Here is a 144,179-nt window from a genome sequence, read left to right on the forward strand (position 1 = left end):
TCAACACACCTTGTAGTAAGGGGCCTTCCTTAGCCGAGTGGTTAGAGTCCGCGGCTACAAAGCAAAGCCATGCTGTAGGTGTCCGTGTTCGATTCCCGGTCGGTCCAGGATCTTTTCGTAAATTTCCATTACGACTTCCTTGACTTCCTAGAGCATAGAGTATCATCGTACCTGCCACACGATATACGAATGCAAAAATAGCAACTTTGGCAAAGAAAGGTCTCAGTTAATAACTGTGGGAGTGCTCATAAGAACACTAAGCTGAGAAGCAGGTTCTGTCCCAGTGATGACGTAATACCAAAAAGAAGAATAAGAACCTTGTAGTAAGTAAAAAAAAATGTTACCAGGGACAGCTTTTAACTGACCTATGCTATAGGTAGCTTCTAGCCAATCGATCAGTTTTGTGCTAGAAAGACGAGCGAATTTACAACCTGAAATGATCCTCGACCAGCGGGATTTATACCAACGACTCTCATGATAAGTCTTGCAAAATAGCTGCGCGTTTACCGTCACAACTATTTGGGAACCTGCTTAATTACTGCGCCGAAAACATTTTATAAAATATTCGTTACTATTTGAAGCTTAAACTTCCATCTGGAACAAGTGTTTTTGATGAACAACGTAACACTAGCATCTTCAACTTCATTTTTTTTTATTTGCTGTGTAAATGAAACTTACATATCTATTCAATGATACAACTGTATCAAAATTGGATCGTGAAAATCACAATTAATGGAGTCTCTAAAGTATCTTTGGAACGCCAAAAATATCATCTAGTACGGTCTGTCTGAACACCGACCTGTATTGGCATTCACCAATTAACGTCTAAACCATTCAGTTAGATTTTAGAATATATATGGGTTGTTATGTAAAATTTCTATAGACATTATTCTACTAAGTGATTATTATGTTTTAAGTATTCTCTTATGATTCTATAATACTGAACCTCAATTTAAACATGATTTCTTATACAGAAAGGCAAAAAACGTCGTCGATTAAAATCCCTTATCCGCCTCCGCCCAGCAAATGAATAAAAATGAAAAATGCTGCCATTCCGGTGGTTCTTGACAGATTGCTTTCATTTTAGCTCAAATGTAATCTTATGGATGTTTAGTTTTTCGATGATCATTGAAATATTTGGAAATGTCCACGGGTGCGGAGTTATTCTGGTCAATGGGTAAGATCGAGTAAATATGACCCCAACTTCCTTTTTCGTCTACATTCACCAAAATTGTGTAAAACTAACTACAATTCATTATTTTTTTATAGTTTTGACTACGGATACTCTCGGATAGTACTCACATTGTACTAAAATATACAATGGGATCAGCTTCAATGTTTGGTTCAATTTCCATGGAACTTACATTAAAGAATATTCGGAGCTACTGCTTTGAGGTCTTCGAAGTGCGACACGGAACTTATCTCATAATTCATCTGCCAATATAATACACAATATATATTACTAAAAGTTATGCTTACCATTTATCTAATCCTAAAAGAATAAATTGAAAAGTGGCATTGAACATAAATGGTAAGCAACATCGTTTTCGGATGTCGTCTAAAACAATATTCGATACCCTGAATCTGGGAGGGAGGCACCGATACTACACACGAAATATAGAACAATGTTTGTTTGAACTGCAAGATAACTCCAGCTTGCCAACAACAATCAAGGCAGGCTTGGGGAAAACCGCTAGTTTTCTTTTGTTGTGTACTTTCGATCTTTCCTGACAAACATGGAAAAAGGGCCACAGTTTTCTATGCAATAAATAATAATTTTTATTGGAAAAGTAAAACGATGCGTTTTTCAATGCTTTATATTCAATCAGTTGGAAGGTGCTCACGTGACATTACTTACATGTTGTGTATGAATTGATTTTCATTCAATTTTTGTCACTTTTGATGAAATGCGAAAATGTGTTTTAATCAGTTACGCGCTTTTTCCATGTTAGTCCAATGTTTGAGATCTGGGCTCACAGTGACAGTTCGTGACAGCGGAATCTCGGCTCACTATGACGTACAGAAATTTTGTATTGGTTTCTCCCTCCCAGCCCTGAATAACATCGCCGGTACGGCTTGTACTTTTTCCCAATGCACTGCCATTTTTAGCGTCTCTCGGCGTCCAAAATAAAACGTGCCAATCAAAAACAATCACTAAGTACAAATACCTGTTGAATTGCTTTCCTCAGCAGTGGCCTAGCGTCGTTGTGGACGCGCAATTCTGTTTACAAAACAAGGCAACACCACGTGCTTCAACTGTTTCAAGCTTGATTCACCAACGGTGTGCTGAGATGAATTCGGCGTGATCGATTGATCGTGAATGGTTGATTCGGGTAACTCACGATCACGAACATCGTGAACTCTGACCTCGCAGTGAAAGTACATTTCTAACTGCGCTGCCGGTTGGTTCATCTTCATTATGTTGCAGCAGGTTGACCGCAGTGGTAACGTGATCTTGCTTTCGATTTGAACTTTCGTGACGGATAATATAGGAGACATATTGTGCCAAGTGATCGATACATATTAGAGCGAACAAATTTTAGTAGTGTTCCAGTCCTAGAAGAAAGGGAAGTTTTACAGTGTAGATAATACATACTTGAAGGGTCAAAATGGTGCTGGATATCGCCCTATCGAGATACGACAATACAACTCCATTCGGATTTAAGCTCATCGGTGGAGCAGATTTCGATGTTCCGCTGCAGGTTGTCAAAGTAAGTGATGGCCAACGAACCTATGATAAACTATGTATATAAACTGATATCAGTTTAAAAAATTACTAAAAGTTGTTTTTTTAGTAGTAGAAAATGAAATTTCCGGTTACGTAATGCAACTTGAAGAGAAAAATCGGTTAAGATTGAGTGACTTGCTTTATCAAAACAAAAATTTCAGGGTAACGATCGATCAGTAGTGACGGATAAATGTTTTAAATAGTTCGGAAGTGCGTCTTACGCAAGGACTTTTAGTGGAAATTTTCACTGTAATGAAAGCCATCGCCGACCGCCATATTGAAAACTGATTTGGGTAGACAGCTGACGTTGGCGAGGCCTAACCTCAATGCCAAACCGATCGATTAATTGCGGGCAGATGTTTCTGTGGTGAAAGTGAATTAAAAATAGAATCTGTGCTTTCTCGTGTTCTTATCCCTAGATTATACCCGGAAGCATTGCCGAGGAGGTCGGGATGTATCTCGGGGACGTAGTGGTACGCATCAATGACATTCCGACAAGCAACATGTCGTACTACGATGCCCATCAGCTGTTGGCCTGCGCAGGGAATCGATTTGTGCTTGGAATTTTGAGGTTCGGTTTATTTTTGCAGGATTTGAATAGTCAATTTCAAGAACGTGTAAATTTTAGAGCCCGCGAGATTCCACCTCAGCAACGGGCAATTGTCAAGGAGAAGACTCCGTGTGGCGAAGCAGACTTCAACAGCATGCCGAAACCTTTCTGGTCTGCCGGTGCTTTCGGTGGTGCTCCGCAAACCAAAGAAGAGCGGGAAATCGAGCAGAAAATTTCGGACGTACCCATAACCGACGAGCAAATTGCAGAAATTCTTTCAGGTGAAGCCGAAGTTCTGAAGCAGCACAACGTAATTGGGTGAGTTTCAAATTCCAGTCGTCTCATCTCTCATCGATCATCCCGCTCATTGCAAACACCATCTCTCAAAGGGTCAACTTCAAGAAGATGATCCCCACGTCGGGAGTATTCAAGCAAAGCGAAGTGTTCAAAACTCTCAACAGTGAACTCGTTCAAGCGGAGGAGGATAAAGACAAGAAGTGGACTACGTTCATGCAGAAGCCGAGCCGACCAGCCCCGAAGACCCGCGAGGAGCGTATGCGCGAGCTAAACCCACCGACGGAGCGCTATCAGGTACGAATCGTTAAACAGCCGAAGCCGAAGATCGCGCCCGACTACAAGCCACCCAAATCGCCGGTAAGTTTCGTTCGTCTAGTCGCGAATATCGTATCGTGTAGTTTCTGTCAGTTTCCTGCTGCAACTAAGAGTCGAAGGACACACGGAAGTTTGAACGCTTCCGAGAAGCTCTTCGGACGTCAAGTGTTGACTGGTTGATTCGAGTGTACCTTAAAATTTGATAGGAACCAGAGCCAGAACCGGAACCAGTGCCTTTTTACGACGAATATTTGTACGAGCGTAAACGAAGTAGAGGTGGAAACTATCAAATCTCTCGAATCGGAACCAGTTATGGAGAATCCAGGTAACATTCCCGTTCCCAACTCCGAAGATCCTATCCAAAACCCCGAAGACACCCCAGGTCCCAATCCCACTGGTACTGATAGTGACACCGCAGATAACTTGCACCCTTCGAACGCAGATACTCAAGGCAGCCCTGCACCAGAATCAGAAGAAGATGAGACGTCCGAAGAGTTCCGTACGCAGCTACAGAGTGTCCAGAAACAACTGGAGGCATTATCGAGCCTTCCAATAACGATCCAAGCTACGATTGCTGCCCTAACAGAGCAGCTTTCCGTCTTGGCTCAACCGAAAAGAAAATCCAAGAGCATTACTCCACGACCAGAAGGTATTCGAATAGTCTCGTATCGTCGCTTTTTGCGTCGCATCTTACACCGTTACTCGATCACACGATCCGACAGCTATCTCTCTCACACACTCACACTCCTTGCATAGCATCTTCTTTGTGCCATCGTGTGGCGAGGTAACGCTGCACGGTGTTACTTTCTAGGTCATCGCTTTGTGTCTGTGCGTGTGTGCAAGAGTTGATGGTTGCGATCGCGAGTGTTTGACGAACATGCGAAACTGTTTTTACAGCAGGATCATCAGCAACGACGCAAGCCGACGGCGCTGACGCCTCTGCGACTTCGGGCGACGCCGTCCCGGAAGTGTCGGAAACCTTTGAGGTTACCGAGTACAGTAAAACGGAAGCCAGTGCAGCAGAAAGTGAACAGTCTGCTAGCTCCGACGACGGTGAACACATTATCTATACCGACGAACAATTGGAAAAACTTCAGGAAAAGATGCGGGAACACGACATTGAGTGGACCGATCGGAACGATAAGGTAGGCTTCAGAAGATAATTTAGCTTTTAGGGACCTTTTTGACCTTAGAGAGCTTTTGTTGGTGGATTGGAATAATTCAATTTATGTTTTCATGTATGTCTGCGCTGCTGTTTCACACAACTTCTACACATTACACTCACGTAAGTCGATACAGAAACCTCAATATCAGACAGTTGAGTGGGCGATCAAAGCACGCAGATGTTACTTGGTACTACAAGAAGAGGAGGAGGTGGAATACATAACACTGCCCTTACGAATCTCACAAGCGATATACACTGGAGAAGAGTCGGACGCAACTTCAACACATTGTCAACAACTTACTACACAACCAACCCAAGACACCTTACCTGCTACCGTAGAAGCACAGTAACCACAATTGTACTTTCAAAACAGATTAAATACAGTTTTTCGATACCGAACAATGAAATATGCTTACCGGAGTTTAACTAAGTTGTCAATCCTAGTACTAATAGGCGGAAGTATGGGTGGCTTGTCTCAACTAATTGATTCCTCCTACGTAGTCTACGTCTGTCTTAGCGAAACTAATTTCTTTCAATCCCATCCCTTTATAATGCTACTAATCGGGTTTGCGTAGAGTTCGGAAAGTTCGTCCCAGGCAGGAATCGTAGAAGAAGGGGACACCAGAACGGCGGTACAGAATGAGCTGAAGTTGCAAGTCGTCAAGAAGAAGAAGAAGGCTGTCAGCGCTTTTGGACCATTGACTCCACAAGAACGACCGATCTATCTGCCCGGAGGACGTAAGTGGCGCAACGCTAAGGACGCTTTCAATGAGCAGTTTATCGCCGAAGTGATCAGCTCCCAGGCTGAACTGATCCAGGGAACCACGCTCGGGTAATTAGTGCTTTTTAGGTTTCACATTTATTCTTTCCAGAACATTAGAGAACCGTCATCGCTTGGATGCCATTGTTCGACTCATTCTGATCTGCCACATGTCATTCATCTACTTGTAGGAACATTTACGAAAGTCCTCATCTTGGTTACGATGATAGGTAATTGTCGGTTTTTGGTTGGGACTTTTGTGACCCTTGGTGTGTTTCGTGTTTTAATTCAGTATTTGGTAACTAACGTCGATGATTATTCACGCACATGATTATTTTGAAGGAAAAACCCGCTCTCATCTGATCATCTCTCGCTCTTCACTAATAAATTCATGGTCATCTAACAGACATTTTGTGTTTTAGGTGAAATTTTGGAACTACTGCTGGTCCGAGGACAAGGCGAAGAAACCAGAAGTTCACCGGTACGTATGCATGCTCGCTGCTTCCAGTGTTCATCATCCTCATTTAACTGTCATCTGTGAAACTTGCCATTTCTTTTCAAGGACAACATCCAAAAAGTTCTCCAACTGTGAAAGCTTGGTCTCCAAGTTCGAGCATGTTCTATTCAAATAGGTAAGGTTGATCAATGTGTTCGTCTCCCGCATGCCATTATCGTTCGACTTTCTTAAAAAATTCATCCCAACTGAATAATTAGCCTAATCCGTTCACTTTCCATCACCAGGGTCAACTTTCTCAAGTATCAGAAGCCGGAGAAGGACCTCACGTTCATCAAAAACAGCGACGTGTACAAGTTGATCCACGACCAGGACGCCCCGAAGAGCGGTATTGAGTTGCGTCCGGAGCTTGTCTTGGCCGAGGAGGACGTCCGAAAGGTAATGCACGACGAAACCATCTTTCAGCCCCGCAAAGATCGGTGCTTTCTGTACCAAAATTGATCGAATTCCATCTTTCAATCTTTCATCTTCATCATCCCATTCATGCTCATCGAACCTCGAATTGGCACCTGATCCTGTCGCCTCCGCAAAACGTGCCTCTGCTCCTCAACTGCGCGATCGGACGATTCATGCCTCGGACAGTGTGTATCACCGTGTTGAAGAAATCCAACCTTAGAGTTTGTGCATATTGTACTACCCCAAATGATCCCCAATTCCCTTGATTGAGTTGCTTTTGCCAAGTTCTCCGAACCTACTATTTTTACCGAACGCTACGATTGATCAGACGTGATCAGTCTGGTGATTTCTGATCGAACAGCAAAACAAAGACTATTTGTAGATTTAAGGATTTTAATTTTAGGAACAACTTTTCAACATCCTTTCCCTCGCCAGAATCCATTGCACATACACTCGTAACACTTGCACTTGTTCACATTAGATTTAATTTGTTGACTTTGATCAGTAGTTGGTAGAGTTAGACAATGCCAAAGCGTTGTGTCGTAGAATAATGAGTCATACAAATTCGCGTGTAGTTTTGTTTCTTTCTCTCATCCCATTAGTCCAATCGAGGCATTATTATTTACTCTAGAGTTAAGTGTTCAGACGATGGAAATATACAAGATTAAATCTGGTGAAGATCGTTTACTTGATCCGAAATTTTACTAATTAGATGCACCTCGCAATCGTCAACAATTTCCCATTATGCTTCATATACATCATAAATTGTATTGTCAATGTGGTTGGTCCATTGCCCTTCGTTTGAAATCCATAGGGGCTGATTGTTAAGTGAAGCAAACATACCCCCAACACGGCGCACAGAGATATAGGCATTAGCTTTAGCCAAAGTTGCTCGCTGACACTATCAATTTGCTTATTTGTACAGGCCGACTGTGATACAATTCGGATCATTCTATATCTCATCAACATCATGCTGTCTACTCCATCCTCAGTGCAATGGAAATTTATCAGTACGATAGTTTTGGCAGTGATGTATTGTAATTTTCACGAAAGATTAGACTTTCATGACGAAATTTAGAAGCTGTCAATAATGTACTGATGGCACATTTTCAAACACCATTTACCTTTCATCCTTGATTTCAGTCACTGACAGCTGGTTTTGACGGGAGAGCATGATCAGCAGGAGCGTGAGAACAATGACGGTGACTGTAAACATTGGAGTTGTGTAAACAAGACCAGCTGGTGAGTCGAGAACAAAGAGAAAATGGTAAACACTGAGCCGGCCGGAGAAAACAAGAAACATTGCATGGGCGGCGGTGATCGAAAAGGGGCAGCGAAATCGAAGGCGAAATCTGAAAAAGACGAAATTTAGATCACCAAAGTCTAAGTGGTGAAAAAAATCGCAATAGATGGATTGAAATTATTTATTGGTCACTGAAAAACATTAAAAGCTTCTATAATTATCACGTGATCACTCATTTTGTAGTGATTATGATCTAGAGTGCGATGTCGCACCACTACTGTTGGTTATCAAATCAAAGTGATATTGATAGCTCGCAAAGGATATTGATAGTTTTAATACATCAGTCATCAGCTGATATGACTGATATTGAGCAACTCTGGCCCTTATCCTCAAGCCGTTTTCTCCTCGGAACCACCTTACGGGGGGACCAGTGCCCATAGCACTTGAACAGAAGTATCCTCGGAAAGCTACTTCTGCAAGCCGACATCAACAATTGTTACAGGGCACGCAGCCTCGGAAGACCTTGTCTCTGCAGCCGACTCTCTTCAGGCACGTAATAAACATTGCAATTGGATCTCATCACATGATTTGGATTACTTTACTCGGGTCCGCATGTAGCGAGCAATTGATCTCTCTCACAACAATGAAATGTGGGCAGTCGCTGTTTTCTCAACACCAGCACAATTGGGACACGCAGGAGATTTTTCGTTTACATGAACCTGTGCAGGTACCGTGTGGGACCGAAATCCGTACAGCACCGAAATCCGTATACTTGATTGAGTTTTCATTATATTAATATTAAAATGAATAAATATACAGTTTTGAAATTACACATCTAATGACAAAAAGTAATAAGTTATTGTTCATGCTAATTTGATACAAGTAGGCCATGATATGAGAATTATAAAAATCAAAATGTAGCCGCTCATTATTGTGATGATTGGTTTGTGTGCTTTCTTAGTGATTTGCTAAGAAGAGTGAGAATAGTTTCCAACATATTAATAGTCAAATTTGCACTTTTTATGAACCAACTGTTGATCATGATGACGTCTTATAGTGAATATTTATAATTCCGCAGGAGTAAATGCTATTTGTGTAAAGTACAATAACTTTTTGGGAGGATTATTGTGCTGTACGGATTTTGATTTGAACCTTAATCCGTACAGCGCAAAACTTTAACAGATTTCATCACGTTATAGCCCACAAATATGATAGTATGAAGCTGAAATATAACGCTGATGATTTGAGAAAAAGCGTTGAAGCAGTGTACAATAGCCAATAATTCCCGAAAGCCGCGAATGTTTTAGGTATTTTGAAAATCACCGTCAGAGATGCGGTAACACAGGGAATAGTCAAAATGATTGCAATAGGCAAAGTTTTGCCTAAACTCAAATGCTTATAACTTTACGAAAAATTGATGAAATTGGATGCATCCAGAAGCAGGCGACGGTAAATTTGGTCTAGTTTCAGGAACTTGCTTGGCCGAGCAAATCGGTCTTCGGACACCGAAGATGTTCTGAATATTCCGAGATCATCTTCAAATGAAATTTTTTCTGTCGCTTGTACATTAGATGCACGGACCACTGTATATTATATTCTAGATGCCCCGAAGGAAGTGGCCAATTAGGTGCATCTCTAGAACCATATCAATATAGGTGTTAAACTTCAAGATTTCTAAAGGTAAAGCTCTCGGGAGCATTTTAACCAGCGGCTGTTAGACCACTGTATGGCACAAGTACCCCGGGAGATGTGGTCATGTTCCGAATTGGCCACTTCTCTAAGGGTCCCTGAAATCTACTGTAGAGTGGTTATTACATCTTGTGATTCTGAAAATGCTCCACATCCTCCAATGCATATAGAACCTACTGTCCATGGTAGATGGTGATTCTAAAACTACTTTCGGAAGCATGAATTTTATAAACAATAAACTTTGTAACCCAAATTGATATGATTCCGTACATGTGTGAAAATGGCCACTTCCATCGGGGTACCTTGAACCTGCAAATACAGTGTCCATAGCAGCCGGTGGTTCTGGAAGTGCTTTCGGAAGCATCAACTCAATATTTGATACCCATTTTAAAGTAACTCCGGACATGTTTTGATTTGGCCACATCCCCCGGAGCACCTGGAACCTACTATAGAGTGGCCATGGCAGTCGGTGGTTCTGGAAATGTTTCAGGAATTATCACTTTAAAACATTTTGGAGTTCGATGCCCATATTGATATGGTTCCACATATGTTCCTAATTGGCCACTTCCCCCAGGGCACCTGGAACTTTCTATAGAATGGTCAATGCATCTAATGGTTCTGATGTTCCAGCAGCATTTATTTTTAAGTTTGATGCTTACTTGGAATGAAATGACTATGATAAAATTGACGTCTTTAGCATTTAAGTTTTGAATTTTGGGCAGCTGTACGGATTTCGAATCACGGGTGTACGGATTTTGATTCAACCTTATAAGAGTGTACGGATTTCAATCCAATACAAGTGATTTTAATTCCTGTTTTTTAAGGTTTCTACTCTACTTCAGGATCATTTTGGGGTTAGTTATGACTTAAAAGATGTGAAAGTCATAGAAAAAGAGTGATCAATTGGCTTTTACAAATCCAAATATTTTTAACAGAAGTTTCTATTCGGCTTAGTGCTTAGGTGTACGGATTTCGGTCCCTCACGGTATTGCCTAAAGCAACTGCATGAGGTGGAGGTTCACTTCCCCATGGTTTGTTTTATACCAAACTGGCACATTTGGTATTAGCCGATAGGTTTTATTGATTAAGTTCTACATCTATTGACTTGATAAAAGCTCGCCCAAAATATTTCGTCAATTCACTTATGGCCGCCTCTCTCCATCCTCGACTGCAACCACGTCCTGGTGCACCTGGTCAATCCCCACGCCTTCTTGTTCCGACCGGAATCCAAGCGAACCCCATCTATACAGGGCTGTTGTTCGGCTTTCTTGCATCCTGTTTAACACGTTTCGGAACTGTGTATATTCTTAATAACAAAATAGATAAGAGCATTCGCTGTACTCTGTAGATAAAAAAGCAACTTTAAATTGCTATTACGTAGTTGTCACTAAGCCACGCACAACCACCACAGCGGTTTTTAAAAACGGAAAAACTCCTAACAGTTAAAATAGACGTAACGGAAAACGCACAGCTATTCAGGCTGTGAACCGTTTCACTAGTTCGTTTAACTTTTAGTTAAAATTTGACAGCTCGATAGTTATTTCCCCTCCGGTTAGAAATAACCCAGCAATGGAGCATGTTTAAACTTGACAGTTCAAAAGTTATTTTGTGCTCCCGTGAATTTGATAATAACTAACCATCGACCGCGATGTTCAATTTAACCATTTGAGGGGAAAATAACTATCAAAATGTCAAATTTTAACTAATAGTTAAACGAACTGGTGAAACGGTTCACAGCCTCAGTAAGACCATCTTGAGGGAGGTTCAGTTTAGCTGGTCAATGATCTTTTCATTGTGATTTTTTTAGACTTTTCAAGTCTTAGTGCATTCAGAGCTACTGTGCACGTGTCTTAGGGATGGCTCACAAATTATGTCACGCTAAATTTCAACTTTTTCGAACACCCCCTTGTCACACTTTTTGTATGAGTCATCCGTAAATTTTGTAAGGCTTGTCACGCTTGGCTCGACCTCCTCCCCTCTCGGAGCTTGACGTAATTTGTGCATGACTCCTTATCTGCAGGTGCCAAATTGCTTGCAGTGCAGTAATGACACAATTTTTAAACGAGAATCGAAATTCCCGGATCGCACGTCTTCGACCGTATCATGTAGACCATCTAGTCACCAGCATGATAATGTGAAAATAGTTGTAGAGGCTCTTCGTTTCTAAGTAGGGTAGGTGTGCCAGCTATGGACATAATGGTTCCCTATTTCGCCATACGTGATAATACGAAGGTGGTCCCGAAGAGAAATTAGTCTGAGTCCAAGAGTAATGTATGTGCCTTCTGTAAACCTCAATGCAGAGCAAGGGCAGATTTCAGGTCGTCGGTGGTGCAACATCACACCCACACTCCCTGAGTTGTCTTTTCGCGGGTTGTGTTGTAGATCTACTCTTTTTAAGAAACTCGTTGCATAAATGCATAAATGATCAAATGTCAAGCAAGCTCCATTCAACAATGGGTTCGAACAGCGCCCTAAAAAGGACACTGCAAAACGCATGAGCGTAAAGAGAGCCTATAGCTCATTACCACAGCGGGTTAAGAATAACAGAATGTCCTGAAGATTCAGGCTCCTGAATTCAGTTTCACTTAATAAGTGTTTACCAAGTAATTGGAATCGCATTTGCGCAAACACTGGACAGTTACATATCAGGTGATACGAAGTTTCATAATCGGAGTCACAGCTATCACACACAAATGAGTCAGCACGCTGAATATTTGCCATGTGATAGTTGAGTCGGCAGTGGCCTGTCAACGCTCTGACCAAGAGACTGCAATTCTACTTTGACAGATTTGTTAAATGCTTCGCCACCCTTGGAGATGGCTCAGTAATGTACAATTTTGTTTGACGACATGACTCCAAACTATTCCAATATTGCTTGTGCTGAGTTGTCGCCCATGAATTTATCTGAAGCTTCACCCAGCACTTCGAAATTGGAATAGCCGGATCAGAGCCAATGAAGTCATGCGATGCTCTATCGCGAGCTAGCTCATCAGCCAATTCATTTCCAGCGATGGAAAAATGGCCAGGTACCCATACAAGGTTTACATAGTTGACTGAATTCAGCTTCTCAATTTGAGTTCGACATGCGATAACAAGCTTCGACCTAGAGTTGGTCGAAGCAAGAGCTTTTATAGCAGTCTGACTATCTGAACAGAAGTATATGACTTTACTCATTACGCGCTGTTGAAGTGCTGATTGCACTCCACACATAAGAGCAAATATTTCCGCCTGAAAAACGGTGCAGTTTCTACCAAGTGAGTAAAACTGATTCAGCCTTAGCTCACGAGAATATACTCCTGCACCAGCTCTACCTTCAAGAAGGGAGCCATCAGTGTAACATATTATATTGTTTGATATACTTCTTTCCAAATAGCCAGATGTCCACTCTTCCCGTGAAGGGAATTGTGTAGTAAATGTCCTGTAAGGAAAGTGACAAGCAATCGTGAGATCACTTGGAGCAAGGACAATTTTGTTCCAATTCACCAAAAGTGGAAACAACGAAGTGTGTGTAGATCTACGATTCACTGGATTTTTCTCCAGTAGATCCAGTACCCATAAACGGTAAGAGCAAGAAAGTGCTTCTTGTTTAAAATAATTGTGTAGTGGCGCAACGTCGAAAAGGGCCTCGAGCGCTGCTGTGGGAGTTGTAGAAAACGCACCAGACATCGCCATCAAGCATATCCTTTGGAGATGGCCCAATTTTGATTGGATTGTTCTCACTTCGCCCTTTTGCCACCACACAAGACATCCATATGCCAATATTGGTCGAACAACTGTTGTGTAAATCCATTTGATATATTTGGGTTTGAGGCCCCAATTTTTACCAAAGGTTCGCCGGCATTGACCGAAGGCCATGCAAGCTTTTTTGACTATGAAATCAATGTGAGGGTTCCATGAAAGTTTGGAATCTAGAATGACTCCGACATACTTTACTCGATCAGTCACATTAATCTCAGTGCCAAAAAGACGTAAAGGTCGAATTCCATCGCGGTTTCGTCTTGCCGTAAAAAGAACAATAGATGTTTTATTCGGGTTAACCGAAAGGCCATATTGGCGGCACCAACTCTCGACTAACTGAAGAGCACTTTGCATCAGGTCGAATAGGGTGTTAATACACATACCAACTATCAAAGCTAGATAGTTGTCGGCAAATCCGTAAGTTGGAAAACCGCTATTATTGAGTTGCCTCAATAGCGTATCTGCTACGAGATTCCACAAAAGTGGTGACAAGACTCCCCCTTGGGGGCAACCGCAAACACTCAATTTTCGAATCGCTGCTTGACGCAATGTCGAGAAGAGATGTCGGTTTTTGAGCATTTGATGAATCCAATTGGTAATCATTGTAGGTAGCGCATGGTTTCGTGCGGCTTCCAATATGGCATCGAAAGACACGTTATCAAAGGCACCCTCAATATCCAAGAAAACACCCAAGCAGGATTGCTTCTGAGCAAATAATTTCTCGATATCGTATACAACTCTGTGTAAAAGAGTCATAGTGGACTTTCCAGATTGGTAAGCATGTTGATTCACATGAAGAGGCATGTTTGCCAAATAAACATCACGGATGTGATGATCGATAATGCGTTTCAGACATTTCAGAAGAAAAGAGGTCAGACTGATTGGTCTAAAACTCTTCGCTTCTTCATACGACGCACGGCCTCCTTTCGGGATAAACTTTACAGTAATATCACGCCAGGATCTGGGAATATACCCGGTAGCAAAACTGCTTACAAGTAGCTTTTTCAAAACATGTTTGATAAACTCAAACCCCTTTTGGAGCAGAACAGGATAAATCCCATCCGCTCCTGGAGATTTGAAAGGAGCAAAACTATTGGAAAAATACATACGAAGTAAGAATGACTATTTGCCTTTCGAATGCGGCTTAAAGAGTTTCAATTGGACGTGTAATCACAGAGATATGGACTTATGCACGGGAGGTGATAATTTAAATTAAATGTCAACATATTCACAATCCCACCCTTATTAAGCCTCAGGATAGAGACAAAAAGAGGGGTTTAAACTAAGATAAGGTTGTAGTACCATTTACTCTACCCAAACGTATATGGTTGCATGTAGAGAAATAGGCAGGTTCAGTTGTCGGGGCTGAGGAAGTGCTTGGTAGAGATGTAGTTGAAGTTGCTGAAGAGCCATTGAATACTTGTGACGTGTGATATTGATATTTTCCGTGTAGTAAAAACATGTGTTCTGGCTGCGAATATCTCCTTTTATGGATTACGTAAACAGCTTAGAGACCTGCAGCTTTTAAAGGAAAACGACGTTTTTACACTGTTGCTTGATAAAGGCTTATCTGACTTCAGGGATCCATTCTTTCGTTAATAACTTCGCCAAAACACCTTATGATCCTTTATCGTACAACACTGAAAAGTGTTTCGAAAAGTAAATCAGTTTTCAGTATTAATGCAAAGAGAGCAACGATGAATGCAAGAATGCCCAAATTAAACATTATTGTCAATTTGTCCTGTATAAAACACTTATTCTTGACTCTCTTCTTCTTCTTCTTGGCATGACGTCCTCACTGGGACAAAGCCTGCTTATCAGCTTAGTATTCAATGAGCACTTCCACAGTTATTAACTGCTTTCTTTGCCAAAGTTGCTATTTTCGCATTCGTATGACGTGTGGCAAGTACGATGATACTCTATGCCCAGGGAAGTCAAGAAAATGTCCCTTACGAAAAGATCTTGAACCAACCGGGAATCAAACCCAGACACCTTCAGCATGGCTTTGCTTTATAGTCGCGGACTCTAACCACTCGGCTTAGAAAGGTCCTCTAACCATATTTATTTAAGAACAGGAGCGAATACTGTTAAGCAAATAAAATACGGCAAACTTCAATGAGATGGTCATTTAGTGCGAATATTGAAATAAAAAGTAACATCAAACTGGTGGGTGTCAGCGGCCCCGTAGAAGATATCCGCGTAAGTTCATTTTGATATTGACGGGAGCGTACCAGAGTAACCAAATCATTCAAGGTTTGAAACAAACTTTTGATACTTGTTCTAATCAACTATAACAGTAATCACATTGGTTAACTTCTGACTATTATAATGCCACATTTATTCTAAGATTCTTGTTTTTTTTTTCTAAATAACAACATTAGTAATTGTAAATTCATTATTTTGTATTATGTTGTTATTTTTTTATTTATCTTTACCGCCTGGAGCTGCATTCTATTTAAATCAGCTTAAGGTGAAGATGAATCGAAGCCAAAGCTCAAATATTCAAGAGCACGGATCTGAAGAACCAAACATCCGTTTGAGTTGAAAACTTAATCGATTGGTCACCACCAGCTAGTGACCAATCGATTATGTTTTCAGCTTAAACGGATGTTTGGTTCTCCAGATCCGTGCTCTTGAAAATTTGAAGATTGGCTCCGATTCATCTTCACCTTAATACTAAAAGTGATAAAATTTTGTACTTAGCTTAGGTATTGTTGCTTTCGTCCATCTGAATTTTTCCTCTCGTTGTTTTTGATATCTATGTTTCTAATCCCGCATAGAAAAACACAGTTTGTCGTACATTGCAAACAATACGCTTCTTTTAGCTGTAATGGTTAATGTATCACAAGCGGTTGTATTTATGTTGGATAATATGAAATCAAAAGCTCTTGACCATAAACTACGTTTTCAGTCATCTATATCAAATAGTGACAATTTATTATACCATCCAGATTAGGTTCAACAGTATAATATTTAAAACGCTCAAGAAACAGTTGCAATGTAGACTCACCTTTTGCGAAATTGTTTGTGCTGCTGTGCACGTATTTGCACACCAACACATGTGCGTTTTACTGTTCAACCCATGTTGAACAGTTTGAGAAATAGTTATATGTTGTTGGTACTTGTAAGCGATTTTTTGTGTACACGCTTGAAAAGTTACACAGAAGTGACGGAGGTTGGTAAATTTTAAAACTCGATGGGGAAATCTTTAGTGTTGTTATATATTTAATCATCTTGACTATAGTCATTAACATGAAAAATATGAACTAAAAATCATACTGCTAAAATTTTATATGCGAAATCGAGGTCAACATATGTGCAAAACAAACAAGTGTTCAATCGCTGTGCACACATCTAACGTGTTATTTTTTAGCGTGTTTGTTTATTGCTCAGTATGCTTTCAAAAAAAGAAAAAAAATACCGCAGGGTGCAAAATAAATTCAAATCGTTAAAAAAAAACCTTTTGTGAGGAAATTTCTGGCCTGAGCTGATACCAGATTCGGGGCACTTGGTGAGTATAATCTTGTGGAACTTTAATCCGATCAATTTGACTCATTTCTTTTACTTAATCGGACCAAAGGAGCATGATGCGGCCTCCATCAAAGCGATCAGCCTCCACCAAGCAACGCATTCGACCTGACTTAAGAAGGTATCCGGGACCTCGTCCGGGACTGGAAATGGAAACCGACAATACTAACTGAATTTGCTCTCGCAGCCCCTCCCAGCAACAAATATCGCGGAAAGCTGGTTTCGTTTGGAAGGATGTTCCTGTTACATTTTATGCCGGATTTGCTGCTGCATACCAGCTAGACTGAATGATTTCCGGATCGGCGGATAGGCGCTTCTTCAACATCAGAGGACAAATAAAAGTGGTCAAGGCATCAAAACGATTCAACGAAATTCTACACTTTTTATGATAAGTCATCGAAGCAATTTATAACATAAGGCAAAAAATTATAACTCATGTAAGTAGACAAATTTATCTTAAGATTATGAAAAAAAAGAACACTGATTCCAAAACTAGTTGACAAGTTATTTTTACTTTAAAAAGAAAGAAATAAACAAGCAGTGCAACTTTCTAATTTTACTTGAAACGAACAGTTACAGTTAATTTTCAAAGTGCATAGTATTTACTTTAATGAACTGTACATGATTCAATAGAAGTACAATTAGAACACACGCACTACTTCTTTCATTGGTTCTCATAAATGCACTCGCAATTTCTTCACATTAGTATAAATACAACAGAGCAAAACAGCATAGGGTTAAAATACTGTACAGTATCATAAACCAATAATTTCATATACATTATTCGTTTTTCATGATCTTTATTGTTTTAACTAAATCCAAACTGTTTGCCTTATAGGAAATTTGACAAAAAATGTACAATTTGTCGACTAATTGGCAAACTGTAAACGAAAAATTTTGTTCTGGAAAATCGGCGATTTTTTATGGTTACATAACTTAACCGCCCATTCCCCACATTGTTATTTGCCCAATAACAATTTCCCGAACGGTTAAAATCGTTTCCCGTAGGGTTGGCTTATTGTTAGGTACGATGTTATTTGAAACGATTCTGAAACAGTCGCAAATGGTTGTGCACACTACGGGAAACAGTAATAATATTGTTGATAGTTATCCGGGATGTTCTAACGGTCTGTTGAGGCACCGTGAGCTAATAACCACTCCAAAGCATAAATCAAAATAACAACAACTTGCGTTCGGAAAAATAAACTTTTGTACGGAAAATAATTGCCTAAATACAAATTGCTTCAAATAGTATTTCTAAAGAACTGCTATCATTTAACCCGTTAACGCCCAGTGTCCTATTTTGAGGACAGATATTTTCGCAAATAACTTGAAAATGACTCAAAATATAATGATGTTATATAACATGTTTGGAGAACCTGTTCATATATGACATTCATATTCAACCGGGCAATACGCCCCACTTCATTTTCAAAGGATTGAGGCTTCCTACACACTTAAACAGACTGTGAGTGTTCGGTAAACGAAATTACCGAAACAGATCGGTAAATCTTCAAATTACCGACGTTTCAGTAAACGATCGTATTTTGACAGCGCGCCATAATTGAAATTACAGAATTTCGGTGAATCATGATATATCTGTCAATTTTTTTACCGACGGGTCTGTGAATCTTCAATGTTACCGAAAACTGTAAAATATTGAACTGAATTTCGGTAATCCATCTCATAGATTACCGACATCGGTAGTTGGCTAGTTAACAGCATAAACCCTCATGGATTTTTTCCCTATTGTCGTGGAGTTGTTATTAGTGTTTGTTCGTTAATAATCTATTAATTGCACATATTATGGCGATGGAGGTAAGTCAATCTAGTTTATGCATGCTTTATGTAATAACTATCAAACGAATACGCAGTCCAGATACCAACGACGGCAGTTTTTGTGTGCTTCTGAATCTTTTTGATTGCACTGGAACCGGCATCGCGTCAAGTAAAAATCATCGACTGCATCCCTCCCCAAGTAACCATAAGCACTAATAATAAGCCCTTAATTAGCATTATAGATGCGCACATGCATTATAATAGCACCACAAATGCTTACACACCTTAAAACAGCACTTCCGCTGCATGGAAAACCCTATTACAGCATCATTAATGCTTCTAAGCCTGATGCATACAGGCATTGAATAAGCACTATATTGGCTTTATATTCGAATACAGGGCATGTTTAAATGCCATCCAGTGTTTTGACAGATATACCACGTTCTTTGTGTTTGCATATAGTGGTAAGAGGGAGTCAAACATAAATCTTCTCACTACTCAATTGCAGGTTTTATGACGGGAAAAAGTGATGGTTTAAATTGGTCACTTTTCTTTCCAATACTATTCATCTTATGTGGCCGTAGGAGCAAAGGAACAGAACAACAACTCAACAATAAGGGTGTCGTAGGTTCGAGTCGCAAAATGATGAATTTCATCATCATAAAACGAGGATCAAAATGTGGCAATTGCAAGTCCTCAAAAGGATGAAAACTACCAAAACGAATATGTCTGATACGGAGAAGTACTATCTGTATCATTTTATTACATTTTTTGCATACTATTAGAGGTTTCCGTATTCATTCATTCATTTATTTACCTCGTGTACCAGTTGCTTGGCCGCATACGCGAAAGCTCTCTGGCTGCGTACGCGAAAGCACAAAATATTCGCCCTAAAAACCTGGCGAAAACAACTGACGTTTCTCACGTGGTCTTATATCAGCATTAGTGGTGCAGAGAAGCACAGTTATATCTTGGCACTATACAGGCACGCTATTTCGCCTTTTCTGGCATTATAATAGCATTGTATGCGTATATAAAACTGACATGCATAAAATGATTACCCTATAGGCGCATATAATGCTGTTACCGTGCCGCATTATCGTGCTTACTAGTTACTTGGGTCTCCTTGCTTTGGTGGATCCTGCGTGTTATTATTTCTTTATCTACGCAGTAGGTTGAATACGTTGAATGTATCATTTGTTTGCCAAAATAAAGCTTTATGATTAGAAAAAAATATCAAGTTCGTATCTTTTCTTCAGTGAAAATGTGGGATTCCGAGAAAAAACATGAACGTTCAGCTGTTGAGATTTCGGTAAACGAATTATCGACTTGGGCGATTTGGACTGAGTGTGATAGACCTGATATCTTCAACTCCGTGGTAATTATATTATAAAATTCACTCACCAGATGGTGCCACAGGACCAGATTGTAGTATCCGAGAATTCTATCAATTTGCTTTCGGCCGATTCCATCATTTCATTTATTTAGTTAACATCTACACAGATAACACTGAATCAACAATTTCACGCCACAATACTCGGTTCGTGGCCGCATCTCTCCATCCTCGGTTCTGCCCCACGCTCGCCAAATCGATACGCACTTGATCCGCCCACCTAGCTCGCTGCGCTCCACGCCTTCTTGTACCAATCGGATCCGAAGCGAACACCATCTTTGCAGGGTTGCTGTCCGGCATTCTTGCAACATGCCCTGCCCATCGTATCCTTCCAGCTTTGGCCACCTTCTGGATACTGGGTTCGCCGTAGAGTTGGGCGAGCTCGTGGTTCATCCTTCGCCGCCACACACCGTTCTCCTGCACACCGCCGAAGATCGTCCTAAGCACTCGACGTTCGAAGACTCCAAGTGCTTGCAGGTCCTCCTCGAGCATCGTCCACGTTTCATGCCCGTAGAGGACTACCGGCCTTATGAGCGTTTTGTACATGGTACATTTGGTGCGGGCGTGAATCTTTTTTGACCGCAGCTTCTTCTGGAGGCCATAGTAGGCCCGACTTCCACTGATGATGCGCCTCCGTATTTCACGGCTAACGTTATTGTCAGCCGTCAGCAAGGATCCAAGGTAGACGAACTCGTCGACCACCTCGAACGTATCCCCGTCTATCGTAACACTGCTACCTAGGCGAGCCCTGTAGCGCTCGGCCCAACCAGCTAGCATGTACTTTGTCTTGGCCGCATTCACCACCAGTCCAACTTTTGCTGCCTCGCGTTTCAGGCGGGTGTACAGGTCTGCCACCTTTTCAAATGTTCGGCCGACGATGTCCATATCATCCGCGAAGCAAACAAATTGACTGGATCTCGTAAAAATCGTACCCCGGCTGTTAAGCCCGGCTCTCCGCATAACACCTTCTAGCGCAATATTGAACAACAGGCACGAAAGTCCATCACCTTGTCGTAGTCCCCGGTGGGATCCAAACGAACTGGAGTGTTCGCCTGAAACCTTCACACAATTTTGCACACCTTCCATCGTCGCTCTTATCAGTCTCGTGAGCTTCCCGGGAAAGCTGTTCTCGTCCATGATTTTCCATAGCTCTACGCGGTCGATACTGTCGTATGCCGCCTTGAAATCGATGAAAAGGTGATGCGTTGGGACCTGGTATTCACGACATTTTTGGAGGATTTGCCGTACAGTAAAGATCTGGTCCGTTGTCGATCGGCCGTCAACGAAGCCGGCTTGATAACTTCCCACGAACTCGTTTACTACGGGTGACAAACGACGGAAGATGATCTGGGATAATACTTTGTAGGCCGTATTTAGAATGGTGATCGCTCGAAAGTTCTCACAGTCTAACTTGTCGCCTTTCTTGTAGATGGGGCAGATTACCCCTTCCTTCCACTCCTCCGGTAGCTGTTCTGTTTCCCAGATTGTGCCTATCAGCCGGTGCAGACAAATGGCCAGCCTTTCCGGACCCATCTTTATGAGTTCAGCTCCGATACCATCCTTACCAGCAGCTTTATTGTTCTTGAGCTGGTGAATGGCATCCTTAACCTCCCTCAAAGTGGGGGCTGGTTGGTTTCCATCTTCCGCAGTACTGACGAAGGCATTTCCTCCGTTGTCCCGTCCTTCATTGCCTGTGCTCTCAGTACCATTCAGGTGCTCGTCGAAGTGCTGCTTCCACCTTTCGATCACCTCACGCTCGTCCGTCAGAATGCTCCCATCCTTATCCCTGCACATCTCGGCTCGCGGCACGAAGCCGTTGCGGGATGCGTTGAGCTTCTGATAGAACCTACGCGTTTCCTGAGACCGGCACAGCTGTTCCATCTCCTCGCACTCCGTCTCCTCCAGGCGGCGTTTTTTCTCCCGAAAGAGGCGGGTCTGCTGTTGCCGTTTCCGTTTATAGCGTTCCACGTTCTGCCGGGTCCCTTGCTGCAGCATGACCGCCCGCGCTGCATTCTTCTCCTTCAAAACCTCCTGGCACTCCTCGTCGAACCAATCGTTCCGTCGACTCCGTTCCACGTACCCGACGTTGCTCTCAGCTGCATCGTTGATGGCTGCTTTTACTGTTCTCCAGCAGTCCTCAAGAGGGGCTTCGTCCAGCTCACCCTCTTCCGGTAGTGCAGCCTCGAGTTGCTGCGCGTATGCCGCTGCGACATCCGGTTGCTTGAGCCGCTCTAGGTCATACCGGGGCGGCCGTCGGTACCGTACGTTGTTAACGACGGAGAGTTTTGGGCGCAGTTTGACCACCACCAGATAGTGGTCCGAGTCGATGTTAGCGCCACGATAGGTCCTGACGTCGATAATGTCGGAGAAGTGCCGACCATCAATCAGAACGTGGTCGATTTGCGATTCTGTCTGCTGTGGTGATCTCCAGGTGTATCGGTACGGAAGGCTGTGCTGGAAGTAGGTGCTACGAATGGCCATATTCTTGGAGGCGGCAAAATCAATTAGTCGTAGGCCGTTTTCGTTCGTCAGCCGGTGGGCGCTGAACTTTCCAATCGTCGGTCTGAATTCCTCCTCCTGGCCAACCTGAGCGTTTAGATCTCCTATGATGATTTTGACGTCGTGGCTTGGGCAACTGTCGTACTCGCGTTCAAGCTGCGCGTAAAAAGCGTCTTTATCATCATCAGTGCTTCCGGAGTGAGGGCTGTGCACGTTTATTATGCTGAAGTTGAAGAACCGGCCTTTGATCCTCAACTTGCACATTCTCTCATTGATCGGCCACCACCCGATCACGCGCCTCTGCATATCACCCATCACTATAAAAGCTGTTCCCAGCTCATGTGTATTGCCGCAGCTCTGGTAGATGGTATGGTTACCTCTAAACGTTCGCACCATTGATCCCTTCCAACACACTTCCTGCAACGCTACGATGCCGAATCCACGGTCCTTCAGCACGTCGGCGAGTATGCGTGTGCTCCCGATGAAGTTGAGAGATTTACAGTTCCACGTACCGAGCTTCCAATCGCTAGTCCCTTTACGTCGCTGTGGTCTTCGCCGATTGTCCCGGTTCGTATTCTCTCGTTGATTATTCGTTGCTTGATTTTTTTACGGCTGGCTTGCAGGGCCTGACACCAACCCCCTAGATTTCCGGAGGACCATTCCCCCTAAATGTTCGGAGGACCATAGTGCGCAGTTTAGCTTAGAGTCCTTCTCTGGCACTCGGACGATGATCAGCCGCCCCTGACATGGGGAACAGACGCTGTTGTGAGCCGCTCCTAACATGGAGTACAGACGCTCAAGGTTTGCAGAAGCAAAAGCAAAAGCAAACCCCCCCTTCCCTGTCAGCATACGACCAAAGCTCCCACCGGGGGTTGGTTACCCGATCTTCCCTAAGGTTACTCGTACCCCGGCCAGTACCGCGAGGAGGTAGGGATAGGAGTTGCTGGGCAAGAGGCTAAGGACCGCACAAAGGGGTCTATTTTATTCCTTCAGGTACGCGAGGTACCAATGGTACGCCATGCCCAGCCATTTACCAACCTTTCCACCATCGGCCGAATAATTGATAATGAAAACACCGGATTCAAACCGGCACATCCATTCGTCACAAAAATGTTCACAAAACTGACTCTCTGGTATCACGTGACAGGCATCATCGCGTTCGTTCCGTTCGGCTGTCAGTCATACACTCTGAACTGATGTCGGAGTGATCGTTTAGCTTGGAAAATATTAGAAAACGACGTGATTTTTGCTATCGTTACTTGAAATAGAGATTGCTTTTTGGATTGTGTATCGTCCTGTTATAGCTGCTAAGACCGATCCGCTACCAGTTGTTAAGCCCCAAGCACAATGTGAGCGGCAGCACGGTACAACGGCAAAACGGCAAGCCCATATTGAGCTACACTCTACTTGTCAAGTCAATGTTGAAAAGGATTTAGTCAACACTGGAATGATAAGTAAAGTGTTGATCAAGATGGGCATGTCGTTTTGCCGTTGTACCGCGTTGTCGTTCACATTGTGCTTGGGGCCTTAGTTGTTTAAGAGGGATGCGATATGGATCCGCTAGTGTGTCTGGGCAGGAAGGAGCGACCAACACAGCTCTGGTCATTACAGGTTACCATCTCACTGTTGTCCTTCGGACATCAGCTAGAGTGAGGAGGTACGTTCCGATCGTCTGTACACCAGATGGTGCGGCTCAAACAGCGTCTGTTCTGGCATCTAGCGGCTGAGTATGAAATGCTGTATCACGTCAGCTACACCTAAGACGGCAGTCCCATCAACGTGATGTAGGTAGTGCGACCCCGGTAAGGTACCATACCGAATTCATTATCCACCAGGAAAAATAGAGAAAAAAGAAGAACAAACGTTATTTTCGGCAGCCGACCTGGCAACGAAATAAGGACTATGATTGGAAATTTGGTACCTGGAGCGTCAGGACCTCAAATGAACCTGGACGAGTGAGCTTTTTGGCTCGTGAATTGCGAAAAGTTGGTGTGTGCGTGGCTGCTATTCAGGAAGTGCTTTGGCTAAGATTTGGAGAACATGAATTCAGAGCGCTAGATCTCGTCGCTAACACCGCAATCATATACAACATCTTCCACAGCGGTGGCGATAATGCTGAACACGGAGTCGGCTTCTTAGTGATCGGGAAGCAGATGGAGCGCGTTTTTACGTGGAAGCCGATCAACGAGCGGATCTGCGTATTGAGGATACGGGGCAAGTTTTTCAACTGATCAACAGCCTGATCAACGTTTAAGCACCGACAAATGACAAACCCGATGACGTGAAGGAAGCGTTTTACACACCAAATTATTATTGCTGGAAACCAGAAAACTTTTGCTGATTTTTTTGTGGTGTAAATCCAACAATTCATTCAGCAAAATAAAGTTTGCTGGAATTACAGAAATCTGTTTTGACAGCTGATTTGCTGGATAACCAGCAATTTTCAGATGTGCTCATTCGCGTGCATATTGCTAAACAATCAGCAATTAATTTGATTTAATTTCGATCCTGGAAATATCATACGATATGACTCAATACCTATATTGAATAGAAGCTTTCTTTATTTCTGCATATTTGACAATTCTCAGCTAGCAAGATCTTCTTTCTCTTTAATGAATGTTCGAATCCTCTGAGCAGAATCTCAAATAGAGAAACTTTAAAGTAGATGGAGTACCGTGTACCTTTTAATTCCGCTCCTAAATGCTTATCTTTGACAGATACGCGTATTTCGACTACCAATTGCAGTCTTCTTCAGTGTCAGTTACTCGATTACAGATCTTCTTTATTATAATAGAAATTTCCTTGATTTCCCTGGGCATAGAGTATCATCGTACCTGCCACACGAGATACGAATGCGAAAATGGCAACTTTGGCAAAGAAAGCTCTCAGTTAATTACTGTAGAAGTGCTCATTGAACACTAAGCTGAGAAGAAGGCTCTCCCCCAGTGCGGACGTAATTCCAAAAAGAAGAAGAAATAAGTGAATCGCTACATGTCTTATAAATAGTTGTTTGAGTTGTTTGTCTCAATCAAACTGACAGCTTTCTGCTATTCACATATGTTTCTATCAGATCAAAGGATCTTATGCCGATCCCTGACTATATAGAACCAATGCAGCCTTGCTTGCAGTGAAAACTTAACAATGTGGACTTTGCCAGACATTGCCATGATCTAACACAGAGGATAAGTATTAAGCGTTGGGAAGCATACACTCAGTTTGGTTTATGAAAACCCATATATTCGCATGGATGTGTGTAGAAAACCAACAGTGAAACACACTCAGAGACAATGGCACAAGTGCGTAGACACTAGTGGCGCCATGATCAACCTCGATCTTTACCATCTTGAAGCCGACAACGGTTGATCTTGCGGTTGTGCCAAAAAGTCAGACCGTGCAATTGAATTGCCTACCTTTAGGCGTTTCAATCACAACATAATTTGGTTCTATTATGAAATTTCCTCCCAACAGGAAGGAAGTGTCATTTTCTTAATCGCGAAACTTCTGAGCGGATGAGCTATTTCTGTACACCTGCAGTAGCAGTAGAGAACTCTTTCCTGATACTCAATCGAGCAGATTTTGTTGGTAATGTGACTAACTCAGCTACTGCTGCTGTTGACGATTATTTTTATCATTTGTCGATCGTGTTAGAGCTTCGAACCGATCGAGATCGCAATTAGTTCATCGGTCCTTTGGATGTTGAGGGGTTGGGTGCAGAGCTCTTGCGCGTCGTTGACCGATGGTTGCATTGAAAGTCGATCAAAACACCGTGCAGTTAGATAATGATGGGTATAATCTTCGTATGAAATTTGATCGGCATCCGGCCGGATGTGCCGAGTTCGGGACGATTGGACGACGATTCATCGAAGTGGTCTTCGTCTTAGCCGCCGTCGTGTCGGCTGACATTGAGTAATAGGTATTTTAAAGCCCTTTTCAATTGTTTGGTAAATTTTAATTGATTTACCGCGAGCATTGCAGAAGGAGGTTTCAGTACGGTTAGTGAAGTAGAAGAAGCGTCAACGCGCAAGTGGGTTAGTGGGTTGTGAACGGAGTATTGTAGAGCAAGATGGATATTCCAGTAGATGCACAGGAGATGGCACTGCCACCGATCGAGGCGTTCAAGAACTGCCAGTATCATGTGCGGGTTAGTGGGACGACGGATCTGGATAAGCGGGTTATGTCCTTTGTGGATAATCTGTGGGGTTTTGAAGTGACCGGAGGTAGCGATCAATATGAACCGTTGACGGTGATCATGGTCAAGCGTGAAGGCTTGGCGAGAAGGGCCGGTATTCGAGTCAACGATGTCATAACTAAGATTAACGATACTTCAGCGGAAAAACTTACCTTGGGGCAAGCACAGGAACTGATCGCAGAATCTGGACGAACGGTGAAAATTTTTGTGCGAGGGTAGGTTATTTGAGTGATCGATAGCAAGAGTACGGTGATTGATCAAGTTTTTTTTTCGCATTACAGCGATGTGGAAGAGGAAAGTGAAGATGAGATGACCGTAGACTATTGGTTCAAACCTTGTAAGTAGAAGATGCTCTGGGAAGGCATCGCTCATCTATGTGTCGGCAATCACACATCATTTTAGACGAGCCATTGTTGATTGAATTCCATAAGGACCTAGAAAACGTGATTGATGACGCTGACAAGTTGTGTGTTCTCTCTTTCTCTCTCATCCGACCCTCGAGACTATCTCATCCCGTCATATCCTATCCCATCCCTTTTGTCTGTGTCCTCTGGCGGAACAGTGTTCCACACTTGTTGATCGATAGATGGTTTCTTCTCTTCAGTGAGCGATGCTGAGCGTGCCATGTTGGACTGGGAGGCCCGCATGCGTGCCAACCGAAATGTGAGTTAAAATTCGCAATGTTTCGATGACTTTGTTAACTAACGAATTTTCCCATTTTTTAGCCAGGAAAATGGAATGGATTGTGGCCTTGGAATGATCGCAAGAAAGTAGTATACAAGTAAGTATTATCGCAGTGGTTGATGACTCCGGCGACACGAAGATGACTGCAGACGACAAAGATTGGCTTGAAAATAACCCTAGATGCGGTAACGAAGGCGGAAGCGACAACAGCTGAAGAGAGAGTGTTTGGCAACGTTTCCTCGCGAATGAGTGAAAATAGAACTACATTGTTGCCAGACAATAGCTTTTCGATTTTGCATAAAGTTAGGCGTCGGTTGACCAAATTTTGCTTTTCTTACTTTTCAGGGAATCCAATTGCTACATGGTGCCAAGTGTGGCGGAGGAGAAGCGCGACCGGGAACTGAGTATGCGCGTTTCAGAAGCTGAATACAAGAAACACTTGGAGCGGGAAAAGGCTGAGGCTGAGAGAAGAGCTGAGGAGCAGCGTCTGGAGGACGAGCGAAGGGCCGAAGAGGAACGCAAAGCCGAGGAGGAGGCTTTCTATGCTCGGTTTGAGGCCGAGCAGAAACGGCTACAGGATGCAGAAGCGCAGAAAGACGAAGCAGAAGCTGAAGCGGATCAGTATATTGAGGAACTGATGCAGCAACAAGATGACCTACTAACAGAAGATGTGAGTACCGATGTGCTGGAACCCGAAACTGTGCCAGACGTGCAAGAAGATACTGCAGAGTAAGATGAACGAAGTTCGTCGGAGTTGAGCTCATCTAGATTTAAGTGACAGAAACATTCGCGCAATGTTTGATATTTACATGTAAATACCAAAACATATTTACCATTTATTTTCCAAATAAACAGTGTTTTGTAAACCTAGTGCTTTTTAATAACCCGATAGTATCCCCATGAAAATTGAGCTGTTTAGGAATCAGGGAGAAAGAGAGGCAACAAGTGACGTGGACTAGACTGCATCAGTTTCTAAATTTAACGCGATCGATAGTGAATTGAAGCCATCGTTGCAAGTGGTGAGACACAAGGCAGCACGTTGTCCCCGTTTAGGAGCGACACGAGGCACCGAACCGCGAAACGAGTGCAGCTGCAGCTCTGTACTAACAACCAAACGCACGACGAAGATCAGATATTCTTTGCATACGGGACGGTTAGGACACGTATCGCGGTTGCACTCCAACGGAGTTGGTTCCTTATCTGGTTCGAATCACAGTGACAATTTGACTTGAGAACGCTACTTCCAGACGTAGGTTGTTCACCTCTGTGTATTGTTTGAGTGTTCAAAAGATCCAATTAGTAGAATTTTGTGCTTTCATTCGAGAAACAGACGAACCATCCGCAGAATCGACTACGTAATCACTTTCATTGGTGTGAGGGGACATTAGAAAAATGCCCGAATTTGTGATTGAAAAACGCAATATTCCAGTGCTGACGATCGCTTCAACCAGCAGTACCTCGGGTAGCGGAAATGGAAGTGGTGAAAACGCCCTCGGTTTCCGGATTACCGGAGGGGCCGATTTTGAAATGCCCATAACGGTGTTTCAGGTGAGAATGCAGCTGAAAGCGACGACGAACTTGGCGCCCAATAAAATCAGTAGAAGCTTCGGGAGCATCATCTGGTCGTCGGTTCGAAAATAAACGCAGACGACGGGATCGCGGATAAAAATAGTCTACTTCGCGGGATCGTCGGACTTCGTACGTTGAAACGGTTGTGACTTGCTTACTCAGGAGCGGGAGATGCGTGTTCATTTGCATCGTACGCATTCTGTCGGCCTCCTAGGCTAGATGCGTTTGCGTATTTTGAGTGATTTCAATGCCCGACATAACCTAGGATAACGAAACTTAGGTTGGGGTGGGATGGAAGGTTGCATTCAAGTTTGTGCGCAATGTAATTAGAAGGCGCATGCGTATATGAATGAAAATACTGTAAATATAATGTACGTTGTACCGTGCTGTTTCGAATTACCGGACACTTAGAAAGCCAAACAGTGGCCTTTGTCACAGTGTTGTTTGCTTAATTCTGATTTTTCGCCGAGCATCCATACCAACTTAATTGGGACATCTTCTACATTCTTCATGCATAACAAGTGTTGAGATATAGGGGGTGATTCCCCAGTACTTAAGCTACTAAATTGATGATTAGAAAAATATTGGTTTGACCTGTGTGTGACCTTATCCATTTTTGAAGCGTAGAAAAATAAATTTGAAACTATATATATGAAATTCGACATTCCATTTTGATGATGTATTCATGAACCGCGTTGGCCAATCATAAAAGGTGGCTCCCAATACCGGACACAATTTGGAAATGGCTCGATTTCTAAAAATTTGTACATAATGGAATGTTTTTACTTCAGTAATTGAATTTAATGCATTTGCAATATCAATTTGAGTTTTATTTAGATTGCGAGATGTCTATCATAAACCTCTCTCATATATGAAGACAAATAACACATTTTACGAAGTTGTTCTGCATGTTTACTCTTTTTATTTTCATTGCATGTTTGATACTATGATTGACGAAATCCATGAAAAATTTATGTATTTTGAGACACTGGTGCAAAAACTACAAATGTAGGTATCATATAACAAATCAAGCTGTCCGAAACTGGGGGACAGGATGTGCTTGACCAAAATTATAGTTTGTCCATATTTAGCTTAAAGGTACAAAATACATTCATACTTTTGAATTATGATTATATTCAATCATGCCTTCGTGATCCATATTTCTTTTCTATATTTAAAATAATTACTAATTAGGCCTTAAATGCGATACGTCTACTTTTTAACGAATTTCAAACATCTCTACTTTTTCAAAAAGGCATGCATATTTTAAGGATGTGTTGTTCTTCGCAAACATTACTCTTCACAATAGCTTTCTTTTATTCTAATACACCATCTTGATCGGACCATGATTTCTCAATTTTCGACTTTGTCATGTATTGGGTACTGTGCAGTACTGGGGATCTCCCCCTAGTAGTTTTCGGATGAATTAGGGCCACCCATGCAAACAAAATTTTATTTTCGCTTAAGCTGCTCACTTTTTAAATACCGTTTTGTCTCAAATTCCGAACAGACTCATATTCTGAACATTCGGTTTTTGTATGGCGATTTGGTTGAAATGTTTCACTGAAATATGTCATCAAATAACCAGGAAATGACAGTCATTTGTAATTCAATTTAAACGACTTTCAATTTATTTTATACCTCGGGAAAAGTGATGATTCTCCAGTTCGAGACCTGTAAAACCAGCTCAGATAAATTGATTTGCGAAATTACCCAGACAACCAGAAATCGCATGAAAGTTCACGTTACAACTCGTTTATTCATACTACCGTCAAGCTACCATTCACCGTGCATTTAAGAAAAATTTGCACTTCAAAAAATTATATAACTTTTTCAAATAATTTGAAGCGCACTAGAATACCACTACGTAGCGTGCAATTATATAATAATTCAGGGAAAAATCTAAAACTAGTGATGCATAATAAAAAATACTTAAAAATTATGTTTGAAAATGTAATGTTAAGGTCGCCTCGTACCGTTCTTTGTCACCATCTACCGTGCACACTAGTGCACCATTCACCGTGCGTATAGTTTTCGTCATGATTTAATTTTGTATCTCCAAGAAACGTTGTTGATGGTGCAACTATGTTGCTAGTAGTGTGCGCACTTATTTTTAAGAGTATTCAAATCATCATTTGCAATAAAAACCATAAACAAATTAAATTTATCTAAATCATTATTTTTTCATTAAAACCGTTATAGGAGGCTTGACTGTATTGTCCAAACCATTCCATATTCACTCAAAAACTAAATATGAAGTAGTTCAATGACAACATAACAATAAATCTAATATTGGCGTATAGTTTCATGCCTTTTACACTAATGAACGGTAATAGGAACCATATATATTGAAAAGGGTCCATTCACCGTGCATTTGGGTTTCGACTGCAACAAACTAAAAAAATTCTAATTTGCATAACATCTTATTGCTCATACGATGAAATACATCTTACTAATAGTATCCACAGTGAAAACTTGTTGAATTTAAAAAAAAAATCAGACTCTATCGTTAAAATGAAAAAATGTGATTTATAGGCGTTTCTACTAAGAGTGTTGAAAAATATCATTATCAAACAGAATTCACATGATTTTGACTACATAAACTAGGTTTTTCAAAATGCTTTGTGACAAAAACTACTTCATTTCATCAGTTTTATCTTATTTTGCTGACAAAAGAATAATTTGTAAAAATTGTATGATTATTCTGTAGGAATTTGTATATGTGCACGGTGAATGGAGGCCGCACGGTGACTGGTGACTTAACGGTAATTACATCAAACCCGCAAAACACCGTGGATAAACTCGTAAGATTGATGAGGTTCCTCGCATAAAACACTTCTTTTCTGAGTTCATTTGTACATTTTGTTTCGTCCCGTACACTCATACAAAGTAAATCGAATCAATCCGTAGCAGCTGTCAAATTAACATTTGTTATCATATGTTAAGTCGAATTGTATGTTATTATTCATCATATAATATATGCACGCATATCGCCTCCACTTTTGTACGTACAAGGCCTTTTCGCAACATCTTATAAGTGAAATGTTGCACATACAAAGCCTCCATGTGATTTAGTTATACTTACATTTTGGTTGTCTGGGTACTCATTTGAATACGATTTATTCGTGCTGATCGGAATTTGAATCAAGGTGTTCGGAATATGAGACAGTTCATTCATGTCTGCATTAAGTGTTCGGCATTTGCATCAAAATGTTGTTCCATATTTTTAGATAAAAAAAAACAGTATTAAACAAGATAAACAAACAATTTTATCAGCATACCCAACGGCTAACGGTTAGACTTTGCGGAGAATTTAAAATTTTCACAAATATAGCTAATTTATGCCTATCAGATGCATTTGAAATCACTGTTGGCCTTAAGTGTTCGGAATATGAGTCAAAACGGTAATTGACCGAACTCAAATTCACATAAAGTCCAATTAAATTGCTTAAATAGAATGAAGTTTATCTTAAAGTGGAAAAAATATTCGACTCGAACGTAAATAGCGTTGACTAGGCGAACAAGGCGTAAATAGAGATCAGTTTTAGAGGGGGCCATGGCCCCTCCACATTGGAGGTAGATTTATATAACTTTACAATAAAATTTGTGAAACGATTACAGTGGCTCACCTGCGCGCCAGTTCTTGACCGACTCTTTTCATTTTTCTGCGACGAAAGTAACGGAAAAATGAGTTTCCAATTTTCCCGTTGTTTGATTTCCCGACAAACGGGAGATAAAATTATGATACTTGAGAATTCTTTGTATCCTATCTATATTATATTTTAAGCCAGTAAATCTTCATGGGTTTTCTTTGTGAAAAGTTTACTAATTCGTCTTTTTTCTGTTAGCTTCGTGAACTTAAAACAAAAAAGTTTATAAGTTTAACCCTTATAAGCCCGAGACGAATCAGGAAATTTAAATGTCCACAATTAGGAGCTACTGGTCTCCGATCAATTGATTTGAAATACATTTTGAAGTGAATTCGGTTAGTTGGCCTTACAATCCTTGGGTGAGGCAACAGCGTAAATACCATGGGTCCGAAATCGGCCTCAAATGAATATCTCAACATCTAAATAAGTTAGAAGGTTGGTGTCTTCGGCAAAGTTATTCATCAGACCAAGAGCTATCTGGCGATGAAAAATCCGATTGGGTATTCATCCGCTAGGTGGCGCTAGCGACAAATTTTCTTCAATCGTCTATATCTCAAGATCCTTATCAACTAGAAGATTGGTGTCCTCGGCAAAGCTGTTCAGCGGATCAAGGGCTGTCTGGTGGTAAAAAGTCTGATTGGAAATTAATCCGCTAGGAGGCGCCAGTGATAAATTTCCTTAAATCGTCTATATCTCAAGTTCCTTATCAGCTAGAAGATTGGCGTCTTCGGCAAAGCTATCTGATTGGAAATAAATCCGCTAGATGACGCTTCAAAAGTTACCAGTAAGCACGATAATGCGACATAATAACAGCATTATATTTGCATATTTGGTAGTCATTTGATGCATGACAGGTTTATATACGTATATAATGTCATTATAATGTTAGAAAGGGCGTAATTGTATGGTACCGTAATTTCGGGAGAAATTGATTATTGTTTACGGTTTTCTGATCTGTTTTCTATACTGTTGTCAATTCCAAACAACTTTATGCAGGTAAACAAGTACGATGATGAGTTTCATTGGCTCATGTACCGCAATTTTCTAACAAATGTGATTTTAGTGCTAAAAATTATCTCTAAAATGAAAAATCGGGGAATTCCATTTCGGGGTGAAATTGATTAATTGTCAATAAGATTATTGTTAGTTTCGAAAACTACTATACTTACGTAATATGAACTCCCTGAATCTGAATATGCTTCATTCATTTACTATAAGGTTCATTGATTTCAATGATATATTAGTAAGAATAAAATTGTGTGACACGGTGATCAATTTCACATACTGATCGCCCAAATTTACGGTATTCGAGGCATTTTTTGTGCTTTCGTGCACGCAACCAGAGAGCTTTCGCGAGCGTGGCCAAGCAGCTGGTACACGAGGTAAATAAATGAATGAATGAAAATGGAAACCTCAAATAATATGCAAAAGTATAATGAGATGATACAAAAAGTACTTCTCTGTATCAGATTTATTTATTTTTGAGTTTTTTTTGCCCTGTTTACGATGATTCCCAAGTAACCACGCCGCACAAGCTGCAATTTATGCATATATGGTAAATTATGTATTTTGGACAGGCTTAGGCTTATGTCTGGAAACGGCGATCGAATAACTACATTATATACTAATCTTTTATTACGTAATGTTACTTATATGCCTAATGTTTCATTGCACATTTAGTTTCTGAGGAGCAAAAGCTAACAAACTGTAGCATTAGCTTCCAAAATAGCGTTTTTCAGCGGCTTGTCTGTTATACATTTCGGACACCAAATATACATTTTGGACATTCTCATGTGAATGTAATTTGGACAGGGGAGTTATTTCAATAGCCATTATATTAGTGATAATCAATAATTTAATGTATTGCAAGCAGGCTTTCCAAATGTACAGCCTCGACACGACAGCAGCCGAAAACACCGAGCCGACAGTCGCTGTGTATTTTCACTGCCTCTTGCTGCTGTACGTTTCGCATCAAACATGGAAAGTAATGGCAACCAGACACACACGCATGAATGTTGGCTGTATAGAAACAGTCGTTGCCTAACGATCTCAGCTGACAGCATCCGTGATCATGCCGTAGCGAGCCGTACGAACTGTTTCACATTACAGCCACCCAATGGCTGTGACAGTCTTCGGCTACTTGATGCAGCTGTCGCGAGAATGCTGTCGTGGGCTGTCATGAAATTTGAGATTCACGCTAAACATTTTGCACATAAGATTACAATATTGTACAAAAGTGTGAATATGAACGTAATTTGAGTAGATTGATTTGAAAATCATTAATAATATGATTATGTTTAAAACTATGTTTATCTTGTGAGTGCATAGTCTAGTGAACGCAGAGCAAACAATTTGAAGATTCAAAAAATACGAGTAAAAAAGTTTAAGCGTGACGTATGACATTGCTCGAAAACAGAACGCGAGGGGCCCCGACTGCATATTCATTTTGCCAGTACGACGCTTGGGTGTAAAAGACATGTTATGAATGAACAACCGCGCTTGTCATCGGCAAACGAACGCAGTACAGGCAATGTGATTGAACTGCTGTGTGCTGTACAAGACAGCATCGTTGCATGTCACATGACCACCTCATGGTAGGCTGTCATGGATAGTTCATTCAAAAGGCTGTCGTGGGAAGAAGTTGATGACAGCCGTCGAAATACTGTCGTGAGGCGGTACATTTGGTAAGCCTGATTGCAAGCAAATATTATCAGATCCATGGAATACGCCTGCAAGTATGCATGCATGCTACATTCCAGTGTGTTTCATCAGATGGCCAAATTATATCAACTGAACAAAAACCATAATCTATTTTGGACATCATCTGATTTATGCCTTATATACTCATGTTAAGATTTTAGATGAACTTAGCTTTAATTTTAGACATATTTTATCATATTGCCACTTTTAATCTTTTCATGAATGCCAATTTTGAGCGCTATTATTGCATTTAATGTATGTTCTTAAAATGCACATCCTCTTGCATTCGTAGGTTTCACAGATGTTCTGTTGATACAATTTACAATTTTGATATTTTTGAAGCCAATTTGTAATTGTTATGAAAATGGTCGTCATTAATAAGTAGCGTAGTGTATTAATAATGCGATACATGATTTCTCGTACATAGATTCCTTACCATCTCATTGGAAATGAGCATAGAACGACCAGCCTGTCCAAATTATATGCATGTCCAAGTTATATACGTTACCCTGAACGGTGTATATCGAGCTAACATCCCGACTCTGGGTACATAACAAAATTATATCAGCTTATGTTATTATGATATGAAGATTTTATCGAAAATAGGTTGTTACAATTTTGATGCAGGATGTTGTTGAAATAACTAAATTTATAACAAAAAGTTCTATGAATTGTAACATAAACATAACAAAATGTGTTTTTAATCTATCAAAAACATATCAAGTCCAGTTGTAAGTATCCAGTAAAAAGTATCAAAATTATAATACTGTATATTACACGGGGTAACTCATTAGGTTACAATCTTTTTGATCAATTATATGAAGATTCTTACAAAACATGATATTCCGTGCAAAAGACAAAACCATGTATGGTTATAACCAGTTTTTTATCAATTACACCTACAAAAATTCTAATAACTCTTCATATTCGGTGCAATAGACAGAAAAATGTATGTTTTGATATAAAACAAGCAATTTGAAGTCGCAAAAAGTAACTTTTTCATCACTTGCAATTAGTCAATAATTAAACTAAGATCATAAAATTTTGCTACAACTTGGGTGATTTTACAAACCCAAGAGATTTTTCTTTCATTCTTCTTAAATTAAAAATATATATATTTCGCTTGATTCAAAGACTCAAGTTGATTAAAATGGAGATGTGTATTTAATTTTATCATAAAATTGTTAAAAATAAACAAAAAGAAATATATTCAGAATAAATATAACACGATATGGTATATTTTTGCTTCAATATATTCTGTGGATAACGGTGTCTAACAAAATTTTATCATAATAAGATATGCATATCATATTCTGATAAAATTTTATTATATTTTTGTTATGTACCTCTAGTCATATATACAGATCTATCTGAATTACACAGATTTTTTAAATTCTGACACAGATTTAATTTGTATGGAACATCGATTTTTTTCAACATATTTTGTATGGGCACAGATTATTTTTGTATAAGACACAGATTTTCTAACCTGGTATATACAGATTTTCATTCAAATCATCTGGCAGCTCTGCTGTATATGTACAATTTAAGGCCTTTTGGTGCGTCATCACAAAATGGCTTCTTTCAAAAACATTAACATAACGCTATGATAGTATTGGTATTTGCATCATCAATAAAATATAACGGCTCATCGCCTGATTATATGGATATTTTATTCGAAGAAAAATGCTTCAGATGGAACTCCAATATTCAATCATAAATTTCAGATACAGCATTGTCAATTCAGCGACAATATACTTGAGATTTATATTCCCAAAAAAAATCTCCAAACTTGTGCCGCATTTCATTGCCTCACACAACTACACTTGTAAATAGAAGGTGCTTACCTTTTCCGTTGTAATTCTGCATTAAAAATGAGTGTATTGGATTTTATATTGCGTTCACAACACTTTCACTTAACAAATCTTTCATTTACTTTCCTTAAAGGAACACATTTCAAACGGAAACTGAAAATTTTTATAGTTTTATCAACCGCAACAATCAAATATGATGGCGGCGTTTTTCGCTTGTAGCAAATCGAAGACGACGACGACACCACCGTACGTGCACAATCATCGCGATCGTGAAGCTCAGTGATGCCAAGGATGCCTTCCATAAATTCATTGCAATTAATGAGAATTGATCACAAACATCGTGGAAATTTCATTAAATCAGTTATCTTGTGATAAAAAACTTTTTGAAGAATTATAAGGTTTCATAATATGCCGCAAATGTTCTGAAAACGAACATAATACAATTCGTAGAAAAATCTGTCACCTACCACCTGGCAACACCGCCATCTCCTGCAAACATAAACAGTGCCGATGCATAACAGGAATATGCAATGAATTCAACATCAAACATAGAAGTTCCGTTGCTCGAAAATAAATCATAATGTGTTCTTTTGATATGTACGATTAAACAGCAGATTTTGATTTTCAATACTCGTCAAATTACTGAATTTCCCGTGTGTTTACATAAAAATATGCTAAACAAAAATTATATATTTTTTGTTTGTTTGTTTTGAAAATGTACATGGAAAGGTGACACTACTACTAGTACATCAATGATGATTCTAATGATTCTTTGACTTACACGCCGCTTCACCTTAAGTTGATTGAAAGTGGAAAAAGCATGGTTACTTGGGTTTCCACATTTTGATCCTTTTATATGATGATGAAAATTCCTCACTTGCGTCTCGCAGATGCGACACCCTTATAGTTTGATGTTTGAAGTCCTGCTTCTTTGCTCCTTCGGCCGCAGAAGATGAATATTGTTGAAACCATAACTTTTCCCTGTCATAAAATCTGCGATTGTGTTAGAGAGCAGATTAATATTTTGCTCCCTCTTACCAAAACATGCAAACACAAAGCACGTGGTTTATCTTTAAAAACATTGGATAGCATTGAACATGCCCTATATGCGAATGTAGTGCTAATTTAATGCCTGTAGGTATCTGGCTTTGAATTATTAATAACGCCATGATGAGATTTCTATGCGGTGTAAGTGCTGGTATGAGACGCGTAAGTATTTGTAGTGCTATTATAATGTCTGTATGCATTTATGATGCTGATTTAGAGCTTATTGTTAGTGCTTATGGTTACTTGGGTAGTAACAAGTTTTTTTTTGTTTCTTTATTAGGGTGCATTTTTACACATTGACTAGCTATACGTTCTTCACCTGACTGGGAAGCTCTTCCCTACTAGAAGTATCTCCCTTTACCTTCCGAAGCTCAGCCAAAGTATTTTGGGGCCACTCGTGGGCCCAATAGTCTCTGACGGATTTAGCGATCCAGTGTTTTACGTCTGGAGGTGGAACGAAAAGGGTAAAACGAGATATTTTTTGAGTAGTAACAAGAAATCATCAATCTTCACTACCTCAAGATCCTTACCAGCTAAAATATTGGTGACTTCGGCAAAGACATTCAGCAGATTGAGGGCTATCTGAAGACGAAATATATAATTGGTGGTAGTAAAAACGAAATCCTGAAACAAAGAAAGCATCATGGAAGATGAACTAAAAACAAAAAGTTATCTATTCACATTACGCTTGATTTCCAATCACTACTTTTTCGATTCAATTTCTTAATTGCTAGTAATAAACCTTTTTCATTATTTTTCATACATTTTGACAGCTTTCGACTACCATTCTTCCATGCACTTCTGTTGGAAGTTTGAGAAATTTGAGAATCCAGCGTAGCGCGATCGGTGAGTGGAATACAAACATCAGTATCGCTGCTCGACGGCCATTGAGAAAAACTGAATGTTCGAAAGGTTGTTGTCTGTACTTTTTGCCGCTGGTACCAACTATTAGCGGTTATGAACGAAATAAACAGTCGTTACCCTATTGAGAATTTATCCGCTAGGTGACGCTAGCAACAAATTTTCTTCAATTCAATCTTCTCTACCTCAAGGTGTCTTCGGCAAAGATATTCAGTTGATTGAGGGTTATCTGAACTTTTAAAAATAATGAAAATTACTGTGGACGTAATTCTCGTTATGACTGAATGACACATAATGTAAAGGATAGAACGACTCAAAAACGTGTCCTTGAAGATGTATTGAACAAAAATGTAATTTTACATGTTAAAGGACGCGAAAGCGATGTAACTGTGATCGGCATTTCCAGAATCAGACATTAACGTATTTAAAATTCGACACAAAATTACGTAATTCGGCTTGCTTTTTTTATGTGCATCCTAAATCACATGATTTTTTGGCAGTGTGTGGAGGTGAAAAATATTGGCGCCAATGTATGGCAGATCGAAAATTGATTGATAACAATTTTCGATCTACATTGGGGCCAATATTTTTCACCTCCACACACTGCCAAAAAATCATGTGATTTACGTGTTTTGGATGCACATAAAAGAAGCGAGCCAAATGACGTGAATTTGTGTCACATTTTAAATAGGATGGTGTCTGATTCGGGAAATGTCAATCATAGCGGCATTGTTTTCATGTCCTTCATCATGTAAAATTACATTTTTCATTCAATACATCTTTCATAACCCATTTTTACGTAATTTCATCACTTACATCATGTGTCATTCAGTCATAATGTGAATTACGTCCGGAGTGATTTTCATTATTTTTAAGAGTGCTGATAACATTTTAAATGGCTGTTCAAAACCTGAAAACTTGACCGTAGCAAATCAGCAACAATATGCAATAGTATTGACGCTCAAGATCCTTATCAGCCAAAGGGAGTTCGGTTTTGCGTCGTCCGATTGATTTTGCTGACGGATTCGCGCGTATTTTCGTTGCCGGAGAATTTTTTCCCCTGTTCTGGAGCACCTTGCAGGGTAGTGCTTAGTGAAGCCCAAGCAGGACAGTTCGGTTTTGCGTCTTCCGATTGATTTTGCTGACGGATTCGCGCGTGTTTTCGTCGCCGGAGTTATGATAACACATTTTTTCTTGAAAGCGTAACTTTTATGTAATATTAAAACAAACTTTGTATGGTTCGTCACTATAAGTGTCGGCATTATGCTTTTTTCTTATACAACTTCAATATACATATATTTTTCTCTTTTTGACATTATTAAAAATTATCTCTTGAATTGTTCGACATTGTGAATGTTGACGTATTTTCTAAAACTTCTACCATATCGAGACAAAATGCACAGTAATACTCATATGTAATTTTCAAACAAACTGTGTATGGTTCGTCGCTACAAGTGTTGGCATTATTCCTGTTTCATTTAAGTTAAAATATATACATGCAATTTTCAATTTTCGTCATTAATAAAAACGTCTTTTGAATTGTTCGACATTATAGATGTTGACGTATTTTTTCCAAAAAATTCTCGAGACAAAAATACAAAACTAGCTTTAAATACAAGTCGTATATTTCCCCCTTGTCCATGGATCGCATCACCGACCAAAGGTGACTCCCAGATCTTTTCCTCCCTCACTAATAAACACCCTTCCCGTGGTGGTTGTGGAGATGCAGAGGTATTCTCGGTCTCTAGAAGCAACAATCATTACACCCTAACATTCCTTCCCCATCCCAACTGACTGTAAGGACTCGGCCGGCGCCGTTATTGATCAATAATATTAGATCTGCTAAAATTGCACTTCGAGAGTAAGCGGAAACTCCCATCCCTTATTCATTTGGATCGTAGTGCAATTCTTACCAGTTCCGATCAATCACGGAGTAGCAACCATTGACATGTACAGTCAGTCTATGCTATGCTATGCTAAGATCCTTATCAGCCAAAAGGTTGGAGTCTTCGGCAAAGATTTTCTCATTTCTGGCGGTGAATAATATGTTTTGGAATTCATCATCTAGGTGGCGCTAGTAAAACCAAATCTTCAATCTTCTCTATCTCAAGATCTTTATCTAGAATAACGGCTATCTTGAGGAGGAAAATCTGATTAGAAACACATCTACTACGGGGTGCTAGTAAAAAATTTTTTTCATTCTTTTGTATCTCAAGATCCTTATCAGCTGATCAAGAGCAATCTGGCCATGAAAAGTCTGATTGAGATTGAACAGCTAGGTAACGCTAGTAAAAAAATCTTCAATCTCCAGTACCGTAAGCCGGGGGCAAATTGATCACTGGGGTGAATTTGATCAGGTCGATATCACACAGCTGCGTTTATTCTACGACTGGCGTGAGGTGACAATTGTCGGTCTCGTATAGCGAGGTGACAATTCGTCCCCTTAATGCTACAACTAGATAACTCGAAAGTCAAAATTTTGAGATATGCAACTTTGAAAATGTGAAAGGTCAGATTTGCATAGAAATATTCACAGAACATTTGAGGCTTTTTATACGAATATTAAAAAATGACACAATTTTAGCATTTTCGAAACGCTTACCAGCAATCTATTCTACGATCAATATTTGATGTAGTTTTGAATAGTTGGCCACTTATCTTTGACAGCCTAGTTATCAAAGAACTTGAATACGGTCTCAAATCTCTTAGCGAAAAGCATTTTCACAAACTGGGACCATTTTTGTAATCTAAGTCAGAAATTTCCATATAACGTTAAACGCCTAGGGGTATGCAATACCCTACAAATGTTCGTTATTCATTCAATTTTGTTCGATTCATACTCCATTATCGAAGTTACCCCATAACAGAAAACCAACTTTCGAATACAGTGTCTTACCGATTTTGGCAACAAGGCTCGATTTTTGTTGCAAAAATTGGGATGTTGCCAAATTCGGGAATTTTTAAATGCTTGTGTTTTTATCATTCTAATCTCTGAAAGTATCAGAAAATGCATGGCAATTACTACGAATGATGTAAAAAATGTCTGGGAGCCTTCTTCAGTTCAGCTTCTGATTTAAAAGCAGAAACATGTACTGATTATATGCGCCATCTGAAAAGCACACTTGTTCTACACAGTACAAGCGTGGTATTACTTCCAGTGGTCATTTGCGACTGTTCTAGAGCGCAAATGTGCTTTAAAACCAGACCATATCAAAAGTAGCAGATTATGAATACGGTTGAGGATCCTTTCGGGTGGGTTTATTTTAGAGATTTTTTGAACATAGAGCGCAATTTTGATGACCACACGTTTTAATAATGAAGAAGGTTCTAAGTGAAAAAAGTGGAAGTTTTTCTAAATAACTTCTTACTATCAATGTTATCACGGTGGAAATGTAATGTCAACTTTTTTATCAAGACTGGCACCGCCATGCACCGAGAAATAGAGTTAATGACGAGTTCTTATCAAGCATTATGATCATTTGCTGAGATTCGGGAAAAATCAAGCTGAGAGTTGCAAAATTAATTATTAGAGGGGCTTTCCTGAGCCGAGTGGTTAGAGTCCGCAGCTACAAAGCAAAGCCATGCTGAAGGCGTGGATTCGATTCACGGTCGGTCCAGATTTTTTTCGTAATGGAAATTTTCTTGACTTCCCTGGGCGTACTTGCCATACGATATACGCATGCAAAAATGGCAACTTTTGGCGTAGAAACTTCTTAGTTAATAACTGTGGAAGTTGTTGTTGTTGTTGTTTGAGAGGGACTTTAACCCGAAGGTCATTCGTCCCTCGTGGAAGTGCTCATTGAAACTAAGCTGAGAAGCAGGCCCTGTCTCAGTGAGGACGTAATGTCAAGAAGAAGAAGATCAGTTGCTCGCTGCCCGTCGTAAACAACGTACGCGTCTGCAGGTCAGCTCTACTTATTTATTTATTTATTTATTTATTTATTTCGTCAAACGACGTAGACTAGTACATTTTACATATACATATTTTTGTTTTATTTCTTAATACTAAAATTATGAAATTTATAAAAAATATTGAAAAAAAAAATGTGTAGTGTAAGTAATGTTAATTTCATTTTGTTTTATTTTATGTGTTGCGATTTCTAATGGATTTGAAGTATGTTTTTAGATTTTGCCGAGACATGGTAAAGTCAATAAATTCGCAATGTTGATTGTAAATGGCCATCATTTGATTTAGAGGCCCGTTTTTGGCATAATTTGTTCGATGATGATTTGTCAAGAATAAGTTACGATTTCGTAGTTGCCTAGAAGGAGCGTAGAAATTTAATTTTGATAAGATTTCTGTTGAATCAATACGTTGCGAAACGATATCATTTACAAATCAAACTCTTGCGATTTCACGCCGCTCTTTCAAAGTTTGTATGTCAATAAGCATGCAGCGTGCTTTGTAGGGTGGAAGTGGAAATGATGTCCAACCTAATTTACGAAGAGCATACTGGATTTGTTATACAACCGGATCACTGTTTTCGGTGCTATTGTTCTCTTGAGTTGACTGTTCTCCTCCAGTTCGCGATTTGCTGTCTTGCTGTGCAAATAGATACACAACATCGTTCAGCATGTGCGAGATTTTTATCAACACGGTCGAGTTTCGTTTCTCGATCGATGCCCCACGACCGTCATGGAATTAGATTGCCGAGTTCGTGAAGCAGATACACGCTGATGTATTAGATGTAGAAACCGTCTACAAGCTAACGGAAAATCGCAGCATATGCATCAAATATAAGTCAGAGTCTGCAATGCTAGAAGCCCTGCGGAAAAACTCGGTACCGCAACATTTCAAATATGCATCCGGGAATTCAGTGCAAGTTTCCATGGTGGTTGCAGGTCGCAATATTGAATACGTTCGTGTATTCGACCTGCCACCGGAGATCTCCGATGACGACTTGCTATTGGCATTTCAACCGTATGGAAAGGTGGAACGAGTAGATAGAGAAAAGTTTCCCGGGAACCTGGGCTTGGATCATGTGTATAATGGTGTGAGGGGTGTACACATCGAAGTGGAAAATGAAATCCCATCAATGATTTGAATAAGGAATCGAAAAGCAAAAGTATTTTATGATGGTCTAAAGGATAAGTGCTTCCTGTGCCAATCTCGAGGACATCGGATGAACTCCTGTCCAAAAATGAAAAACACGTATGCTGCAATCGCCAAAGCGGCGGAAACGGTATCTTTGGTAGAGGACTTAAACGCAACTGTGGATGAAATCGAGGAAGTCATAGAGGAGGAAGTTCTCGAAGAACCTCCGGAACTCGAGAAGGAACTAACCGGAAAGAAACAGCGAGTAGATAAGCAAAAACCGGAGATCGACGATGACTACATCCAGCGAACATATGGCATTCCAAACGCCACGCAATTGGTGAACAATTTTAACGCCGTGATGGAGGAGCAGAAGAAAAAGCTGGTGGCAAGCCAGTGACGGGCCCAGTTTGCGTCTTCAGGATCAGTTGACCCCGCCCCGCCGAGGAAAAGTTCTCGAAAGGGCAATAGATAGTTGAGTAAAATTGATGTTTTTTTTAATAATTCTCATGTATTATTCCATTGATGATCGGCTCCGTAAAGGTTTTAGAAACCGCATGAGCCTAATAAATAAACGAATGGTAAAAAAAAGAAGAAGAAGAAGGATTGGAAGATATTTCTTGAAACAAAAAATCATGTTATAGAAGAAATAATGTGTGAAGAGCAACGCGAGGAGTTATATTCAAACTGAAAGTTATTGAAAATTTTGCTGCCGAAATTTCAAATTTCATTCATTTCATTGCGTTTCATTTTTCAAGATTTATTTATTAGATTTTTTTACGAACTCGTCAAGAAACTGCTTGCAAAATCTCTATTGTGCATATGAATTTACTCAAGGATTTCACCATTTCATGCTTCTGGTAGAAATACAATAACTACATGTATCCCTAATGTTTTGATTTGTTTTCTGTAAGATTCTGTAACATCCGGATAATCGAATTCTCCGGATAATCGAATCACTGAGAAAAAAATGAAATCTTCGATAAAAGAACATACATATTATCTTTTTTTGTTGTTGTTTTATTTATATGACGCGGTGGTGTAACCTGAAACTATTTCTAGAAAAAATAGGGGTCTTTACAAGAAAAAAAAATTTTTTTTTGACCAGCATACACAACAACAACTTTTTTAAACCCCCCTGTTTTTAAATATTTTCAAAACTGCAAAACCATTCATGTTGTATATTGCAATACCAAATTATCTCAGATTTATGCATAAATATTGAAAAACAAGAACATCAAAAATCAAATTCCGGATAATCGAGTCTAAAATTCCGGAGATTCGAATCCCGGATAATCGAGTCCCCTGATAATTGAGTCTCCGGATAATCGAGTCCGATCTGTAATCATTTATTTTTTCTTCTTTTTAAGGTGAATATAAATCGAAGCCTAACCTCCAATTTTCAAGAGCACGAATCTGGAGATCCAAAAATCCGTTTAAGCTGAAAACTTAATCGATTGGTCACTAGCTAGTGGTGATCAATCGATTAAGTTTTCAGCTAAAACGGGTGTTCGGTTCTCCAGATTTGTGCTCTTGAAAATTTGAGGTTTGGCTTCGATTCATCTTCACCTTAATTGTAGAGAAGAATCATATAAATGTTAACAATGGCCAAAGAATTTTGAGCATGGGCTTTTTACTCACTCTTAGAATTCTTCTAAAGATGTTTTTCAATGACTACTTCAAAACCCATTCTCAACAATTTGCCCAAATTGTCAACTAGTGTTATGAACAAACTTTCTCGATGTTTTCCTCAATAACTGTTACTAAAATTCCTACAGAAATACCCAAAAGAAATCATTCATCAATTATTCAATAAAATCTTCTACGGATTAACTAATCAATGATCACGAGACAATTTGAGGATCTTCAAACCACCACACATAATCCGATTTGTACATTAATTACAAGCACATAACAATAACAAAACATTAACGATGAACACAGTAAAGCTAATCATCTTAACATTTGATGCTCTTATTACACTTGTTTTTACTGTTGATTACTATCCTATTCCACCAAATTATTATGCCTTTAAACAATGTAGTATTTATTTTTACAGCTTGCCTGCTTTATGTCAATTCCCCTTTGAAATATGCGCGTTTTACTTATAAGTACATTCAACATTAGCTTTCTAAGCTCGCAATGGTCACCAACATTTTCATTTTGACTTATTTTTGCTTTGTTTGAACTCACAATATTAGGTTTCAGTGCTTAATTATCATTTGAAAATATTGTTCCATGTGTTGCCAAAATCGGGAAGAAAATGTTGCCAAAAACGGGTGTTGCCAAAATCGAAGGTAGACAAAAGCGGGTGTTGCCAAAATCGGGAAGACACTGTATATGAAAAATTATATATCCATTCAAAATAAATCTTTTGGCAATCTATCGACTGCAATCGACAGCTATGCCAGTACTTGTTCAAAAAATATAAATTAAAATTCTTTGAAACAGCATGCATAAATATTCAAGTTTTCTTCGAAAAAACTATCAAAGTTACCCCGTTTTACGGTATCAGCAATACTGTTGGAAATGTTAGTACTAAACAATCCGCTGGTGATAAGCCTGCATGCAAACTTTGAGTGTTAAAAATGTTGTGTAAGTTTCAGTGTCAACTGCTGAACTCATTTTTTAAATCGTATAGCGTTACAAGAATAGCAGTGATAATATAAATGGATAAAATGATGATATACACGAGTTGCAAGAGTTTGATATCATTTTCAGATTCAGGAGAACCAAATTTAGTGGATAGGGAAATTTTACATTCTTAAATATACTTATTATATTTATTATATTTAAACCTCAATTTGCTGAATATCTTTACAGAAGGCAATTAACCTCCTAGGTGATGAAGACCTCAAGGTAGAGATATTTGATGATTTGTTGTTACTAATGCTACCCAGCGGATGAATTTCCAATCACACTCTCTACCGCCAGATAGCCCTTGATCAACTCTACCTGAAACAACAATCTTCAAGCTGATAAGGATCTTGAGATACACACGATTGAAGAAAATATGTCACTTGTGCCACCTAGCGGAAAATTGCTCAATCAGACTCTTCACCGCCAGATAGCCCTTGATCTGCTGAACAGCTTTGTCGAAGAAACCAGCCTTATAGCTGATAAGGATTTTCAGATACAGATGATTGAATAAAATTTATCACAACTGACTCACGCCAAATTGCCACTACTGACTGCGCCACCTAGCGGGTAAATTCTTAATCAGAATATTCATCGCCAAGGCTATCTTGATCTGCTGAATAACTTTGTCGAAGAAACCAACCTTCTAGCTGATTTTAATGTTGAGATATCCGTTTGCGGCCAATTTTGAACCGCTCGTGTCCACGTTTTTTCCGTTACCTAGAAATGGGGGAAGAATCAAGGAGAATGTCTCATCCAAGGATTGTAAGAACAACTAATTGTAATTACTTTGAAGTGATCAGATATGTTTTGCTTCAACCCGGGACAAAAATAATAATTTTTAAAATGTATCATAACCAGGCATTGCAGGATTCGCTCTCATTTGAGTATGAAGCACGATCAAAGCAAGCAAAGAAAAATATCCCATCTGTTGTGGTCCACGATCGTCGTTGTATCGCAAAATGTAACAAGTCTGATAAATGGAAGCAGCGAGCGAGAGCTCCAAAGAGAGAGCGATGATAAAATCCATTTTTCTCGCTTGTTTACCGTTGGGGATAGGTGTTTTTCTTTACTGGCACGATACACAATCCATGAACTTTCAATAGCAATAGTGTCCCCCAGGCTTGGAGCATGTTTAGAGGGGTTTTATCATGCACTACTATCCCCCCAATCTGATCAAAGTTGTAGCAGTATACGATAAACAGTGTCTCATTATGTGCAGCATGTTATGATAGTTACAGAGAGCGATACGTGAGAGATTCTCTCAATTTTCTCAGGATTCAATCCCTGATCATAACATTACACGATACGTAATATTTGTCTTCCTTTTGAGGTCATAACAAAAAAAAATCACGGTTTTATAATCTGATATTTTGAAACGAAAATCATTAGATTTTTTTCATATATGTGAACCACTTCGTCTATCCTTCAAGTGTCGTAAAACAGGGTGCAAAATGATCATTTATTACAACTTTTTTTTAATATTATTATGAATTTAGATATTGTCGAACTAATTTAGACAAAATTGATTTACAGCCAGTGGCAAAAGCTAGCAACCAACTGCTGTTTTTCCATACAAAATGCACAAATTTGAGGCTCTGTATCTCAGCTTTTGGTTATCCGATTTGTCTGAAATTTGAATGACGAACTACAAACAACTTGATGTTTTGTCTGTAGTGAATTCAACACATTGCAGTTATTTTCCAAAGAGTTTCAGAGGGTTGACAAAAGTAAGTAAACAAGAGACTTTAAAATTTAATTAATAAACGGTAAGTTTTGCGTGGTTGGTTTATTGGACAAAGTTGTTTAGTTACACAATTTATCAGAACACCAATCACCCACAACTGATCGTTTTTTAATTAAATTTTGAAGTCTCTCGGTAGTTCGTTACTGAAATTTCAGCTTAATGGGACTACCAAAAGCTGAGATACAAAGCCTCAAATATTAGCACTTTGCATGGAAAAAATAGCATTTGGTAACCAACTTTTGTCACTGACTTTATGTAAGTTAACAAAATTGATTTTTATAAAATATTTAACAAATTATAGAAAAAAACTTAAGAAATTCAAAATTTGAAATGACAGCCAGGGCCGAAACTGTTTCCATGCTCTAACAAATTTCAAAGATTGAACATCTGCCCTATACACTAGATGTTGGTCTCCTGAAACTGGAAAACGTTATACTACTTCTTACTTAATTGCAAGAATAAACTTTTGAAATCCCGCTCCATTTGCCTGGATTTTCAAATGAATGTGTCGTATATTGTATGTTTTTTGTGAACCATAACAATAAATGAAATCAACAATTTTAATAATTATTTTCGAAATATGAAGCCGACGAAATAGAAGCCGACTGATCGAATCCGGGACGTTTTCCGGGACGCTCGGTAATGCGGGACAGGTGTCTTGAATCCGGGACTGTCCCGCACAATCCGGGACGTCTGATCACTTTAAATTACATTAAAATTTATTTTAAATTAATTGCTCAACTGGTTTTCAAATGGTGGCCATTTGAAAATTCAAGATTCGCCTCGAACTTTAGAGGGTTAAGTCCATCCAATAACAAGAATAGTGGAGTTCATACTTGACAAATCGTATTGAACTCAAATAATATTTGCATACATTGAATCAATCTTTTCGAGTGGTACTAGAATAATAGCCAACCGTCTTCGTCTTACGTTGAAATTGTGAATGTTATATTAAACAGAATCTATTAAGATTGTTTATTTTGCTTACACAATTCATGAATCAGTTTCCTCGAAAGATCCTTTATACATGTATTGCTGTATGCGTTTAAAATATAAAATGCGGGAACACCAAACATTTAGTCAAGATTTGCATCTCAAATGCAAACAACAATATAATTTGTTTTGGACGAGAATACTGTGAAAAAAAATTCATTAAAATAAAAACAGCCCCTGTCCCTTATTTACGCCTATTGGTGTAAGCAATACTGTTGGAAAATTCAGTGCAAAACAAATCGCTGGTAACCGTAATCCGGGTTCGAACCGCGGAATACGCCTAGAGGTAGGCAATTTACTTAGGAAATTCTACATTCTTAATAGTATTTTTTCCGAGTAGAACATACACTCAGGTCTCCTTGAAGATGCTGCCATTCACTTTCCTCACACGGCAATTTCTCAGAGGATTTAAATAGCATGTTGCTGATTTTTTTTCTTGTTTATGGCTGACACATACTATAAGCATATCGGCTACTGAATTTAACCTGAATTGGATTGGACGACAGCTGAGGAATTGGTGTGTACGTGAAGTGGGTGGTAGCGTCTGACTGTACTTATAAATGTTTTGACAATGGGAACTTTTTCGGTGATGAAGAGAAGCATCTTTCATGTAATGAAAATGTTCCATCAATAAATGTTGATTTTGTATAAGATGAGTAATTCCTATCAATGCTACCCCGCTGAATAATATCAGCCCGGATTACGTTATGTAAGTACCAGGACACTCTAGGAAGTCAATGCTCTGAAAATGAAAATGAAATGAAAATGAAAATTTCCTTTACCAAAAAAACTTAACCAGCAAGATTCAAACCCGTGGCCTTGCCGAATAGCTGCTCGCGCAATACGCCTAAATGTGCGTATTATCTCTGCCATATCACTGAGTTTAATATGCTCAATATGGAACGAAACAAAAATTACGTTTAAAAAGTGTTTCAAAACAAAATAATTGTTCTCTTCACTAAACAGAAAGCATTTTAGTAGTAAAATTAACTTGTGATCGTTACTAGTTGAACGAATGATTACGACGACACTGATATGAAATGTCATTAACGGGCTGTGACAATGTTTTTTAACGCCTTCTCAGAGTTGACCGAAAGTCCAAAAATCTCTGCAAAACTCAATAGGCAGCTATGAAAGTATATTTACCAACAGAAATACACAAAGTTTCGAAGACTTTGGTTTCAAATGACGAAAAAAATTAATGTTTCATACGCCTATGGATGATAATAGCAAATCCACCACATGCCCCATCCAGTCGATCATTACGATAAGCAAAAACGTTTGGATCTCTTTTGAGTTTGTATCCAGGTTTCATATAAGATCCAGTAATAGCTGCTATATGTATGTTATTAGCTTTAAGAAATTCTCATTCCCATTAAGAATATTAAAAAATTGGATCCATTAGAGCCTACAAAGTTCTGTTCCGGATTATCTTCTTTCATCTATTACCCATGTTGAACCAGTTGAGTGACGAACTACGTGAAGATTTCAGGCGAATACTCGAGTTCGTTCGCATCTCACCGATGACTACAAAAGACTACGAAATGTGGTGAACATTTTTGCTTGCTTTTCAGCATTGCATATGAAGAAATCTAGTAAAGCTGGGTTTTACAGCCGAGTACGGTTTCCATGAGATCCAGTCAATTTTCTTGCTTCGTGGACGACATAAATACGTCCAATCCCTTTTGATCTGTAAATTAAATTTTAAATGATTCTAGACATCGAAATATCGAGATAAGGAGAGTTCAATGTTGTTACTGCGTTGCGTGATAAAAGTTGCCAAACAAACGAAATACCGAGTTATAAGCAACGTAAGAGTTACGCTTTTTAATTAGGTAAATCGTTCTGTCACTCAATCTTCATTTCTTACGAGTTAGATGCCGTAAAACTAAGTCAAATCGGTCATTACTTACTTCTAAGAAAGTGAATCGGTCGTGGCATCGGTTCGGTTTATGAATGATACATTGACGTTCTTTCCCAGTTCAACTGACGGTTGGATGCCATTCGAAAGCGCCTGCCTGTGTTTACATCTAAATTTAGACGCGTCCCATCTGTGCGACGAAATCGCCAGTCAGCCAACAACGCAGGAAACGTGTCGTAACCAATATGATTGACTAGCTTGAATGAACTTGTTGGGTGTCCATTTTTGTCGGAATAAACCAAAACCACCTTATAGTGGGTTAGGTTATTCGGAAACATGCAGATTGCAATGAAAATCGTTAGAATCTCACTAGCAACCACGCCGCTCGTGACGTCGAGCATGTATAGTTCTAGTGGGGGTTTGATTTCACGAAAATAATGATTAGATATCTGAGCAAATTGCGACTCTCTGTTTTGTGCTCAGAGAGACATTTTCCTTCGGTTTTGGTCGTATTGATATTTCTTTATGACCCGACGAAAAGTGGCCTTGAGTTTTCATGATATGTTTGGAAAATCAATAATCAATCTTTTTATAACTGTCATATTTTACATTCAAATACAGACAATGATTAATTCTTTCCGAGCATAAGTAAGGACTAAGTAATTGCAAAATGTGTTACAGGTATTCAAACTTTTTTTTTATTCCATTATCGATATTATTCTAAATATTACATTTGTTTCTTATATCTAGGTGTTTTAAGTTAGTAACACTATCATCCCAATTTGATAAGAGGTAATTAAAAGATCATTGACATTTTATTAACAACCTATTACATTTCTTTTGCCGTAGCAATTCGGAATATTTGACAGGTGACTTGAATGCACCTGAATATGTATGAGAGAAAAAAAAACTTAAGCGTACTTAGGCTAAATATATGCAACAATTTTTGTCTAAAATCGAAATTAGCTCTTAATTGTGTTTTTATCTTTTTGCACGAGATTTTAAGCCTTTGGCTAGTCCATCTAGGGAAAATGGTTCGACTTCTCTTCCGAAGGCAGTCGTCACTTTAGTTCTGAACATTTGTTCGAACATCAAACCATTTTTCTAAAAACAAAGTTTTTAGACAGTGTCCATAAGTATGAGGCCTTCCCATGAATCTTCACAGAAGATATCGGACAAGCAAAAGCACGAACGGTCCAAGAAAAAGTCTTTTTTTTACTGTCTTAATCCATTTGTTTTCACGTTTTCACTAAAGATAATTTGATATTGTTGAATTTTTGCTCCGAGTTTTTATTTTGTTATTCAAAAATAGAAGTTTGACAATGTTATATTATTTTAGAAGTAAATTTTAATTTATAACGGGTTATGATACAAAATTTTAATGAACCGCAGTAAACTAAATCGCCTAAAATGTTTCAATAGTGTACATACATTAGAATCAAATTTTTTTCAAGAGCATCCCATCGCTTGTATTTTAGCTCGGGTTCACAATGAAGGTTTTGCCGATTGCATGCTTGGGAGCAGACGGAACTTTGTTTTAAAAATATGAAAATCCGAACAAATCGTCAAAATACAGGCAGAATCAGATAAAAAACTACCACCGAAGACGAGGCAAACGACGACGACGATGACGTTGATGATGGTCGTAAACCCAGGGCACCAGATATGCCGCGTGGTATACGACTTTTGCCCTCGCTATCGGGTTTTCAGTCTTACGTCTAAAGTTCAACCGCACGAACCTGATCCGCGCCGTCTACTCGATCGATCCCGGAAAAAATTAGATCAGATTAACCACTTGCCAACTCCTAATTCTGCTAACCCAAATAGTAAAATCGCGATCGCGTGTTCGAGCATCTACCGAGATGGCTCTGGAGGAACCGAAACTGGCAGATGTTAGCGAGTCCTTCGAAAACGGTGCTGACCAGGAACGGCCCCCGAAACGTGACGATGCTCCCGACTATTACAAACGGCCCAAGTTCAAGCGCAACATTATCCCGTTCGAAACGGACGATTTGTCGGTGCGGGTAATTCGCGAACGTTTTCTCATTCCGAACCAGGTCAAGGAACAAAGCCCGGCGGCCAAGGCGGGCCTCAAACTGGGTGACCAGATCGTGACAATCAACGGGGCTGATGCGTCGGCAATGCGCCTGGCCACTGCGGAATCCGTGATCAAACAGGCCGGTGAGCAGCTGCAGCTGGTAGTCGCCAAGTAAGGATAAAATTTAAGTGTTGGTCTGAATGGAAACTGAATATTAGTGATGTGGATGATTGAAATCAAGTGCATTTGAAACGCAATAAATTGGAAAATGGTTGTTGCTGTCATAGAGAAAAATGTGTTAGCAGAAAAATACTGCCCGTGTACATCCATTGGGATTTATTTTAAGAAACAGTTTTATCCCAGGCCTCATGGGAAGAAATTGCCGATAGCGTGAAAGCGAATTTATTTAAATCAACATACTTAAGGCTCCTCAAGTCCTCATGCTTCAAGATTGAAATTTAGGTTGAAAAGTTTTTTGATTTTTACAATACAGTCAAATCTCCTTCAGTCGTTATTTAAAGGAACTATCGACTCATGGAAATATCGAATCATGGAACATAAATGCTATAGAAAGCTGTTTGATGTGACCATCACAGCAATCATGTGAGACATGATTCTTTGAGCGTCTCATCCATAATGATGAAAATCATTGTTTCCGAAAGTTGATAAATCTACGCATTAACACAACTCATTTTTTGCAAAAATCTCAATGTTTATTAGATAATGAATAGAAGGCAAGGAATCAACATTCACGCATTGAAAATATTCCATCCGTAAATGTTGAATTGTACTTTTTACGAGGAGGGTCATTGCAATCCATGTTGCCTACTTGACCTATTTTTGAAAACAATATTTCGTAAGTATGATACCTCGACAAACACATAATGTACATATTAAGGACTGTTCATTTTATAAAGTGGACACCTTGTGCATGCTGTATCTTTTTAATTTATCAATTGAATTTCAATCGGTTTTCTGTACATAGTTTGACTAGTATTGTACAACATTGTGATATTAAGATATTCTTCAACATAATTTAATTGCACACGAATTAATTTAGAACGATCGATTTTTGGAGGTTATCAAAATCAATGATTGTTAGAAATTGGCTGGAAAATTCGACAATCTATATTTTTGATTTTGAAAAAAAGCTTGTTCTTCAAAAGCAACATAAATCAGAAGCCTGATGGAAAAAACTCAATTTATTTTTAGTGCAACTGTTTTGCAGATATAATAAAATCATTTTTCTCCGATATTTTTGGAGAAAAATATTTTAAATTTTAAGGTAACACAGCATAACAAAAATGACATTTTTGCGTGTCTCAAGGATCATATTATGTGTCCCCAGTAGATTTCGGGTCACTGAATTTGATGCCGTTTTCATAAATGTTCCAGCACGTCACAATTTTTAGCTACAGGTCGTCAAAGTTGTATAAAACATAGGTTTTGTTCATGTTTACATGAAATTTCAAGTATGATTTATCAACCTTTGTTGTAATTTAATCCACCAAGCTTGCAAAAATGTAAATTTCACGATTAAATTTAGTTTAATTCGATTTTTTAACATGCTTGCAGTCTCCATATAAAATTCTTCGTTTCTCTTATATGGTATAATACAATACTCTTCAGAACCACCAAAAAATAACATTTTACCAGCGGAAGTATCATAAACTTTGTTGAAAAGTATTGTTTAACACATGTAGTTTGAATGTTGTGGCATATTAAGCAAATAAATTGCCATACAAGTTGAAAAACTTGCATGCAAGTTGGCTGAAATCGTCAAATTTAGCATTTTCAACAGTCAATATCTCAAAAATTAGACGTGCTATGATATTTTTGAAAACGGCAATGGATTCAGCAGCCCCTAGTTGAGTAAATAGTGGTATTTTGGTGCTTGAGACAAAAACGTGTTCCGCAGTGTAATTGATATGAGTAGATTTTTTTTGGTTAAAAGTACGTCCTGATGGAAGTGCTAATATAGTATTCCCAAGTAACCATAGAGCTGTATATAGTTGCATTAATATCACTTTATATGCTACTATAAAATATAGCATATAAAGTCATTTTGCATTATATGTCTCATTAAAGCAGTATTAAAGTGGAAAAGGGCGCTACTACAGTTTTAATACGGCTACATTTACTAGCACTTTATTGGCTATTGCTAAAGTATAGTTACTGCCTGTACCCTACAGAAGCTTTAGACTAAGTGTATTTAATGCATGAAGGAAAGCATAGGCGATGTATATTTAAAGCTTCATTGCATTTTCAAATGTTAAATTGATGTTTAAATTTGCATGCATGCAGGCGGTATGATCATTAAAAATTTGAAGAACAAAACATATAACTAAAAAAACATAGTTTTGGTTTTAATCTATTGTATTTTCGTTGTTGGAATTTATTTGTCCACATTTTTTTTTCCTAATTTTTTTCTCTACCGGGATCCGAACCTAGAGTAACTGTGGGATACTATCGATGACCCGGCGCGCCTATCCTCTGGACCATATATACTGCATGTCTTGGCCGGTAAAAATGTGCAACTTAAAACAGTGCCCGCTCGTTTCCAGTTGTAGGTTGGTGAACACTTGCACGCCCTAGCTGTAACAGTGTCTGTCACTTTTTTTGCTGTTCAGACTTTGTTTGGTTTCCATTTTGTACAGCTGAGCCATTTGTGCATCTTATAATTAGGAACTTTTTCACAAAAACAGTGAGTTATCAGGGATTATTCAACATAATTATATTAGTACTCATTCAATTGCTTCTAGGAATGCCCAGGACAGCAATAAATACCCAGCGAAAGGCCATTGTTTACTACGATCTCGACAAATCTGCTGCCGGAGATGTACAGGCTAATGGATCTGATGCTGAATCTCTACGGCATCAAAGAAATTATCATCGAACCCAGTACCTAGTCCTCAACAAAACTCTGAAAATTAATAGTATGCAGCAGCTGGAATTTGATAAAATGGACGATACGTTGACTGTTTAATCGAAAATAAACTAATTATAATATTATTCCAATCAATGGACTTCCGATTTTTTAAATATGTGTTGACTAACTCGAAATGTTTTAGTTGTTGAAAGTTGATATCATTTTGAAATTAAAAGCTCTACCGAAAATTTCTTCAGTTACTTTGATTTGCGACAGTTTCTACCTTTTTACGCATATCGTTAGAGATGAAAAATGATACTTTATCTCCATAGTAGTCAAAGAAATTTCTATTACAAAAATATCCTGGACTGACATGGAACTGAACATCATGGCTCCATTTTGGTACCGCTAAAAATAGCATTGAAGTCGCCGTATTCGTGGCAATAAAGCATTAAGTAAGGTGATGCAATGAAGCATTGATTGGTGACCGTATATCACCCATTGAAGCACGTTTTATTGCAACAATAAAGCAATGCTTCATTGCAATCACAATGTAGAATTAGAGCATTATTGCACGCATATTGCTGTAAAAAAGCAATGATGCATTGTACTTGCTGAATTACAGTTAAATTACGGTAATTCGTTAATGCTTGTGGTTACTTGGGTTAACATTAATAATAACTTACGCCTTCAGAGAGTTACTAATTTAGTCCTCACGTCTCATTTAAAGCACAATAGAAAATAATTGTTTAATTGTTAGAAAACCTTTCGAAGCACAACAACAATAATCAAAATTGGCAACACTGCTGTAATAAAATCGATTTTATTTTCCACATATTATTTTCAAAATATGTTATTCTGAGATTACCAATTGAAATATTCGGACATAAGCGTTTCCAATTCGCTGTAGATCGATAAATATGCGTACATGATTTTAAAAGTATGAGACTATTGAGCAAAACTACCATAAAGAGTAAAATTTATACTTAAGACTGCGGTTTAAATTCACGATTTAGCTCTCGTTCATAAAAAAATAGTTACTTTGGTAATCTAAACTAGTTTTGAACACGATTTTTACTTTTCTCTTTTGCTGGAAGTGAAAGGATGGTGTATCAGACAATTTGGGCATAAGTGGATAAATCACTTATGTTACCTAATGTCATTGAATGGTGGAATATATTTTTTTTAAAGCTACACCTTTAGTAGAATAGTAAAGGATACAAACATCCAATTTGTTCATAAAAATGAGGATTTTTGTTTTGCGAAAAATAATGTTAAACTTCCACAATCAGCTTTTCCTAAGAATTTTCGGAAAAACTATTAAGCTCTTCAACCAAAAGCATTTTCTAAGATCTAATATTTTCTTAGCATTGTAGAATAATAGTTGAACGATGCACAGAAAACCAATTACGATTTTAATAATATAGATAAACAATATAGCATAAACAAAGTGTTCACTTTATAAAATGAAAAGTCCTTAAGTCTGGTAAAGTTTTGCCAAAACAATTTCTAAGGGAATCTACAAACTGACTTATGTGCAACGTCAAAACAAATCCGATGTACACTCCCGTGCAAAAGTTTGGGTTCACTCCCTCAAAAACATACAAACGTGTTCTGTCCATATCTTTGTGATTACGCGTCAAATTGAAACTCTCTAAACCGCATTCGAAAGGCAAAGAGTTATTCTTACTTCGTATGTATTTTTCCAAAAACAGTTTTTGAATTTTGTATACTAAATTTTAACTTAAAGTTGTGACATTTTTCAAAAAACACACTGAAAAAACATTTGTAATTTCCTCAGCATTGGATCGACCAAAATTTTAAAACCAGGTGTCATTAGAATCGTAATCTTATATTCTTTGAATAGCACTCACGAATTTTTTGCGAAAAAATCTGAAAACTATTCAAAATCATTGAAACAGTCATTCAAATCATCGTGCAAAAGTTTGGGTTCACTCCTCAATATGATGCAAATCGTGCAAAAGTTTGGCTTCATCTGAACCGCACGTAAATAATTTTTGTCAATATATCAGCCATTTTTCAACCGATAAGTCACAGCTTTTTCAAACGCAAATAAACGCAAATAATGGCGCGTACACCATACAGAGGGGTGAACCCAAACTTTTGCACGATGACTTGAATGACTGTTTCAATGATTTTGAATAGTTTTCAGATTTTTCCGCAAAAAATTCGAGAGCGTTCTTCAGAGAATATAAGCTTATCATTCTAATGACACCTTGTTTTAAAATTTTGGTCGATCCAATGCTGAGGAAGTTACAAATGTTTTTTCAGTGTGTTTTCTGAAAAATGTCACAACTTCAAGTAAAAAGTTAATATATAAAATTCAATGATGGAGACGAACCAGCCTCCGGCTGAAAGTCTCGATAATAAAGATAATAATAATAAAATTCAAAAAATGTTTTTGGAAAAATACATACTATGCAAGAATAACTCTTTGCCTTTAGAATGCGGCTTAGAGAGTTTCAATTGGGCGTGTAATCGCAGAGATATGGCCTGAACACTTTTGTATGTTTTTTAGGGGGTGAACCCAAACTTATGCACGGGAGTGTATATGACGTGACGAAAGTGCAAAACGAACTGTCAAATCGACGCATCAAGCAATGTGTATGTAACAATCGACGATTTTATCTATATTTCTATCCAATCCGGAATTGCCTAAAAGTGGGTACAGTCGAAGCGCGTTATAACGACATCGCAAGGGACCGTCGCAATAGAGAAAAGTCGTTATAGAGAATAGATATAACATTTAAATATTTTTCATGGGACCAAAAAATGTCGCTATAGAGATCTTTTGTCGTTATAAAAGTTGTCGCTATAACGAGCTTCGACTGTAGAAGCAGAGTTCTTTTTTCAACTTAGGGTCCATTCACAAATTTAATAACGCTGAAGGGGGTGTGTGGGTGTCCTTATGATGTTACAGCCCATACAACATTTGTAGAACAATCATACAAAAAGCATTTGTGCATTTGTGAATTAACCCTTATAATATATGCAGTAATAGAAAAAAAAAGTAAAGTATTTTAAACAGGATATAAAATGCTTTACCATATATTGCATCGCATTTTTCTCGAATACATCCGAGTGTTCGATACGTCATTTTGAATAACTATGCTTGATTTGTACTTCAGTCAAGTTGAAAACTTGATTGATTAGTCACTACCAGCGATTGAGCAATCGATCAGTTTTTGACTTAAATAGATGTTTGGTTATCCATATTTGGGCTCCTTAAAATTGGATGTTTGGCTTAAATTTTTCTTTTCCTTAATAGTTCCTTAATAGTGAAATTTGGTAGGTAATAAGTTTATTTATCGCATAACTTATGATTTCCCCCTAAAATCTATTGGTAACCGAGTGTGTTGATTGTTGTTTTTAAGCAAATAAATAGACCATTAGGAGTTAGTAGAGGATCTTCTCTTTACAGTAGCGAAATTGCCGTAAGAGGAAAGTGGGTGACAGTGTCTAATAGCAGAGCCGGCTGTATATATGTTTTTAGCAATTTCTCATCATAATAGGCTGATATTCATCACGCCAATCTGTCATGAAACGGCCTACTTTCCTGCACTGAAAGTAGTACTTTTGAAACGCTTACAAACAATCTGTTCTAAGATCTCTTATTTAATTAAGCTTTAAAGAGTTTGTCACTTTGAATTAACAGTTTAGTTATATAGTAGAACATGAATTCGATCTCAAATCTCTTAGCGAAAAGTATACTTACAATTTTGAGCCATTTTTATAAGCCAAGTCAGAAATTACCATATATACCATTAAGCGCCTAAAGGTATGCGACAATATTTATTTATATTGCAAAAAAACATTTGATTTATTTAGAATTCAATATCGAACCATATGAATAAATTAATATGTATTCGAAAAAAAAATCGCAAATTTGTATAGGCTTATGCTACGTTTGTTTCAACTAAAAAAGTTTTTTAGGTGATTTTCCTTCAAATTTGTACTTTAATGCATAACATTAAACCCAAGTTCTATATTACCCAAGTAACCATAGAGCTGTATATAGTTGCATTAATATCACTTTATATGCTACTATAAAATATAGCATATAAAGTCATTTTGCATTATATGTCTCATTAAAGCAGTATTAAAGTGGAAAAGGGCGCTACTACAGTTTTAATACGGCTACATTTACTAGCACTTTATTGGCTATTGCTAAAGTATAGTTACTGCCTGTACCCTACAGAAGCTTTAGACTAAGTGTATTTAATGCATGAAGGAAAGCATAGGCGATGTATATTTAAAGCTTCATTGCATTTTCAAATGTTAAATTGATGTTTAAATTTGCATGCATGCAGGCGGTATGATCATTAAAAATTTGAAGAACAAAACATATAACTAAAAAAACATAGTTTTGGTTTTAATCTATTGTATTTTCGTTGTTGGAATTTATTTGTCCACATTTTTTTTTCCTAATTTTTTTCTCTACCGGGATCCGAACCTAGAGTAACTGTGGGATACTATCGATGACCCGGCGCGCCTATCCTCTGGACCATATATACTGCATGTCTTGGCCGGTAAAAATGTGCAACTTAAAACAGTGCCCGCTCGTTTCCAGTTGTAGGTTGGTGAACACTTGCACGCCCTAGCTGTAACAGTGTCTGTCACTTTTTTTGCTGTTCAGACTTTGTTTGGTTTCCATTTTGTACAGCTGAGCCATTTGTGCATCTTATAATTAGGAACTTTTTCACAAAAACAGTGAGTTATCAGGGATTATTCAACATAATTATATTAGTACTCATTCAATTGCTTCTAGGAATGCCCAGGACAGCAATAAATACCCAGCGAAAGGCCATTGTTTACTACGATCTCGACAAATCTGCTGCCGGAGATGTACAGGCTAATGGATCTGATGCTGAATCTCTACGGCATCAAAGAAATTATCATCGAACCCAGTACCTAGTCCTCAACAAAACTCTGAAAATTAATAGTATGCAGCAGCTGGAATTTGATAAAATGGACGATACGTTGACTGTTTAATCGAAAATAAACTAATTATAATATTATTCCAATCAATGGACTTCCGATTTTTTAAATATGTGTTGACTAACTCGAAATGTTTTAGTTGTTGAAAGTTGATATCATTTTGAAATTAAAAGCTCTACCGAAAATTTCTTCAGTTACTTTGATTTGCGACAGTTTCTACCTTTTTACGCATATCGTTAGAGATGAAAAATGATACTTTATCTCCATAGTAGTCAAAGAAATTTCTATTACAAAAATATCCTGGACTGACATGGAACTGAACATCATGGCTCCATTTTGGTACCGCTAAAAATAGCATTGAAGTCGCCGTATTCGTGGCAATAAAGCATTAAGTAAGGTGATGCAATGAAGCATTGATTGGTGACCGTATATCACCCATTGAAGCACGTTTTATTGCAACAATAAAGCAATGCTTCATTGCAATCACAATGTAGAATTAGAGCATTATTGCACGCATATTGCTGTAAAAAAGCAATGATGCATTGTACTTGCTGAATTACAGTTAAATTACGGTAATTCGTTAATGCTTGTGGTTACTTGGGTACATTCTCAAATCCAACTCCAACTGAAATGATGTCAAATAGTAGCTTGTTTGTGGAATTGAATGGGTTTGCAAAGTTACCCCAAAACCGAAAATGGACCTTTGATTATATGAATTATAGACGCATTCAAAATAAATTGTTATGTTTATAGTTGAGGAATGAATGAAGCCTAGGAAACTAGGACTGGCTCGTCACAAGACAGAGGTGGCAGTGGTCAACAACCGCAAGTCCGAGCAACGCTTATCTCAGTAGGTGATTGCATCATAGAGTCCAAGCGATCCCTTACACGGATCGCAAATCAACCCAACTTTGACTTCTTTTGACGCTATTCGGCTCTTCCGTGGGATAACCCAAATTTGGGTTAACTGCTATATACCTATCATAAGGTTGTTTCCATTTGACAGCGGCAAAACAAACAACTCAGTGCAAAAAAAAAACTACACAGCGTTAGCTTTCGAAGTCTCCGTGATGGGTTAAAAAAACTTAACGTTAGGTAAACTCGAAAGAACCCAAATTTGGCTTATTTCATTGAACTTCGACGCTGGGTCGGTGCGTCTCTCTCTGTTTTTGACAACATTGCTGTTGCGAGAGAAGCTAAACAACCGTGGGTAAAAACTAAATGCAGTTTACCCAAATTTAAGTAAAAAGAACTTATTTTTTGGGTATTCTGATTTCTCCGTGTAGACAACTTGGGGTAATGATCGATGACAAGCTCAGCTTCGTAAGAGTCTATGAATGGAGAGTTGCGCGAAGAGTCTTCTTTGAATGGTTGTTCTTCTTCGTCTTCGAAAATAGCCCCTATCTGTTTTGCTGGTCTGCTCGATAGGTAGGCGGTTTGACAGTTCGATAGGTAGATTTGGTTTCACTCTTCGCGCAACTCTCTATTCATAGACTCTGAGCTTCGCTAGCCACGTTGAATATGCCTGTAAAAGTGCATTTACGACTATAGCGGCGCTTTCAAGGATGATGTCTAACAGCTCTGCAGTAATTGCCAGCAAACGCAAGCTCCTGGCAAGCGTGGCGCTATCCATACTAAGATATGGAGGACCAATCTGGTCAAAAGCGCTTAGAACAAGCAGAAACCTAAAGCGGTTGGAAAGCACGTACAGGATCGTGTGCTTAAAAGTAGCATGCGCATACCGAACGGTATCTAAAGGGGCTATGTGCATCATAGCCGGGATGACGCCCATCGGGCTCATTATCAAGGAAGATGTACAATGCTTCAACCAAATAGGTACCAAAGGAGTCCGCTACACGTGTAAAAAGGCAACGCTCAGAAGTTGGCAGCAGGAATGGGATAACTTCACTTAGGGTAGATGGCCTCATCGGCTAATACCAAATGTGTCAGATTGGTATAGGAGAAACCATGGGGAAGTGAACTTCCACCTGACGCAGTTTCTGTCAGGACGTGGTTGCTGTAGACAGTATCTGCATAGGTTCGGGCACTCAGAATCTCCTGCGTGCCCCAATTGTGCTGATGTGGAGGAAACAGCGGAGCAGATCGAGAGATCGCATGCTGGCTACACACGCAAAGCCTGCCCAACGCAGCGCATGTGTTAAAACTACACAGAATGAGGCAACCAATGCAGGACTCTCTGGCTGAGTGAAAATTCTGTGTAAGTCGCACTCATGCTATGTGTAACCGATGTGTTGGCCATTGGCTGTGCGCGGATCGATGGAAATGGAACTGTCAGTCATCTCCCGCGCAGCAGCAAACAGTTGGCCATTGGTAGGATGCGAAGTTTTCGGGGATTTTTTCAGGCGAAAAGTCGGAAAATGATCGCAAATGTGAAAGTTTTTTCCCCATTTGCTTCCGCTTCAGCTATTCGAATGAAAAAATCTCTGAAAACTTGAAAATTTGAATGTTTGAAATGGAATTGAATTCCGCATTCCAAGCGTTCCTCATCTGTGCGCATTTCACTCATTTGGTTTGTTTACCACCGTTTGCACAAAACTGTGTACAGCCCCCTTTGCACAGAATCTGTGCTGCATGAAGAGAGGCCGATTTTGTGTACTCGGCACTCATTTCTGAGCGGATGAAGTTAAGCGTGCATACGGAGGGTACACGTCCTCCGGCAATATATTGTCGCGCGCCCACCAAATCGGAACGCGCGTGTGGGACACGCGACGTGTGACTCGTTCCCGACATAACTGTCATAATGACATGTTTGGCGCTGCATTCTTACAATGTTTATGAACACAGCGCACTATCCAAATATTAGTCGCGACGCTTGGGTATTGAGAAAAAATATATTTGAAAAATAATGTTTGTCCTTATTTCAGTCGGATCCATAATAATACAGTGATACCTCCATGAGTCGATGTTCCATGACTCGATATCGACCCATGGAACCATACTAAAAACAAAATTTCATGGTTACTATGATGGTCCCTAGAAGCAGCTTTCCAAAGGATTGCTGTTCCATGACTCGATATTTCCATGAGTTGTAAGAAACGACAGCCCGGCAGGGCGGCCTAGAGCAGGGTACTTACACTAAACCTGGATTTCGGATGGGTTAAAATGGGAAAAAGAGAGAAATCTATCAATTTAAAAAAAACCTATATTCTAAGCTGACCTTTTCTCACTCCTCCCTTACTACGGCACTGGTCGTCACTCGTTGGGGCCCGTACTGCAGCGGTGGCGGTGGTCGTTCGCTTTCTCTCGCTCCGCACGGACTGTGCGAAGCTCCTCCTCCTCCTTCTTCTTCTTCTTCTTCTTCTTCACTCACTGGGCAATAAAGCTACACGAAGCAGCTGTCCTTAACAGTTAGCTAGGGGGAGGAGATAGACTCCTTTGTCGGACCCCCCCTGGCGACGCTGGTGATAAACACCGAACTGCCTACTCGCCGTAGGCAGTCCCGGCAGATTCCGCAGAATTCTGCCACAGGTGGTACGCCCCTTTGTACGCACCTGTCTTCGTTCTCCTTGACGATTAACTGTAGGGGCGAGAAACTCTACTGGCTGAGCCCCCAACAGTGAGAACGGCGGGTGTTTGAACGGATCGTTTGAGAGACCGCCGGGAAGCGATTTGCTCCTTGACGATGAGCTTCCCAAAATGGCGGTGATCCACACCCTTGGTACGGCACAACACTTTTACCGCACTTTTAATCCGTTACCGAACCACGGGGCCGGCACTTTCCGACGGAAAATCGCCCACGGATTACTTCCGACGGCGCTGGGAATGTCTTCCAGCGGACGCACTCCAAAAACGGCACTACACGGACTTTTCCGGACAAATTCTTCACCGACGGAGTAAATACGCGTCATCCACTTTCCGTGGCTCGTAACAATCCCCTGTCTACGTCATCGTCACGACCAAAACACACACCACACAAACGTCACCATCTCCTGCCAGTTATGCTGATTTATGTTGCCGTCGCTTTCCTTGCAACGGGAGGAGATGGAGGCCTAATCTTATTTAGCTCACCGAGACACTACACACGATAATTATTTCCCTACATTATAAAAATACTAACTACACATTCTGAATAAAAATAAATGAGAAAACCGAACGAAACAAAATTAATCACAACACAGTGGTGATTTATGTTGCCAACTAATACGTCAACAATATGTCAAAACAAATCAACATATTTTGACATTTTACACAACACGCTAAAATTGTTTCACTGTGGGACATTTACACACGGAAACAAAATGGGTAAAAATAGGTGTAAATTACACACTACAAAAATATTACACAAAATAGCTTAATTGTAACCACAGGTTACAGAGTCGATGGTCCCTTCAATATCGACTCATGGAGGTTTCACTGTAGAAAGAATGTGTGCGAATGCCGAGTGCTGGAATGCAGTAACTATGTCTGTCACTCACATTACACGCTCGTACAAATCCACTCAAAAGAGAGTAACTCACTTTTGAAGTTTCAAGTTAGCTGTCAACAGTGAATAACTTTATTTTATCAAAGTGAGTAACTTTTTACTCAACCATGAAAGAAAACGAACTTACTCACTTTTGAGCAAATACAAACATGTTTGACTCACTTTGTAAACGTCAAAGACTTGTGAAAATTTCGCGCGCTCGAACTGACAAATCCTCCGTTGTGGTGAAATTTCTTCCGTCGACGTGATGTCGGACTGTTTACAGAAACAGTCGAGACAAAAGCCGAGCTGGCAGAGCAATGACAGTTAGTTTGCTAGAAACTTCGCTTCGGAAATCCAACCGGCGAATTCCAGATTAGTGCTGCGAAGTAAATAATCCTGATATCAAGTGAAGCGAGGTCGGAGTGAAAATGACCAAGTCCTGGTTTTGATCGAACAACCGCGAGAAAAAAAATAAACAGTAAGTTTGACCGTCGTACTTTTTATTGGATTAATTATCAATTCTCGCATAATTTCTGATCTCGCCCTAAAAGCCATTGGTAACCATGTGTGTAGCTCGTTGTTTCTGAGCATTTGAATGTATTTTCATGTTATTGATAAACGCTATAGGGAAGAAAAGATCATTATCTACCTGCCCGTGATGTTGGTTTGGGTGCTTATTCTTTCATTTGCTCAGAAACAACGAGCTACACACGTGGTTACCAATGGCTTTTAGGGCGTTATCTCAGAGTATGCGAGAATTATTTACAATCTAACTGGGAAGGCTACTGGCTCGGTCAAACTACATCCTCCATGACTTTAATCAATCCCCCAGAGATTTCCACATATTTCAACACAAATATCAAATATTTTTACTTGTTATCACGTATTATTTAAACAGTTATGTAAGAGATAATGAATAAATGTTATGCTCTTTGTATATTTTTTTCTGATTTTATGAATAACATAATACATTTATTTCCAAAAATATTATTTCCTGAAGTGAGTGACATCTACTCGCTTTCGCAAATTTCAGATTAAACAAAGTGAATAAGTGTTACTCCCATATTGACATTTGACAATGGCACTCTAAAGTGAGTAACGATGGTGTTACTCACTTTTGAGCAGTTCCACATTGTTCCGAAGTGAGTCGACATCTACTCACTTTTGAGTATCTACACTAGGGCACCCATACGGCGTGATAACCACTATGGCGCGACGACCAAGAGATGGCTGCAGTGAATTAGCCCTGCCGAGGCTGATCCCTTGTAACATTGCTTAAGTCGGGTATGAGAAGCAGTTTGCCTAGGCTACTTCTGCTACATGTGTTGTGCACTGAACTCTCCTCGAAGAAATACCGTAAGGTGGTTCCGGGGGATAAGGGTCTGAAGCCAAGGGTAAAATTTAAAATTTTGAATAGACCTAATGCTTATGCTCATATTGAAATTCCTGACTTTGTGGCTATTACTGTAAATAAGCAATGCTTATTAAGCATATATCAGTATATGACAGATCACGAGTGCAAATTTAATTTTCCGTATAAGATGTACTACCACGTTCATGAATAACCAACCTCAAAGGGATGGTTGTTTTTCCTCGAGCGGTAAATTGTTCACAAACCGTACCAAAGATTTGAGATAAATATTTACTTACAGTTCGCCAAATCGAAAACAAGAAACCATCACCACCAGCTGCTATTTCTATATGAGAAACCCCCAATATTCTATAGTGTTATTGCTAATTTTCCCCCCACACACCAAAACACAGCCGAAAGGCCGACGGCACTTGAAAACATCTGAAGCAAATAATAAAACAGTTTCGCAACTCAAAACCGTCGTGTTCGGCGTTGTTCGAGGATTTTCGAAAATAGTCAATCCCAACCCCATAATTTGTTTCTCTCGGATTTCTTGGACGCGCAACGACGACAAAATGCTTTTGCAGTTTTTCATTCTCAACGTTGACCGTCGTACATTGAAATCGAGAATGAAAATGCGCATTTCTATTTGCGGACCACTTGGGGACGATGAGCTGAGAAGACGATTGCCTCAAGTTATTCCCATTGATATAGGCTTTCTCAATCCTCGAAGCGGTTTTATGAAGTTTCTATCTAAGCTAGTAGTACATCCTCTCTAAAGGAAACACACTTATCTAGGTCATGTTTTCACCAGAAGATCCAAAACGCGTGCCCATCAATCAGAAATGTGGAAAGGTGCCACCTGTAGGCATCATACCTGCCGTCACATGAAATTGATGTGATAGACAGGTGTTCAAACAAGCTAGACGGCGCACTAAGAAGCATTTGGCTAATATAGTTGGTCCAAATTTGGCAAAATGTTAAAAAGTATTCTTCATTCTTATTTAAGTCTATGTTAGCACTGCTACCTCAAAATCAGCGTTTAAAAAATTGTGTATATAAGCTGATTCCTTTTTCGGTCGTACATCATCACCAACTTAGTCATTTTGCTAAAGCCATTTCATTGTAGACGAATAACATTTTTGGAAATTTAACAAATGTAATTCCAAGAGACTGAACAAATTTGCCTGGCATTTTTAAAGTATTTACCAAAGTTTTACATCTTATCACATTTTTCACCTTTTTGAAGATGAACGTCATAACAGCCTACTTTTCCTGTTGAAAGAATAATCATCACTTTGTTCGGCGCGTAATTGCATTGCGCATTGACCATTATTTTGCATTCTTTTTTCGTAAAAGCAAAAAACTCGTTGCAACTCGTTGAAAAAATCATTATTTTGCATCTAGTTACATAAATATCTATTATGGATTGCAATGGAAGTAAAAAATGACAAATAAATTCCTAATACAGTGATACCTCCATGAGTCGATGATCCATGACTCGATATCGACTCATGGAACCATACTAAAAACAAAATTTCATGGTTATTATGATGGTCCCTAGATAAAGCTTTCCAAAGGATTGCTGTTCCATGACTCGATATTTCCATGAGTCGATGGTTCCTTCAATAACGACTCATGGTGGTTTCACTGTAACCTAAAAAAATCCATGGGAATTACTACCATTGCCCAAACGAAATTATTTTTTGGTCTACTCATGTGTTGATATGATAAGGAAAATATAATCTTGGCAAATAAGAAAAATGTAATACAATCATAAACTTTGGTTGGAACATGTTGAGTAAGAGAAACATTAAACATGAAATAATGTAACAAGACTTAGGAAGGAAGGAAATACATTCGCAAGGAAGAAGTTATTCTTTTTCCTTAACACCGGTGATTGAATTAAAGTGTGTGGATTAGGGCGGTTTAAAATTTAAAAATGTTTGAGAATCCTATGTTCCTCACAATCCTTACCATAAAAAGTGTGTTTTGTGAAATTTTTAGCTTTATAGGTGGTGATTTTAAGGTGTTCCAAAGACAATGTAGGTTTAAATGGAAATTACTATGGAGAAATTTTGAGAAATTTTCCAAACACGCTAGTACTGTAATGTAAGTACAAACTTGTTATTCCATAGTAAAAACTCATTCTTCAAACCATAATAAAGAAATTTGCTGAAGAGAGAAATTCAATCCGACGGATAGCAGAAGAGATATTCATAAATTTGTTTGCTATTATTTAGCTTAATATGGGATTATAGCCCTGCAAACATGTTAAAAAATCCCAAACAAAATTAGCCAAAAAGGGATTTGTTTCTTTAGCAACATCCTTCATTAAGGTTTGATGAATGAGTTTTCAGTATGGGTCTACTTACATTACAGTACTAGCGTGTTTGGAACATTTTTGAAAATTTCTCCATAGTAATTTCCATTTAAACCTACATTGTCTTTGGGCCACCTTCAAATCGCCACCTAGAAAGCTGAAAAATTCACAGAACACTGTTTTTATAGTAAGGATGGCAAAGAGCATATGGGATGGATTTTCAAACAATTTAAAAATCTGAATCGCCCTAGTGTCGATACATATCGTTTAGAACGTGTTTCTATGCAAATTAAACAAAAAGGAATAAACAATGTTTCGAAATACTTTTGGTCATCTAGATTGTCCAAAAGCCCCTTAGTGCGACGACTGTGTGGGGATTACCTCACTAAATGACGCAGAACGCGTCACGCAGTCTACCACCGAGCTACCTGCTGTCTAGAATTTCGCTATGCCAAATAGGAAATACACTCTCCATTCCGGCTCGATGTGGTGACGTATGTAAACGTGATTAAAGTGGAGGTGTGTTTTATTTACGATACATTCCCACGCAAAATGCATGCCATGCCAGGTGAGAATGTTAGTAAATTATAGTATACACTGAGAAAAATCTACACGCCAAGGTCGTGTGTTTTACTTATAGATTTGCGCCATGAGGAAAACCACATGACTTGAGTGTGGTAGCCATATGGATTTCGTCATTGACTTCACGGCATAATAACATGTGTATCAACATTAGGTTGTCATGAAAAAGAAACATGAATGTCTAAATATTAAATCATGAAAACCAACTGATTTGCTTATTGAATTCGAAATGTAGTGGCTTTAGATAGTCATGTGTGATAGAACATAAATGTCATGAAACTGAAAAAAGGAATTTGTTAAAAGAAATCTTGCTCCCCAAAATATGGATTCGCGGCTCCTCTGTTTGTCGCAAGCTCACTTGAACGTTTTTTTTTTTCAAACAAGTGAGTCAGCAACAAGCGGGGCGCCGCAAATCCATAATTTGGGAAGCCCTGGATTAGCATATTTCATTTTATTCGAAGCTGAAAGCTAGGAAAATCTGTTAGTGGAGTCCGATTTTTCTCTAACACCATACATTGTATCCAACGCTGGAAGTAATGCATTTTATTTATAGAAAATTAGAATGAACTCCTCATATTCACTCGGACATCTTCACTAATAGAAAGAAAAACGAATCCGCAAATTTTCCTCTAACACTTTCAGCTTCAGAATTTGCCTCTTCTCTTTGGAACATGATGATGACTGTCGTTCGACACGCGGTCCATCCGCAATTTAGTTCGCTATGGGTTGATCACTAATAATTTAGAAATTTGGAACACGGAAATCGACAGCAAGCTCATCGATTTCAAATCGACCAACTTGAACATGATGATCATGACACAAGATAATCATAAATTAAACACACTGAATCCGTGTTGGGTGATGATCCATAGCACCCATAGGTTGACGCATACGAATTTGAAATGGAAAGCTTTAGGAACTTATGTGGAGAACTATGGAATTCATGTTGTCGGTTGATGAATCAGTCCATAAAGCAAAACTAAAGAATTGAATGTTGAATACACACGAAGTTTGTAAGAAAATTACAACAAATCGACATAGACGTTAATGAATCGATCCAGAATTTTAAATACACGGATCAAGCGTGTGGATTTTTTTTCAGTGTAATGCAACGTGCCTACGGAATCTGAAACCCTTCATATTCACTAGGTACCAATTGGTATTGAATTCCGTACCCTCCACTTTGAACACCTCGTGATTTTTACTTATAATGAAGGTTCATTTTTTCGACAGCGTTTCGTTATGGTTGTTCACTAAGGACGCGTGTGTTAAGCGTATGGCCCAGTGCACGAGTTCACTATTTTGACGTTTGAGCGGTGCCGTGTTATTTATGTGACCATGGAAACCAATGAATTCGGCACCGCTCAAACGTCAAATTAGTGAACTCGTGAATCGGTCCATAGCGTTGTAATGGATCAATGCACGGGTTCATGATTTTGAAGTTTGAGCGGTGCTGAATTCACTCGTTACCATGGCCACATAAATAACACGGCACCGCTCAAACGTCAAATAGTGAACTCGTGCATAGATCCATCGCTTCTCCAGTCTTAATTAAACCTTTGATAAAAAGTGTATGGTCGTTATTCAAACTATTGGATAAATTATCCTCTTGCTTCCATTATTGATCATACAGTCTGTTCTAAAAAATAGAACTATTGTTATACAGAGGGGTTCTATATAAGCGCATGTTAAGCCTTAAATCAGTCGCCTATATAGCTTCAAATAAGTTTGAAGTTGGAGGGACACAGCCATGGACCGAGTAAATTGGCGTGACATCGTTAGAGGATTCATCAAATTAATTGATGTAACACCAACTAAATAAGCTGTTGTCCCGCTATCGATTTTACGTGGGCATAAGTTTTGCTTTTTCTAAAGCTTAAAAGATCACTTTTGTTAATGTTAACTAAATAATATTGTTAAAAAAGCCCTTTCCGACGAATGCGAGATTGGATTCTCTGTTTCATAATGATTAATGGGACTGGGAAAAATCCAAGTAAATCAAAACTTAAATTTTTGATTTCCGCAGGTGACTTATAATCACTTGAGAGGACTCTCAAGACGACCTTGGGAAGTTCAGTTATGTCGTCATAAGTAAAAAACTTGAGCTTCTTTTCTCCAAGACATTTGAGAAAAAGTTCGCGATCTTCAAGAGTTTACGGCAAAACACGACAGTCTCCTTTCTTTGCGATTCAGAAGAAAACCTTAATTCCCCTAATGGAGTTTAAGATCTCCTACCTGAATCCTCCAAATTTGGAACATCTGACCACGATTGGCGGCACCATCGCTTGCTTTCGCTAACGGGTCCAACGAAAAGTTGAAGGCACGGGTGGAACAAGGTTAAAAAAGGATCAATAGTAGAAAAAGTAGCACTGAAAAGTACTGTTTTTTAGCAATGAAAATTACCGGTTTTGTAGCACTTAGCAGTACTATTTTATTGATTTAGGTAGTTTTGAAACTGATTTTGTAACTGCCCAGTCAATGATGGATTATCAGTTGGTGAGCTCGTTTCATGCTTCTATTAGAAATGAGATATAGTAGTTTACGGAACAAGTTGCAGAATGATGATTTTTATAGCACGAGTTGTAAATTTATCCTACGAGGCTTGCCCAGGATAATAACGACGAGTGCTGTAAACATCGGGTTCTGCAACGAGTTACCTACAACAGTTTTTGCATTCACCATTATTTTACGATTTCTGAAAAATTGTTGTGTAATGATTCATCATGTAACTCAAAACAGTCGCGTAATTAGAAAGCGTTGCGTAATGAATCATTACAGCACTGGTTTCAGTTGTATAATGATTATTGCCTCACTGCATATAGAGCTTAGTGACATTTGAACACACGTAGACTAGCATACGCTCGTCATACACAGTTTGTTTTTGTTTTCCTCAAAGAAACTTGCACACGCTTTCCAGACTCACCAAAATGCATATGGAAATATTATCCAATTTGAAATATTTAAACCCGTTTTCTGCGTGTTTTTCGAGACTGAGTGCATATTGTTTTCCTCAAAGGTTCACAACTACATCTACACTAGGGTACCCATACCATTGGGCGTGAAAACCACTCATAGTGTAGGAAAGTAGGCCGTTTCATGACAGATCGGCGTGATGAAAAACAGCCCATTACGATGAGACATTGCAAAAAAAATGTTTCTAAACATCTTTATCGTGACAATGGCTTAAAAGGTACGTTTATGGATTTAAAAAAATGGTTAGTTATTCAAAGTGTTGGCAATAGTTATTTAGGCAACAAGTTGCAAAATGATGATTTTTTCAGCACGAGTTGTACGAGTTGTAGTTGGATAAATACAACAAGTACTGAACAAATCGAGTTTTGCAACGAGTTGCATACAACATTTTTTGCTATTACGAAAAAATCCGCTAAAGCTGGATCATTTCCAAAAGCACAAACATACATGTCAACAGAAACCACGTGGGTGTACATCCATGTGTAATATTATTTCAGAGTTTGTCAATCACGTAGGCTGCGACATAGTAGTATCTATACGAATGTCACAAATTTTATCGTTCACATCATACAGACCAATATTTCCTATTGGTGGACAGAACAGATGCGTACAGTAGCGGGTTCTGCTGCCACCTCTACGAATGCTGGACAATCCGTTCCCAGACAAGTATTGTCAGATCGGTCGGAAAATGCAGTTCGCCTAAAATGATTTTTTCTCGGTATCCATGCAAGATGCCCTGTTTCGGAAGTAGGGCGTATTAGAGCGCATCCGGATGCGAATCGAATGCACCACGTCTGAAGTTAGGTATCTTGCATAGATTCTGAGAAAAATCTAAACTAGGCGAGAAATTTATTCTAACTTTTTTATCGCGCCGACAATATCATCATCTTGTATCTGAATCGCACATCACATATAAAACAGATGCTATGGCAGAATAGACTGGGCTCTTTGGCTGACGTCTCCCAAACAGTACTGAAATGTACTACACCGAAAACAGTAGCACTTTTCAGCATTGTTTCATTGGTAGGAAAAGCAGGCCATTATGTAGTGCATGTTATCAATGAAAAAGTTGATTGATTTGCAACGGAATCGCAAGAAATATAATACATAATTCATATTAAGTTCCTTTCATCTTGAGAGTAAACATACAATATATTATAAGCGAAATTTGATTATTTTCCTTAGTCGGTTCACTTACATTACTAGAATGAACGAGTTGAAAATGATTGCTCTCTATTCAGCCTATTTTCAAAATCCGGCCATGCTCAAATTTCATTTTTTTTTTCGCAGAGATGACGAGGAAGCGGCCAAAAACCCGAACAAACCGAAAGAAACCCGCGAAATCAAGTTCGTTGGTGAGGAAGACGATAGGGCTGAAATCAATAACCCATCCGCTCCCAAGCATAAGTCAAACGAAGGACGTGGTACGTTTTGTCAGCCCCACTTTAACTCCTACCCCCCAGTTGATACCTCTACTAACCGGAATCTTTTTCTTGTTCTTTGTTCTCTGTTCATTGTCATCGTTGGCCACGTCCTGGCACGAGCAGAAGACTGGATTCAGCCGCCGGAGCGTAAGGTGTGGCACCCGATCGTATGGCAGCAGCCACCGCCACCGATTCCTCCAGATGTCTACGGAAAGGATGCTCCCCATCAGCAGCTGATTCGCAACATCCGCCGGCTCCTAACCGAGACGGCTAAAAAGCCGGAGGAACGTCAGAAGCACATCGAACACATGATGCTGTCACTTCCAACCGGGCCTAAACCTAAAGAGGATGACCCCTGGGCCGATGATCCAGTGGAACCGGAACCAGCGCCTAAACCAAAGAAGAAGAAGAAATCCAAGGGGAAGAAGAAGGTTGTCGTCCGGAAGCGAACTGAAAGTGAAACATCAGAGGAGGATTCTGTCGCGCATGAGATGAATTCAACCCCAGCAGCTGCAGCCGATCCTATCCCAGAGGAAGATTGATGAGGTCAAACGAAACCTTGTTTAACCCGATAGAATGTACTTACTTTTAACTCGTAGCTAATTATGAAACACTAACATTTGTACACTTTCGAGGTGGAGAAGGCTAATTTACACGAATACACTTATAATTTATGAAACAATATTTTTATGGGGGCAGACTATGAAAATACGTTTGTTGAATCAATACATACAATTGTGTTTGAACCAAAGTAACTACTTCAACGTTGTTTGCAAACTGTACTTAACCGTTGATCTACCCAAATCGAATAAAAAGGAAACGTTACTGTTTTTTCCACAACACCAATGTCGCTGATTCGAAAAGAAATCCTCACATCCTTTCAGCATCATCATCACCATCACCGCGGTCACATACTCGTTCAGAAACTCGCAGTCCCAAGTACACTCCGGAACCTTCACTGTCAATGACTCGTTCACCTTCCTGCGAATCGTGCGAGTACACCAATGCAGCGGTCGTTGAAGAGCAACTGCGGCAGATGCAGAAGCAACTGAACGAGATCAGCATCATACCAATGCAGATTCAAGCAACGCTCAGCTATCTGACGAAAGCCTTGGCCAAGTTCGCCCCACCCGAGTTGCAACGGGAACTGCCCGTGTCTTTGCGGAGCAGTTCGGTGCGGGAAACCATTCCGGAAGAAAGCGAATCAACAGATGAAGACGAACAGGATGAGAACGAAGAGGGCTATGAAGACGACGAGGAATATCTAACGCCGATCCTGGAAAGAATATTTGACGAATCGGACGTACTGAAAATGATTCCACAGAGAGAGTTGGGCGATGACGTTGATCGGCGCGAGGACGGCCCTGACCAGGATGAGGAAGCGGAAGTTAGCGAAGAAGAGCGTTTGAAACAGGAAAAGCAGGAGCGGGTTAGCAAACTGGAAAGATCATGGCCGTGGAGTCAGACGGCCAAACCGATTCATAAGTATTCTGAAATTTTTGATCCTTTCTACAGTAATGGATTAATTTCATTTTGTTTTGTAGGAGATCGAACTGTCATCTGGTGCCTAGCGTGGCGTTGGAAAAGTCCAAGATCAAACAACTAACCGAAGGGGATCTGCCGTTCTATAACCGAGGCTACCGTCAGAGGATTGGAAACTGATGAAAGTGGGCTTTTCCAATGTTTATGCTATTTGCCAAATAAATTTGAATTTCGAATAAACAATTTGAGACACTTTATTATGATCATATATGACAGTTGCTCCATATAGAGTTCCTTTAAATGAGCCTCTGTACGTGCCATAAATTCTTTTGTTTTCATGAATTTTACTGTGCGCCGTGTGTTGGTGCTGTCTCGCTCTCTCTCACGGGCATCTTGAAAACAGGGTGCACAGTAAAAGTCAAACGTTTTATAGCATGCATAGGCTCATAAGAGGGTTAGAGGACTAGGGGACTAGGGTGCCAGTCAAGTCTCTGCTAGAATCTTATCACATGAAACAATCAAAAATAAACATTGAATACGAAAAACCTGAGAGAGACTCGCGAAGAGGAAAAATATCAACGTCATATGCAGCCCAGTTTCCCCTCTCACGAAACGTCAAATGCAGCCCACCGTTTTTATGGCTGAAAAAGTGAAAAGTATTGTGTTCAAAGTAAATTGTTATTGAAAATCTCAGTCAGCGGAGCAGTTTTTTCCAAAGTTGCTGATAAATTTAAGCAGAAGATTAATTATTTCTAATGTATGCTACGTTTACTGGCATGAAATTTTACTCAAACGGTTATTTATGATTCGATGTGATGCAAACTCAATCTTTTTTTGCTGAGAGGTTCATGTGAGGATTTGAACGGCTAGCGCATAATTGGTATAAACACAAAGTGGAATAAGAAAAAACTCAGCAATCACAGAAAAAGAAGACCGTCTTCGCGAGTCTCGTCTCAGCGAAAAACCGATTTGTGAATATTTTTTACTGCACCGGTAAGATGGCTACTACGAAACACAATTTGGTAAAAATGCATATGATTGATCTCTGAGATATTTTTACGATAAATGGTTTAATTAGTACCGAAGTTACATGTTTTACATGTATCGTAAAACGTAGTACCGTAATCCGGGGTAAAATTGATCAGCGGGGCAAAATTGATCGGAATGACCCGCCTCGTAAAAAGTGCAATTCAACATTTATGGATGAAATATTTTCAATGCGTGAATGTTGATTCCCTTCTATTCGTGATCTAATAAACATTAAGGTTTTTGCAAAAATTGAGTTGTGTTCATGCGTAAATTTTTCATCTTTTGGAAACAATGATTTTCATCATTATGGATGACACGGTCAAAGAATCATGTCTCACATGAGTTCTGAAAACGATATTAGCAGAACACTAAAAATGACATTACTGAAAACGATTCCGTTGTCAAAACTTTCATAAATATGTTCAGTTAAGCATAATTCACAAATAACTAGTAAGAATACAGAAATTCCTTAAGAAATTGCCTACATTTAGGCGTATTTCACAATTCAAGGTGTTTTTTGAAATAACTAAAAAATAAATAACTTGTTAGAGTTTGGTCTTCATATTCGGCTTCATGGACCATAATTTTAGTAAGTAATGATATTTTCAGTATCACCGAACGTTGTTTTCTTGGGTGATAAAAGTTACCCCATATCAGTTAAATCAAAAAATCACTTGAAACAATTTTTTAAACATGCTTCAATCTTCCAGAAAACAAAATACAGTATATAGAAACGAACATTGGGTGTCAGTACTTGTTTTAAAAACATAAAACTTTTTTTTCCTTTGTGGGGACATGATATCACTGCGACCATTAAGTTGATCAATTGTGGTGTTATCCTCTTTGGTTTTGCCGTACTGCAGGAATATGTTACTATATGAAGTAACTATCTCCACAGCTATTGCCGTGCATTCCAATCAGGTACTACGTTTCGGATAAAATGTAGTACATGTTTTGGATGATAGTACTGAATTTCATTAGAATCTAGCAAGCCTTTATCTAAATATCTACAACGCTTGTGGTATAGTGCAACATACTTGCACAACAAATATTCATAGCTTTTGCTTTCTAATTTGCAGAAACGACACATATCTTCTGGCAATTTACCTATAATTTTAAAGTAACGTTTGCTGGGGTAGTGGCCTGTTAATAAGCCAGTATAAGTACTTACATCGCGTTTATTGAGGTTTAACAACCTCAGCGTTTGATAGGCGTCTGGTTCGATGAATCATTTGGACTGACGAGAGTCCATTGCGTTCTTCCAGTTTAGTTAATTTTTTGCCTTCATCCAGCTCTTTAATTGCATTTTCAGAGCACAAGAGGCCATTCCGAAGAACGGTTGAGGCCCTATAAATTGCATGGAAGAACCTTGTTTTGCTAACTGATCAGCTTTTTCATTTCCTTCTATTCCGCAATGGCCAGGAACCCAATATAGATTAACCTTATAACGATAGGACAACTGCTGCAGTAGCTTGGCACACTCCCAAACAAGTCTTGATGTGTAAGTTCTAGACTTCAAAGCGTTCAAGGCTGCTTTGCTATCCGAACAAATACATATATTAGCATTCCTGCAGCGCCTTTTAAGACAATTGTCAGTGCATTCAAGAATGGCATAAATTTCGGCCTGAAAAACTGTTGGCCAACTTCCCAGTGCATAAGATACATTTACTTCTAGGCCAAACACTCCTGACCCTACCATGTTATCTTGTTTTGAACCATCAGTGAAAAAAATTAATGATCCAGATCGGAAAGTTGGTCCTCCTGTGTCCCAATCCTGGCGAGTTACATCAGCAACCCAAAAACGATGATCAAAAAGTTACGCTTCAACATATAATCTTCGATCACTAAGTACACTGGACTTATTTTGAAGTGCTTCAATATAGTCATATGTCCTTTTAGTTCACTATCAGCGCATTCTAAGGACCTTCTGACTCTGATAGCACTCTTAACTGCATCCAATTGTATATAGTCATGTAGTGGAAGAAGATTTAACATTGCGTTCAACGCATTTGAAGGGGCGTTTCGTACTGCCCCAGTAATTGAAATAGTAGCAAGAATTTGTAGTTTATTTAACCCCTCTACCGGCAGCTTCATTTTTTATAGCAAAATTCAAATTCAAATCGTTATAACTTTTTGGTTTTTCAATATTTTTGCACCATTTTTTCACAAGCTCTCAAAAAACTCTTCTAGTTTTAGGATCTGTGTCGATATTGATCACTGGTCATCTGGTTTTGTAGATATTCCAAAATTCCTTGGGGGACCGACCCGTAACTAGAACCCCCCGTTAATTTCTCAGGCTACAGAATTTTAATCGTATTCGTATATTCACTCTTCGGAACAATACATTAATGAGAGCATGTTGTGAAAAAATTAAGCAATTTGGTGCAGCCGTCTTTAAGTAATGGCCATTTAGGTTTCTGGAACCACGCTGGCCAAATAAAGATCTTAAAAACTTCAAAAAACATCATATCGTAATTTACAGATATCTCCAAGAATACTGAACCGATTTGTATGATTTTTTCAGAGAAACTCCTTATTACCTGGCATTAAAGAGTTTTTTGAGAACTTGTGAACAAATGGTGCAAAAATATTGAAAAACAAAAAAGTTATAACAATTTGAATTTGAATTTTGTGGCAAAAAATGAAGCTGCCGGTAGAGGGGTTAACTTAGCTTGAGTAGCGACTTGTTTGGTTTTTTCCCACCAAAAAATTGATGCGTATGAAATAATGGGTTTAACAATGGCCGAATAAATCCAGCATATCATCTTCGGTTTCAGACCCCATTTTTTACCAGAGGTTCTTTTGCAGCCCCAGAAAGCTTTTCTTGCTTTTTCTATCTGTTGTTCTATATACTTATTCCAAACAAGCTTACAATCTAATATAACACCTACAAATTTGGCACTAAGAGATAAGGATAGTTTAGTATCTCCTATTTTGAGAGCTGAAATGCAGATTTTACGTCTTCTTGTAAACGGTACTATTGTAGTTTTATCAGGATTTATACTTAATCCTTCATTATTGCACCATGCTAAGGTTAAGTTGCAAATCAAATTATTTCGAATCCTTGAAGCTTTAGCTTTACAAGTAGGTCATCAACAATCAGAGACCAGAGAAGAGGAGAGAGAACTCCCCCTTGGGGACAACCCTGAACAGCTGTTACCTTTACAACTGAATCTCCTAGATATGCTGATATTTCCCTTCTAGATAGCATCTCTTCTATCCACTCAATTATTTTTTCAGGGAAATCTCGATTTCTCATGGCGTTTTTCATCGATGTAAAACTAGCATTGTCAAACGCGCCTTCTACATCGAGAAAAGCAGCCAATAGTATTTCCTTAGTGCAAAAAGTTGAAATTTAGCGTGACATAATTTGTGTACCATCCCTAATGTACTCACTTTAATTTAATTTAAATTTAAACTTTCAAATTTAAACTTTGATTTAAACTTTGATTTAACTTACCACATATGCATTTTAAAATAAATTTTTAAGAAGTATAAAAAAAAATGATCAATGTCTACGGATTACGGAATCTTTGATAGTGCGGGATCCACAACATACTAAACGAATTACCATAACTTGAGACGGAATCGAGAACATTTTAAGCAAATAGTAATAATTGACGTTGTTTTAGCATTTTTGAAACGCTAACAAACAATCTGTCCCACGATCACTATTTGTCGAAATTTTAAAGAGTTTGTTACTTATTCTTGATAGCCTAGTTGTAGTAGAACATGAATTTGGTCTCGAATAAGCGAAAGGCATTTTTACTAATTAGGACCATTTTTGTATATTGAAACATGTATTGAGATGTTCGTTAAGCCAATCCGTATGGTTATTAAATTGATTCACTCATTACGCGTGGTAAAGATGGATAAATTATGGGTGAAATTATGAAAAAAATCCATTTTTGTAGTCAAAGTCCGAAATTTCCTTATAACATTAAACCCCTAGAGGTATGCTACGCCTTATATAATTAATGTAATTCATTCGATTTTGTTTGACGTATACTAATTTATATTCCAAAACCGATTGATTTATGATTCAATGTCGAAACATGACAATCAATCGATATTCATGCAGAAATATAATTTCAAACAAATACTTGCAGACTCATGATGGTGCTTCACATGTTGTTTTAACTTAAACACTTTTGAAGGTAAGTGTAGAACTAGCCCTCGTGCGTTAAAATACACTCTAATAAAGATTTTAAAAAAAAAAAAAAAAAAAAAACTTTTGAAGGTGATTTTTTTTCCATAAATTCTGAACTTCAACGAATAAAATCTAATCCAAGTTCTCCATTAACTTTCTCCAATTGAGTTTCAACTGTAGTGATATCTAACAGTAGTTTGGTTGTGGATTTCCTTACTCATACTTTATGTACCCATTATGACAGTTACCCTAAAACAGAAAATCTTTAGAGCAACATGCAGAAATATTTAGGTTTTCTTCCAAAAAACTATTAAAGTTACCCCTCGTTTTACTTTACTAACAAATCCACTGGTGCCAAGCATGCATGCACATTTTGAGCAAATTGTTATGTAAGTCAAAGTGTGAACTACTGAACTCGTTTTTTGAATTGTACAGCATAACAAGTATTGCTTTACAATTCTAAAACTTTTTTTTTCGCGAAAAACGTGGTGGTTCCAAGGGAAATTGTTGACGATGGGCAATTATTAAAATAAGCCGAAATGACAGGATTTTTATTACCGTAGTCCGGGGTGATCACTGTTTCACAACTTTTTGTCATGTTATCCTATGGAATTCGAATATTGTCAAATATATTTCGGTAAAATCAGTAATTCATTGATCTCTTTCAGTTTATGTAATCGATTTTTTATGAAATAAAATTTAACAATTCATATAATTAGTTTTAATATCAAAAATTGAAAATGGCACACTGGCAATTTTGATCACTATATATAATGAAGCATATTTTAGAATGAAAAAAATTCCTATCTACTTAATTTGGGTCTCCTGAATCTTGAAAGGATGTCAAAGTTCTTACAACTCGTATATATCATCATTTTATCAAAGACAAATTAAAGACCCCCATGTCCCTTGCAGTTGCCCATAATTTTATGGCTCATAAGGTAATCAAAAATGCCGTTCAAAGTGTACTGCGATCTGTCAAACTTGGGTACCGTAAAATCGGGTGTAATTGATCAGAAGGGTGAAATTGATCATCGTATCACACGATTTTATTTATTCGTATTGAAGCACAAATATCCAGGGGGGTGGCATGAGCCAGTATTTACCAACCCAACATCAATTCAACATGGCGTCCAGTGTTCTTGTTTTGTTTATTTTGGGAGGGACTAAACATATGTTTTTGTGGATAAGATACGTCAATGATACCTCACTGATGCCTAAAACATTTAACAAAATGATGAACTAATGAAAAGCGTCATCGAATAGGACGATTCAATGCTATATGTTTAATTGCCAGAATCTAGCACTAGCAGCGTATGAGTCGTATACTCGAAAATCAGGAGCAAGGTTAGGGCAAACCGACCAGAAAGTGGGTACCAAAATGCAAAGTACCAAAACGATGTGAGGAAGAGCAGAAATGTATGCAGGATGACAGCCGAGTCAGTCCCCTGCAAATATCAATGTAAGCTGCAGTAAGTGAACGTTGTTTGTCGTAACTATTGTCGAATTGTGTGTTGTGAAGTTTTTTTTTGCGTTAGAGAATGTTTATTACTATGAAAATAATGTAAAATTTCAAAATCATGCACGGTGAACTATTGACAAACACCTATGAACTTCTATTTTTAAGCAAGGATTTGAACATGGTATAAACCTGAAAGTTTGTGAGAAAGCTTGAGATATATCCCCAAACCAGATTTCATCACCAAAACTCGTACCAATTAGCTCAAATGGTTGAAATAATTGAATTTCTGTTAGATATAATTGAATTCCTTAGGAAATTGCATACATGGCATTGTTAAGAATTTGACAAGCATATTCGGATTCAGGGAGCTCAAATTTATCATGTAGATTTGTTTTGAAAACTAACAATAATGGCATTGACAAGTGATCAATTTCACCCCGAAATGAGATCCCCTGATTTGTTATTTAGATATATTTTTAACACTAAAATGACGTTTGTTAGAAAATTTTGGTACATGAGTCGATGAGGCTCACCTTCGTACTTGTTTTCCTGCATTTAGTTGTTTTGCTTTGTTAACATTATAGAAAACAGACTAAAAAAACGTGAAAAATGATCAATTTCACCCGAAATTACGGTACCTTTTGCACTACCGAGGGACCAAATGCAGTACTAGAAGTGGTACCCAATCTGAGCCCGAGTGGGTCGGACCTGATTTTATCGTAAAATTAAACTTTTAAATCTGCATAATACGCCTAAATGTATGCAATTCACCTTGAAATAGGTACGTGATTCAACAATGAGTAAAATACCAGCATAGCGAACACGATATCATAACCGACCGATAAGCCAATATCTTCTCTGAGACTCACGTGATACTATAGAAAGCAATTAAACGTATTGCATTTTTCAATTGCGTCTATTTACAATGACGGTCAAGTACGGACTAAAAAAAGATAAACAAACAATCCATAGTCACAACACAATACATCAACATCATTGCCTCGTCAACAACAAACACATACTCAGACACTCATCCACAACATCTTCCAAGATTGTATTTTTTCTAACGGTTCTTGCAACAACTCTTACAGTTAGTTATCCAGGATTTCCACCATAGATATTCTCAATCGTTCTTCAAACGCGCCAGATTTTTTGGAAGTCATTGCCAAATCTTGTCACGTATCAATAGGCATGAGAAATTGTGAAAAAAATATCGTATTTTCCATCCTCCATAGCAATAAGTACAACCTTGATCGAGTTTGTATGTATAAACAGATGATAAATAGTTTATTTGATTTTTCAAGTTTTCTGCTGATTTTTGTTTTTTTTTGTTGAATCATGAGTAGGACAATCCTTGGACTGCCCTAGCCAGGTGTTTTTGTGCGTAGTACATGTCCTACCTGTCCTACCCACTTCCCGCGCCACTGTGCAGAGCTTTCTTTTTTGTATTACAGCTAGTCCATATAGATACAGCATAAACACTTAAATTATTTCACCGACCTCAGTAAAACTTTTTGCCGAGAACCCAACAGCTGAGAAATCGATAATTTTCAATGCTGAATCTCGGTAATTATTTTACCGATATTTTGGCAATCCAAATTTTTTGCCGAGATCTCGGCGAACGTTACCGAGATTCGGTAAACGTTAACCGAGATCTTGGTAAAAGTTTTACCGAGAATCGTCAAACTATTACCGAGATATCAGCTGTTGGGTTCTCGGCGAATCCGTTTAAGTGTGTACAACATGTCAGGCCTGAAAATTTGTTTGAAGATCAAAAGTTTGTTCTCAAGACAAAGTTTCGATTTTCTGTTAATAAGTGGATGAAGACATTTTAGGGCCCATTCACAAATTGCATAACGCTTTAGGGGGTGGGTGGGTGTCCGAACGTTGTTACGGCTCATACAAAAATAGAAGACTATCAATATAAAAAGCGTCACGAGAGGGTGGGTGGGTGTCTAAAATAGCCAATTTAAGCGTTAGGAAATATTTGAGCAAGCCCTCACTCAGAATCACGGGTAGTCACAGAATGACTAAATTTTAGTAATTTATGACTATTTTCTATCTGCCTCTCTTTCATTCTGCAGGGAATTTTATTCCTGTTTGTCAATTCGTCTGGGTTGAAGCATCGCTAAGCTTCAACCCAGGTGAAATTACATTTGGTGTAGAAATTCACAGCAGAATAAAAGAGAGGCCGATAGAAAATAGTCATTAATGCATAAACTTTAATAATTCTGTGATTATTTTTATTTCTGAGTGCTTATATCAAAGTTAGTTTGATTTGTGACTTCTTGTGGGCATGAGCCTATGCATGCTACACGCAAACAAATTTTGTTGTATAATCTACCGAATCCATGGTAGAATTAAGAACTGCACCAACGATTTTCAACCGACTACAAAAATCTGTTAAGTTTACTATAATCTGGTGAAAATCACTGAGCAGTGCAGTAAATTTGACAATGTCCATAGTAGCATCCACTACAGAGCATTGTATTTCAATCCGTGACACCCACCATACAACACAGTGTGGTCAAAAGTATGATGATAAACTTCTCAAATCTATAATGTTTTTAGTCAAAAATACTACAACTCTTGTTAAATCAACAGAAGAAATTTTCTTGTGTAGTGATGTTGACTATGTTTTGGTAGAGTTAACAGGTTAATGTAGTCGGTTGAAAATCGTTGGTGCAGTTCTTAATTCTACCATGGATTCGGTAGATTATACAACAAAATTTGTTTGCGTGTAGTGACTGTTTAATGATAAACTTGCGACGATCGACGCGCCATCATATTTCACATAACGGAGGGTATTAGAACTAACTTGGAGGTTAAAATCCCCTCCAAACACTAGCGATTTTGCGGTGGGATGTTGACGTTTGATGACGAATAAAACGTTTGACTTTTACTGTGCGCCCTGTTTTCAAGTTGCCCGTGAGAGAGAGCGAGACAGCACCAACACACGGCGCATAGTAAAAGTCATAAGAACAACAAAAGAATTTATGGCGCGTACAGAGGCTCATTGTCCGGCTGAACGGGAACCGGGTCACCCTAAATATTGTGCATGAGCCTCTGTACGTGCCATAAATTCTTTTGTTCTTATGACTTTTACTGTGCGCCGTGTGTTGGTGCTGTCTCGCTCTCTCTAACTTGAAAATAGAGCGCACAGGAAAAGTCAAACGTTTTATAGCATGCATAGGCTCATTTATATTGGAAGGAGCAACGATCGAGATGCTCTTACCTACAAGGCTGTGCTGTCAACTGTGACGCACATCAGGCAACACGCGAAAGCATCACCTACTGTGATGGCGAAAAGCTTGTTAAGCGCATCCAGCGTGCCATTCATCCCCACTCTCATTCATAAGTGAAAGCGCCATTGAAGTAAGAGCATCGTTTCTGAATTTATTCTCGTGTTTATTTCCGTTTAATAAAGTTTATAAGTGTTTCTACAGTAATTCTCGTGTACTAGTTTCCGTTATTGAAAGACAATTTCCAATAGGTTATGGTCCCGGCAGTATACTGAGAACTGTAGAACGGTATTTCCGGTAAAGTTGTGCTTCAATTTCGAAGATATTTTTCGGTTCGGTAGAGGCGTCGCGTGTGTGTGTGAAACAACATGGCGGACGTGAAGGTATCGTTCGAAAAGTTGAATGACAATAATTTCGCGGTGTGGAAGTTCAAGATGGAACTTTTCCTGGTGAAAGAAGAGCTATTCGCGGTTGTGGTGGAAGACAAGCCCGACGAGCCGTCGGCCGACTGGATCCTGAAGGATGGAAAAGCTCGTGCCATGATCGGTTTGGCTGTGGAAGACACGCAACTGGTCCACATCATCAGGAAGACGACTGCGAAGGAGATGTGGGACTCATTGAAGAAAATTCATGAGGAGTCGTCTCTTTCTTCGACTTTGCACGTGTTGCGGAAGTTGTGCTCGATGCGGTTAGCAGAAGAAGACAACCTGCTGGAGCATCTGAATGGCATGACGGCATTGCACAACAAGCTGGAAGTGATGGGAGAGGGATTAAAGGACAGAGTGTTCATGGCGTTAATTCTTTCGAGCCTCCCGATGTCGTATGGTAGCCTCATCAATGTGATTGAGAGCCGACCGGAGGCGGAAGTGACTGTGGACTTTGTGAAAAGCAAATTGCGCGAAGAGTGGCGTCGTCGACAAGCGTGTGGGGGTGGTGTGGAGAGCAGTGAAAAGGCTCTGAAGACGATGAGTGGCAAAAGCAAATTCGAAAAGAAGAAAAGTGTTGTGTGCCATCATTGCCATCAATCCGGACACTTCCGGCGAGACTGTCCGAAGTTGAAAGAAAAGTCGGACAAAGTGAAGAAAGATACTGGGAAAGTGAACATGGCCGCGGAAGTTTCGAGCGGTGTGATGGAAATGTGTCTGGTAGCAGCGAGTCCGTGTGCCCCCGGAAAGTGGTATTTGGATTCCGGAGCGACGTCGCATATGACGAGTGACGTGAAGCTGCTGAGTGATGTGGATCGCAGTAAAAGCGTGGAAATATGCTTGGCCGATGGTACCCGCATCAAGTCTGGTGGTTCCGGAACCGGAAAAGTGGCATCGTTAACGGGAAGTGGAATCCAGATGAACGTTACGCTCAACGATGTGTACCACATGCCGTCCCTCGCTGGTAATCTGCTGTCCGTAGGTAAGATTTGTGATCTTGGATACAGCGTTGTATTCGAGAAATCCGGCTGTCGAGTCCTACGTGACAAGGAAGTGATGCTGGTAGGCGAGCGAAGCGGGGGGTTATATCGTTTGAAGCAGTTCCCTGAGCAAGCACTGGCAACGACTGAGAACCATCCAGAATCGTGTGAGCATCTGTGGCATCGTCGGCTGGGTCATCGCGATCCGGAAGCAATAGCGAAAATAGTGCGACACGATTTGGGTTTCGGTCTGAAATTACAGAAATGTAATGTAAATTGCGTGTGTGGAGTTTGTTTGAAAGGGAAGATGAGTCGGATTTCGTTTCCGAAGCGATCCGAAAGTAATTCGTCAGCGGTTGGCGATTTAGTGCATTCGGACGTTGGTGGACCGATGGAAGTTGCCACACCCAGCGGCAATCGGTTCTATGTGACTCTAGTGGACGATTTCAGTGGTTACACGGTGGTATACCTGCTGAAGGCGAAGTCGGAAGTTGAACAAAAAGTGCGCGAGTATTGTAGTTTGGTGAAGAACCAGTTCGGCCGGGATCCACGAATCATTCGTACGGATGGAGGAGGAGAATATTCGAGCACGGCGTTCAAGCGTTTCTTGGCTGAAAGTGGTATCGTCTTGCAACAAACGGCACCGTATTCTCCGCAACAAAACGGTAAAGCGGAGAGGAAGAATCGGTACGAAGTTGAAATGGTTCGGTGTTTGCTTCTTGAGTCCGGTTTGAGCAAAAAGTATTGGGGTGAAGCGTTGAACACGGCGAACTATTTGCAAAATCGTCTTCCGTTGTCGGGTAAGGAAAAGACACCGTATGAACTGTGGCACGGTAAGAAACCGTCGTATGTCCATATTCGTATATTCGGTTCGGAGGCGTACGTTCATGTGCCGAAGGAGAAACGGAGAAAATTAGATTCGAAGGCAGTGAAGTTGGTCTTCGTCGGGTACGCGGAAGGAAGGAAAGCATATCGTTTCCTGAACCCTGAGAACGATACGATTTTGATAAGCCGCGATGCGAAGTTCGTTGAAGTGCGTGAAGAAGAGGTGCCCAGCGGGCGTCAGGAGGAGTTTCCTGGGGAAGAAAACGAAGCATCAGTGATTCCTGAAAAGAAGAAAGAAGAAGTCGTTATATCGTTGGGGAATAAGATTGAAGAAATCGATCCAGTACCTGAAGCAGAAGAAGGTAGCGATGAAGAAGAAGATGAAGACCTGGAAGAGTTGGACATGTCGGACTATTCAGTGTCATCAAGTGCAAGTTCGTTCCATGGTTTTCCGATGGAAGAAATCGCAAGAAGGTCTCGAAGGTCAACAAAAGGTGTACCTCCACGGCGGCTCATTGAGGAAATTTTCGTGGCAGGCACTCTTCCCCCAGAGGAGGAGATGGAGCCGAGAACGCTACAGGAGGCTTTGAGCTGTGAAAAGAGTGCTGAGTGGAGAAAAGCAATGGTTGAAGAGCTGCGATCTCACGAGGAGAACGGAACGTGGGAGCTGGTAGACCCGCCTGCTGGGCGAAAACCAGTAGGCTGCAAGTGGGTGTACAAAATCAAGCGAAACGCTGCTGGGGAAGCTGTGAAGTACAAGGCACGTCTGGTCGCCCAAGGATTCAATCAGAAGTATGGGCAAGACTATGATGAAGTGTTCGCGCCGGTTGTAAAGCAAACAACTTTGCGTACACTTCTGGCCATTGCTTCGAAACGGAACCTGGTGCTGAAGCATTTCGATGTGAAGACCGCATATTTGTACGGAAAGCTGGAAGAGGAGCTCTATATGCGGCAACCAAGTGGCTTCGTGATTGAAGGCAAGGAGCAGCAGGTGTGTAAGCTGGTGAAAAGCATTTACGGGTTGAAACAATCTGCTCGTTGTTGGAATCATCGTCTTCACGCCTTCCTCCAAAGTTTGAAGTTCAAACAGAGCCGAGCTGATCCGTGTTTTTACACGAAAGTGGTCAACGGAAAGCGATTGTATTTGCTTGTCTACGTCGACGATATTTTGCTGGGCTGCGAAAGCGAGGAGGAGATCGAAAAGATCTATGCTGCACTGAACAAGGAGTTCGAGATGGCCAACCTGGGAGATGCCAACTATTTCCTGGGAATGGAAATCCGGAAAGAAGGTGATAAGTACGGTATTTCGCTGGAGAACTACATAGACCGCGTTGCTGGGAGATTTGGTTTGATCGATGCCAAGTGCGCGAAAACCCCGATGGAAGATGGATTCGTCAAGACCAGAGAGGAGAGTCCACCACTGAAATCGAATGGCCAGTACAGGAGTCTAGTGGGAGCGTTGCTGTATATCGCCGTCTGTGCGAGACCCGATATTGCTGCTAGTGTGTCGATTTTGGGACGATGCGTATGTGCACCGACTGAAGCCGATTGGTGCGCTACCTGAAAGGGACGAAAGATTGGCAGTTAAGATACGGAGACTCAGAAGGTAAGCTTGTTGGATACTCGGACGCGGACTGGGCGGGCGATTTGAAGTCTCGCAAGTCTACAAGTGGTATCGTGTTCATGTATGCCGGAGGAGCGATTTCGTGGACAAGCCGTCTGCAAGATTTCGTCACACTCTCGTCGATGGAATCGGAATACGTGGCGTTGAGCGAGGCGAGCCAAGAGGCTGTTTGGCTTCTGCATTTGTTTGAGGATTTCGGTGAGCCAACGTTCAAGCCGGTGACACTCTGGGAAGATAACCTGAGCTGCATCAAGTTCGTCAGTTCGGAACGGACAACGAAGCGATCGAGGCACATCGAGACTCGTCAGTGCTTCGTGAAGGAGCTGTGTGAAGCAAGAGTTTTGGAGCTGCTTTACTGTTCCACAGCGGAGATGGTTGCGGATATACTCACCAAGGCACTTGGGCAGGTGAAGCTTCGGAAGTTCGCTAGTATGCTCGGTTTGGCCGGTGGTGATCGTTGAGGAGGAGTATTGGAAGGAGCAACGATCGAGATGCTCTTACCAACAAGGCTGTGCTGTCAACTGTGACGCACATCAGGCAACACGCGAAAGCATCACCTACTGTGATGGCGAAAAGCTTGTTAAGCGCATCCAGCGCGCCATTCATCCCCACTCTCATTCATAAGTGAAAGCGCCATTCAAGTAAGAGCATCGTTTCTGAATTTATTCTCGTGTTTATTTCCGTTTAATAAAGTTTATAAGTGTTTCTACAGTAATTCTCGTGTACTAGTTTCCGTTATTGAAAGACAATTTCCAATAATTTAGATTAACTTTAGACCGAAGTTCATAAGAGAAATGAAATATCACCAACAAAAGTTCGGCGTCGGCATTCTACCGAAGTGCTACGCCGACAAAGGCATTCCTTACGCGTCGGCAGAGCACTAAATTAGAACACCGACGCCGAACTTCGCCGATGTTTTGACTGCCGAACTTCTAATTGTCAGTCGAATAGTCCATTTTACGAAACGGCAACACTGATGATATTGCTGTTACTTTCACACGTTTCGACACCGCTTACTGTCAAAATTTCATTCATAAATCAAGCGATCAGCTGTAAAATGGTCTATCTCGCGTAACTTTTCAAAACGTCCTAAGTAACAAATGTAAACAAATTGAGATTATTATTGCAAATCATTTGCATTGCACCACTTAGCAGCACACTAGAATACTCGTTCTGATATATTAACAACAAATTAATCTATTAAAAACTTAACAAAATGACCAATGTTCAAAACTGCATCGCTTTTAATCAATTCTCGAAATCTTATTCATACAGACTCAAGTCAAAAAAGTATACAAACTTACTTTATCGATCCTACGTGTTAAGCAGGCGGAAATCTATACGTACCGCTCTGTACCAACTCAACTTTTCACTTTTAGAACGTTTAATTTCCGGATTTACAAAACGACGAAAGTAACATTTTCAACTTTCGCAACCTAACCACTATTTTCGCCGCCCCGCTGTATGGAGAGACAAAGTGACTTAACCACGAATCAAAACAAAACACTACTTGAGCCGATTTTACACTGGTAGAAAAACGTGGAAAGTAACTGAATGAAACGGCTTATCATTTTCTTATAATTATTTTTGTGGGAAATAATAGGCACTACCTAGTTTTTGAACGTGAGCTGAGTGTATGCAAAATTTGAGCGAAGTACACGGCAAAAAAAATGTTAAAAAGGTGATTCATTTTAAAACAGTTTTAGAAGATAGATTTTGATTTTTCCTAATTAATTTTCTCAAACCCGTATAAATGTTACTTACGTCGATTTGAAAAAGTAATCGAGAATTGTTACATTGGACCTTTGATCAGAGAACCAACCACATGTCCTATGTAACATATATGAATAAATGTTACATTGGACATTCCTGAATAAAGCTTTGGAATGGAGTTTAAAAGGTAGAATGATTTGTAGAAGCGTGTCTGAGACACTACTTAGATGTATAGAAAGCCATAATAACTGCTTCTCAATCATTTCAGTCCATATTTTCAGAGTCGCACTGCCTCGCAAAATTGAAAACGCTCAAGTGACAAAAAGAGAATGAGTTACACTAAACTGTATTTTGGTCGTTTTGCCAAACCATGTTTTACCGTTTCGCTGGATTGGATCAGCTGCAACTTCTCTTTTCATATTATTAGCGCATTGCGTGCATAAAGGGGAATGATATTGAGCACAAGATTGAGCATCATGATGTCATTGTATCAATCTGATTCAGGTGCATGGTCGATCAAGCATATAAATATGCTTCCCAGCAGCAGCACGAGCAACGTACATGCGCGACTTGCTCACACATATTTGCAGAGCGATCAATCACCGAAGAGAGGAGAAGCTGTATGTATTTGTTAGGCGTGGGCTCCTTTCTCAAGTTCCTACAACACGATGGACGGCGTCGTCATCGTCATCATTCCCCACCGTAATGCCTTGTTTCAACCGACGGCTGGTGCTGATTGCAACACAGCCGTCACCACCACCACGTCATGCAGTGGGAAACTCACACATCGTGGGGGCGAAACCATCATAACAACGGGGGAAAATTGAGGGAAAATCAGTAAGAGAGCAAAATGTCCTACAGCTCAACGTTTCCCCTCCTTCTGTTGTTACATAGGACACATAGACGGAGGGGAAGAAGTGACGTCGTGGCATTGAATGAATCAAATTGTTGTTGTTCGTGAGAGACTTTAACCCGAAGGTCATTCGTCCCTTCTACAAATGAATCAAAACAAAGCACAGCTGGTGTCTCCGATTAGCACACCGCAACAAAATGTCGATATTTTCAGAGTCGCTCTGCCTCGCAATATTGAATACGCTCAAATAACAAAAAGAGAACGAGGTACACAAAACTGTATTTTGGTCTTTTGGCCAAATCATGTTTTAGGCTTATGCTGGATTGGATCAGCATTCGCTCAGCTGCCAGTTCTCTTTTCATGTTATCAGCGTATTGAGTGCATGTAGGGAAGTGATATTCAGTATCATGATCTTATTGTATCAATCCGATTCAGATCCATGGTCGATGAAGCATATACATATGCTTCACGGCAGCAACACGAGCAACGTGCATGCGCGACTTGCGCACATATATTTGCAGAGCAATCATTCACCGAAGAGCGGAGAAGCTGTATGTATTATGGATCCGGTAGAAATAAGGACAAACATTTTTTTCAATTGTATTTTTTCTCAATCTCCTAGCATCGCGACTAATATTTGAATAGTGCGTTGTGTTCATAAACATCGTAAGAATGCAGCGCCACACTCAAAACCTGATTTCAAAATCGCGCGAGTTGAGGCGCGTCGCGAGTCTCACTGGCGCGATCCGGTTTGGTGGCGGTGCGACAATATTTGTTTGGCATTGGTTTCCTACAACACAATCGACGGCGCCATCATCGTCATCATTTCCCACCGCTATTTCTTGTTTGGGCCGACGGTTGGTGCCGAATGGAACACAGTCGTCACCACCCGTCGTGCAGTGGGTAACTCACACACGAAAAAGTGTGGGCGAAACCAGCATTGAAACGGGGGGAATATTGAGAGAGAAACAGTGAGAAAGCAAAAAGGGCCTGTTCACAAATTTCATAACGCGTAAGGGGGTGGGTGGGTGTCTTCGAAATGTTACAACTCATACAAAATTCGTAGAATATTCATACAAAAATTGTTACGAGGGGGTGGGTGGGTATCAAAAATGGTCATTTTCGGCGTTATGAAATTTGTGAATGAACCCAAAGTCCCAAATACAGCTGAACGTTTCCCCTCCTTCTGTTGTTACATAGGACACATAGACGGAGGGGAAAAAGTGACGGCGTGGCATTGAATTAATCAAATTGTTGTTGTTCGTGAGAAACTTTAACCCGAAGGTCATTCGTCCCTTCTTCAAATGAATCAAAACAAAGCACAGCTGGTGCCTGCGATTATCACACCGCAACAAAATGAGCAGTTCAACTTGAATGTTGAAGCAGTTCAACGCACGTGGAAATGAAAAAAAAACATGCTTGTGTGCTCAAATCAAAATGTCCGATGTTACTATAACTGAAACAAAATGACCGAAATGAATGTCCAATGAAACAATTGTTGAAACAGAACGACCTATGTGATTTATCCTATGTACATATTTTTGGTCAAAACTTCCTATCTGATGTTTTTATAGATTTCAGTGTAATTTCCAAATAAATTTACAAAATTTCATTTCATACGTTGAACTCTATTACACTGCTTCCCTCTACAAGCAACACAGTGGGGAAAAATTGTTTCATTTTGATACAGTTTCAAAATATATTTTCACAACCTTCAAGCTCGATTTACTTGAAATGTGTGAAATGCTAGATAGGCCGTTTTGAAAAATTGCGCGAGTATTGTCAATAAATATTTTCTTCTTTGCCGACAGTCCTTTCGTATCATTTTTTTCCGACACTCACTTCTCACAACGAGCTGAACTCCGACACCGTTTCACGACCCAAAAGTCAAAACGAAATCAACAAACTCATCGCTGTCATAACTCAACCCAGGCTTCCAATACAGCCTCGACACGACAGCAGCCGAAAACACCGAGCCGACAGTCGCTGTGTATTTTCACTGCCTCTTGCTGCTGTACGTTTCGCATCAAACATGGAAAGTAATGGCAACCAGACACACACGCATGAATGTTGGCTGTATAGAAACAGTCGTTGCCTAACGATCTCAGCTGACAGCATCCGTGATCATGCCGTAGCGAGCCGTACGAACTGTTTCACATTACAGCCACCCAATGGCTGTGACAGTCTTCGGCTACTTGATGCAGCTGTCGCGAGAATGCTGTCGTGGGCTGTCATGAAATTTGAGATTCACGCTAAACATTTTGCACATAAGATTACAATATTGTACAAAAGTGTGAATATGAACGTAATTTGAGTAGATTGATTTGAAAATCATTAATAATATGATTATGTTTAAAACTATGTTTATCTTGTGAGTGCATAGTCTAGTGAACGCAGAGCAAACAATTTGAAGATTCAAAAAATACGAGTAAAAAAGTTTAAGCGTGACGTATGACATTGCTCGAAAACAGAACGCGAGGGGCCCCGACTGCATATTCATTTTGCCAGTACGACGCTTGGGTGTAAAAGACATGTTATGAATGAACAACCGCGCTTGTCATCGGCAAACGAACGCAGTACAGGCAATGTGATTGAACTGCTGTGTGCTGTACAAGACAGCATCGTTGCATGTCACATGACCACCTCATGGTAGGCTGTCATGGATAGTTCATTCAAAAGGCTGTCGTGGGAAGAAGTTGATGACAGCCGTCGAAATACTGTCGTGAGGCGGTACATTTGGTAAGCCTGCTCAAACCAAACTATCTGCTCAGCAGAAAATTGTGTATCAATCCGTCTGCCGCAAAATAAATCCGTAAAAATTGTAAAATTGGTGTGAAATACAATTAAATTTTACTCGGTTGTTTGATTATTCTCCCCCGCAACCATGTCCCGAGGAAGTAGCGCCGGTTTCGATCGTCACATTACGATTTTCTCCCCGGAAGGTCGCCTCTATCAAGTTGGTAAGTGAAGTGACAAAGCAATTCGATTGTGGAATCGGGAATCATGGAATATGTTTTCTCCGGTAGAATACGCCTTCAAGGCAATCAATCAGGAGGGTCTGACGTCGATTGCTCTCAAGGGAAAAGATGTGGCAGTGGTGGCTACCCAGAAGAAAATCCCCGACAAGCTGATCGATCCGACCACGGTGACCCATTTGTACCGTCTTACGAAGAACATCGGATGCGTGATGACTGGCCGGATCGCGGACTCGAAGTCTCAGGTGCAGAGGGCCCGTTACGAGGCGGCCAACTGGCGCTACAAGTACGGCTACGACATGCCGGTCGATGTGCTCTGCCGGAGGATGGCCGACATTTCGCAGGTGTACACACAGAACGCCGAAATGAGACCGCTCGGGTGCAGTAAGTATTCCCATTCTGATGCCTGTCTTGATTGGAGTTTCCGCAATGTGGGTCTACTCAAATGTTATACCTAGGTATTCCTAGTTTGAAGAATAAGGAAAGAATCCATATTAGCATATCCAATAGAATAATGTATGTTATACACTGGAATGGTAGCAGGTCTCTATTTAGAGTCTTGGTCTCTGTTTAAATGCAAGTTACTAAAAAGAATACGTTTTAATGAAAGATTTCTAAAATCTCCTTTTTATTTTAACTGGGTTTTCTCTTTGCAGTGATTCCTGATTCGAAAAACCTAACTAGGAATTTCCACAACGGATCACTCAATTTTACAAAACGCTATACCAGGATTTCCTCCAGAGATTTTCCCTTCAATTCGCCCATCGATTTACAGCAGATGTTCCAAGGATTCCTACAGTAGTTCTTCCAAGAAAATTTAATTCCAGTGTTTTTGTAGCAATTGTCTAAGGGATTTTCCAGGAACTCCTACAATTATTCATCAAGGAGTTCTCGCGCCTATTTGATCAGCTAATTCTTCAGTTATTTTCATATGTACTTATTCTTTCATTAGTTCATCCATGGTTCATCTTATGAATTGCTCCAAAATTTTTCCAAGAAATCTATTAAGAATTCTTAAGAGTCCCTAAAAATATTCGACCTTGGATTCATCATTAGGCTCCTTCAGAATTTCATTTATAGACCTATAGGAATTTCTCCGACCTTTCTCGAGTCAATTCAAAAGGGTACTTCAGACCGTAGTTTTAGGGAAATTCTATCTAAAAATTGTTCACTACAGTAGGTATCAATTCCTATTTCTCAGAATTAAAATCAATCAATGTGATTTTCAGCACGTTGAGTGACGGTTGACTATAACTACACGATAATCATCGATTTTATTCTGAGAACTTCCAAATGTAAAACAAAATGAGTTTTAATGCTCGAACCTTTTTTGATTTTCAACCAAGCATAGGCCATTTTTTATGTAAACATGATTTTTGTTAACGTGTTTGGGGCCTTTCTGTTCGCTTCGTATGAACAAGTGAGAGACATTGGCCTGACAGTCCACGATTTTTTTCGATTGTAGCGTCCAGATGGAATTCCATCAGATTTTTTTTTAAAGCTTATTGAACACCTGCTCATTCCAATTCAATGTGTGTTCAACTTTTCTTTAACTAATGCTATTTTCCCTTTTTTAAAATAATAACTATGTTCCCGGTTTACATTGCATTAAGGAACGGTTCGCTCTACCTCGGATGCAAATAACCTTCAACAAGATCTGGATACCATGGAATGGTGCATTTTAAACAGGATAATCGTCAATCCAGACAAATGATCCTCCATTTCCTTTTGCACAAATTCGGGATCCAGTTATCATCGCATAGGGGAAGGGGTGGTAAAATGAACACCTTAAGGATATCATCTTGTTTCTGATCGAAAAACAAGGAATTTGTACAGTTCTATCGCACAACATCTAAAATAGAAATGTTATCTTAGCAGCGATACGAATTTAGACTGAAATAGCCAAAATTTCACATATTTTTATCATTTCCAGCTGTATGTGGGTAAAATGAACACCATGCAAAAAAAAAAACGTGAGCAAAACAAACATTTTTGGAAATTTGCATTGCATATCCGCAAATATATCCATTAAGGATTGTAACCCATTCAAAAATAAATTTAAATGTATCAAATTTGACATCATAGCATACCAATATTCACCTCACTGAAAAACCTCAAGCTAAAAGTTACGTCAGTTTTCTACGTGGTTCCCTACAATCTTAGTTTTCGATGATATTTTACTGCAATTAACCTCTGTATTAACCCAAACACTTCGATGTATGCCCTAAAACGTCCATGCGTGATAAAAATTCAATGAAATGTGTTTTTCCTTCGTAAGAGGCGCGGTGTTCGTTTTACCACCCCTGTTAATTTTGCCATCACTTCCCCTACAAACCGCATGGAACCATGATTTATCGTGAAAGTTCTGTGAGTGGTGCTGGACTCTGAATTGACGTTTGCAAAATGAGATCCAATCCCGCATCTTACCGTTGAAGGGAAACAATTGACCGATTATGCGAACAACCTTGGCATTATTCTCCAATGTAACTTGATTTGGGACAAAGCTGTATCAATCCAGTGTGGAAAAGTGTATGCTGGCCTCCGTACTCTGCGTGCCACTACGTCAGACCTGCCTTAAAACATCAAGCTTCAGCTTTTCAAGTCCTTGTTGTTAACATACTCCATCTTCGGCGATGTCGTACAGCTCGGAATGAGCATGGCCATGTTTTCGAAGCTGGAAGTAGCACTAAATGACTGTCGCCGCTGCGTTTATAATCTGAATCGCTACACTTCTGTTCGAAATCTCCAAAGAAATCTTCTTAGCTGTCCTTCTCGCCAATTTTATGAAATGAGAGCATGTTTGCAGTTCTGGAAAATTTTTCATCGTAGTGAGCCTGCCAATCTTGCTCGAAAGCTGAAGCTGCTTCAAGGACGTCGTTCACTAAACTTTGTTATTCCGTTACATCGTACTGCAATATATGATGATGACTCGTTTTTTACGAGAGGAGTGGTATATTGGAATGCGCAACCAAAGGAGCTAAAAAAATTCAATCGGAAGAAATATATAAAAAAGCTGCACTGGAATATTTTAACAGAGACTAGTTTTATTTCTCGTTGAATAAATGTTTAGTGTTCGCTGGAACTTAAGTTACTACAATGTAAATATCTATAATGGCACAAAAAAGAAGCGAAAGCGCGAAACAATGGACACGAATTGGAACATGGAACGTACTAACCCTAGCCCAGCAGGGTAAACTGGCACAACTCGCCAACGAGGCGTGTCGCATGAAGCTCGAGATTCTACGACTGAGTGAAGTCTGTTGGCCAATCTTTGGAGAACACAGAATACCATCGGGACAGATTCTGCTATATTCTGGCCTGCGAGGTGAACACGCTCCTCGGCACAGTGGAGTTGACTTTCTGCTTAGCGCCCAAGCTTACGCCGCGCTTATGAAGTGTGGGAACCTATAAATAAGAGAATAATCGTCGACAGATTTGGAACATGGGTTCGAAACTTTACCATCATATATATAAAATGCCAGAGTTGTCTGTCTGTCAGTAACGCTTTGAAATGTTTCACAGAAAAGTTTCATTGAGCACTACAGCAGCATTTTCAATAGCACTATAATCGTCTAATTGAGTATTAGAACATTACAATTGCAAAATGGTGGAGCACTATAACAGCTTTTCGACAGACCATTTGAAAAATTGTTCTTCCCAATCCGTAAAATATTCTCGAACTTTCCACCATTGTCGTTTTGAGGAACTTGGTCGGTGATTAAAACGTAAACAAACCAACTTCAAGCAAGTTGTAGTTCGGTCATGCATATGCAAAAGCAAGATGAACATTAATTAGATGAATGTGCTCCAAATATCCGAGAATTTTTTTTAAATGGATAATAAAACCTCTATAAGTCGATGTTCCATGATTCGATATCCACTCATGGAAGCATACCATAAACAAAATTTCATGGTTACTGTGATGGCCCCTAATAGAGTATTCCTGTTCTCGATATTTCCATGACAGCTGTAATTAAAAAAAAAAACGACAATGCATTCTCGCGTTCAGTATCATAAGGGTGTAACAGTAGTGATAGATTTCTCTTATGGTTATTACTTGGCCGGGCGGATGTTTCCGACTGCTACTTTCATTTTTTTAACTAATCGTCCTTCGTCATGTTGCATCATAAAATGTTCTGTTGAACTTCGTGTAGTAATCCAAAGAGAAAATTGACAAAGTGAAATCGATCACTGCAGCTACGCCTGTATGACACTAAACGCAAAAGTTATAGTAAACTGCTGAAGCTTCTTAGCAGAATATTCGAGAATTTTCAGCAATATTCCTTACTTCAAGAATGATCTGGAACTTTTGAAATGTTTCACAGCAGTACACTACATCAGCATTGAAGGCTGTAGATTAGAACATTACAACAACATTGAGACCACGTGATCAATGTAGTACGATCAGAACATAAATTTAGGCGATTATTAGTATCATTTGTGTCGATGTCGGGTTATGCTTATAAATTTATAACCATTATCCTCTACTTTTGACATTACATAGCCATTGGGACGGGGTTTGCTTCTCAACTTATTATTCATAGTGCACTTTAATAGTTATGAACAGAGAAATCTTTTCTCCATGTCATCATCACAGACAAACAGACGTAACAGTTAGAACAAATTTCTTCAAATTCCATCGCCCAGTTTACACCATCATCATCTGGTGAGCATGTTACACGAAAAGGTGTTTCGTGCAACAAGACCGGCAGATGGCGGTAGTGTGAAACGTTAAACGTGAAGAAAAACGATGCGCGCGTCTCTGGGTGTGAGATTTGTAACATAGCGAATTTGAAATGATTGTTGAATGAGTGGTCGATGGAAATTTCGTCAGTGTTACGTCTGTTTGTCTGTCATCATTATGCAGTCAAACAAATATTATCAATCTTTGAATTTCGTTGGAACGTGGCTAGCCACGCTGGGTAAGCTAGTAGTCCAATGTTATGCGTCAACCTAAGCTGCCGAATTGCAGGACAAAGAGAACTATTACAGTCAACTCAATGCTGTCGTAGATAAGATTCCGAAGAGTGATATCAAGATCTACATGGGCGACTTCAATGTGAAGATCGGATCCGACAACTCGAGCTATGAGTCCGTCATGGGACGTCATGGTCTCCGGAAGTGCCACAGTGAAAAGGTCCTTCGTCGAAGAACTGGAGAATCATGGTGCTATTATTTCGGAAGGTGGCAGCGTAGAAGAGCAATGGATCTCCATCAAGAATGCCTTCACCACTACCAGCGAAAATCATCTGGGTGAGCTACGTACTCGGAGAATACAGTGGATCGCCGATGAAACCTGGAGGAAGATAGAGCAGCGGAGAGAAGCCAAAGCCGCTATAGAGTGGGCCAAAACCAGAGGAGCTAAGGCACTTTTCTGTCAACGATACTCGGCTCTAGAAAGGGAAGTTATGCGCTCATGTAGGCGGGACAAATGAGCGTGGGTGGACTCCCTTGCGGACGAAGGTGAGAAAGCCGCAGCAACCGGCGTCATTCGTCTCCTCTACGATATCTCACGACGCCTTAGCAGAGCATAGATGAATATAACGATGCCTGTGAAAGACTGGACGGCTGGACAGCTGTTAACCGACCCCACTGACCAGCTAAAACGCTGGTTTGAGCACTTTGAACAAGTTTTTCAAGTACAAACCCGGACTCTCCGCCTAGGGTTCGGCGTATTAGTCGCGTCAACACCGAAGCTTCATCACTGCATGAGATAGAAACAGCCATCCAAAGTATGAAATCTAACAAAGTCTCTGGGGTCGATCGCGTATCAGCCGAGATGCTCAAGCAATATCCGCTCAACTGTTGCATCAACTATTCCGCAATATCTGGGACATCGCGACTTTTCCGGCCGACTGGAGGCAAGGCGTGTTAGTGAAGGTACCCAAAAAGGGCGACCTCACTGTATGCGATATGTATTGGTATGTATGTATGTATTGGTCTCAAAGTTCTGTGCAAAGTGATCCTAAACCGGATCCAGGAGAAGATCGATGCGACTCTCCGTCCTGTGTGGACCATATTGTCACGCTCCGTATCATCCTGGAGCAAGTCAATGAATCCCAAGTGTCCCTATATATGGTACTCATTGACTACGATAAAGCTTTCGACCGACTCAATCACGAACATATGTGGAGTGCCGGGATGTGTGTGTGTGTTTTTTTTTATTTATAGTAGGGTACAAAAAAGCTTCAAAAGCCTGGCCTGTTGTGTGTTGGCACGGTGTGGGACTCACGTTAGGCGTGCTTAACCACTAAAAAACTTTCCCTACTACTCCTGTGCGAGCGGTCCTGCGGTTCCGGTTGGAGGATGGCTTCCGGTTCACTGGCGCTCCGACGACTCAAGCCGGTGATACGCTACGTACTACTCAGAGTAGTCCCCGGTGGTGGATCTATCTTACTCCGACGAAGATTTCCCCGGCGGCGGAAGATCTCCCGATCCGATGCTATCTGGGCAGATGCCGAGGTCGGTCCTGCGACTCCGGTGGAGGGAAACTTCCGGTTCACAGGCACCCCGACGACCATTTGCCGATGCTATTTCGCGAATTACTCAGCTAGACCCCGGCGGTGGACTCAGCCTACTCCGACTCGACGTTGGTTGGCCAAGTGCCAGGGTCGGTTCTGCAATTCCGGTTGGAGGATGGCTTCCGGTTTGCAGGCGCCCCGACGACTATTAACCGATACTACGCTACGCCCGCTCTACTCGGTCTAGTCCCCGACGGAGTATCTAGCCTACTCCGATCGCAACCCGGAGCTCTCTGGTTTTCACACCATCTCCTTTGCAGCAACGACATAATCGCCGTTATTCCCCTGTTCACCGCATACCAGGTGCTTTCATGTGCACGATGTTGTCCGGATTTAGGACGCTTGCGGTTTCTGGCATCATCTCGCTTCGTATATCCCTGAATCGAGGGCAGTCGAATATAACATGCTCCGGTGTCTCCTCGATATTTGGACAGGCCGGACAATGTGGAGATTCTGCGTGTCCGAATCTGTGCAGATATTTCCGGAAGCATCCATGGCCTGACAGAAACTGGGTCAGGAAGAAGTTGACTTCTCCATGCTTTCTGGTCGTCCACACCGACGTTAGGAATGAGCCTGTGGGTCCACCTTCCTTTCTCCGAGTTATTCTACTCCTGCTGCCACCTGGCCATTGTTTCCAACCTAATGGTATTCCTCACATTCCTAGTGTCCCTTTGCTGGTAGCATGCGATGTCCTCAGCCAGAGTGATGCAGATGGGGATCATTCCGGCGATAACGCACACTGCCTCCGATGATATAGTACGGTAGGCACTCGCCACCCGTATCGCCATGAGCCGGAACGTACCTGCCAGCTTATCTCGGTTACGTTTGGTTCCTAACCCTGCCGCCCAAGCTGGGACTCCATACCTTAGTATAGACGATGATACGGTCGCCAGAGGACGCCTCGTGCTGCTTTTTGGTCCTCCAATGTTGGGCATGATCCTAGTTACGGTGTTAGCAGCTTTCGCTGCCTTTTCGCAGGCATAGTCTACGTGGCTGTTGAAGTTTAGCCTGTCGTCGACCATTACTCCAAGATGTTTTAGAGAGCGCTTCGATGGGATTGCGTGACCTCCGACGTTGATCTTCAACTGCTGAACCACCTTGCAGTTGCTGACCAGCACCACCTCTATTTTATGATGAGCCAACTGCAGCTTGACTCCAGTCATCCACGATTCAATGGTGTCTAGCGATTCCGCCGTCAGCATCTCCACCTCCTCCGCAGTCTCACCAGTTATCGCAAGAACGACATCATCTGCGAACCCGACGATCTCGACTCCATTCGGCAGTGACAAGGTTAGCACTTCATCATACATCATGTTCCACAATGTTGGACCAAGTATGGATCCCTGTGGAACTCCCGCTGTGACTTCAATTGACATCCGTCCCTGGTTTGTGTCGTAGACCAGTACCCGGTTCTGAAAATAACTTTGCAGAACTTTACACAGATATCCGGGAACCCGCATTCTGTGTAGGGCTGCGGCGATAGCCTCCCAACTGGCACTGTTGAACGCGTTCTTGACATCTATTGTTACCACTGCGCAGTATCGATTGCCTCTCCTCTTCTGCTTGGACGCTTTCTCCGCGCACGCGATGACTGCCCGAATAGCATCCACCGTCGAAGTCTTTTTACGGAATCTGAACTGCCTTTTCGACAATCTGTTCTCGCCTTCCGTGTAGATCGTCAGCCTGCTGAGGATGATATTCTCCAGAAGTTTGCCAAGAGTATCCAGCAGGCATATTGGTCTATATGAAGCCGGATCTCCTGGCGGTTTTCCCGGTTTTGGCAGTAACACCAGCTTCTGCACCTTCCATCTGTCTGGGAAGCAGCCTTCCGCTAGACACTTCTGCAACACTGTGCTGAATATGTCTGGGAACGCCAAGATTGCTGCCCTTGCTCGAAAGCTGAAGCTGCTTCAAGGACGTCTTTCACTAAACTTTGTTATTCCGTTACATCGTACTGCAATATATGATGATGACTCGTTTTTTACGAGAGGAGTGGTATATTGGAATGCGCAACCAAAGGAGCTAAAACAAATTCACTGGGAAGAAATATATAAAAAGGCTGCACTGGAATATTTTAACAGAGACTAGTTTTATTTCTCGTTCAATAAATGTTTAGTGTTCGCTGGAACTTAAGTTACTACAATGTAAATATTTAGCGCTACATTAGGGATACCATCTGGTCCGGGAGCTTTGTTCAGCTTCAATCTTTTCGCAGCCGTTATCAGCTCGGCGTTAGACACTTGTATAACGGCATTTTCTTCCTCTACGTCAGCGTACGGTGTGGGCGGCCACACGGTTGGGGCATGCGTAGGAAAGAGACCGTTCACTATCGCCTTCAGTTTGTCGGGACACATTTCAGCTGGGGTAACTGGGCCCTTGATCTTCGCCATCACTACTCGATAGGCGTTGCCCCGTCAGCTTCCCGGCACAACTCCTTTGAACGCGGCTCTGGCCAGTCTGTAGGTCACTTTACGTTCTTCCATGCTGGCTTCGGATCTAGCTCTCTGCACGCGTCTTCTGGCTCTTAAGCAGGCTGCGCGAAGGATGCTGAGTCTGTCGTTCCACCAGTATGCAGGACGCCGTTGATTCCTTGGCTCCAATTGGGTCCTAAAATTTTTAATGAAATCTTGTTTTTATTTAATAACACGAAAAAGCCTGTTATTGTAACTACTTTAGCAATTTTTCCCGCACAAATAATGGCTATAACATGTTTAAACTTCAATTTAAAAATTTGGTTCATAAATGAACATTGACACTTTTGATCATGTTTGACGTTCGCTTAGTCGACAAAAACACCACATGGGTTTTAGTTCGACCACTGGGGTTGTTCCTATCTGACATTTCGCAAGGGACACGGAAAACAAAATACACCCAAAATTTTAGTTTAAGCCAAAGGATGTGACAAAATCTAAAAAAATGTTTTTTGGGCTTAAACCAACGGAAAACATTAGAAAATTGAGTAAACATGTACTTTTGGCCTAAACTTAAGCGTTTGGCACTAAAATTGGGACAGGGCTTTAGGACCCTATTTTCTCGGCATAGTTGCGTCACACGCTCTCGCCAACGCTTCTGTCTGCTCTCCTGCATCCGTGTTTGGAGCATCGCTTACTGCTCGGAGTGCTTCGACGAAAAGATCCTTATCGAAATGCTTCGTCTTCCACCTTCGTTCTCCGTTCCTCCTCTGCCATCCTGCACAACTTCTCTGGCCAACGCAGTAGTGGATCGCTTGATGGTCACTGTGGGTGTGAACTTCGCTAACTCTCCAGTTCATATTGGTGATCAGCGACGGGCTGCAAAAGGTCATGTCGATGATGGATTCCCTATCGTCTTTGCGAAATGTGCTAGTGAGACCGTCGTTGCACAGCCTTACGTCGAGCTTCGCTAGAGCTTGCAGCAAACTGTAGCACATCCACCATCTGAGTGTTCTGCTCCAGTGTCCACCTCGGGGGGCGTAACAGCTACACACGAAGATTCCGTTAATTTTAACGATCTCGAAACCCTCGTATGAGCCATCGACTACTTTGGATAGAGAATCGGCCCATTACTTGGATCGCCGTCGTCTCTGCTCTGTCTGCTACCCAATTGCCGTTATCGAGAGGAACCCGATACGGTTCTGCAATGATCGCAATGTCGCACTTTGTTTCTGTTGTCGACTGCCACAACAGTTGTTGTGCGGCGTCGCAACGATTGAGGTTCACCTGCGTTATCTTCATCATCATTACTGCCCTGCCTTCGCCTTCTGATATTTGGGGCATTTGAAGCCACCCGCCGTATGGGCATTACCTTCCTCCACCTTACACAGCATGCACCTAGGTGTCTTCAGGCAGTCCCTGCCAACGTGACCTTTTTCACCACATTTCCTGCAGTGTTCGGACCTGTCCAGGCCTTTGCAGTTTATTGCCCGGTGGCCGAAATCCATGCATTTGAAGCATCTCTCCACCGAATTTGTCTCCCGAGGGATCAGTTTCAGCGGGCAAACCGACCATCCCACCTTGATCTTACCAGCCTCGACGAGTTTTTTGGCTGCACCCCTCACGTCGTCCTCTGTTGTGATCTCGTCCAGTTCTCTACATTCTACTGCCTCCTGGGATAAGACTTCCACGCTTGCCTCGTTGCCCAGCGACTTCGCGACGAGCTCTCGGCAGGCCGAACTCTTGATCGACGGATCTTTTTTGAACTCAAAGAGCATGTCACCTTTCTGGGTGCGCCTGGTTCTCACCACGTTTTCACTTAGCTCCTTCAGCTCTGGATCCTCCCTCACTCTCCTGAGAATCGCCGCGTAGCTTGTCTTGTCGCTTGCCTCAATGACAAGAGCATCGCCCCTGAACCTCTCGCGAGGTGATCATCGCTTTTCTTTCTTCTTCGATTCCTTTTTTTGCCGCTTCCTCTCCTTACGTACTGTATTCTTCTCCATTTGACCTTTCACGGTGCGTCATTCACTGCCGTTCTGCTCGCTGACGCACTCATTGTCGCTTCTCTGATTTTTGCGAGCTGTTAAAACTTTCGGGTCGAAAACGACCCTATGTCACAATTTGTAACTTTTTGTTAGGGACTAAGGAAGGTTAAATGACCTCGATTTGGCTGATGATATTGCTGTCCTAGCTCAACGGTGCTCTGATATGCAGAGTAAGCTCGATGATCTTGCCGAACGCTCCTCAGCGGCAGGTCTCAACATCAACGTCAACAAGACCAAATCGTTGGATATAAACACGGTCAGCCCTCCCCGCTTTACAGTAGCCGGGCAAACAGTGGAGAACGTCGAAAATTTCCAATATCTTGGTAGCCAATTGGCGTCTGACGGCGTTACCAAGATCGACATAGATGCACGGATCAAGAAGGCTGCTTTTGCGAGCTTAAGCAATAAGAACAGTCAGATTAGTCAACGCACCAAAATTCAAATATTCAATTCCAATGTCAAATCTGTGCTGGTATGAAATTGAGTTGCTTCTTATAATTAATCTTCATATTCTGAAGAAGTATTTGGACCTTTTCGTGTTCCGACAAAGGAACACTCATTGTCCCAAAAAACTCTTCCATTACGTGGTAAAACTGAAGGAAGGTTTCATTGCGTGCTTGTTGACGCTGATAAGCCTTCATTTTTATGAAGGTGTCTATGTCAGGGTGCATAAACGTCCGCCTGAGCTCTAGCACCAAATACTGCCAGTTGACTAACCGGCCTGTAGAGCGCATGGTCATGTACCATTGCAGTGCTGGACCTTTGAAAAGGTGAATCGCTGAATCAAACAGTTCAGCTTCCGTAGCATGTTCAGCAACAGCCATCGCATGAACCATTCCAACGGACTGGTTCAACTTCAGCCCTTGATCTTGGTGTGACGCACCTGATTGCCAGACGGAACTGGATTAAAAGAAACGCAATTAGATGAAGGAAAGGCAGGGCTGAACTCCCTGTAGGATTGCTCCATGAATAAGCCGGCTGAATGATGCTCGGAATCGGATTCCCTAGCCACGGATTTGAAGTCTGTCCACTATTCAAGGCCGAATCCCCTAGGGTCGGATTTGAAAATGGTACAGAACCTGCAGCTGAAAACCCTAGCCACGGATTGGTGACTTGTGGATGAATGGAAGAATTGTTCTGCAGATAGCTATGCCAAGTTGGAGAAGGCTGCGGCTGTGCAGAGAGATAGCTTTGTGATCACGAGAAGGTTACGCTAGTGATCGGCCGCCTCCGAAGAACTCTGACCCTGTCAAAGGAAAGAGGAATGAAGAGTTGGAGGAGCTTGACTAGTCAGCGACGCACTCACTACTGGCTGCCGACTTCCACTAGGAAGCTCGGATTGTCTGCGTCTAGACTTTTCCTCATCATGTCTCCAAAAACACAATGTTTGGTGTCCGTAGAGCTGCAAAGACTGCTCGACGCAGGTATCATCGAACCCAGTAACTCTGATTGGTCACTAAACTGTGTACCAGTCGTCAAACCTCATAAGGTTCGGCACTGTTTGAATGCGCGCAAGATTAATGAAAGAACTGTTCGTGATGCTTACCCTTTGCCGCACCCCTGCCGAATCTTAGGCCAAATTCCAAAAGCGAAGTCGGCATATGAGCCGGCACATTCAATGCGGAGATGCGATACAAGTATCACGTGTGCCGAAGTGCCGAGTGGGAGTCCGCGGCTACAAAGCACAGCCATGCTAAAGTATCTGGGTTCGATTCCCGGTCGGTCCAGGATCTTTTCGTAATGGAAATTTCCTTGACATCCCTGGGCATAGTGTATCATCGTACCTGCCACACGATCTACGAATGCTAAAAATGGCAACTTTGGCAAAGAAAGCTCTCATTTAATAACTGTGGAAGTGCTCATAAGAACACTAAGCTGAGATGCAGGCTTTGTCCCAGTCAGGGCATTAATACCAAGAAGAAGAAGAAGAAGAAGGTCAAAGTCTCGCATTTAGTATCGTACAGGCGTATCTGCAGTGATCGATTTCTCTTCGTCGATTTTCTCTTTAGATTAGTACACGACATTCAAAAAGTTTTCATAACATTTTACGATGCAACATGACGAAGGATGCAGTATTTTCTATTCAATAAAAAATAGCAGTCAAAAACAGTTGCCTGGTCAAGTTATAAGCTAAAGAGAAAATCGATAAAGAGAAATCGATCATTGCAGTTACACCCTTATGATACAAAGCGCGAAGTCTCTAAAATGAGACCCGCTACCAGACCTGAAATTGACAATTTGATTGTTTCAACATTTTAAATTGAAAGTCGCAAAGTTCCTCACAGAACAACCCAAGAAGCTTTTTAATAGCGGCGCAGCCGAAATTTTTTGGGGGCATTTGACGCGAAAATCCTTTGTCATGAACATATTCTATGATAAATTAGTGCCTCAGGAAATTTTGTATGATTGTTAGGGATGGTACACAAATTATGTCGCGTTAAATTCAAACTTTTTTGAAACCCCCCCTCTTTGTCACGTTTTTTGTATGAGTCCTCCGAAATTTTTGTAAGGCTTGTCACGCTTGGCTTGACCCCCTCGGAGCGTGACATAATTTGTGCATTCCCTGATAATTCCAGATTTTTTCAGGTAGTAGAGACATGCATAAAAATTGTGACCTGAAGTCTAAAAACATTCTTGCTACCAGTCCTGGGACAATTACTTTTTATGTGACCTCATCCTGCCTCGATTTAGCCTGCTAACGACGTTTCTCAACCAAAATTCTAATTCTACACTCATCCCTCCCCATCTAGGCATGGTTCTGATTGCGTACGACGATGAAAACGGCCCCTGTGTGTACAAAACCGATCCGGCCGGGTACTACTGCGGCTACCGGGCCATTTCCGTCGGTGTCAAGCAAACCGAGGCCAACAGTTATCTGGAGAAGAAGCTGAAGAAGAAGACCGACTTCAACGAGAAGGAAGCCATCCAGATGGCCATCACCTGTCTGTCCACCGTGCTGGCCGTGGACTTCAAACCGTCGGAGATCGAACTGGGCGTAGTTAGCAAGGATAATCCCGAGTTCCGGACACTCACCGAGGACGAAATCGAAGTTCATCTGAACGCAATCGCCGAGAGGGAATAATCATTCACACACGTTTTACGTACCGTCTTCAATTATTCAGTTTATTCTCCAATTCAATGGGATGGAAATACACATTTATTAAAAGTATATGCGGAGTAGAGTTAATCCTTAATCTAAGTGTCTTTAGAATTACTTTCCTGCAGCGGTGGCTTGTGGATTCCGAAGTACCAAAATCACCGAATCGCCTCGCAAAAACATCTTCGAGATAAAGCGATCCTTGTTCACTGGTTTCACCTTCTTCTTGCCCTTGCCAGTGCGAGGCACTTCGGTCCACATTTCCTTCACATTCTCCAGGACCATGTTGCAGTGCCGATCGAAGGCTTTGACTCGTCCCAGCAGTTTTTTGTTGTTGCGGCAGTTTATGAGAACCTGAGTATTGTTCTTGACTGATTGGGTCAGGACCGAGAGCGGACCGGTGTTGAATTCCTCCTCCTCTTGGCGTGCCAGCTCCTCCGGGGTCAGCTCGGATTTTGGTTTAGCGAGGGCCCTGTTGAAATTGGAAGTTTGGTTAGAATCGGATCGTCATCCCATCGAAAGGTGTTTTTCTTACATTCTAATGACGAAGCGAACAAAATTATGTTTTGAAAGATAGAGCAAACTTTGAGTTGTTCAAATCACTTAAGCGTTTAATGAATTTTGTTGTAATTAACTGTAATAAGACAAATTTTATTTGAGCCGCTGCTTATGACGCTAGAAATCGTCGAACGCACGAATGTTTTGATTTTTGTCAGATTCGCGAATGATGACAGTTGAGACGAGAGACCAAAACTGACAGTCATCAGCAATCATTTGATGATTGTCGGAGTAAATCAGCCTTCTTTATCGACTGAAACGAGGGGTGTAAGGAATCGCATTTTTTTTTTGCGTTGAAATTCTAATGGCCGGTACGCTGATCATAAGTACTGTGCAAAAAGATAGGACAAGAAACGGTCAAGGAATGATTCCGCTACCGAAATTACTTGAGCTGTACGCTGCTGAGAAGTAGAGTTGATTTCATAACGTCGGTAACGCCAGCTGTACAAATCAAATGGAGCTGTCACTTTTCCGTACGGAAAAATGTGCCGCTCAATTATTCCGCAAGTAAAAGTGACACTTTGCTCATACTGTATCGGCTGTCAAAATTACTTTGGTAAAAAAGAGAAATTTTACTTGAGCGCATTACGTTTCAGGTGCATACTACGCTTAAAGGACCAATTTCAAAATTTGGGCCAATGAATGATTTGCGGGAAAAGCGGTTATTGGCCGTTTTTAAAATTAGGTTTATAACGAAAAAGTTTGGGTATATTCACAGATTTCATAACGCCAAAAATGGCCATTTTGAACACCCACCTACCTCATAGTAATGTATTTTGTATGACCATTTTCCAAACTTCTTACATCTTCAAGATATTTTTAACCCTTCAGCGTTATGAAATTTGTGAATGGGCCCTTTTATGTTGACAATGTTTTCATCAAGGGTTTATCACAAATTTCATAACGCCAAAAATGGTCATTTTTGACACCCACCCACCCCATCGTAACACATTTTGTATGAATATGTTTCGAATTTATATATTATATTGTGAATTTTCTTGGAAGATGGATTTGAAGGGATATTGCTTCAGCTGGTTTGAAATCAGCGGTAAATTTCAAGGGGCACTCCAATACATTCAAGCGATATGAATATCCACTAACTCAATAGGATTGTGGCTCGCAGTTATTCACAATTCACATAAAACATCTGTGAATAGACGATTCTAGATATATCCATTACATTGAAGTCCAGTTTCGAACACATTTCTAAATATTTGATTGACCCGTACAGCAAAATACAGTTTGTCTTACTTTAAGAACAATAAACATCTTGTAACGGGTACGGTTAATGTATCAGAAATAGTTGCTTTTATGTATAACCATATGGACTTCAAAGCTGTTCACCATTTCAAACAGTATGATTAACCCATACCTATCAGTAACAATATATGATACTGCTCTGATATTGTTAAATTATATGGGTTGGATTCAAGCAAGATATGGTGGAAACATTACGCCACCATTCGGCAAATTGTTTTTGTTTTAATTTGTGCAACACACTCACACATTTGCATTTGACAATATTGAACTACATTTTAACAGTTCGACAAATAGTTACATTTTGTTGGTATTTGTGAGCGACAATCTAGCGTTGAGTGTAGAAAAAATCGCCGATTGCCGTCGAAGGACAACAGTCGAGTTAAGTTGAAATTATATTTACAAAACAGCAATTCACATCAAAAAATGACGACTGCGATCAACCCAGTTAGTACATTTATTTCGCCAATCTGTTGGATGTTTGGTTCAAACCCAATCCCCGTAGGAACTGCGCACCAAAATCGATGCCGCTTGCCGGATGGAGGAGGAATTCACCAAACTGTACAACGAAAAAGTAGCCAAGAAGCGGCATCAGATGGCCCGGCTCTACATGGACAACGGTTTGCTGGTGTGGAACGGAAATGGTGCCAACGGGAAGGACAACATCCAGTTATTTAAAGAACTATGATGATTTGAGTAAATAGTTGATCAAGTTGAAACATTATTTTTCTCTTCACGTATTGATTTGTTTCATCATTTCTTATTTAATGAATTCAATTCAAATATTTGATTCTTATGGTATAACACTTACATACCAGTATGGGATAGGGTAAAAATACAATTCAATAATTATGCATACGTTATTTATTTCCCTTAGAAACATATGGTTCAAATGTATCAAAACTATTTGGCTTACATTAATTTTGCCAGAAAATGGACAGTATATCTACCTTTTGGGAAACTGTTGATGAGAAATTTTGTTCGAGAAAATCGACGTTTTCAAATGGTTACATAACTTAACCGCCTATTCCCCGCATTGTGATTTTCCTATTTACCGAATTGTTAAAAACGTTTCGGGTATGGTGGACATATTGTTATTTTTCATTGTAACCAAAATGTTTCAGATATTGTTGCAAATTGTTGTGGACCTTTCAGGAAACTGTACTGATATAGTTCTTGTTTATGCGGGGAAATTTAAGTAATTGAAAACTTTACCAAAATAAAATTTTCCAAATATGCATCAAAACGCCCCTCAAAATATGCTTCCCTCCAGCTCGTAGCATAAGCAACATAAAAAAATTGTCTAAAAGGAATCAAAACAAACCACACAAAAATCGTGGTAGTGAAAAGGCAATCTCGCGTACGTGTTGCACCAACGGCAACGGTGTATACAAAAATGTCGCTTTCGAATACATCTCTCTCTTTCATCGACCGACGATTTGGACGGCGATTTGAGGAACGGTGGTTTAGAACCGCCGTGTCCAATCTGGAAATCTCCGTACAATATATATTTTGCCTTATGAAAGGTGGAACGGTTATAGCAATACAAACGCTATATGTATGCTAACTCGCATCAAGGCGTCGATAGGCGCGTGGTGTACGCACGGGCTTATCGAACGCAAGGTCCCTGGCTCGATTCCAGGCTGCCGTGCTTTTTTTGTTTTCAAATTATCGCTTCATAAGGCAAAGCTATGAATTTCAACCCGATTTATTGTGGCAAATATTCATAATTGGTTCCTATGAATTTGGATAGTCCATTGGTCTGAATAAGGGTATGCGATATGAGTATTATCCATGGCGATACGAAACGAAACGATATGCGGAGTTTTCAAAATGAAAATTCACAAATTTCATAACGCTCTAGGGGGTGGGTGGGTGTCCTTGAGGTGTTACAGCTTATACAAAATTTGTAAAATATTCATACAAAAAGCGTTACGAGGGGGTGGGTGGGTGTCAAAAATGACAATTTTTGGCGTTATGAAATTTATGAATGAACCCTAATTGAAATATTCCGTAAAAACCGATATGAAATTCAAATCCTCACGGAACGTTTCGAAACGAAACGAAATTTTTCTGAAAATTCCGCGGAATTGTTTTGTGTAGTTACGATTTCGGTATAAATACACGTAGGGTGACTTCTTACATTTTTGACAGCTTCATTCAACTTGTTAGGAAAGGGGGGCTTTTTTATCAGGTTCAAAATATTTTTTATTGTATAATGTGCATCTTATAAGTAGTATACTACTAAACTGTTGAATATATTTGTTTTAGTGTATGTTCAATCGACGCCCTTCGCATTCGAGACTACTTTTATGTTGAATGGACACACCATTGTTATGTTGTGTGTTGTCGAATTGTTATTGTTTATATTATGCACTGTAAGACCAAAGTACCCTTTAAAGGGTAAAAAAGTACCCTTTTTGAGAGAAACTAGTTTAACTCATAAAAAGAGTAAAGGGCCTTTACTCTTTAAAGAGTAAACGGCTTGTACGTCAGATCAACGAGTGAATTTTACCCACTATCCAAAACATTTGTTCTGAGAAACAGAGTAAAATTTACTCTTTTTCCAGATATGAAAATTCTATTTGATATTTTCTTCTCGTTTATAAAAATATCAACTAAACAAACATTATCATAAACATAACTTTTATTGAATAAAATATTTGCAAATAATTATTGTTCAGGTGCGGGAGCATAATTAATTGGTTTACGTTGATGTTCCTAGCCTAGCAAACTGACATCTACTTTTAGCGATTTTGACATGCATACGGGATGTATATGGCAGCAAAAGAATCCTGTAATCAAATAATTGTTTCTTTATAATCAGAACACTAGAGGGAAATAAATTATACCTACCATTGATCTATCCAAATTAAAAAAAAAAAAACACTCATTTCATCGTGTTACCAACAATCAATATGAAACTACCGATTTTTTCGGGAGAACGGTTTGTAGAGTGTGAACGACCCCGGTACCCCACGCCGCGATTTGACGTTTTCATAATCTCATAATTTTTCTTCGCCCCCTTTTCTCAGTTTCGCGTTTTGTTTTTGTTTACATCAACAGTTTTGAACTTGTTTTTCTTCGAACTTTTCCTCGGTCATGTTTGTTTTGGCGATGTAGCTGGAGTCCGCGTTCGCGTTTTTCTCCTGTGCTTTTACGCGTTTTTCGTGGTTTCTGTCGTGAAAATATTACGAAAAGTAAGTTCTTAAATACATTTACAGTTGTGTAGCGATCCTTCGGCCTATCCGAGAAACTCGTGTATTGACTAATTCCTGTTTTTTTCAGGCAGAATAAAACGGCCCGATTCCCAAAGGAGGCAGTTATCGTCGAGTACCACAAACGTCCAGTGCACCAGCTTCCGATCTGGCTCATCCAAAGGATTTCCTCATATATATAATGAAGCAGCAGATTTTGTGCTCCGGCTTCCGAGTTTGCCGGTTTCTGGGATGTGGGACAAGAGCTTCAGCCTGTATCCATCCATCCCATTCGAAACATCACGCCAAACGGAGGAAACAGACCTATTCATCGAACGGAACCAATAGGTCGAGTACCATCGGGAAACTACATATATTAAATGTTCTGCCTTTCACTTCGAACATTTTTGAACTTGAAGAAAACCTGTAATTCTCAGGGAGTTTCGGTTTAAATCAAGGAATTATTTTGATTCACTACTGGACTACGAAGCTTCCAGTGCGAAAATGCGAATACAAGTGCGGGGTTTTATTGAATCATGTTGGTGCCTTCAGAGCACTTATTCTTTGGATTGGGAAGAATAACGTGCTTATTCTGCGCGGCGTGTGAGTCGAGACGAGTCGCTCTCACCGCGAGTGACGTGAGACGACTAATGTTAATCAAATGGGAGCGAATCGACAATTGTCACCTCATTCGACTCGTGTCACCTCACACGCCGCGCAGAATAGGCACGTAAGTCCGCTAAGGACACCGAGTCAATTTATTGTCATCGCGCTCTTTTCTTAACGTTTCCGCACTTGTAAGAACTCATGCGATAGTCCAGTTGTGAAAGAAATGCGCAATTGAACATAGCATAATATGTCCATTTTCTAATCTAATCTAAGCGCTTGCACAGCCAATATTGAAAAGCATCAAATGTATTAACAAATAATTAAGATTAATAATTATAATAATTAACATTGTCCAACACATCTTCTGTATGATTCAAAAGTCTCAAATCTCCCATAATCTCTGGGTGTCAATAATCATTCAAAATTATCACAGAATATTTCGTCCCTGGGCTTGGGATTATATTTTCCAGGGAGCGATGAGTTTTGATAATTGATCGCTGTTGTTAGTAGCTTTGATTAGATGTTGGATGAATTTCAAAGCAATGGCAACCTTTTTATTACAAAATTTAGAATTTGTCTTCTGACCTAAAGATTCTTGTTAAACTACTGCATAGTACGGCTATCACTCATGAACATTAATTTCACTTCGGGAAAATACAATTTCAAACTGGCGAGAAGATTACAAACTGAGGGTGGGTTAGGAGCACAGTCAGACCCTTGAATGTGCAATGTGGGGTAGTAATTGGGAATGCCATTGACGGTTTGTAATCTTCTGTGAGGTTTTCGAAAACCAACAGGGCGCGTGCACCGGGTTGCGGATAAGAGCAAAGGAAGATCAATGGCATCTACTTAAAATAATAGAGCAAAAAGCCGTTCCATGATTAGGTAATGTTTAGCGATCTTCTATGGTGTTCTGGTACTATAAAATTCATCACTCACTGGGAATTCTGGCCTTGATAATATCAATAGTGATAAAAACATAAAATAATACCTAATACTCAATAAGTACAATGTAGCTTCAATGTAGCAATAAATGAAATAAAATCAATTTTCTATACTTGACAAGGTTTTGAAGACAATCAATGAGTGAAAGAACTACCTATTAGAAAAGCCACATCAGCTAAGGCTATACATATACAAATGTTGGTCATAGGGTCATGGCGAGCATTCGGTATGTATGTCTATGACTGGTTCTGATCTAATAGGGGCACTAGAAGACCACGCGGACAATTTCGAAACAAATTATTTTTATACATCGGTCTTATGATCCGAAAGGCTCAGCTATGCTGTAATGTCATTTTTTAAGCTATTCATTAGTGCTGTTTAATAGTTTATTATTCTAACAAAACTACATAATTACTCATTACTAATCACTTTTCCTATATTCTCTCTTTCTCACCTTCTTATCTGTTGCATGATTATGATCATTACTAATATAATGCATGAGCATGCACAATAAGAAAAATTTCAGAATTGTAAGCAGTCAATGGATAACTGGATAGAATAGCTTCGAAAAGGATGCTCAAAACAGAATAATTCTGGTCAGGGAAGTATTAACATCATGAGTAAGTAACACATTTCATTTGAATAATAACAAATATTTTTATATAAATCAGCACCGCCAATCAGTGAACTGAATTATAATTTTATATCTGTACATGATAAACACAGATAAAGTTTGTAAAGTTGTCACCATCGATTGAATTGCGTTCTTTATAGTAATGTTCAATAATTGTCAAAAGCTCCTAAAGCGTCACATCGTGCCATCAGCAGTTCTTAGCATCACTTTCATATTGTTATTACTTTGTTGTTTATTAAATTTCTATAAAGCGATCAGCTCATTCTTTCTTACTTGTACAATTGTTTGGAATTTTAATAAATCAAACCAAACTTGAAAACTCAAATTAAATTGCTCTCAGCACATTTACATTTTGCAGCATAAATAGCATTACTGTGTCAAGTCTTCTCCAATTTCCTATACCCTACCCCAACCCTTCCTATCATTTCCGATGGTGTTCAAGTGGTCCGCATAGACTATTACGGCCATTACCTATCCCTGCCCCCGACTTTGAAACTGACTTGCGCTCTTGTTGCCCCACCAAACGCTGCAAAATGAAAATGAAAATTATCACAGAATATTTCGTATTTTTTCTATATTTTTTTCTGGAGTTTTGCGCAAAAATAATCTCAGCTTATAATTGGAGGCAGTCCGTCTAAAAATATAAACGACCTCATTCATTTATATTTAGAGTCTTTATGAATCAAAGAACCTCAACTACATGATTTTCGTCACCCACGGCTACGGCACCTTACTTTAAAAAAAATACAAATCATTGTGATTATTTTATTTATTTCTTATTTTTCCAGATCATAACAAATGGTTCCGATATATGTATCGAACACATCGCATTCTCTAGGTCATGGTCCAGCCAGGGGACTGATTCGGCATTTCATTCGTATGAGTATAGAGCATATAAGTTTCATAATTATTGAATATCAAATGTGATACGTTATAATATGTTCAAATAAATTATTAGTGCTGTGTAAAATCACAGGTATTGAGCAGTCGTATAGAACATCATTGAGATCCTTAAAAAATCCTAGAAGGGTTCTTGGATTCCCGCCAAGCTTATAGGTTAGAAGATGTAAGATTTTCATTCAAGTTCATGGTAAATTATTGATGGAACCAAGAATCCTTCCGGTAATCGAAATTGAACCAGTTTTGAAAAACAGCTGACAAGGTACTTAATGGATTGCCAAAAAGATTTTCAGTGGAATCCATAAAAGATACTTGGCTTTTTTCGTAAAGGTCTTACCACATTTCTAGTCGTCGACCTTTGCCACAAATTTCTTGGAAGTCCTTAAGTGTTTTCTAGTCAAGTCCTGGACAGATTCAATAAATATCTTGTTTGGCGTTTTCTCGGAGATATATTGTAGCGGCCATATGGCGGCAAGGAGTCTGCTACCTGATTCCGGACTGGTTTCTTAAACGAGTGACTTATGCGCCACCTCCTAGGAGGACCACCCGTCGTGTTCTATGTTGCCCGGCTAGATACTGACCGAAGAATCAGCTCCCAAATCCTCAACAATACGCGGGAACAAGTAAGCAGACTCGTTATCCTAATTTGCCTCGAAGGAATCTCCTATTTCGACAACTAAAGCCACACGAACATAACCAAAAGATTCCACCAAACAACCGAACTCCCAAAACTCGACCTAATTTTATGTATCATCACTGGCAGAGATCTCGCACCCACTCAAGCCCATTCCGTTTTAGAAGACGGATTATTCAACAGACAACGGAACTACGAAACGTGAAAAGGACTTTGAACTTTCTTAACCATACTAACTAACACGAAATTTCCATTAACACAATGACTTTCTGTAGGACGTATATTTGAACAATAATTTGATAACCTAGGTTTCCATATCGGTCACGCCGACGGCCTTTCTTCTACAATCCCCTTTGAACTTCTGGCCCTAACTTGTGCGAATTTCTAACTCAACTTTTCTGTGTCCGTGCTAACACTCTTGCATGCAAGTTTCGTGGAACGTACTCACGGTTTGTATCTTACTACGTCGACGATGACGCTAGCCTGATTTAGCGCGCGCACTTTTCTCTCAGAGAGTTTTGTGATACCTCCTACCAGGACATGACTAGACATGTTTGAACAAACTTCTCCAAAAGGTCCGAATTGGACCAATTCTGTTCCATTTCGGACCCCCCGTGTTCTAATTCGGGACAACCCTATATATTATCGTTTTTTGCTATGGTAGTTATACAATATAACTCCAATTTATTTGGTATCAAAGCTTGTTGAACTTCTTCTATAATTGCAAGCATAAAAAAGTAATTCAATGCGTGAAAAATTCCCATTTAGTTCGAGTTAGAAATAGCTCAAGTAAAATGTAAATTTCATTGATAAAACATGGGTTAAAACCGAAACTGGTTCAAAATTGAGTACATTGAACTTTCCCTAACTTGATTTGAATCTGACCATTGTGTATGGGAGATACCGAGATAAAGAACACGTTTTTTTTTTAATTCTGGAGCTTTTTGTTATTTTAACAAAAAACTTTGGAAAAATCCATTTTTGCTTAGAATACAGTAAAATTTCAACATATTGAGTCATGGCATGAAAATATTGGGTTTAAAAGGTGAACTTGTTCGGGAAACTGAAAGAGACTGCATCTGTCTTGGGACATCAAGTTGGAGAAGTATCGACATATATTTCAGGGTCAAAGTACGCTATATTGAAGTGATTATAAAATGAAGCCAAACTTCAAATTTTCAAGTTCAAAACACATTATATCGTGTAAGAGAAAGTTGTTTGTTTTGTTCTCAGTACTCGTAAAAGTTTTTTTTTTGTGTTGTCAAACAGATTTGGAAAGCTATATCCAAAATTGGATGTTTAATGGAGATGCTTCTCAAGTAGCTGGTTTATTGATTCCTTTTTTTGGTCTACCATGTTTCTTATATTTTTTCGAAGACATTTTCTTGACCGCAACAGAAACAAAAGCACCATCCATCAATATTACAACTTCTGTAATTTTCTAGCAAGTCGAGAAGACTTTCACGGGGTGGAACTTATAAAATAGACTGACTGCTCGTTAAAAATCAAGAGGTCCGTATTGAACCATATTAAAAGGTCCGGATTAGACCAACACACATTTTGAGATTTTCAAACTAGTTGAGCAAAACGGTACATGGACATATCAAAACCATATAGTCAGATTAAAGCTCAGACTTGGGGGATTCGATTAAAAAATAACACAGAAATATTTGAGATCTATTGTCAATTACAGAAGCTTGGAAATAATTCTAACCGATAGCACACTAGAGCGCTTCAAAACAACAAACTAATATAAAAATCAAACGAATTAACTGAAAGGCGTCAAATTTATTGTGTTAGATCCAAGCCAGACGGTGAGTAGAAAAACGGTACACATGATCTTTATTGTAGCGCTAGTATTGAGAAATGTTTGATGGTCCGAATTAGAACAGGGTCCGAATTGGACCAGGTTCCCCTTCTTCTTCTTCTTTCTGGCGTTACGTCCCAACTGGGACAAAGCCTGCTTCTCAGATAAGTGTTCTTATGAGCACTTCCACAGTTATTAACTGAGAGCTTACTGTGCCAATGACCATTTTTGCATGCGTATATCGTGTGGCAGGTACGAAGATACTCTATGCCCTGGGAATCGAGAAAATTGCCTTTTACGAAAGATCCTCGACCAGCGGGATTCGAATCCACGACCCTCAGCATGGTCATGCTGAATAGCTGCGCGTTTACCGCTACGGCTTTCTGGGCCCACACCAGGTTCCCCTAGTTTTAATAAAAAAAAAAACATTTCTTTCTTATATAGAATTATTGAAAAATTGTTAACAATTCTTGGAAGAATTACATATAAAATATAAATTTACAAAACAAGCAAAAAAAAAGTCTTGAGAAGATTTTTATAGAAATGTCTGTTCAAATGACGAATCAAACTTTTATGTCGTGGTTCCTGTTTATTTTTGTATTCATAATTCATTCTCTTTTTGGTTAAGGTTTGTTTTTAAGCAAGTGTTCTCTAAAGTTCTTATTGCCAAGACTATCAGTCGCTACCATCCCTGATTTTCCCAAGATATCATCAAGGAACAAATACAAAACGCCCTCCAGAGAAAGATTCTGGGTACATCGTTGGATATGCATAAATCTGAATCCCATTTTAAGGGAAAGGGTTTTTTTTTTAAGATCAAATAGAATATTTTTCATATCTGATTTAGATTATTAAAGACACTTTTAGATCATTTTATAAACATTCTTGTTTTTCGTGAGAGTTAAATAAAAATTATTATTTTTTTCTTTTTTTTTTTGTACGTTCTTTACACATTTGAGACATATTTTTTATTGAAGTGAAAAATACCTACCTTGAAATTTATCGTTAGTTGTTTTTTTTTTTGGTTTAAGTTTTACTAAGTCAAACTACCAATATTTGATATGGGCGCCCTAAATGTAGCCATTCGTCAATCATTTATGTATTTTGGAGAAGTTTTTAAATCTGGGATTATTTTTTTTTTCAAACCTGTAAAACCTGGAAATATCAGGGAATTTTATTTCTGTAAATGAGTAGACACCCTGTAACAACATATTACATTTCATTTGCCGTAGCAGTTCAGATTTTTTACAGGTGAGTTGATTTCACCTGCGTATAAGAGAAAAAAAAAACACGTTTTCAATTTGCTTAACCTAACTTAACCTAAATATAGAACGCATTCATCGTGGCAATAGAAGATTGTAACGATTTTTGCCTGAAATTATTAATGATTTTATTTGACATTTGTTCCAATGTTTCAACATTGGATGTTCTATGTAACTCATTGGTACTATACCAGGAAGGAAGCTTCACAATCATTTCAAATTTTTATTTTGAATTCTCTGCAGAGCTTTCTTCCTGGTATTACAACAGCTAGTCCATATTGGTACAGCATACAACATGGCTGGCCTGAAAATTTGTTTGAATATCAAAAGCTTGTTCTTAAGACAAAGTTTTGATTGTCTATTAATAAGAGGATTCTTATCTAGCATGAGCCCTAGATACTTAACTTCATCTGACCAATTTATTGAAACCCCTCTCATCGTGACAACATGTCTACTTGAAGGTTTTTAATGAAGAGCTTTTGGTTTATGTGGGAATATTATTAGTTGAGTTTTGGAAGCATTAGGAGAAATCTTCCATTTTTGCAAATATGAAGAATAAATATCCAAACTTTTTTGTAATCGACTACAGATGACACGCAGGCTTCGTCATTTGGCGAAGAGGCCTGTGTCATCCGCAAACAAAGATTTTTGACATCCCTGAAGTAACTCAGGTAAGTCAGATGTGAAAATATTGTATAATATTGGTCTCTTAGGGGGGTCCGTAGCCTTGAGGTTACGCTTTCGCTTCATAAGCGGAAGGTCATGGATTCAATTCCCAGCCCCTCCAAAAAATAACCCGTCCAGCCACCAGAAGACGCCGCACGGAGGACCGTGCATAGGGGAGCACATCCATCCTCCGTCAATATCAGATGGTGACTGAGACGAATTGACCCACTTCGCAGGCAGCTAGCCTCAAATGACTCAGGAACACGGCAAAACGAACCACCGCAAGAGCAATGGGCTATGGCTTATGGAAATCGATTGGACCAACAGCAGAGCACTCTCCTACCTGCTCGGTGTGAGAGCAAAAGAGCAGAAGAGAATAAATATAGATTAGTTAAAAATAGAACTGTATCGGTAAGGGAGATACAGTTAAAACTGATTCCGGCACAGCAGTGGCCACGAGCACGGAGTGCCTTAATAATAATAATAATAAAAAAAAAAAAAAAAAAAGAAAAAAAAAAAAAAAAAAAAAAAAATATTGGTTTCAAAACGCTGCCTTGGGGAACACCAGCTCTTACAGGAAGTCTTTCAGATCTGGAGTTCTGATAATTAACCTGAAGTGTACGATTTGACAGATAACTTTGAATTATTCTAACAATGTATGTTGGAAAAATAAAGTTTTTTAATTTTACGATCAAACCTTCATACCAATCACTGTCGAATGCTTTTTCTATGTCTAGAAGAGCAAGACCAGTAGAATAGCCTTCAGATTTGTTGGAACGGATCAAATTTGTTACACGTAAAAGTTGATGTGTGGTCGAATGTTCATGGCGGAATCCGAACTGTTAATTGGCAAAAAATTGAATTTTCGTTGATGTGGGCCATCATTCTGTTCAAAATGACCTTTTTCAAAAAGTTTACTGATGGAGGAAAGCAAACTGATTGGACAATAGCTAGAAGCTTCTGCAGGATTTTTGTCTAGTTTAAAAAATTGGAACAACCTTAGCATTTTTCCATTTTAATATGAAATTATAGCGTTGCTGATGTTGACCTCGCATATATAGACGAGATGTCATTCATGAAGACAGCGATTAGATGGAAGGAAAATATATTATCATATGCATGTGAAGGTATTAGTGAAAATGTGGGCAAAAAAGTTAGAAGTAGGAGAATCGCAGAACATGATAGTAGAAACGAGAAGCATAATGGAGCAGGTTGGGAAAGGTGTAGCAGAAAGGGGGACACCCACGGAAATGTTTTATTGGACGGTGTGAGTCATCTTTTATTTATTTTGACACATACTCATCAATGTCTTCAAGGTATGCTACAGTGCATGCAGAAATGCTGAAATGAAATAGGATAGTGGGCAATGGAAGTTTACATAAAGGTGTGAGTCATCTTTTATTTATTTTGACACATACTCATCAATGTCTTCAAGGTATGCTACAGTGCATGCAGAAATGCTGAAATGAAATAGGATAGTGGGCAATGGAAGTTTACATAATTATCAGTAGAGATTAACAAGGAACATAGGAAAAGCAAAGGAAACATCGAAAATCATATGGCAAAACAAGAATTTGAGCACATTTCAGTGCAGGACAAATGACTGTATCTGGAATAAACCGAAGATTATGAAGAATTAGTAAACACAGATGATTATTTTCAAACAAAAAACAATCTTTTGCTTATTTATTTATTTATTTTTTTATTTTATTTATTGAAAATTGAGGTGGATGGGGGTTCAAAATTCAAACTAAATCAGTAGCAAGAGATTAATTTCTGATACACCCACACTGGCTGTATGGAAAAAATAGAATATAGTTCGGCAACCCGGGAATGATTCATGAGTTGTCAAGAAAGTGTGAATGAAATGTAGTAGGAGCTGAAATGAATGTAGTTGTAAAAGCAAGTGATGAAGATATAAACGTGTAATAGTGAGATTATCAATGAAGTAAAAAAAAAAAATTAAAGAGTAAAGACGAATCGAGTGAAATTCCCGCTAAAACTGTAAAAAGGTGGAAGACAGGAAACAAGTTCAGTGAAGCTAGTGCTACTAGAGAAGAAAAATGGGAATGTTCGGAAGGAAAAATTTTCGGAAACGAAAAAATAAAGCTGGTACAAGTACCGGGTGACGGAAGTTGCATGTTTTATGCAGTTGTTCAGCAAATTACGGGTTGGACTAGATTTGATGAAAAATTCAAGGAAAAGGCAAGGCAACTAAGAAAATGGACAGTAGAGTATTTGTGGAACAACAGAGAGGATATGAAGGAGGTGATTTTGGCTGCAATGGACGATGGCACAACTATTATACCGGAAGAAAACAGCGAAGAGTATATGGCACTGGTTGTGGAGTATATAATGGAACTGGCAAAAGACAGTACATGGGCAGGAACCGAAAGCATTATGGCGTTAAAGGAAATTTTGCAGAAAAATATTCGGGTATTCAGTCCGGATATGGCACCTCAAGAATATCAGTTCGGAGATGGTTTGAATCAGACCATTGAAATATATTACAACGGAGTCAATCCACTACAACAGCATACACAGGGTAGAGGAAGGCGAGGAAGATTGTGAAAGGAAGAAGGGAAAGGATGAGCAGAGCAAGGATGCAGGAAGGAGCGTCAACAGAGAGAAAGCGGAACAATGTCGGGAGATGAAGAAAGGTAATGACAACAAAAACAACTATTGGATGAAAGTGAAGGAAGGGCGTGTAAAAGTAAGAAGGCTTGTAGAAGGATCAGAAAGTTTCCTATGGTCAGCTTGTTTTCAAATGAGTGGTATTTCACCAGAGTCGATTGCGTTTGATGAACTGCCTAAAGTCTTGGAAGACGAGATTAGACAAGCAATAGGTATAAAAGCTAAAGTTATTGAACCAAGCACGGAAGTATGGAAAGCAGTCGCAAACATCACAGGAACAAACATTAAAATTTACAATGAGAAAGAAGAGGCAAGAATATTCTATACGAGTACTAAACAACCTGGGATGATCGAGATAAGATTAGTAGAGACCAGAGAGAAGGACAGAATACAAATAGACAGCGTAGAGAAAATATATGAAAAAAGTGCAAAGGACATCAAGGAAATTGTGGAAAAGGAACCAACAAATCAACAAGAAATTACAAGGAAAGCAGATCGTCAGGATACAAGCAAAGAGATAGAAGACCCGAAGAAAAAGGAAACGGTAAAGAATATCAAAATAGCGAGCGTTAATGTAAGAGGATGCTGCCAAAAAGATAAAAGAGATGAAATCGACGAGGAGCTGCACGATTCAGGAGTGGAGATAGCTGTACTACAAGAAGCAAACATCAACGGTGTGAAAGTGGACACACAACACTACGATTGGTGGATATCGGATAGAAGAGGCGCTAACAGCATGAGAGGTTTAGCTATACTCCAAAGGAAAGGAAGCGAGATTATAGTTAGAGATATCAGAAGTATCAGTAATAATATAATGTCAGCAATTATTGAAAATGTAGATGGAGAAGAAAGCTGGATTATAGTAAATGTACATGCACCGAACTCGAATGCTAATTCATTCTTCGCAGGATTAGGAGCATATGTAAATAGTCATCCAAGAAGTGACAGGATGATAATATTAGGAGATTTTAACTCACAAATAGGAAAAGACGATTCGGATGCAGATGATATGAGCAGACTAGGAAAACATGTAGGACATACAAAAACAAATGAAAATGGCGATTCCATGAAAATATTTTTAAAAATTCACAAATTTTATGTAGCATCAATGAGATTCGATAAATCCCTATTGCAAACGTGGACGAATGGAAGAAAGACGTCACAAATAGATTATATTTTAATTGCAGAGAACTCAAGAGTTAGAACAAAGTACATAAAAGCAGGATGGAGTACCATAAAAACGGATCATAAAAAGTTAATCATAGTTATTGAAACAAAACAATGGAAACAAGGAACAAATCAAAAGAGGGCAAAAAAACAATTGATACCAAGTGTATTGCAACAAAAAGAAACAAAACAAATATTCCATAGAGAATTGCAAAAACATGAACCTATCGATGTAGAAAACATAGAACTAACAGAAGCATATCAAAAAATTACAGAAAAAATTACGACAAGTGCAAAGAAAGTTTTAAAGAAGGTCAAAGATCCTATGACGCCAAAACGAAAAAAAAGCAATAGATTTGTTATTAAAAGCAAGAAAACAGATGAGGTTAGCTAAAGATAGAGGAATGGGTACTGAATGGTTCAAGCAAAATATTAACATAAGAAGGCACGACTATTACTTAGCGGTTAGAGAGCACAATGAAAAAGAAATATTTAAGTTTTACAATGAATTACAAGATTTTGAAGTAGGTGAGCGAATCAAACGATCATATAAATACTTAAAAAAGTTTGTGAGAAATAGGTCACCAAAAAAACCACTAATAGCTATGAAGAAGTGGGTGGAGGAGCTAGAACTAACGGAAGGAGAACCAATCATAATAAAAACAGATAAAGAAGAGCTTACAGAAGAACCCAGTAGAGAAGAAATCAGAAATATAATTAACGGATTGGTTAATGGTAAAGCAGCAGGAACAGACAAATTAAGGAATGAGTATGTAAAATATTGTGATGAAGATAGCATAGAAGAGCTATACCAAATAATAAGGAAGGTGTGGAAGACCAACAAGATGCCAGAACAGTGGAAGAAGTCGGTACAAGTTCCAATTCCAAAAAAGAAAGGAGCAAAGGAAACAACAGATTTTAGGCGAATAACGCTGAGCAATCTGGGGTACAAAATTTACGCAAAATGGCTGGTGACGAGATTGAGAAAGTACGCAGGAGAACCTGGGTTACACCAAACTGCTTTTACACAGGATAGGTCAACGGACGATCAGATATTATACGCGAGAAGGTGCATGGAAGAAAACTGGAATGGGGGTAACACAGTACTGCTGATGTCGGTAGATCTTAAGAAGGCATTTGACCTAGTTGATATATCCTCGGTAAGTATACAGCAAAATAAAACTATAGTTTATAGGGCAATTCAAATAAAGTAAATTACCCATATCCCTTAACGAATATACACACAGAAAAATGTCAAAGACTTTGGTGAAGAATGATTGGAAATTTCAGTGCTGCATATAATATAATTTAATTTTCTTACAAATATGTAACCATTGCACAATGGTCGCGCTCCATATAAGGGGGCGGCCAAAACTACCGAAAACTTTTTGAAATTTTTATGTTTTTTTTGTCATTTAAAAAAAAATACCTCATGTATTGTATGATTATGATCCCTTAATTGAAGTTGAAATAAAATTTAAACTTCTATGACTTTTATGACGGCAAATCGGCTGAAGTCAAAAAGTTGAAAAATGTAAGAATAAAATAAAGTACAAAATTTATAATTTAGGAATGCAATATTTCTACAAAGTTACACACTATCTGAAAGCTTATGGTTCAACACTTTTATCCAACATGAGAATGGGAGAAATTATTTGATTGAAAATTTAATACTGTTCGATGTTACAATTTTCAGATTTTGGTGATTTTGAATATGAAAAACAGCTCTTGTAGGAATAGGACGATTAGGACGATAAAGCTGGTTTTAGTGAGGCTTCGATCCATTTGAAAAAAAAAAAAAAAAAAAAAAAAAGGTCCATAGAAAAAAAAACCTAGAAACACAGACTCAATGTGGATCGCTCACTGGATATGTGCGGAGTAAATATAGGTCTAAAGTTGTAAAAAATGTTACTTCCATTTCTTTTGTTTACAATCTGGATATATGCTATCGTTGATTCACATCAATATAACGACGATTAAGATATTGGGGGCGTAACTCTTCTGACATCTCGATGTCCTTATACCAGCATGCATACAGTTGAGTGGGTGACACTTTTTGAACTTGAGTTTCACTTATATTATGTGCAGGGGGTGTGGAGAATAGTGTGTAATGATCAAGATATATAGGGTAGGATAGTCGAATTAATGCGCAATGATCAAAATATGAAGTTTGACCAAAACTAGTTTTACCACCTTAAATTAACAAAGAAACATCATATGTAAAGTATTGAATCAAATCCAGCATAGTTCTGTGAAGATTCAGACGATTCAGGTGAGATTTGGGAATGCTTTTGATGTGTAGGGTTCGAGATGGTGGCGATATGGTGCGACACGGGTAGTCTCTTAAGCTAAAAATCATCAATGTTGGTAATGTCTTATATTGCACAGTATTACAATGATGAAGAGATAAAGTCGGTGTTTAGGGATATATAAATATCTAAGTTATAGATAAGGGGAGCGGAAATATAGTCTTCAGCGTAGACAATCTTCTAATAGAACACAAATCATAGCTGGTCATAAAAATAGCAACTATATGAGAAGTAGAACCTTTTTTAAAGAAGTAGTATAGAAAAAAATGGATTGATAAAAAAGGGGAAACAAAATAGTTCTTTTAATTTGATTTGCCCTTTTAGGAATTAAGTTTTAAGTTTTAGGTGGCTAATTTCTAACCTAATTCTCGAATATATTTAGGTGGAAGATATACTCTCAGAGCTACACGTTCCTGCACATATAACAAATAGGGTTATGCAAGCGATGTCAGCAGAACGAACAAGTGTGCTTTGGGAAGGAGTAACAACGGAGGAACGAAACAAATGTAAGGGAATCAAACAAGGGTGTCCCTTGTCACCCTACATTTTCACGCTGATCATCCAAAAAGTGTTGCACGAAGTCAAAAATCAGATTCCTTACGTTAACCTGTTAGAGTTTAATAATGGAAAGCTGCCAGTTATACTAGCATTTGCAGATGACTTGTTGATAATAGCTAGAACAACAGAGGAAATCGAAAGAATAATGAAGGCACTGAAGAGAGAGTTGATAAAAGTAGGTTTAGAAATTAATGCTAGTAAGAGTCAAATATTAATAAGAGAACCGCATAGTGATAGAAATATTCCAGAGAAATCAAAATAGACGGAGAAGAGTACAATGTAGTTCGAAATATGAGATATCTGGGAACCTTTTTCACAGATACGCTTGACAGACCTGAAACTAATAGGAAGAGATGTAAACAGGCCATAGGTAGTAGCAAAATAATTATAGAGTTCTTAAGACGATACAAACCATCTTGGAGCCTTGCAAAACTAATTTATAAAACCGTTATCTCCCCGGCGATCACATATGGTATGAAAGCTGCTGCTTTGGTGAAAAGGAACAGAATTTCGATTAGTAGATATGAAATGCAAATCTTGAAAGAGATGATCAAGTATTGTAGAGACAGACCGAGAGGAAAAGTTAAATTATCAAGATTATTAGACGGTAAAACTGCAGTTAAGAAAATTAGGGTAATGAGGATCAATTACTGTGGTCATATCGAAAGGAGACCCCACTGGTCATCCACTTAAAGTTGCAAGGAAAATGAGATATGAGAAAAAGAAATTAGGAAGACCTGCGAAGACATGGAATGATTCAGTAGAAGAAGACAAACAAATAATTCAAGGCGTAACAGAAGAGGATTGGAAAGAGCTAGCAAAGGATAAAGAAAAATTAAAAGCAAAAGCAAAGGAGATATACAAATATGAAGGAAGTGAAGAAGAGACAGAATCAGAAGTCGAGGGATAAATAAAAAGGGCGTCAAAATGTAAATTGAGGGTAAATATAAGAAATAAATATATAAAATAAAGACATAGTTGTAACAAAATAAATAGATATGTAATTTAAAATCAATTAACTTAATGAATGAGACAGATTACATAACAAGAACAAAAATGAATGTTTTGTGATCTTCAGAACAGGTCCGATTTGTTTTTATTGTTGGTATAGAAAATCACAATTAATATGGATCTCAAAAGCGAGTGCCAAAGAAATATGATGTCTGGGAATGGGTAGCATACTATAAAACCCTGGACTTGAAATGGAGTGGTGAAGGTAAATTAGAAAGAGAAACCACAGGAAATAAAAAATAAATACAAAAATAATTTAAAACGAAAAATGTTTGTACTTCGCAGAGGCAATAGAGAACACAAAAGGGAAAGGAATGGATTCGAGAACATTAAGCTGCAGTCACTAAAATGTGGATGAGAGAAAACAGCATACAGAAGACTACCAAAACCACAGCAACATCAGCGAGTCAACCAAAAATAGGAAACAGATGAGGAAAGAAAACAACGGAAACCGGTGAGATCAATCCATATTTTACAAACTTAACAAACTTTGCAAACTACTAAATACGTGCCAGAATTGAAAATTTTATTTTTAATTCTGGAAGTGTGATCTCATCTCAGATATCCAGTTGATATGGGGATGTTTTCATGCGGGGCTGGCTGTATATGAAAATGACCTCAGAATGTGTGTGTTGGAACAGCCATTCTCGAAATGGGTCATTGGAGTTGCAGCAGAGCTATCACCTTTCATCTCCTGGGCTAAAACTATGTGCATCTATAGATGTCAAAATATTAGTAAATAGGTGCACGCAGATTTCTTCCATAAAAGCACTGCCGGTCAGTGGGAGGTGAATTGTACACACACACACACACACACACACACACACACACACACAACCTTAGCATTTTTCCATTTGTCAGGAAAATATGCTAATTGAAAACATTTGTAGAATATGTATATCAACTAAAAATGATAAGCTACTTTCTGGAAGTTTCTTGATGATCATCGCCAGGAGCTTTCATATTTTTGAATTTTTTAATAATAGTTCTCACTTCTTCTCCAAATCAGTCTCCCAGGAATTTTCGAAAACGTTCTCTTGATTGAGAATAATTTCGAATTCCTGAGTAACTTGATTTTCAATTGGATTAGTATTTTATTTTATTTTATTGATGTACAAGGGGGTCAGGGGCCAAGTCTCCAGCATAAGTTTGAAAACTCACACCGTCCATAATACACCGAGGGAATTTTGGAGTTTGGGAAGTAGGCAACGCAACATCTTTGACCAGAAGGTTCTTTAAGTTTTGCTTCTACTCTTGACTTCCAATACACGTATGAATGATGCAAGGTCAAAAGAACATGAATCAGTCATACATATAGCGGTAGTGAAGTGTTTTGCCTAAGGATATGGGAAAGGAGGGATTTAAGGTGGTGTTTTGTACATAGCTCTGTGGAACAAGTTTGTTATTAGTTAAAAATTTAATTAATCTGATTCACCTTGCAATCAGTAATAAGAATATTTTTAAGAGATGATACTTATCTTTTCTCGGCCAATATGCTGCATGTCTTTCCTCTCCGAAGGTTTTTTCCTCGTTGTGATGACGGGTTAGATATGAAAACAAGGATAAAGAGATAAGAGATGTTAGTGATCGTTACATGCTTTATTGCTGTATTGGCCCTACAATGAAATCATACAAAAATCGCTCTTTGGATTACCATGATAGCAATCCCCATGCAGCTTACGAGGAACTGCATGGCAATGATCACTGTACGCCATGTGCGGCATTCAGGACATCTCAACAATACTGATGACGAACAACAAAAAATGAATCCAAAAGAGCGAAAACCCAATGTTTCAATGAAGGACATTTCAGCTTTATTGCATGTGAGAAGTTCTTGGTGATATTCTCACAACGGCCATTCAGAATGGTTCGACGGATGTAGATAAAAGATCATTATGATGAAATTAACGCGACGACATGTTAGTGAGCTCAGAACGATTATTGTATTTGCAACTGTTAATTTAGATAGTTAAACTTAGGGTCGGTTATTGTATATAACTTTTAAGATAAGCAGGAGTAAAGCACGAACGCGAAGTAATGACCTTCCATCCCATCTTCAAGTGCTCCCCACAAGCACAACACTTCATTCTGGCACTTTAGAACGTCCATGTTGTAACTTGTTCACACAAGAAATCTGCCTAGACCGAGTTGGCAGAACGCGCCCATACCCCTTTCTGAACCAAAGGACAGGGTTCTTGATTTTCAATTGGATTAGTAAGTCCTAAATTAAAATTGTGCGCACTTTCAAACTGCGTAGCAAGTTTTTGAGCTTTTTCGCAATTAGTTAGTAATAATTTGTTTTCCTCTTTCAATGCCGGTATTGGCTTCTGAGGTTTTTTTTTTCAAAATTTTAGATAATTTCCAAAAGGGCTTAGAGCCAGGATCCAATTGAGAAATCTTATTTTTAACATTTTTGTTTCTTAATTTCTTTTCAAATTTTACTTCACTTTTTGGAATTGCAATGCTCCTGGCTTCAACAATGGAATTTGTTAAAGTTTCAATACATTGTCAATATCAAGTTTAGTTTCTAAAGAAATGTTAACATCAAGATTAGAGTTAACATACGTTTCATATATATTCCAGTCTGCTCGAAAATAGTTGAAAGTGGAGCTGATAGGATTGAGAATCGCTTCATGGGATATTTGAAATGTAACAGGGACATGATCAGAATCAAAATCAGCATGAGTAACTAATTGGCTACAAAGATCACTAGAGTTGGTTAAGACCAAGTCAATCGTAGATGGATTTCTAGAAGAGGAAAAACATGTAGGGCTATCAGGGTATTGAATTGAGAAATATCCTGAAGAGCACTCATCAAATAAAATTCTGCCGCTGGAATTATTTTGAGAATTATTCCATGATCGATGTTTGGCTTTAAAGTCACCAATGACAAAAAAATGTGACTTATTGCGAGTCGATTTTCGCAAATCAGTTTGGAGCATATTAACTTGCTGCCATTGAGAAGGCAAATAGAAATCTTTTCGATTCTCCGGAAGAATCATTTTGATTCTTCGAAGGAATTGCTTCGATTCCCCGGAGAAACCGTTTCGCTTCCCCGGATGAACCGTTTTCCTTCCTCGGAGAAATCAATTCAATTCGTTTTTGCTGCATCTGTTTGGTGGGTCCTCTACGCAGGGGAAGAACTGGCTGTTTCGGTTTCGGATCAACGGTCGGACGTTCGTCCATAAGCAACATGTTGGCGTACTTGTCGTTGGGATCCAGTTGGAGGGCATTCGGATGGTACGCCAGGTAGGTTTCGATTTGTTCTAGGATGTCCTGTTCGAGGAAGCGCTGCTTCCGTAGCCTCTGGGGGGCGGGCTTAAACTCGAAAAAGCGTTCACCAAATTGTACCTTGGCCTTATCGGCAGTGCTGGCGAACTCCATGGCACCGGATCTGGTGTCGAACTTGACCGCACAGGTTACTGTACTCTTTTGGATGAACTTGACGTGTTTCTCGAAGAACAGTTCACTGTAGATCCGTTCGTTCTTCATCCTGGTGGCCTGCAGACTTCGAATGGGATCGAAATAGACCGATTCCCGCCCGGGGAACACATTCAACGGGTACCCCTTGTAGATCTCTCGGTGACACTTCCGGATCGCAAAATCCGCATCCCGTTCCGAAACGAAGTATACCAACATGTCGTAGATTCCAGCCTTGGATTGGAAGTCCAGGTGGTACTCGTCGATATTCCGGAACCACAAGCGCACATGAAGTCCCTTCCAGGCAAAGTACTCCCGGACGCTATCGAACTCGTCCGAACGATTCTCGCGATCTTAATTAAATGTATAGAAAAACAAATTGATTCTGAATATAATAATAAACTAACTAATTTTGATGCAAATCAAATTTTCAGCCGCGGACAAGTTTCAGTCTTTGACGAGAAAAAGAAAACAAATTTCGAAGCAAACCGACGACGAACTGTCAAAACAAGAAACGTCAATCTGGAAATTCGATATGCACGGAAAAAAAACTACACGGAAAATGGTTTTACTGGGTACCCGACTGGTCCCCCAAAAATTAATCGCGTTTCTTCGACAGTTCAATGTTTTACTTTTTAAGTCTATGGTGTTACTGCAAGAATGTCTCTGCTCAATAAAGAACTATTATAAAATTGCAATATTTTTTTCACCCATTAAAGAGTAAGTCCGTGGAATATATAAAAGGGTATAAAATACTCTGTATCTGAAAAAATAAAGTACCCATCATTTTGACGTTTCCATATATCAGCAAATAATGGGTATTTTTTCCACATTAAAGGGTAATGCCGAGTTTACAGTGTGTGAATCATTGAACTTAAGTTATTCGTTCGAGTGCCGTCAAGAAGAACACAAGTGTTGGCTTTTTTTTTTCCGGTCCGTAAAGTTCCTTTCTCGTCCCGCTGTTTGTGTTTCCACTGTGGTGAAGTTTCCAACAGATTATCGGCCCAGGGATGGACGAGAAAGTGAAAGTTGCCGCGTTCGACGGTGCCGGCTTCCACAACTGGAAGTTCCGGATGGAGACCGTCCTCGACACGTATGATCTGCTCGATTGCGTCCACCGGGAGATCGCCGAGATCGACGAGTTGCGTGAGATGGCCACCGATTCCGCGGAAGTGAAGGCCGAGAAGAAAAGCTAATGGTGGAACGAAGTGCCGCGGATAAAAAGTACAAGGCGATGATTATTTCGGCCATCGCGTCAGCTGTAACTTGTGAAGGACTGCGCGAATCCGAAGCAAATATGGGACACGCTGAAGGCAGTGTTTGAGCGTTGCGGTGTTGCCGGGTAATTGTTTATTCGGAAGCAGCTCCTAAGGTTAAAGTATCAAGAGGGGGTTGCTGGTGGTTTGCCGGAACATTTGCTTAAGTTTGATCGGTTGATTCGCGAGTTGAAGGAGATTGGTGCGGCAGTGGAAGAATCCGACGCGATATGCCATTTGTTATTGACAATGCCGTCGTCGTTCGATTCGGTTGTTACCGCCATAGAAACGCTTCCAGGCGGCGTGACACTGGCGTTTGTGAAGAAGCGGTTGCTTTATGTTGATATGAAGAGGAAGAACTTTTTGACCCCCATAAGCCGAAAGTGAAGATGTCACCATGGCCAGTTGGCATGTGCGGCGGAAGTTGCGTAGTTTTCGGTGCGGAAAAATTGGGCACAAGAAAGCCTATTGCCGTGTGCGTTTGTCCGTGAATCCGAGTGAGAGCGAGTTTGTGAAACGTAGAAACAAAGCGGACATAGTTGTTGAAGAAGATCGTTCCTCCGATCGCGCCGGCGTTTGCTTTGTAGCGTCGAAAGAAGAAGAAGAAGAACTGGTGAAAATGCAGTGCTTTACATTTTTGCTGAATAAGAGCTGAACAAATCACCCTAAAGTTCTTTTTAGTTTAATAAACTATTGTTCAGCTACTAATGTTACTTGGGTAGACTCTAGTGCAACGGACCACATGGTGAAGGATCCCAGTGTCTTCAGAGAGATGCGACGATTGGAGCAACACCATTGTTATGTTGTGTGTTGTCGAATGGTTATTGTTTATATTATGTGCATAAAGTTATTCGTCCGAGTGCCGTCAAGAAGAACACAAGTGTTGGCTTTTTTTGTCCGGTCCATAAAGTTCCTTTCTCGTCCCGCTGTTTGTGTTTCCACTGTGGTGAAGTTTCCAACATAAACTTCAGTCGATTTGGATGACACACATGTCCCATGACGCAGAGAACTACTCTGCTGATAATACACAAGTTCTCCTATCTGCCCGCTTTTCTCTCAATCTCCGTGTACGTACCATAAAATTAAAAAAAAAATGTAGTAAAAATTGTAATTGTTTTTATTTTGATTTTAATTTTATAAAACTATGAAAAATTCAAACGAAGAAAATATTACAACGTGATATTTACTGCTTCACCGAAACGCGCAATGTTTGGCGCTGCGCAAAATTAGTTGCGTAAACGGTATTCAGCCAAACCATGCTGAGCGTGACAGGTTTGAATCCTGGTACCGTAATCCGGGGGCAAATTGATCACTTTTTTACAACATTTTTGTTGTGTTGTCCTTCGTAATTTAAATATTGTCAAATAAATTTCGACATTTCTCAGTTTATGTTATCGACTTTGCAGGAAATAATATTTAACATATCATAAAAATAGTTTTAATTTCAAAAAATTAAAATGACCCACTGGGGCGAAATTGATCACCATAAAACAAAGCAGGTTTAATAATATCCTATCTACTAAATTTGGGTCTCCTGAATCTGAAAATGATGTCAAAATTCTTACAACTTAAGTATTTGATCATTTAATTACAAAATTAAACTTTCAAAATCAGACTTTGCAGGAAATAATATTTAACATATCATAAAAATAGTTTTAACTTCAAAAAATTAAAATGACCCACTGGGGCGAAATTGATCACCATAAAACAAAGCAGGTTTAATAATATCCTATCTACTAAATTTGGGTCTCCTGAATCTGAAAATGATGTCAAAATTCTTACAACTTAAGTATTTGATCATTTAATTACAAAATTAAACTTTCAAAATCAGCCTTAACTTTGCAAAATCTGAAATTAGCACATTATTTGACATTAAACGGTTTTATGAGCAAAAAACTATACTTGCTATGCTGTATGATATCATAAATGAGTTCAGTAATTCATACTCAAGCTAACACAACATTTTAAGCACTTAAAGTTGTCATGTAGGCATAGCACCAGTGGATTGTTTACACACTTAATCTTGGTTTCGCTGATCGGTAATTTTTTTTACGGTGTTTGAACTGTAAATCGCTTAAAGTACTGAGTTTTCATCAATTATGTTAACAAATTACTGACGATCAGTGTTGGTTTATGCTTTTAACGTAATTCAGTACATTTTCTTACCGACTGCACCATAACATTGCAACATTACCGTATATAGTCAGTAACACTAAAATCATCAGTAAAAACAACAACCGATTTTCAGTAAAACTAATATTATCGTTGATATGTCGGTAAAACAAAATCAAAACATTGCAATGCGCATACGCAACATATTCCTCAGATAAACATAATCCAATGGAGTGCCTGCAGCAGACTCTTGACCGGTCGAGGATCGATCTCAGATCAATTTTTCTAGTTTTCGGAAACGGACTACAATATTCAACGTTTCGTCCAACTGATTTGGTAAGTCCATTATTGATATCTTTTGTATGATGGAATTCTGCAGAACGAAACAATCTTGGGTGATGTGTTGCAGCATCATCCGGGCAAAATAGTTGAGGTTATGTTAAGAATCTGTGCAAAAACATTTCGTTACAGATCCGGAACAAGTATTGGCCAGACGCATTTACAACGCAAAGGCGCATAGGAAATCAGCAAGTTTTTTAAATTAGAAAACTGGTATACGCAATAAAAATACAATCATCATAAATTTTTCGTCGAATTTTACTTGGATAAGCATTTCGATAACCAATAAATTGGAAACAGTTGGCAAATCAGATGGCATGATCCAACATAATAAGAACAGGATGGGAGGGAGGAGGAAAGCTCGGTATCGTTTTAATAGTTGGGAAATTCAGTAATCCAATGTATATAGATAATTCATTTTACTGAAAAGGCCGGTATTCTTCTATTGATAATATTACTGACTAAGACAGTATTTTTTGACATAATGGGTATTTTTTGCTTTACGGATTGTTCGGTAATGTTAAATTTTACTGAGTTTACTCTGCTGTTCAAAAACCCAGTAAAAGTTTACCGACTTCGGTAATCAAATCTAAGTGTGTAGCACCGGCATTTCCAACTGAACTGCTTACACCTTCAAAATGTGTGAATATGTCTATGCTAAACTGACCCTAATAAAAATGCAATAGTTCAAAATCATCATTAGGCATCTATAAACTTGATAACATGGTATGTCTGTTGTGCCAACGAAAGCTTCGGCATCTTTGGGAGGAAATGTTTTTTGGTACCGACCTGATCAAATTCACCCCAGTGATCAATTTGCCCACGGATTACGGTATCTAACTTTCAAGGACAAAGCAACATGTCTTATGTCTTGTTTGATAAAAACCCGTTCGCAAATTTCAAGAGGATGGGTGGATTGTAAATTGTTACAACTAAAGAGTGGATCGAAAAGTAGTCGCAAACATTTAAAACAATCTCAAAAATGTTGAGTTGAGCCCACAAGCAATTTAGTTTTTAGAAATGCCTTACAATGTATTTAAAAACCATGTAGTTATTATGTACTAACCATGATGGTTGAAAACATCTTAGCGTCAGTCATCATCATCAATAATCATTTGCTACGCGCGCGAACAATCACGCAAAGCGTATGCGTAAGTAAACTGGCATCACTGATGCCAGTTATAAAAACAAAATAAACCGCTGAAGAAAGGTCTTCAGTTTGTACACTTCAATCGAACAACAAGTTTATTTAGTGATCCAGAAGAAAACCCCCAAATTAGAAAAAGAGTTTGAGTTTGTAGTTAGTTTTCGGTTGTGGCTGTTTCTCCTCCAGCAGTTGGACTTTTGGTTAGTGGTTCCTGGTCCCGGTACTCCAGATATAGCAGTGGCGACGAGGAAAACGGAGCGGCGGAACAATTTTCGGCGACTTAAGTGACGGCAGACCGGAGTATCAGGTAGTCCACTTTAATCACCACCAGCAGCAGCGTTTTATTGCGTTCGTCAAGGAGACGACAGCACCGACGGTGCAGGTAATCAAGGTAATGAAAAGTGCTACATAAGTGGAGACTACTGAGAAAAAGTGATTTTCGGCGGAAAATTTTTTTGTCGGTAGTGACTATTAGTGCCATTTTTTTTTTGCGGCGTGGGTTTTAGTGAAACAAAAGAACAATAAATTAGCATTTCTTTTCAAAGCTAATCCTTTCAGTGGAAACCATTTTATACAATCAATTAAGAGTGTTTTTTTCTTTGTTCTTGGAGAGCCTAGGTTCTGCACAGTGGGATTGTGTGGCAGGAAATTTGGCCGGAAGTTATTCTAGAACTGCAAACCTTTCGCTAGGTGGCGAGTGGAGCTGGCCGTACGAATCGTTTCGCTGGGTGGCGGCCGTTTCTGGATTCCTTTCTCCCCGTTGGCAATTGGTGCTGGCCATTTGGCATCGTAGTGTGAGTGACGTAGTGCTTGGGTGAGTAACAAAATCTTTTTATTTCTTATTGGGAACGAACATTAGGCTGGCCCAATTTGTGATTGCATTTATTTTGTGAATTTTTTTGTAAAAGATTTTCTCTTTGTTTTTTTTTTTCATTTGTTGCTTAGATATTGGCAAATATGGCCTATGTAGTGGCTCCCAATATTGAACCCTTCCGCAAGGGTCAAACTTTTGCAACTTGGATCCGTCGTTTAACCTATCATTTCCGTGTGAACAAGGTTCAGGATAACGATAAAAAGGATCAAATGTTCTTGTTGGGCGGTGATTACCTGTTCAGCGAGGCAGAAAAACTTTATCCGACGGAGGCACTGTTGGATGAAGTGTCCTATGAGGTGCTAGTTCAAAAGCTTAGGGAGCGTTAGGACAGAACCGATTCTGTATTGCTTCAACGGTACCATTTTAGTTCGAAATTACAACAGGCCGGTGAGTCGGCAAGTGATTTTATTTTTTCCCTTAAACTACAAGCTGAGCATTGCGAGTTTGGGGACCAGAAGAACAGGTTGATTTTGGACCGTCTTCTGGTTGGTTTGTCAGATACTAAGCTAAAACATCGCCTCCTCACTGAGGACAGTGCAAAGTTAACGCTAGAACAGGCGGAAAAGATCATTGCGACATGGGAAATGGCGGCGACCCATACAAAAGCCTTGGCAAACAATGAGGATGTTGGCTTGGTAGGTTCTTTGAATGCAAGGTACCCTCTAACTGGAGGCAGAGGAGCAGTGATTCAACGATTCAGGGAAGCAGCTCAGGGTTTCCGTGGTCCGGTGAAAAGTCGGCTTGGTGTGCGACCGGAAATTCGACCAGCGGAGGATCGTAAGCAAGAACGTCAGTCCAATTCACGAGTTCGATTCAGATCCCAACAATCCAACCGCCGGGATGCTTCAGTTAGTCCAGCTCATCGGAGGTTCCAGCGAGGATTCCAGCGGGGCAATGAACAATGGCCGGTGGATCAGCGCTACTGTGAATATTGCCAGCGTACTGGTCATGTTCGCAGGAAATGCTACAAGTTGAGGAATGAGCGGAACAGCGAGGTCAACCATGTCGACATGCAGGAAGCGAACAGCAGCACAGGTAGTTTGAGCCAGCTGGCCGAGCGTCTGGACCGGTTGAGGTCCGGGAACTGGGATTCGGATGAAGACGATTCAGGTGATTTACATTGTATGCATGTTTCTTCTATAAATAAGATAAGTGATCCCTGTTTATTGAATATTTCCATTGAAAATCACACGGTACAAATGGAGGTTGACAGTGGCTCGTCTGTTACAGTAATGGGCAAAAATCTATTCACTTCCAATTTTGATCTTCCTTTGGTGAAAAGTTCTAAACAATTAATTGTGATAAATGGTTCTAGGTTAAAAGTTTCTGGAGAAGTTGGAGTTAAAGTTGAATACAATGGTAAAACAGCTAATTTGACACTTTTAGTGCTTGATTGTGACTACCAGTTTATTCCTTTGCTGGGTCGACCCTGGTTGGATGAATTTTTTCCCAACTGGAGAAATTTTTTTGGTAATTTTATGCCATTACACAATATTTTAGAAACTAAAAATGAAGCACTAATTGCTGACATTAAGTTAAATTTTTCTGACATTTTTGTCAAGAATTTCTCTAAGCCTATAAAACAATATGAAGCTGATTTGGTTTTGAAAAGTGACACTCCAATTTTTAAAAAGGCTTATGACGTTCCTTATCGTTTGAGGGAGAAAGTTTTAACATATTTGGACAAGCTTGAGGCAGAAAAAGTGATTACTCCTATTCAAACCAGTGAGTGGGCATCACCTGTTGTTGTTGTCATGAAGAAAAATAATGACATACGACTAGTAATTGATTGCAAGGTTTCAATAAATAAGCTAATAATACCAAATACTTACCCATTACCTGTTTCTCAGGATATTTTCGCTAGTTTGGCGGGATGCACAGTTTTTTGTTCCCTTGATTTGGAGGGCGCATATACACAGCTATCATTATCAAAGCGATCAAGAAAATTTATGGTAATTAACACAATTAAGGGACTTTTTACTTACAATAGATTGCCACAGGGGGCTTCCTCTAGTGCATCTATTTTCCAGCAAGTTATGGATCAGGTATTGCATGGTATTGAGAACGTTTGCGTCTATTTGGATGATGTGCTTATTGCAGGTAAAGACTTGAAGGATTGTAAAGCAAAACTTTACAAAGTGTTAGATAGATTGTCTAAAGTAAACATCAAGATTAACTGGGAAAAGTGCAAGTTTTTTGTTACTGAATTGGAATATTTGGGTCATATGATTAGTGATAAAGGTTTAACTCCTTGTGCTAGCAAAATTGCTACTATAAGAGAAGCTAAAGTACCAACAAATGTGACTGAATTGAAGTCCTTTTTGGGACTCATCAATTACTATAACAAATTTATTCCCAATTTGTCTTCAAAATTGTATTACTTGTACAATTTGTTGAAGAACAATGTGAAATTTGAATGGGACAGTAATTGTGATAAAGCCTTTGAAAATTCTAAAAAGTTGTTGCTTGAAACCGATTTTCTTGAGTTTTATGACCCTGAAAAGCAAATAGTTGTAGTTACAGATGCATCTGGCTATGGTTTGGGTGGAGTAATTGCTCATGTTATTGACGAGGTTGAAAAACCAATATGTTTCACGTCTTTTTCGTTAAACGCGGCACAAAAGAAATACCCCATTTTACATTTAGAAGCACTTGCACTTGTTTGCACAATTAAGAAATTCCATAAATACTTGTATGGTCAAAAATTTACAGTTTTTACCGACCACAAACCATTAGTGGGGATTTTTGGTAAAGAAGGCAAGCATTCAATATTCGTGACAAGAATTCAACGCTATATTTTAGAACTATCAGTGTATGATTTTGAAATCCAGTATCGTCCTTCAGCCAAAATGGGTAATGCGGATTTCTGCTCACGATTCCCACTGGACGTGGCAGTTCCCAGTGAATATGACCAAGAATTTGTAAAAAGTATCAATTTTGGGGACAATTCGCCTATAGATTTTTTGGTTATTGCTGAAAAGACGAAAAAGGATGCTAGTTTACAGAAAATTTTGAGTTTTATGCTCGATGGTTGGCCAAAAAGGATAGACAAGCAATTTGTAGATATTTTTACGAATAGGCATGATTTGGAGATCGTTGAAGACTGTTTGTTGTTTCAAGAAAGGGTTGTAATACCGCAGTTACTGAAAAACGACATTTTAAAACTTTTACATGGCAACCATGCTGGTATTGTAAAAATGAAAAGATTGGCGAGAAAAACAGTTTACTGGTTTGGAATCAACACGGATATTGAAAAGTTTGTTGCTGCTTGTGATGTCTGTGCAAGTATGGCAATAGTTCCAAAACAAAACATTACGTCAAACTGGATACCTACCTTGAGACCATTTAGCAGGATACACATTGACTTCTTTTATTTTGAGCATCGTACTTTCTTATTGGTAGTGGACAGTTATTCTAAATGGTTGGAGGTAAAATGGATGAGGAAAGGTATCAACTCTTCGGAGGTTTTGACAAAACTTATCGAGTATTTTGCTCGTTTTGGATTGCCGGACGTCATAGTGTCGGACAATGGTCCTCCTTTCAACTCGCATTCATTTAAAAGCTTTCTTGAAAGACAAGGCATAAAGGTTTTGAACAGTCCTCCATACAATCCTGCTAGTAATGGCCAGGCAGAGAGACTTGTTAGAACGGTGAAAGATGTGCTTAAGAAATTCTTATTAGAACCTGGAATGTTAGAGTTGAAATTGGAAGATCAGATAAACTTGTTTTTATTTAACTATAGAAATAGCAATTTGACGTTGGAAGGTAGTTTCCCTTCTGAAAAAGTGTTTGGTTATACACCAAAGATGTTGATCGATTTGATTAACCCAAAAAAACATTATAAACAAATGCTGGTACCACGTTCCCCCGATGATGATGTTAAAACTAATCAAAATGTCAACGATCAATCTGATCCGTTGGATGCACTGATACCAGGGGATTTGGTGTGGTACAAGCATAATATACCAAATTTACGCGAAAAATGGATTAAAGCATCTTTTCTAAAACGGTTCTCTAAAAATATTCTACAGATCATGGTTGGAAACGAGGCGACGACTACCGCTCATCCAACCCAAATCCGGCTCGTTAAGGACGGAAGTGGTTCGGGTCAGCCAAGACGGTCGATGGTAGTGGTCGATAATGGTCGGTCGATGCTGACTACCGCTGAGCCCGGAGGAACGGCCGTAAACGATGACGATGTCCGGCAACTACCGGATCGAAGCAGCCCGAGAACGGTCGCTCAACCCGGAGAGAGAATCGTGGAGGAACCCGATGTCCGGCAAATACCGGATCTGAGTGTTAACGAAGAAAGAAGAAAAAGTGATCAAATAATAGATAGAAGAAATAGAAAAAGAAAATCACTGTCGGATATGGTAGAGCTCACTGGCCTACCCCGGCGTTCTAAAAGAATTAGAAATATTAAGCATGATGATGAATTCGAATATTATTAATTTTTATTTGTTGAATTATTGTTAAATCTTTGTAAGAGTGAAGAGCTATTATGTACTAACCTTGATGGTTGAAAACATCTTAGCGTCAGTCATCATCATCAATAATCATTTGCTACGCGCGCGAACAATCACGCAAAGCGTATGCGTAAGTAAACTGGCATCACTGATGCCAGTTATAAAAACAAAATAAACCGCTGAAGAAAGGTCTTCAGTTTGTACACTTCAATCGAACAACAAGTTTATTTAGTGATCCAGAAGAAAACCCCCAAATTAGAAAAAGAGTTTGAGTTTGTAGTTAGTTTTCGGTTGTGGCTGTTTCTCCTCCAGCAGTTGGACTTTTGGTTAGTGGTTCCTGGTCCCGGTACTCCAGATATAGCAGTAGTGGTGACGTTATGTCATTAACTACCATTAAACATGAAATAATGGTTTCCGATTTTAAGAAAATTGGCCATATGCGTGTTTTGTACCTTGAGAGCATGAGAGCATGAGCATAAATGATCGTACAATTCGTAGTTTTTACTCCATGATTGACCAGAGCAATCGAAGTTGCACATGGATTTTGTGAATGGGGCTTGGGATTAGCTTACCATTCTTTAATGTGCACAAATCGAGAGCTCAAACTTTAGAAGTCAATAACAGCGCCGGCCACGTCCTTACGGTCATCGGGGAAGGGAAGGAATGTTAGTTAGACAACCATTGGTTTTAGAGACCGAAGAATCTTCTGAATCTCCATAGTTGTCATGGAAAGGATATTGGGTTAGTGGGATAAGGTAAGGATCTGGGACTCATCTTTAGTTGATGATGCGATCCTTGATATATTCACGCCTGACCGGATTCGCGATATTATTCGATAAATGAATTGTATGCCGAACAAGTGTTCATTGCTCGCCCCCGCAAGAGCAAGCAACGCGACCAAAGGATCAAACACTACTAACCTATGCGTGTTTTGTACCTTGAGAGAATGTGAAGTCGAAAAGTGCCCATAAGAACACTGAGACGTAGGCTTTGTCTCAGTTGAAACATAACGACAGAAAAAAGAAGAAAAATAAGAAACAGAGCGGTTATCGTAATAATTTCTGTAGTATTTGCTTATACTTTACATTAAACTGAATTTCAAAGAAAGCATGATTTATATTTACGGTGGGGATTCGCTTGTTGGGGGTCTGCTACATGAAATGACTCGATGGTTAGATGTTCACTGGTTGGAAAAAATGTCAACTAAAAAGCACTTGAATGTCAAGGGAAGATGTCAAACTGAGTTTTACGTCTGAG

The 144,179-nt window shown here is 39.5% G+C and overlaps 7 protein-coding genes and 2 long non-coding RNA genes across 18 annotated transcripts; 8 read left to right on the plus strand and 1 right to left on the minus strand.

Annotated features, from left to right (window-relative positions):
* Positions 1 to 2,393: 2,393 nt before the first annotated feature.
* Positions 2,394 to 8,146, plus strand: LOC5572583 (PDZ and LIM domain protein Zasp). 7 transcript variants are annotated; one of them, XM_021857363.1, is made up of 8 exons: positions 2,394 to 2,711; positions 3,148 to 3,299; positions 3,357 to 3,596; positions 3,668 to 3,869; positions 5,631 to 5,887; positions 6,007 to 6,045; positions 6,557 to 6,707; positions 7,869 to 8,146. In XM_021857363.1, exons 1-8 carry the CDS (start codon positions 2,610 to 2,612, stop codon positions 7,899 to 7,901), a joined length of 1,176 nt encoding a protein of 391 aa, XP_021713055.1. In that variant the 5' UTR covers positions 2,394 to 2,609; the 3' UTR covers positions 7,902 to 8,146. The 7 variants fall into 7 exon arrangements, with proteins under 7 accessions (XP_021713055.1, XP_021713057.1, XP_021713054.1 ...); XM_021857365.1 differs by lacking the exon at positions 7,869 to 8,146 and adding an exon at positions 6,912 to 7,399 and having other exon boundaries at positions 2,395 to 2,711; XM_021857362.1 differs by lacking the exon at positions 7,869 to 8,146 and having other exon boundaries at positions 2,397 to 2,711; positions 6,557 to 7,399.
* Positions 3,997 to 5,465, plus strand: LOC110681502. 2 transcript variants are annotated; one of them, XM_021857371.1, is made up of 4 exons: positions 3,997 to 4,215; positions 4,333 to 4,539; positions 4,788 to 5,035; positions 5,190 to 5,465. In XM_021857371.1, exons 1-4 carry the CDS (start codon positions 4,203 to 4,205, stop codon positions 5,403 to 5,405), a joined length of 684 nt encoding a protein of 227 aa, XP_021713063.1. In that variant the 5' UTR covers positions 3,997 to 4,202; the 3' UTR covers positions 5,406 to 5,465. The 2 variants fall into 2 exon arrangements, with proteins under 2 accessions (XP_021713063.1, XP_021713062.1); XM_021857370.1 differs by having other exon boundaries at positions 4,018 to 4,215; positions 5,181 to 5,465.
* An 8,584-nt stretch (positions 8,147 to 16,730) lies between the features above and the next one.
* Positions 16,731 to 17,268, plus strand: LOC110681503. The gene is made up of 2 exons (XR_002503228.1): positions 16,731 to 16,906; positions 16,976 to 17,268. It is a non-coding gene; the product is annotated as an uncharacterized LOC110681503 (long non-coding RNA).
* Positions 17,269 to 26,530: 9,262 nt separating this feature from the next.
* LOC5572579 (stress response protein NST1) lies at positions 26,531 to 28,333 on the plus strand. The gene is made up of 5 exons (XM_001654044.2): positions 26,531 to 26,998; positions 27,065 to 27,120; positions 27,370 to 27,446; positions 27,509 to 27,564; positions 27,813 to 28,333. Exons 1-5 carry the CDS (start codon positions 26,658 to 26,660, stop codon positions 28,198 to 28,200), a joined length of 918 nt encoding a protein of 305 aa, XP_001654094.2. The 5' UTR covers positions 26,531 to 26,657; the 3' UTR covers positions 28,201 to 28,333.
* Positions 28,334 to 28,602: 269 nt separating this feature from the next.
* On the plus strand, positions 28,603 to 75,166 carry LOC5572585 (PDZ and LIM domain protein 7). Of its 3 annotated transcripts, XM_021857373.1 has the most exons (5): positions 28,603 to 28,716; positions 28,798 to 29,015; positions 53,439 to 53,590; positions 74,193 to 74,326; positions 74,450 to 75,166. In XM_021857373.1, exons 2-5 carry the CDS (start codon positions 28,860 to 28,862, stop codon positions 74,866 to 74,868), a joined length of 861 nt encoding a protein of 286 aa, XP_021713065.1. In that variant the 5' UTR covers positions 28,603 to 28,716; positions 28,798 to 28,859; the 3' UTR covers positions 74,869 to 75,166. The 3 variants fall into 3 exon arrangements, with proteins under 3 accessions (XP_021713065.1, XP_021713064.1, XP_001654092.2); XM_021857372.1 differs by having other exon boundaries at positions 28,603 to 29,015; XM_001654042.2 differs by lacking the exons at positions 28,603 to 28,716; positions 28,798 to 29,015 and having other exon boundaries at positions 53,075 to 53,590.
* Positions 75,167 to 75,252: 86 nt separating this feature from the next.
* Positions 75,253 to 76,048, plus strand: LOC110681504 (putative uncharacterized protein DDB_G0287113). The gene is made up of 2 exons (XM_021857374.1): positions 75,253 to 75,811; positions 75,871 to 76,048. The coding sequence occupies exons 1-2, from the start codon at positions 75,291 to 75,293 to the stop codon at positions 75,986 to 75,988; spliced, it is 639 nt and encodes a 212-aa protein (XP_021713066.1). The 5' UTR covers positions 75,253 to 75,290; the 3' UTR covers positions 75,989 to 76,048.
* An 18,629-nt stretch (positions 76,049 to 94,677) lies between these two features.
* Positions 94,678 to 109,232, plus strand: LOC5572582 (proteasome subunit alpha type-6). The gene is made up of 3 exons (XM_001654041.2): positions 94,678 to 95,071; positions 95,138 to 95,470; positions 108,814 to 109,232. The coding sequence occupies exons 1-3, from the start codon at positions 94,996 to 94,998 to the stop codon at positions 109,143 to 109,145; spliced, it is 741 nt and encodes a 246-aa protein (XP_001654091.1). The 5' UTR covers positions 94,678 to 94,995; the 3' UTR covers positions 109,146 to 109,232.
* On the minus strand, positions 109,159 to 109,878 carry LOC5572581 (probable small nuclear ribonucleoprotein Sm D2). The gene is made up of 2 exons (XM_001654040.2): positions 109,696 to 109,878; positions 109,159 to 109,632 (listed from the first exon to the last, which is right to left on the minus strand). Coding segments are annotated over exons 1-2 (360 nt in total). The 5' UTR covers positions 109,698 to 109,878; the 3' UTR covers positions 109,159 to 109,274.
* A 4,086-nt stretch (positions 109,879 to 113,964) lies between these two features.
* LOC110674602 lies at positions 113,965 to 117,346 on the plus strand. The gene is made up of 3 exons (XR_002499030.1): positions 113,965 to 114,175; positions 114,264 to 114,520; positions 117,149 to 117,346. It is a non-coding gene; the product is annotated as an uncharacterized LOC110674602 (long non-coding RNA).
* Positions 117,347 to 144,179: the final 26,833 nt, after the last annotated feature.

This window comes from Aedes aegypti, chromosome 1, assembly GCF_002204515.2.
Source record: "Aedes aegypti strain LVP_AGWG chromosome 1, AaegL5.0 Primary Assembly, whole genome shotgun sequence".
In the NCBI taxonomy this organism is placed as follows: Eukaryota; Metazoa; Arthropoda; class Insecta; order Diptera; family Culicidae; genus Aedes; species Aedes aegypti.

Bases quoted from the DNA above. Each gene is read 5' to 3' on its own strand.
- LOC5572583 (XM_021857362.1), top strand. From the start codon at position 2,610: ATGGTGCTGGATATCGCCCTATCGAGATACGACAATACAACTCCATTC. The intron at 2,712-3,147 runs GTAAGTGATGGC...TCTTATCCCTAG, and splicing joins TTCCGCTGCAGGTTGTCAAA to ATTATACCCGGAAGCATTGC. The intron at 6,046-6,556 runs GTAATTGTCGGT...TTCCATCACCAG, and splicing joins CATCTTGGTTACGATGATAG to GGTCAACTTTCTCAAGTATC.
- LOC5572585 (XM_001654042.2), top strand. From the start codon at position 53,244: ATGGCTCTGGAGGAACCGAAACTGGCAGATGTTAGCGAGTCCTTCGAA. The intron at 53,591-74,192 runs GTAAGGATAAAA...TTTTTTTCGCAG, and splicing joins CTGCAGCTGGTAGTCGCCAA to AGATGACGAGGAAGCGGCCA. The intron at 74,327-74,449 runs GTACGTTTTGTC...TGGCACGAGCAG, and splicing joins TAAGTCAAACGAAGGACGTG to AAGACTGGATTCAGCCGCCG.
- LOC5572582 (XM_001654041.2), top strand. From the start codon at position 94,996: ATGTCCCGAGGAAGTAGCGCCGGTTTCGATCGTCACATTACGATTTTC. The intron at 95,072-95,137 runs GTAAGTGAAGTG...TTTCTCCGGTAG, and splicing joins AGGTCGCCTCTATCAAGTTG to AATACGCCTTCAAGGCAATC. The intron at 95,471-108,813 runs GTAAGTATTCCC...CTCCCCATCTAG, and splicing joins AATGAGACCGCTCGGGTGCA to GCATGGTTCTGATTGCGTAC.
- LOC110681502 (XM_021857370.1), top strand. The intron at 4,540-4,787 runs GTATTCGAATAG...CTGTTTTTACAG, and splicing joins CATTACTCCACGACCAGAAG to CAGGATCATCAGCAACGACG. The intron at 5,036-5,180 runs GTAGGCTTCAGA...CACTCACGTAAG, and splicing joins GGACCGATCGGAACGATAAG to TCGATACAGAAACCTCAATA.
- LOC5572579 (XM_001654044.2), top strand. From the start codon at position 26,658: ATGGATATTCCAGTAGATGCACAGGAGATGGCACTGCCACCGATCGAG. The intron at 27,121-27,369 runs GTAAGTAGAAGA...GTTGATCGATAG, and splicing joins AGACTATTGGTTCAAACCTT to ATGGTTTCTTCTCTTCAGTG. The intron at 27,447-27,508 runs GTGAGTTAAAAT...CCCATTTTTTAG, and splicing joins GCATGCGTGCCAACCGAAAT to CCAGGAAAATGGAATGGATT.
- LOC110681504 (XM_021857374.1), top strand. From the start codon at position 75,291: ATGACTCGTTCACCTTCCTGCGAATCGTGCGAGTACACCAATGCAGCG. The intron at 75,812-75,870 runs GTATTCTGAAAT...TTTGTTTTGTAG, and splicing joins ACGGCCAAACCGATTCATAA to GAGATCGAACTGTCATCTGG.